The sequence below is a fragment of the Somniosus microcephalus genome, chromosome 12, assembly GCF_052327205.1.
Source record: "Somniosus microcephalus isolate GS21.2 chromosome 12, FLI_Smic_1.0, whole genome shotgun sequence".
NCBI classification, from domain to species: domain Eukaryota; kingdom Metazoa; phylum Chordata; class Chondrichthyes; order Squaliformes; family Somniosidae; genus Somniosus; species Somniosus microcephalus.
The window spans coordinates 7,465,619-7,609,797 of record NC_140998.1 but is presented as its reverse complement, the minus strand read 5'-3'; the positions used below and the strand labels follow the sequence as shown (position 1 = coordinate 7,609,797).

Genomic DNA, 144,179 nt, shown 5'->3' with positions numbered 1-144,179 from the left:
CTTCTCTCCTCCCCCAGTAGGAATGGGAGTTTTTGGTTGTCAGTCAGATTTCTGAATTCAGGGCATATTTGAGAGAATTTTTGGTAGAAATTCTCTCTGATGCCCTGATATTTTCCACAGGCTGTGAGGAAGTGCATCTCTGTCTCAACTACTCCCTGACTGCAGTGAGAGCATATCCTGTCTTCTCTTGGCAGCCTGGTCTGCCTGTTTCCATCGTTAGGCTATGTTCGCTAAGTCTGTACCTTGTCAAGGTTCTTCTCAGTTTGTTATCCTTTACCATGGTCAGGTAATCAGCTATGTTGTATTGTCTGTTTAGGGCCAAGTAGCAATTGAGTTTGCTTTGGGTTTTTGTTGTTTCTGCCCAATATGACAGATATTTTTCCTTTTGCTTAGCGACGATTGTGTTGGGTCGAATTCTTTGTGTTACCCTGTCACTGTCCTGGGGCTGGTTATTGTTAGTATTGTTATTAGTTACTTTATTGAGTCCCAGGACTAGTTGACTGAGGGTATTCTTCTTTTTGGTCAGCTCTTGGCATTTCAGGGCGTCGTAGTGATAGCATTGGGGGTTGCTCATTTGTAGGTGATTCCAAAATTTGGTGGCTCTTTTTTGGATAGTGATTATTAATGGGTATTGGCCTAGTCTCTCCTCCCGCCTCTGTCTCCCCCGCCGCCACCGCTCTCTCCTCCCCCCCGCTGGCGTCTCCTCTCTCTTCTCGCCCCCCTCACCTTGCCGAATCTCCTGATCCTCCAGCACGTTGTAGGAGCCGTACTCCTCCACCCCGTGCATCCGCAGGATCTGCACCACGGCGTTGCTGAAGCCGCACAAAGGCTGGGCCGGGGTGCCCTTGATAAACACCACCACCTTGTCCTTCCTCACCAGGCCCTCGAGCCGCTGCCGGGTGGCGGTCGCGCCGCCATTGCCCTCCTCGCCGCCGCCCGCCGTGCCCTCACTCAGGTACCGCCTTGGAGCCTGCACCACCGCCCGCCGCGCCGCTGTCCGACACGAGATCCTCAGCAGCGAGTACATGTCTGCCGGGGGCCGCCAGTCACCCGGCTCACCGCCCCGCCGCTTCTACACGGCGCCCATTAGTCAGCTGTGAGCAGCGCCCGCCCTTCACCCGATTCCATTAGTCAATTCGAACATCACTCACAGCTCCTTACATTTCGGTTGGACAAAGATCGCGTCACTCAAATCACTGCAGCCTATCACAGCGCGCAGAGCGAGCTCTCCCCCGCCCCTCCGCCCCTGAGTTTGGCCGTTAACGGTAAATCTTTTCTTTTTAACTCGCGTAAAATAAATCACATTAAACTCCCAACAAATTAAATCGGCGACAAAATACCGAGCGTCTTCGGTCTAATTTGCTTTTTCTTTTGCAGTGAAAGTGGGTAAGCTCCGCCCTCCGCCTCTCCGATTGGCTGCCAGGGAAGCAAAGGGAGTGACGCGATTGGACGAGAGATACGTCAATCACGGGCGGGGCTGTCCTTTATGTTGCCGGGGGTCAAGGTCGCGCAGATTCGGGCTCGAGTTCAGGGCCTGGCGGTTTAGTTGGACTGAACGCTGTAGGTATGGAGAGCTTGTCGCGGGTGTTGCTGTACTCGGCTCGGCTCCTCTGGCAGCGAGGGCCCGGGTTAACGGTCCCACCCCCCCTCAGCAACGGTTGCGAGGGTCCGGGGTTCCCATGGCAACTGCTCCCTCGCCCAGGACTTTCCTCGATGCTGCCTATTTAAAGCCTCCCTTCCTTTGTGTCAGACTCCCAGCACACATTTTATATTTTGCAAAGTTTATTACTGGGATCCCAGCCAGCCTCCCGCCCACCAATGGTCGCCCAGAGTTCCAGGTTGTGACCAAAGGTCATCGACCTGAAACGTTTATCACCTGGGAATCCCTGGCCCAAGACCTCACAAAGTGGAGGAGAAGCCTCCAGGAAGGCGCCGAACACCTTGAGTCTCTTTGCCGGGAGCAAGTGGAAGCCAAGCGCAAGGAGCGCACGTCAACCCAAGCACCCCACCCACCATCTGCCCCACCTGTGACAGAGACTGTAGGTCCCGCATTGGACTCATCAGTCACCTGAGAACTCCTTTTTAGTGTGGAAGCAAGTCATCCTTGGTTCTGAGGGACTGCCTAAGAAGAAGAGGAGAATAACTCTGTCTCTCTCTTCACAGATGCTGCCTGACCTGCTGAGTTTCTCCAGCATTTTCTGTTTTTATTTCCTCCAGGTTCCTCCCTGGTCATCAGCTCCAGCATGGTGCTCACTGCCTCACAGACCATTCAGCCCCTCGAGCCTGTTCTGCCATTCAATCAGATCCTGGCTGATCTGCCTCTTGACTCCATCCACCAGCCCTGGCTCCATTATCCTTTTGCACACTTGGACAGCAAAAATAATTTTAAATCTTGTATATTTAAAATTATTAATTGAGCTCGTGTAGCGTAGAAATTTACGGCATGGAAGGAGGCCGAAAAAGAGCTACCCAGCCTAATCCCACTTTCCAGCTGTTGGTCTGTAGCCCAGTAGGTTACGGCTCTTCAAGGACATATCCAAGTACTTTTTTAAATGTGATGAGGATCTCTGCCTCTACCACCCTTTCAGGCAATGAGTTCCAGACCCCCACCACCTTCTGTGAAAAAAGTTCTCGACTCCGCTCTAATCCTTCTACTAATTACTTTAAATCTATGCCCCAATTATTGATGTCTCTGCTAAGGGAAATAGGTCCTTCCTATCCACTCTATCTAGGCCCCTCATAACTTTATATACCTCAATTAAATCTCCCCTCAGCCTCCTCTGCTCCAAAGAAAACAACCCCAGCTTATCTAATCTTTCCTCATAGCTAAAATTCTCCAGTCCTGGCAACATCCTCGTAAACCTCCTCTGTACCCTCGCTAGTGCAATCACATCTTTCCTGTAATGTGGTGATCAGAATTGCATGCAGTATTCTAGCTGTGGCTTAACTATTGTTCTATACAGTTCAAGCATAACCTCCCTGCTCTTATATTCTATGCCTCGGCTAATAAAGGCAAGTATCCTGTATGTGTTCTTAACAACCTTATTTAGCCTGTCCTGCCATCTTCAGGGATCTGTGAACATGCACTCCAAGGCCCCTCTGATCCTCTTCTCCATATCCTACCATTTATTGTGTATTCCCTTGTCTTGTTAGCCCTTCCCAAATGTTTCACCTTGCACTTCTCTGGATTGAATTCCATTTGCCACTTTTCTGGCCAGCTGACCAGTCCATCTACTGCATTCAGTCCCCTTGTCCTGGATTCCCCCACCAGCAGAAAAACTTTTCTCTACCCAATCAATTCCTTTCAAAATCCTTAAACGGCTCAGGTTTATGGTCCCTGGTACAATGCATGCTAACTCCTTAAGGTTGCAAGCTTTGGTTTAGTGGTAGCACTCTCGCTTCACCTCATGGGTCATGCCCCACTCGAGACTTGAGCATATAATCTGCTGCTGGTCTGAGCTTGTGTTCAAATTAAAAAGCAGAACCACAAGGGTAATAATCTCTGGATTACTACCTGAGCCACAAGCAAATTTGGCTAGGGTAAATAAAATCAGAGAGTTAAATGCGTGGCTCAAAGACTGGTGTGGGAGAAATAGGTTTTGCTTCTTGGGACACTGGCACCAGTACTGGGACAGGAGAGAGCTGTTCCATTGGGACGGACTTCACTTGGCCAGTGCTGGGACTAGAGTCCTGGCGAATCGAATAACTAGGGCTGTAGAGAGGGCTTTAAACTAATTAGTGGGGGAGAGGTTTCAAGAGAGCGAAAAATAAAAATGTCAGCAGAGAAGGCAATAGAGCAAGGTAGCAGTGGGGGAATTAAAAACCAGAGCGTGTCAGGAAGGGACAGAATATATAAAGGTAAAGTAATAAAGGGGGTAAAAGCAGGAATAAATTGTCACAAAACATATTTAAAAGTTCTTTATCTGAATGCACGCAGCATTCGTAACAAAATAGACGAGTTGACGGTACAAATAATTACACATGGGTATGATCTGGTGGCCATTACAGAAACATGGCTGCAAGGTGACCATGACTGGGAACTAAACATCCGGGGGTATTTGACAATTAGGAAGGAAAGGGAGGTGGGGTGGCTATGTTAATAAAGGATGGAATCACTGCAATAGTGAGAAATTATATTGGGTCAAAGGACCAGGATAGTGAAACAGTTTGGGTGGAGATAAGGAATAATAAGGGGGAAAAAGTCACTAGTGGGCATAGTCTATAGGCCTCCTAACAGTTGCAACTCTATTGGTCGGAGTATAAATCAGGAAATAGTTGGGGCTTGTAATAAGGGAACAGCTATAATCATGGGGGATTTTAACTTTCATATTGACTGGACAAATCAAATTGGGCAGGGCAGCCTTGAGGAAGAGTTCATAGAGTGCATTAGGGACGTGTTCCTTGAGCAGTATGTAACTGAACCAACCAGGGGGCAGGCAATCTTAGATCTGGTCCTGTGTACTGAGACAGGATTAATAAAAAAATGTCCTAGTAAAGGATCCCCTTGGAATGAGTGACCATAACATGGTTGAATTCCAAATTCAGTTGGAGGGTGAGAGAGTTGGATCTCAAACCAGCGTACTAAGCTTAAATAAAGGAGATTATGAAGGTATGCGAGCAGAGTTGACTAAAGTGGACTGGGAAAATAGATTAAGGTGTAAGACAGTACATGAGCAGTGGTGTACATTCAAGGAGATATTTCACAACTTTCAAGAAAAATATATTCCACTGAGGAAAAAGGGGCGTAAAAGAAAAGACAGCCATCCGTGGCTAAGTAAAGTAATAAAGGATAGTATCCAACTGAAAACAAGGGCATATAAAGTAGCCAAATCTAGTAGGAGGATAGAAGATTGGGAAGCATTTAAAAGTCAGCAAAGAATAACTAAAAGATTAATTAAGAAAGGGAAGATAGATTATGAAAGTAAACTAGCAAAAAATATAAAAACAGATAGCAAGAGTTTCTACAGTTATATAAAAAGAAAAAGGGTGGCTAAAGTGAATGTTAGTCCCTTAGAGGACGAGACCGGGAAATTAGTGGTGGGGAACATGGAGATGGCAAAAACACTGAACAAATATTTTGTATCAGTCTTTACAGTAGAGGACACTAAAAATATCCCAACACTGGACAAACAGGGGGCTATGGGGGGGGAGGAGCTAAACACGATTAAAATCACTAAGGAGGTGGTACTCAGTAAGATATTCAATTCAATTCAATTCAATTTTATTTGTCATATATGCAGCAGACGTGTGTACTGCACAATGAAATGTTGATTTTTACGATGGGACTTAAGGCGGATAAATCCCCTGGACCTGATGGCTTACATCCTAGGGTCTTGAGAGAAGTAGCGGTAGGGATTGCGGATGCATTGGTGGTAATTTTCCAAAACTCCCTGGATTCAGGAAAGGTCCCAGCAGATTGGAAAACTGCTAATGTAACGCCTTTATTTAAAAAGGCTGGAAACTATAGACCAGTTAGCCTAACATCTGTGGTTGGTAAAATGTTGGAGTCCATTATTAAGGAAGCAGTAACAGGACATTTGGATAAGCATAATTTAATCGGACAGAGTCAGCATGGTTTTATGAAGGGGAAGTCATGTTTGACAAATTTGCTCGAATTCTTTGAGGACGTAACAAACAGGGTGGATAAAGGGGAACCAGTGGATGTGGTGTATTTGGACTTCCAAAAGGCATTTGACAAGGTGCCACACAAGATTATTGCACAAGATTAAAAAATCACGGGATTGGGGGTAATATACTGGCATGGGTGGAGGATTGGCTATCTAACAGAAAACAGAGAGTTGGGATAAATGGTTCATTCTCGGGTTGGCAATCAGTAACTAGTGGTGTTCCGCAGGGGTCAGTGCTGGGACCCCAACTCTTTACAATCTATATTAACGATTTGGAGGAAGGGACCAAGTGCAACATATCCAAGTTTGCCGACGATACAAAGATGGGAGGGAAAGCAGTGAGTGAGGAGGACATAAAAAACCTGCTAAAGGACATAGACAGGCTAAGTGAGTGGGCAGAGATTTGGCAGATGGAATATAATGTTGGAAAGTGTGAGGTTATGCACTTTGGCAGAAAAAATCAAAGAGCAAGTTATTATCTAAATGGAGAGAAACTGCAAAGTGCTACAGTACAAAGGGATCTGGGGGTCCTGGTGCATGAAACACAAAGTTAGTATGCAGGTACAGCAGGTGATCAGGAAGGCCAATGGAATCTTGGCTTTTATTGCAAGGGGGATGGAGTATAAAAGCAGGGAAGTCTTGCTTCAGTTATACAGGGTACTGGTGAGGCCACACCTGGAATACTGCGTACAGTTTTGGTTTCCATATTTAAGAAAAGATATACTCGCTCTCGAGGCAATTCAGAGAAGGTTCACTCGGTTGATTCCGGAGATGAGGGGGTTGACTTATGAGGAAAGGTTGAGTAGGTTGGGCCTCTACTCATTGGAATTCAGAAGAATGAGAGGCGATCTTATCGAAACATATAAGATTGTGAGGGGGCTTGATCGGGTGGATGCGGGGAGGATGTTTCCACTGATGGGTGAGACTAGAACTAGGGGGCATAATCTTAGAACAAGGGGCTGCCCTTTCAAAACTGAGATGAGGAGAAACTTCTTCACTCAGAGGGTAGTAAATCTATGGAATTTGCTACCTCAGAGAGCTGTGGAAGCTGCAACATTAAATAAATTTAAAATGGAGATAGACAGTTTCCTAGCTGATAAGGGAATTAGGGGTTACGGGGAGAGGGCAGGGAAGTGGACGTGAGTCTAGGTTCAGATCAGCCATGATCCTATTGAATAGCGGAGCAGGCCCGAGGGGCCGTATGGCCTACTCCTGCTCCTACTTCTTATGTTCTTATGTACACCAAGGAGAAAGGTCCCAGGCACAATCCTCAGTCTGTGCTGAGTTAGCTGTGGCTCAGTGGGCAGCACTCTCGCCTCTGAGTCCGAAGGTTCTGGGTTCAAACTCCACCCCAGAGTCTTGAACACATAATCCAGCTCTGCACTCCCATTGCAGTACTGAGGGAGCGCTGCGTTGTTAGAGGTGACGCCTTACCGGTGAGATGTTAAACCGAGGCTCCATCTGTCCCCTCGGGTGGATGTAGAAAATCGCACAGTATTATTAAAAGAGCAGGGGAGTTCTCCCTGGTGTTCTGTCCGCCATTGATCTCTCAACCAATGTCTAAAAATAGATGATCTGGTCATTAACATATTGCTGTTTGTGGGATCTTGCTGTGTGCAAATTGGCTGCCGTGTTTCCTACATTACAACAGAGACTACATTTCAAAAGTACTTTATTGGCTGTAAAGTGCTGTAGGACATCCTAAGGTCCGAAAGACGCTATAGAAATGCCAACTCTCTTTGCTCTCCTGTCCAATCCCATTAAAGTGCACTTCCATTGTTCACTTTCAATGCAATAAAAGGTATTTTTTTAATGAACTTCATCCACATTAGTTTCTTAGCTGGCCTCGCCAAGTCTAAACTATTACTAAACTATCCTGAACTTGCTCATATTTCTGGGTTCCCCACAACCACACTGGGTAAATGTACTGCATGATCTGGTCCTGGAGTTTAATATTTGGTCGGTGCTGAGTCCCTGAAATATCCCCAGCCAGGCCCGCCTATTTGGCATTCTCGCAAGTCTCCAAGAATTACCCGCTCATAACCACCATCACTGGGTGACTCCTGACAGGTTGTGAAGGTGTCTCGGCTCATGAATAAAAAAATGCCCCATTCAGGGAATCTTAACCTCAGGAATACATCGTATTTACAGCACACAAACAAGCCATTGGGCCCAACAGGTCTGTGCTGGTGTTCATGCTCCACACGAGCCTCCTCCACCATGCTTCATCTCACTCTATCAATATATCCTTCTAAGTCACCAACCTTAGGAGAAGATGGAGAAAAATGAAGAGAAGGAAATACAGGTAGTGTAGATTGGGAACTGGTTTGACGATATGGGATATTTAAACAGCACTTAACAGCATTTCCAGCCACACACACACTGGTGTGCTAGGTAGATAATGGTACAAGCTTATCTATGCAGTTATGAGAGTCACTCACTCAGTGTACAAGAACTGCAGAGAGTAGGCAATGAGAACATAAGAAATAGGAGCAGGAGTAGGCCATTCGGCCTTTCAAGCCTGCCCAGTCATTCAATAAGATCATGGCCGATTTACCTCAACTCCACTTTCCTGCACCATCCCCATATCCCTTGGTTCCCTTAATATTCAAAAATCTATCGATCTCTGTCTTGAGTATACTCAACGATTGAGCCTCCACAGCCCTCACATCCCTTTGAGTGAAGCAATTTCTCCTCACCACCACAACTACATGCTGTGTGCAGTTACCCGTGACCCCCTGCTCCCCCGCACTCCTGTTGTCACGGAGATGCTGGCTTCACCAATGCCTTCATCGACCTCCAAACAGGAAGAGCAAAGTGTCCCAGTCCCAGATATTGTTGGTAAAACGAGAGTACTGTTCTATCAGACACTAAAGGCTGGTACAGGTCTTTCCTGTCCTGTGTAACTATCCTTTGTTCCTTATAGGTACAGGAGTAGGCCATTTGGCCCCTCGAGCCTGTTCCGCCATTCCATTAGATCATGCCTGGTCTGTATTGTACTCCATTTACCCGCCTTTGATCCATACCCCTTGATGCCCTTACCCAACATAAATACTTTGTTTTGTATATTTGTTATTTGCTGAGTGTTCCATTTCCTTTTAGGTGGCCATATTTTCACAGGGTCAAACGATATAGCTGGATGAGGAAGGCCATTTGGCCCCTCCATCCAGAGACTCTAGTCCTCCTGTTACTTTTTGGGATTTCTAATTATTTCTCCACAGAAGGATTTTGGTTTGATTGATATGAAAATGCGGCTATTAAGTTAAATTTAGCACTTGAGCGGTTAAATTCACTGACCAGGAGTATATTAGATCCAGACAAACCAGTGTGTTAAATGGGGCCTCGCATACCATTTCGCCATTTAGATAATGGAAGTCGTTTAGACCTTGAGCTGTGTGTGTAGGATGGGACATAGGAAGCACAGTAGTTTTCAGCAGTGCTATCTCGCCAAGACAGAAGCAGCGATCGAGTATGACTGAGCATTTATACAAGGACAGGCGGGACTGACTGCGATCGTGCTGGGACCCCGCCCATGCGACTTGTAGAAATTCTCAGTATCCCATAAATTGATGTGTGGCTTAAGACACTCGTAATGAGTGTGTTAGCAATCGTGTGGGACTCCTCCATCCCTTGAATGGAGGCACTAAATTAATTGGGTAAAACAAGCAACTGAGGAAATTCATTCGATTCCATTAACACGTTTGTTATTAATGTTGCATGATGTGATCCTGTTGATGCGGTAGTCTAGTGGTTAAGGTACAGTTCTAGCAAACCCAAGAGGCTGAGAGTTCAAGTCCCACCCTGGCAAATTGGAAAATTGAATTCAACAAACCTGGTCATTTATAAGCTGTCGGGCTGTCTTTTTAAAAAAAAACCAACTAGTTAACCCTTTCCTCCCCTCACTGAATCATGCTGCTCACCGACTGATGCTTCCAAAACATGGCTGCAGGCGGAAGGGGAAAAACACCATTTCTCAATGTTGTTCTGAAATGGTTTTTATGGAGTAGCTAAAACGAGTGGGAGAGAACTTTACAATCGGCATAGATTAGCCATGATCTCATTGAAGGGGTGAATGGCCTCCTCCTACATAAGAATGTAAGAAATAGGAGCAGGAGTCGGCCATTCGGCCCCTCGAGCCTGCTCCGCCATTCAATAAGATCATGGCTGATCATCTACCTCATCTCCACTTTCCTGCACTATCCCCATATCCCTTGATTCCCTTAATATCCAAAAATCTAGCGATCTCTGTCTTGAATATACTCAACGACTGAGCCTCCACAGCCCTCTGGGGTAGAGAATTCCAAAGATTCACCACCCTCTGAGTGAAGAAATTTCTCCTCATCTCAGTCCTAAATGGCCGACCCCTTATTCTGAGACTGTGACCCCTGGTTCTAGACTCCCCAGCCAGGGGAAACATCCTCCCTGCATCTACCCTGTCGAGCCCTGTAAGAATTTTGTATGTTTCAATGAGATCACCTCTCATTCTTCTAAACTCGAGAGAATATAGGCCTAGTCTACTCAATCTCTCCTCATAGGACAATCCCCCCATCCCAGGAACCAGTCTGGTGAACCTTCGTTGCACTCCCTCTATGGCAATTCTATTCTTCCTTTGGTAAGGAGACCAAACTGTACACAATACTCCAGGTGTGGTCTCACCAGGGCCCTATATAATTGCAGTAAGATGTCTTTACTCTTATACTCAAATCCTCTTGTAATAAAGGCCAACATACCATTTGCTTTCCTAATTGCTTGCTGTACCTGCATGTTAACTTTCAGTGATTCGTGTACAAGGACACCCAGGTCCCTCTGAACACCAACATTTCCCAATCTCTCTCCATTTAAAAAATACTCTGCTTTTCTATTTTTCCTACCAAAGTGGATAGCTTCACATTTCTCCACATTCTATTCCATTTGCTATGTTCTTGCCCACTCACTGAGTCTGTCTATATCCCCTTGAAGCCTCTTTGCATCCTCCTCACAACTTACATTCCCACCCAGCTTTGTATCATCAGCAAACTTGGATATATTACATTTGGTCCCCTCATCCAAATCATTAATGTAGATTGTGAATAGCTGAGGCCCAAGCACTGACCCTTGCGGTACCCCACTAGTTACAGCCTGCCAACCCGAAAATGGCCCGTTTATCCCCACTCTCTGTTTTCTGTTTGTTAACCAACCCTCAATCCATGCTAGTATATTACCCCCAATCCCATGTGCCCTAATTTTGTTTAATAGCCTTTTGTGTGGCACCTTATCGAATGCCTTCAGAAAAGCTGATTTATGAGGGGCTGCAAATAGAACTTGGGAAACAAAAATGGGCAACAATATTGGCAAACCGATGTAGAACAGCAATGGGAAACATTTAAAACGGCATTCGACAGATTGCAGGAAAAATATATTCCGCTAAAAGAAAAGAACTAAACACTAATGAGACTCCATGGATGAATAAAGCCATAAGGGAACAATTGAGGGTAATGAAAGAGGCATACATTAAGTACACAGACAGCAGGGGAGTGCATGATAAGAGAGAATACAAAGAGAGTAGGAGAGAAGTCAAACAAACAATTGGGAAGGCAAAGAGGAACTATGAAATTAAATTATCAAGGTACATAAAACAAAATAGTAAAATATTTTACAGGCACATCAATAAAAAAGAAAAGGAAGGTTGGGATGGGAATAGGGCCATTAAGGGATGGTCAGGACAATACCACAGGTAACAGTAGAGAAATGGCAGAAATGTTAAATAATTATCTTGCTTTGGTATTTACCAGGGAGAAAGAACAGGTGGACATGACATTGGATGATGAGATAAGTGCATTTAAAATGAAAAAGGGGGATATATTAAATAAACTCAGAGGATAAAAGCCCTGGTCCGGATGGATTGCATCCACGCATTTTAAAAGAAGAGATAGGAGAGGCATTACTACACATATTTAATAATTCGTTAGAAAAAGATAAAGTGCCAGAGGACTGGCGGATAGCTAACGTAATACCGATATTTAAGAAGGGGGATAGAACATGTCCAGGGAATTATAGACCAGTCAGCTTAATTTCGGTGGTAGGAAAAATAATGGAATCCCTACTAAAGGAGAAAATAGAAGAACATCTAGAAACCAAAAATATAATAGGGAATAGTCAACATGGATTTCAAAAGGGAAAGTCTTGCTTGACCAACCTCATTGAACTTTTTGAGGAGGTAACAGAGAGTAGACAAGGGTAATGCAGTAGATTTAATTTATCTAGATTTTCAAAAGCCCTTCGATAAGGTACCACATAATAGACTGATGAACAAGGTCAGAGAATGCGGAGTCAGGAGACAAGTAGCAGAATGGATTGCTGGCTGGCTTCAGGACAGAAAGCAGAGAGTGGGAGTAAAGGGTAGCTATTCACAGTGGCAGAAGGTGGGCAGTGGTGTTCCACAAGGATCAGCGCTGGGACCACTGCTGTTCACAATTTACATTAACGATTTAGACTTGGGAATCAAAAACACAATTTCTAAATTTGTGGATGACACCAAATTGGGGGGATAGTCAATACTGAGGAGGACTGCAACAAATTACAGGAGGACATTAATAAACTTGCAGAATGGACATATAATTGGCAAATGAAGTTCAACACAGATAAATGTGAGGTATTACATTTTGGTAGGAAGAATAGGGAGATCACTTATCACTTGGAGGGTGCGAGTCTAGGTGGGGTAGAGGAACAAAGGGATCTAGGAGTGCAAATACACAAATCACTAAAAGTTGTGACGCAGGTTAGCAAGGCCATAAAAAGACTCAAAGCACTGGAGCGGTACCACCAACGCTGCCTCCGCAAGATCCTGCAAATCCATTGGCAGGATAGGCGCACCAACATCAGTGTTCTGACTCAGGCCAACATCCCCAACATCGAAGCTTTGACCACGCTTGATCAGCTCCGATGGACGGGTCACATTGTCCGCATGCCCGATACGAGACTCCCAAAACAAGCGCTCTACTCGGAGCTCCGGCACGGCAAGAGAGCCCCAGGTGGGCAGAGGAAATGCTTCAAGGACACCCTCAAAGCCTCCTTGAAAAAGTGTAACATCCCCACTGACACCTGGGAATCCCTGGCCCAAGACCGCACAAAGTGGAGGAGAAGCATCCGGGAAGGCGCCGAACACCTCGAGTCTCTTCGCCGGGAGCAAGCGGAAGCCAAGCGCAGGCAGCGCAAGGAGCGCACGTCAACCCAAGCACCCCACCCACCCGCCCCTTCAACCACCGTCTGCCCCACCTGTGACAGAGACTGTAGGTCCCGCATTGGACTCATCAGTCACCTGAGAACTCATTTTTAATGTGGAAGCAAGTCATCCTCGGTTCCGAGGGACTGCCTAAGAAGAAGAAGAAGGAGAAGAGAAAAAAAGCAAACCAAGCACTAGGGTTTATTTCTGGAGGGATAGAATTGAAAAATAGGGAAGTTATACTAAACCTGTATCGAACCTTGGTTAGACCACACTTGGAGTACTGCGTACAGTTCTGGTCGCCATATTATAAAAAGGATATAGGGGTACTGGAGAGGGTGCAGAGAAGATTTACAAGGATGATACCAGAAATGCAAGGGTATACCTATTAGAAAAGGATGAACAGGCTGGGTCTCTTTTCTCTTGAAAAAAGAAGGCTGAGGGGTGACCTAATAGAGGTCTTAAAAATTATGAAAGGTTTTGATAGAGTGGATACAGAGAGAGTGTTTCCACTTGTGGGGAAGAGCATAGGCCATCAATATAAGATAGTCATCAAGAAATCAAATAGGGAATTCAGGAGAAACTTCTTTACCCAGAGAGTGGTGAGAATGTGGAACTCGCTACCACAGGGAGTGGTTGAAGTGAATAGTATCGATGCATTTAAGGGGAGGCTGGACAAACATGAGGGAGAAGGGAATCGAGGGTTATGCTGATAGATTTAGATGAGGAAAGACGGGGGGGAGGCTCGAGTGGAGCATAAACACCGGCATGGAGTGGTTGGGCTGAATGGCCTGTTTCTGTGCTGTATATCCTATGTAATTTAAAAGTGGACACCCTGGGTGGGTGGAATGCTTGAATTTAACCAGCTAAAACACGCAGCTTACTGGTAAGTAGGTGGGTCTGTTGCTGTCTGGAGGGGTGGAGGGAGATGGGATGACATTTCGTACCTTGAGCACAAAGATCCCAGGCTCCATTGCCAGTCTGTGCTGAGTTAGTCGTGGCTCAGTGGGTAGCACTCTCAGCTCGGAGTCAGAAGGTTGTGGGTTCAAGTCCCACTCCAGAGACTTGAGCACAAAAATCCAGGCTGACGCTCCCAGTGCAGTACTGAGGGAGTGCTGCACTGTTAGAAGTGCCGCCTTTCAGCTGAGACGTTAAACCGAGGCCCCCTCTCCTCTCATGGCACTATTTTGAAGAAGAGCAGGGGAGTTCTCCCCGGTGTCCTGGGGTCAATATTTATCCCTTAATCAACATCACTAAATCAGATGCTCCGTTGATTTATCACATTGCTGTTTGTGGGAGCTTGCTGTGCACAAATTGTCGCAATACCTACATTACAACAGTGACTACACTTCAAAAATACTTAATTGGCTGTGAAGCACTTTGGGATGTCCCATGTCCGTCCATCCATCCCACCCGCTTTTTGGGGCACTACAATCACCCCTATTGCCTATGGGAAAGAGCCAGGGTTCCTGCTGCTAATTCGTCCACAGGTGTGTATGCACAGCAGGTGAGGACAGAATTGAGCTCCCTGTGGCTGAATACGCCACTGATACTAGGCTCCCACAATGGGACTAATTAGATAGCTCTTTCATAGAGCCGGCACAGGCCTAATGGGCTGAATGACTTCCTTCTGTGCTGTATGATTCTATCAAATATATCCAATTGGATAAGATACAAGGCAGCTCCCAGTGTCTGTAGAACTGTACCTCTGTATCAGGAGGGGGCGAAAGTTGGAAGGGTGGGATTTTCTTTTACAACTAAAATATATGTACTCAAGACCTGGGATAACAAACCGTTGATTGGTTTATCTTGAAGGGACGTGTGGCAGTGGGTTAAAGAAATCCAGCTCCTTCATCATCATCTCCTGCGGAACAAGGTGCGAGAGGGACAGTCAGATGTGAAGAGCCGCAGGTGGATGAAGACACTGGAGAGTGGAATGGAAAAAGATGCAGGTGTGTACCCAGCATAGGCTAGCCAGAGAGTTTGTCCTCATCCTGGGTATACCTGGAAGCTTAAACAGCCATTAGACCCAAGGAAGTGCCTTTATGTTGGATTTCGGCCTTACCTACTCTCCTCCCAATATCCTTCAATCCACAGCAAAGGCTACAGGTCCTGACAACATCCTGTGCCCCAGAACTAGCAGTGCCTCTAGCCAAGCTGTTCCAGTACAGCTACAATACAGGCATCTACCCGACAATGTGGAAAACTGCCCAGGTATGCCCTGTCCACAAAAAGCAGGACAAATCCAATCCGACCAATTACAGCCCCATCAATACACCAGAGCGATGGGCTTTAATGGGAGAGTTAATGTACTAGAGGGATTGGCTTTAATGGGAGAGTTAATGTACTAGAGGGATTGGCTTTAATGGGAGAGTTAATGTACTAGAGGGATGGCTTCGATGGGAGAGTTGAATGTTAGTGGGAGGGATGGGCTTCTTTGGAAGTTAGGGTTGTAGTGTATGTACCCGTCTACCTTTAAGGAAATTATTGTATGTAACCGTTCACCTTTAAGGGAACTACTTTAAGTGTGGCACTACTTGTTTGGCTTCTGTATACGGTAATACCGACAGTGACCACACCAGTATATAAGGGTTGTGACAGGATTACTAGGGCAGATTCGCCCTGACCTTCGAATAGTAAAGACCTGTCTGTTTGTTACTTCTGAAGTCTGTGTCGTTATTAACTGTACAACTCACAGACTTTACAGTGGCGACGAGTCCGATCGTACCCTGCGGCAAGACTACCAAAGCAACGAAGAGCGTCGAAGAGAGGCAACCGCCCTCGTCGTGCTGCTGGAAGAAAACATGAGGCTGCAGCAACAGAAAGGAAGCAGACTAGCAACAAAAGTTTTCATCAACAACAGGCACTGACTACCCTTTTACCACGGTGCGGAGTGAGCCGATCAGCAGGAAACAAGGCGACCGCGGAGACTGTGAGTAGGGGAAGGGGTAGAGAATATCCGGAGGATAAGGGCTGTGCACTCGACCACAGTCGAGGGGGAACGGAGCCGGTCAGAAAGTCGGGTCCAACGGCGTCGTGAGACAGTCGGACCGCGATCGGCAGGGAAAGCCGGGCAGCGACCGCAGCCACGAAGCGCTGAGACTGGGAGTAGGCGCGGGAAGAGAAACCCGACCGCAGCCAGGGGAGGGAAACACCGGTCTGCGAGAGGGCGGGGAGGCGAACAAGAGCCGAGCAAGGGGAGAGAGACTGCGCGAGAGCCAGTCCAGCGGCTGAGCTGTTCTCCACCAACGGGGTACCCAGAGCCGGTAGAACCGAACGTGCGGGAGAGGGAGAGACAGAGCCGAGCGAGGGGAGAGAGACTGCGCGAGAGCCAGTCCAACGGCTGAACTGTCCTCCGTTAACGGGGTGTACCCAGCGCCGGGAGAGCCGTGCGGGCGGGAGGAAAAGACAGAGCCGAGTAAGGGGAGCTGGGCGAGAGCCAGCCCAGCGGCTGAACCTGTCCGCTGTGGGGAAAGCGTACCCCTTCCACCAGGAAGAAACGCGGGAAGCCGCCATTAGGCGGAGAAGACGACAGAAGCGGGAAACCGCCATTGAAGTGGGCGGGGAGAGAAGGAAAGAGCGGGAAACCGCCATTTTCGCGGGAAAAGCCGCCATTTTAGAAAAAAATAAATAATACATAAGAACTTAAAGAAATACTTGTGTTGTACCCAAGGAAAGGAAGATGCCTAAGAGTGGGGACATCAACGATTTTAACTCCGAGATAGAAGACTGGCCCACGTACGTGGAACGTATTGAGATACATTGTAAGGCTAACAAAATAGCTAAGGAGGAAAAAGCTGTAACCTTACTTAACATGATGGGTGCGAAAACATTCGGGTTGTTAAAACATCTTCTCTCTCCAGCTAAACCGGCGGATCAGACTTTCGATGATATTGTAGCAGTACTGAAGGATCACTTGAACCCCACACCGTTGAAGCTGGCTGAACGATTCAGATTCTATGCAAGAACGCAGAAGAAAGACGAAAGCAACGCGGAATACTTGGTCGAACTGCGGAGGCTAGCGAAACACTGCCAGTTCGGAGGGAACCTGACAGAGGCACTGCGAGACAAGTTCGTATGTGGATTGTCCAAAGAAGGGACGCAAAAACGACTACTGGAAGAGAACGACCTCACACTTGACAGGGCTGTCCTTATAGTCGCATCACACGAAGCCGCAGCGAAAGGAACGGCGGTAATGCAGCGGAAGGCGGTGGCACTAGGGGTGGACCACATCACCTCGAGGACAACAATATGCTATCGTTGTGGGAAGACAACACACGACCAGAAGCAATGCTGGGGAAAAAACCAAGAATGCAGGAAATGTGGCAAGATCGGGCACATAGCTAAAGTGTGCCGGTCAGGAACGACGGACAACAATAAGGAGTCCGCACAAAAATGGTACAGGAAGGTACAAGAGGTGACTAGGAAGAGTCTGAAGGAACAGAAGTCGGACTCACACTCCAAATACAAAGGACTGGACAGTCTAAGAATTCACAACGTGAGCAACGAAGCTGACCGACAAACTATTTGGATAACGCTACAGATTGAAAAGGCCCAAGTAAAAATGGAAGTAGACACCGGATCGGCGTTGACGGTCATGAATAAGCATGACTATAAAAAGTTTTTCAAGCATATTCCACTACGGAATACGGAACTAGTACTACAGACATACACGGGGCACAAAGTATTCCCCATCGGAAAGATAGAAGTTAAGGTGAGATACAAGGATAAAGATCACCACCGGTTGGATCTGTATGTGTTGCCTGAAGGAGGTCCACCACTTCTGGGACGGGAGTGGATCCGAAAAATAAAGATGGACTGGCATGCACTAAACACCATGACGGTGGAGTCCGAAAAAGAGGATGTCAAACCTGAACGGTTGTCCAGAATATTAGACGAAGCTCAAGAGGTATTCCAGCAAGGACTGGGAACGCTGAGAGGTATTAAAGCAAAGGTTAAGATTGCAGAACATGCAAGCCCAAAGTTTTTTAAGGCCAGATCGGTACCGTACGCAATACGACCAGCAGTGGAGGCAGAACTAGAAGAACTTGAACGATCAGGGGTTCTGTCGAAAGTAGACTGGAGTGAGTGGGCCACGCCCATTGTTCCCGTCATGAAATCCTCACCAAGTAATAAGCCAGGGGGACTGGGGAAGGTCCGTATCTGCGGAGATTTCAAGATCACAGTGAATCCGGTACTTCACACGGTACAATACCCGCTTCCGAGGATTGAAGATATTTTTGCTTCGTTGGCTGGAGGGAAGCACTTCACGAAGATAGACCTGGCTCAGGCATATTTACAGATGGAAGTTGAGGAAGAGTCACGCCAATACCTCACCATCAACACTCACAGAGGCTTGTACCGCTATAATAGACTGGTCTTTGGGGTAGCTTCGGCGCCAGCAATTTGGCAGAGGGCCATGGAACAGGTGTTACAAGGAATTCCAAGCACGCAGTGCTACTTAGATGATATTCTAATCACGGGAAAAGATGAGGAAGAACACCTCACGAATTTGAAACTGGTACTCACCAGGTTGAAGGAGTATGGCCTTCGGGTTAATCGCAAGAAGTGTGAGTTCTTCCAAAAACGGATCTCATACTGCAGTCATGTCATTGACCAAGAGGGACTACATAAGTCACCTGAAAAGATAGAAGCGGTCGTGAAGGCCCCCGCTCCAGGAAACGTGTCACAGTTAAGATCATTCTTGGGGTTGATTAATTACTATCACAAGTTTCTGCCAAATTTATCCACGGTGCTGCATCCGCTGAATGAGCTGTTGCGAAAAGAAACACCATGGAGGTGGAGTGAAGAATGCAAAAAGGCTTTTCGCAGAAGCAAGGAGTTGATTACCTCTGAAGAAGTGTTGGCTCACTTCAACCCAGCATTACCCCTTCGGCTGGCTTGTGATGCTTCCCCGTACGGAATTGGGGCAGTACTTTCGCACAGGCTACCAAATGGCTCGGAAAGGCCAGTGGCATTTGCGTCCCGATCATTGACACCCACGGAGCGAAATTACGCCCAGATAGACAGGGAGGCCCTCAGTCTTGTGTGGGGCGTGAAGAAATTCAACCATTACCTGCAATGTAAGAGGTTCACATTGCTGACAGACCACCAGCCGTTGGTGTCCATATTCAACCCAAACAAGGCCGTTTCCACCATGACAGCACAAAGGTTACAAAGATGGTCAGTTTTACTTGGGGCACACCAATATGACATTGAGTACAAAAGGTCCAAACAGCATGGAAATGCTGATGGGTTATCACGCTTGCCATTGCCGATGGTAGAAGAAGCGAGTACAGTGGACCCAGTAGAGTTGTTCCACTCATCCATAGTGGAGTGTCTGCCGATAACAAACTCAATGATCGAGAACGAGACAAGGAATGACCCGACTCTTTCACGAGTCTATGATTTAACGGTGGAGGGATGGCCAGCACAGAGCGAACCAACACTGCAAGCATTCTCACAGAGGAAAGAACAACTGTCAGTGTGTCGAGGAACCCTGATGTGTGGGTCTAGAGTGGTGATTCCGCCCAAACTCCAAAAGAAAGTACTCAAGGAGCTGCACAAAGGACATCTGGGTGGAGTAAAGATGAAGAATCTAGCAAGAGCGTTTGTGTGGTGGCCAGGCATCGATGGGGACATAGAGGAGATCACGAAGAATTGCCTAGGATGTCAGAGGGTTCAGAACGCGCCACCACAGGCTCCTCTGCATCCATGGGAGTGGCCCTCATCTCCTTGGCAAAGAGTACACATCGACTTTGCTGGTCCATTTATGGACTCGATGTTCCTAATAGCGGTAGATGCCCACTCCAAGTGGCCGGAAGTAATTAAGATGACCACCACCACGACGGAAAAAACCATCACAGTGTTAAGAACTATGTTTGCTCGGAATGGCCTGCCAGAGCAGATCTGTTCTGATAATGGACTGTAATTTGTGTCCGAGGAATTTAAGAAATTCTTAAAGAGCAATGGGGTTAAGCATTACACGTCAGCCCCATACCATCCCGCCTCCAATGGATTGGCTGAAAGGTTTGTCCAGACCTTCAAGAAGGCCGTAAAGGCCATGAGTAATGAAGACATAAGTCTACAGCATAAGGTGGATAGCTTTTTGTTGGCATACCGAAATGCAACACATGCGGTCACAAATCAAACTCCCGCAATGATGTTTTGTAATAGACGCCTAAGATGCCGGCTGGATTTGCTCAAACCAAACGTCAGAAGGAGAAACGGTGTAAACGGCCAGATAATCTAACCTCAGTTATAGGCACACTCATCCCTGATTCAAGATAGAAGTAGTAAGTGTTTATAAATGTATTGGATGCTGCAGGGCAGCCAGCACAGAATTGTTAATGGCAGGTGATGTTTCACAAATGTAATGTTTGTTTAAAGAAGTGACTGATTGGATTGATGGCAGTCGATGGATTTATAGAAGGCATTGGATAAGATGCCTCACAAGAGGCTTGTTCGATTCACACGCCTAGTGTAAGAGGAAATGTAGCAGCTCAGATAGAAAGCTGATTGACGGACAGGAATCAGAATTAGGGTAAATGAGTGCGGCTTGGGTTGGAAGTGGAGTATCCCGGGGTCAGTTGCTGGTATATATCGATGATTTGGACTTCTGTATAGGAGATACAATCACAATTTGCTGATGGCACTATAGTAGGAGTTTTGTCAAACAGTGAGGAGGATTGTAAAAGACTTCAGGAAGAGAGAGACGGGCTCAGTTTAATGTGGAGCAGTATGAGGTGATACATGTTGGGAGAAGAAACAAGGAAAGGAGTTTGCACTCAACAGAAAGACTCTGGAGGATGTGGATGAACAGAGAGGTGTTCAAATACACAATTCCCTGAAAGTGAGAGTGCAGGTAGACTAATCCATGGAAAAGGGCAACAATGTTCAGGGCTTTATAAATGGGGGCATTGAGTGCAAGAGTAAAGAATCAATCACATTCTAGCTGGGCTACAGTTAGAGTGCTGTGTGCGGTTTTGGGTGCCCTATTATCAGACAATCATACAACACAGAAGGGGGCCATTCGGCCCATCGTGCCTGTGCCGGCTCTTTGAACGAGCTCTCCAATTAATCCCACTCCCCCTGCTCTTTCCCCACAGCCCTGCAAATCTTTCCTTTTTAAATATATGTCCAATTCCCTTTTGAACGTTACTGTTGAATCTGCTTCCACCACCCTTTCAGGCAGCGCATTCCAGATCACAACAACTTGCTGCGTAAAAAAAAAAAACTGTCCTCCTCTTCCCCACCCCCTCTGGCTTTTATGGCAATTAATTTCAATCTGTGTCCTCTGGTTACCAACCCTCCCACCAGTGGAAACAGTTTCTCCCTATCTACTCTGTCAAAACACCTCAGAATTTTGAACGCCTCTATTAAATCTCCCTTCAACCTTCTGTGCTCTAAGGAGAACAACCCCAAGCCCAGCTTCTCCAGTCTCTCTGCTAGAAAGGACAGTGAAGCCATAGAGAGCGAGGCAGTGGGATTAGCTTTGGATTCCTCGAGCAAACAGCTAGCACTGGCACGATGGGCAGAATGGCCTCTCTGTGCTGTAAACGTCTTTGGTTGGATGATAGGAGAAGGATGGGCTTCAACGCGAGAGTCAGAGTACTAGATGGGCAATGGGCCAAATGGCCTTTATACAGTCGGGAGTGAATTATTCTTGCGCACACTTTCCTGTTCGTCACTTTACATAGTGCACTGAGGGGCTCTAATGGCAGACATGTGTTAGTGCAGCACTTGCCTGCAAGTCTGCAGCTGACAAAAGTTAAGTATGGAAATGCACAGCAGGCTAGTCACCACCTGAAAAGAGAACAGCTGGGTCGATGTTACAGGTGGAACCCTTTGCCTCAACGACAGTTTCTGCACAGTGTCTGTGAAGCACTCTGACATGTTTGAAGTGATGCTTCAGCTGTGCAGAGCTCTGGTCAGAACCCATCTGGAGTTGTGTGTTCAGCTCTGGGCACCGCTCCTCAGGAAGGATATACAGTATTGGCCTTGGTGGGGGTGCAGCGCAGATTCACCAGAATGATACCAGGGCTAACGGGGTTAAATTATGAGGACAGGTTACATAGACCTGACTTGTATTCCCATGAGTTTAGAAGATTGAGGGGTGATCTGATCGAGGTGTTTAAAATGTCAAAAGGACTCGATGAGGTAGGTGGAGAGGCACTATTTCCTCTGGTGGGGGAATCGTGAACGGGAGGGCACAATCTTCAAATTAGAGCCAGGCCGTTCAGGGGTAATGTCAGGAAGCACCTGTTCACACAAAGGCTAGTGGAAACCTGGAACTCCCCCAATAGGCTGAATGCTGGGGGTCATTTGGGGCTTTCATAGCTGAGATCAATAGATTTTTGTTGGGTAGGGATATCAAGCGATATGGAGCAAAGGCGAATAAATGGGCTTGAGGTACAGATCAGCTGTGACCTATTTGAATGGCAGAACAGGCTCAAGGGGCAGAATGACCTACTCCTGTTCCTATGTTTCTTTGAAACTGGACAGGGCTCCATGTAACTTCCGCTTTTTAGATGGCGTGTATTTCCAGCATTCTGTGCTTTTAAATCAAATGTCCAGCTTTTGCAGTTTTTTAAATCTCTAGCAGGAAAATTCATTTGCTAGCATCACATAAGTTGATGAGGTTCCCCATCGCAATCTGGTTAAAAGTGATGTGGCATGACAGCTTGGGAACTGGTGAGATGGGCTTCAATGGGAGAGTTGGGGTACAGGAGGGATGGTCTTCAATGGGAGAGTTGGGGTACAGGAGGGAAGGGCTTCAGTGGGAGAGTTGGGGTACAGGAGGGATGGGCTTCAATGGGAGAGTTGGGGTACAGGAGGGATGGGCTTCAATGGGAGAGTTGGGGTACAGGAGGGATGGGCTTCAGTGGGAGAGTTGGGGTACAGGAGGGATGGACTTCAATAGGAGAGTTGGGGTACAGGAGGGATGGGGTTCAGTGGGAGAGTTGGGGTACAGGAGGGATGGGCTTCAATGGGAGAGTTGGGGTACAGGAGGGATGGGCTTCAATGGGAGAGTTGAGGTACAGGAGGGATGGGCTTCAATTGGAGAGTTGGGGTACAGGAGGGATGGGCTTCAATGGGAGAGTTGGGGTACAGGAGGGATGGGCTTCAATGGGAGAGTTGGGGTACAGGAGGGATGGGCTTCAATGGGAGAGTTGGGATACAGGAGGGATAGGCTTCAATGGGAGAGTTGGGGTACAGGAGGGATGGGCTTCAATGGGAGAGTTGGGGTACAGGAGGGATGGGCTTCAATGAGAGGAAATATCAGTAGTCACTACATTTTGAATTAGATAGAAATTACGACACGGAAACAGGCCATTTGGTCCAACCAGTCCATGTTGGTGTTTATCCTTCACACAAGCAGTAGTCCTAATTCCCTGTCCGCAAGGAATAGAGGGACTTGGAGTGCATGTCCGCAGATCCCTGAAGGCAGCAGGACAGGTAGATAAGGTGGTTAAGAAGGCATACGGGATACTTTCCTTTATTAGCCGAGGCGTAGAATATAAGAGCAGGGAGGTTATGCTTGAACTGTATAAAACACTAGTTAGGCCTCAGCTAGAATACTGCGTGCAGTTCTGGTCACCACATTACAGGAAGGATGTGATTGCACTAGAGAGGGTAGAGAGGAGATTTACGAGGATGTTGCCAGGACTGGGGAATTTTAGCTATGAGGAAAGATTGGATAGGCTGGGGTTGTTTTCTTTGGCACAGAGGAGGCTGAGGGGAGATTTAATTGAGGCGTATAAAATTATAAGGGGCTAAGATAGAGTGGATAGGGAGCTCCTATTTCCCTTAGCAGAGGGGTCAACAACATGGAGGCATAGAGTTAAAGTAATTGATAGAAGGATTGGAGGGGAGTTGAGAGAATTTTTTCACCCAGAGGGCGGTGGGGATCTGGAACTCCCTGCCTGAAAGGGTGGTAGAGGCAAAAACTCTCCTCACATTTAAAAAGTGCTTGAAGTGCCGTAACCTGCAGGGCTACAGACCAAGAGCTGGAAAGTGGGATTAGGCTGGAGAGCTCTTTTTCGACCAGCACAGACACGATGGGCCGAATGGCCTTCTGTGCCATAAATCTCTTCAACCACCAGTCTAACCCGATGTTGACATGATCTCTGCTTCAATCATTAACTCCGGCCTTGCATTCCACAGCCTCAAATCCCTGTGTATGTAAAAAAAAAAAGTAGTTTCTCCTGTTCTGTCTTAAATCGCTTAAATCTTCTATCTATGATGAGAGAAAGGTTTCTCGTCATCTGACAAATCTCAGTGTGTAGATTTTAAGGTGGAGTACGTTGTGGTGGTTCATGATTGGTTGGTTTCGACGCTGGACCCCTGCGCACATTTTCATTTTGGTTGCACAACCATATTTGTCTCTTTAAGAGGGAGGAGAGTGTTGATGAGCAGGTACCCGGTCGCAGCAGGGAGATGGCATCAACGGTTAAAGTTAGTGTCTGGAGAGAAGCAGCAACAGAATTCATCAGGACAATGCAACTTCCAGAGTGTGTGTCTGTGTGTGTGTCTGTGTATATCTTGTGTCTGTGTGCGTGTGTCTCTCTGTCTGTGTGTGTGTCTCTGTCCATATGTGTGTGTGTGTGTGTGTCTGTCCGTATGAGTGTCTCTCTGTGTTTGTGCAGGACCCAGTGCAGACTCTCTGTTAATGAGTTTGATTCTAACTGTTATTTCTGTGCTGTTTTTTTCCAGCCTGTGCTGTACACGTACTTCAGGAGTTCCTGCTCATGGAGGGTGCGAATTGGTGAGAATCTGACAACAGGCTGTGTTTGGAAATCCCAGGATTGTGTGTGTGTGTCGGGCTTTTGCAGAAAGTAAACTTGTGTAGATGATTGATCCGATCCTGCATCAATTGCAGCGATCATTAAAATTTGGAAAACTTTATAAAAAAAATTTAAAAAAACTTCTCAGCTCGCTGTATGATCGACCTTGATTTTAATCAACTCGATGAGGGAGGGGAGGGGGTGGAAGTGAAACTTCTCAAACTTGTTTGCATTGAGAGAGTTTCTAAAACTTTTCTTTCCTGTCTCTGTCCACTCAGCTCTTGCTTTCAAAGGAGTCGAGTATGAGCAGGTCGCTGTCAATCTGGTTAAAGATGGAGGGCAGCAGGTACAGTTCCAGCCTTTCACCTCGTCTGTCATGTACCAGTTGTGTTTCTGTGCCATTGCAGTTACTCCCCACTCCCATCCCACCTAGAATTTAGCTCCTTTCTCTGTAACTGGCAGGTTTTATAATGTAAAACATTTTAAAACAAAGCAACGCATGGTTTTTAGAAAATGCTGAATATATACAAGGCCCAGTGATAATACAGCCATGTTATAATTTAATTTTTTTGACATTATAAAGGATGCTACAAGGTCAATTAACTGCACAAACTCCCTTAACCCCCAAAACTGTGTGAAACACAGACTTCTTCTCTTCCCCCCCCCCCCGGTCTAGAAAGACAGACTTACATTTTTATAGCGCCTTTCACAACCTCAGGACGTCCCAAAGTGCTTTACAGCCAATGAAGTTACTGTTGTAATGTAGGAAACGCGGTAGCCAAATTTCACACAGCAAGATCCCACAAACAGCAATGTGATAATGACCGGATAATCTGTTTTAGTGAGGTTGGTTGAGGGATTAATATTGTCCCAGGACACCGGGGAGAACTCCCCTGCTCTTCTTCGAAATAGTGCCGCAGGATATTTTATGTCCACCCGAGAGGGCAGACGGGGCCTCGGTTTAATGTCTCATCCGAAAGACGGCACCTCTGACATTGCAGCACTCCCTTAGTACTGTCCCTCAGACAATGCAGCGCGCTCCCTCAGTACTGCCCCTCCGATGGTGCAGCACTCCCGCAGTACTGCCCCTCCGACAGTGCAGCACTCCCGCAGTACTGCCCCTCCGACAGTGCAGCGCTCCCTCAGTACTGCCCCTCCGACAGTGCAGTGCTCCCTCAGTACTGCCCCTCCGACAGTGCAGCACTCCCGCAGTACTGACCCTCCAACAGTGCAGCACTCCCTCAGTACTGCCCCTCCGACAGTGCAGCACTCCCTCAGTACTGCCCCTCCGACAGTGCAGCGCTCCCTCAGTACTGCCCCTCCGACAGTGCAGCGCTCCCTCAGTACTGCCCCTCCGACAGTGCAGCGCTCCCTCAGTACTGCCCCTCCGACAGTGCAGCGCTCCCTCAGTACTGCCCCTCCGACAGTGCAGCGCTCCCTCAGTACTGCCCCTCCGACAGTGCAGCACTCCCTCAGTACTGCCCCTCCGACAGTGCAGTGCTCCCTCAGTACTGCCCCTCCGACAGTGCAGCACTCCCTCAGTACTGCCCCTCCGACAGTGCAGTGCTCCCTCAGTACTGCACTTGAGTCTACCTTAGAGGGGAGGGTCTGTCTGATTGAGAGAGACTGCCATCTACCTTAGGGGGATGGGGTGGTGGGGTATATCTGAGAGTGGGAGAGACTACCCTCTGTACACAGCTAACATCTGCAGCCAACACCTAACTCTATCGTGTGGGATTAGGAGTGTATCGGCACCATTACACTGTCTTAGATAATCGTGGCTAAATTCCATTTTAATCAGTGTTTTCTCTCTGCAGCATGTTGATGTGTTCAAGGCCCTTAATCCCATGAAGCAGGTCCCAGCGCTCTCTATCGATGGGATCACCCTCTCCCAGTCGGTAAATGTTATTTGGTTTTGTTCTTGGGGGGGGGGGGGGGGGGGGGCGGGCGGCGAGGCTAGAGAAGAGATGACCTTCTGTTACTGATTAAAGCTTTTCAGCTGTTTACTGGGGACAGGATTTCAAGGCCTGTTATCTGTCTGTGTAAATGTTTAACTTGAAATCTGAGCTGCCTTGTACCCACCAAAAATGGTGAATCCAAATTAAAGCAATCACTGGCAGCACACAACTGATCGAAGATTGGACCTCGCACCTCTCTCGAACACCTCAGTGCCTCACGTACAATGAACTGCAGTGAATTTTTATTATGTAGACAAATGTTAACAGCCATTCTGCGCACAGCAAGACCCCACAAACAGCAACGAGATAAATCATGTTAGAATCATAGAATCTTACAGCACAGAAGGAGGCCATTCGGCCCATCATTCCTGTGCTGGCTCTTTGAAAGAGCTGTTCAATTAGACCCACTCCCCTGCCCTTTCCCCATTTCCCTGCAATTTTTTCCCCTTCAAGTATTTATCCAATTCCCTTTTGAAAGTTACTATTGAATCTGCTTCCACCGCCCTTTCAGGCAGCGCATTCCAGATCACAACAACTCGTGTAAAAAAAAAAATGTCTCCTTTCCTCCCCTCTGGTTCTTTTGCCAATTATCTTAAATCTGTGTCCTCGGGTTACTGACCCTCCTGCCAGTGGAAAGTTTCTCCTTATTTACTCTATCAAAACCCTTCATGATTTTGAACACCTCTAACAAATCTCCTCTCAACCTTCTCTGCTCTAAGGAGAACAATCCCAGCTTCTCCAGTCTATCCACGTAACTGAAGTTCCTCATCCCTGGTACCATTCCAGTAAATCTCCTCTGCACCCTCTCCAAGGCCTTGACATCCTTCCTAAAATATGGTGCCCAGAATTGGATACAATCCTTTTTTTATTCACGGGATGTGGGTGTCGCTGGCAAGGCCAGCATTTATTGCCCATCCCTAGTTGCCCTTGAGAAGGTGATGGTGAGCCGCCTTCTTAAACCGCCGCAGTCCGTGTGGTGAATGTTTTCTTAGTGGTTTAATACAACTGAGTGTCTCGCTCGGCCATTTCAGAGGGCAGTTAAGAGTCAACCAATTTGCTGTGGGTCTGGAGTCACATATAGGTCAGACCGGGTAAGGACGGCAGATTTCCTTCCCTAAAGGACATCAGTGAACCAGATGGGTTTTTACGACAATCCAGTAGTTTCTCGGTCACCATTACTGATGCTAGCTTTTTATTCCAGATTTATTTAATTAACTGAATTTAAATTCCCCAGCTGCCGTGGTGGGATTTGGACTCGCATCCCCGGATCATTAGTCCAGGCCTCGGGATTACTAGTCCAGTAAAGTAACCACTATGCTACCGTTCCCAGATGAACTCCAGCTGTTAAAACAGTTTTTTCACTTGAGGGAGGAATGTTGGCCAAGACACTGGGTGAGCTCCCTGTTCTTCTTTGAATAGGGCAATGGAACCATTAACTTCCATTGGTACACACAACAGGCAGACCGGGTCTTGGTTTAATGTCTCATCTGAAGCTCGGTCCTCCGACGGTGCGGCGCTCCCTCAGTACTGCCCCTCCGACGGTGCGGCGCTCCCTCAGTACTGCCCCTCCGACAGTGCGGCGCTCCCTCAGTACTGCCACTCGACGGTGCGGCACTCCCTCAGTACTGCCCCTCCGACAGTGCAGCGCTCCCTCAGTACTGCCCCTCCGACGGTGCGGCGCTCCCTCAGTACTGCCCCTCCGACGGTGCGGCGCTCCCTCAGTACTGCCCCTCCGACGGTGCGGCGCTCCCTCAGTACTGCCACTCCGACGGTGCGGCGCTCCCTCAGTACTGCCCCTCCGACGGTGCGGCGCCCCCTCAGTACTGCCCCTCCGACGGTGCGGCGCTCCCTCAGTACTGCCCCTCCGACGGTGCGGCGCTCCCTCAGTACTGCCCCTCCGACAGTGCGGCACCCCCTCAGTACTACCCCTCCGACAGTGCAGCACTCCCTCAGTACTGACCCTCCGACAGTGCGGCGCTGCCTCAGTACTGCCCCTCCGACAGTGCGGCTCTCCCTCAGTACTGCCCCTCCGACAGTGCGGCGCTCCCTCAGTACTGCCCCTCCGACAGTGCGGCGCTCCCTCAGTACTGCCCCCCCCGACAGTGCAGCGCTCCCTCAGTACTGCCCCTCCGACAGTGCGGCGCTCCCTCAGTACTGCCCCTTCGACAGTGCGGCACTCCCTCAGCACTGCCCCTCCGACAGTGCAGCGCTTCGACAGTGCAGCGCTCCCTCAGCACTGCCCCTCCGACGGTGCGGCGCTTGCTCAGTACTGCCCCTCCGACGGTGCGGCGCTCGCTCAGTACTGCACTGGGAGTGTCAGCCTGGATTTTTGTGCTCAAGTCTCAAGTGGGTGCTTCAGCCACAACCTTCTGACTCAGAGGCGAGAGTGCTACCCACTGAGCCACTGCTGACAGTGTTAGAGATACTGCGACTCGTGCTATCTCCCGGTGTTGTGTTTATTTTCATTGATTTGATGGGTCCCTATTTCTGAAACATAAACATTTACCAATTCATAAAATTAAAATGCATAAAATTGTCCCTAAAGCTCCCCCTGTGAAGTTTAACTCCCGGTGTACACCGAGTGTGTTACTGATTAACTTTCAGTAACACTTAGTCACCAAAAGTTTCTGCGGAAAAATATGATTTCCACAGGTTTACTGGATCACTCAGACATTACTCTTGGCAGCTTGTGACTCTAACCAGCGGGACTGAGAGTCTCCTTTATCAGACTGTGACTCTGACCAGTGGGACTGAGAGTCTCCTTTATCAGACTGTGACTCTAACCAGCGGGACTGAGAGTCTCCTTTATCAGACTGTGACTCTGACCAGTGGGACTGAGAGTCTCCTTTATCAGACTGTGACTCTAACCAGCGGGACTGAGAGTCTCCTTTATCAGACTGTGACTCTGACCAGTGGGACTGAGAGTCTCCTTTATCAGACAGTGACTCTAACCAGTGGGACTGAGAGTCTCCTTTATCAGACTGTGACTCTAACCAGCGGGACTGAGAGTCTCCTTTATCAGACTGTGACTCTGACCAGTGGGACTGAGAGTCTCCTTTATCAGACAGTGACCATAACCAGTGGGACTGAGAGTCTCCTTTACCAGACTGTGACCATAACCAGTGGGACTGAGTCTCCTTTATCAGACTGTGACCATAACCAGCGGGACTGAGAGTCTCCTTTATCAGACTGTGACTCTAACCAGTGGGACTGAGAGTCTCCTTTATCAGACTGTGACTCTAACCAGTGGGACTGAGAGTCTCCTTTATCAGACTGTGACCATAACCAGTGGGACTGAGAGTCTCCTTTATCAGACTGTGACCATAACCAGCGGGACTGAGAGTCTCCTTTATCAGACTGTGACTCTAACCAGTGGGACTGAGAGTCTCCTTTATCAGACTGTGACCATAACCAGTGGGACTGAGTCTCCTTTAACAGACTGTGACCATAACCAGTGGGACTGAGAGTCTCCTTTATCAGACTGTGACTCTAACCAGTGGGACTGAGAGTCTCTTTTATCAGACTGTGACTCTAACCAGTGGGACTGTGAGTCTCCTTTATCAGACTGTGACTCTAACCAGTGGGACTGAGAGTCTCCTTTATCAGACTGTGACTCTAACCAGTGGGACTGAGAGTCTCCTTTATCAGACTGTGACTCTAACCAGTGGGACTGAGAGTCTCCTTTATCAGACTGTGACTCTAACCAGTGGGACCGAGAGTCTCCTTTATCAGACTGTGACTCTAACCAGTGGGACTGAGAGTCTCCTTTATCAGACTGTGACTCTAACCAGTGGGACTGAGAGTCTCCTTTATCAGACTGTGACTCTAACCAGTGGGACTGAGAGTCTCCTTTATCAGACTGTGACTCTAACCAGTGGGACTGTGAGTCTCCTTTATCAGACTGTGACTCTAACCAGTGGGACTGAGAGTCTCCTCAAATCAAATCAAATCAACTTTTATTGTCATTGTTAGTGCACTAGTGCAGTACAACGAAATGTAGGCTTGCGGCTCCCAAGAGTGTACAATTTGGATTAGGACACTTAAACATTTCAACATACATTTGTACATATATATTAGCATAAATATGACCATAATAAAGTGCATCGGCAGATGTGCAGGCTTTAGTGTTTATTTGTGGAGTTCAGTAGGCTGACAGCCCTGGGAAAGAAGCTGTTCCTAAATCTGGTCGTACGGGTGCGAATGCATCTGTAGCGTCTCCCAGATGGCAGGAGGGTGAACAGACTGTGGCTGGGGTGGGTAGGGTCTTTGATGATGGACCGTGCCCTCCGTAGGCAGCGTTTCTGATATATATGTTCTATGGTCGGTAGCCGGGTGCCGGTAATGCGTTGGGCAGTTTTGACTACCCGCTGCAGGGCTTTCCGGTTATGGGAGCTACAGCTACCGTACCATACCGTGATACAGTTTGTCAGGATGCTCTCTATAGTGCAGCGGTAGAAGTTAGAGAGGATCGGGGGTGACAGATTACATCCCTTCAGCCTCCTCAAGAAATATAGGCGCTGCTGGGCCTTCTTCACCAGAGAGGAGGTGTTGAGGGACCAGGAGAGGTCTTCCGTGATGTGGACTCCGAGGAACTTAAAGCTGGCCACCCTTTCCACCTCCGCCCCATTGATGTGGATGGGGGTGTGACTTCCGCCTTTGGACTTCCTGAATCCACGATTATTTCCCTTGTTTTCTTGGTGTTAAGGGCCAGGTTGTTGTCGGCGCACCACTTCACGAGATGCTGGACCTCCTCCCTGTAGGCTGACTCCTCGTTGTTGGTGATCTGGCCTACTACCGTGGTGTCATCTGCAAACTTGATGATGGTGTTGGAACCATTAACAGCCACACAGTCGTGGGTGAAGAGGGAGTAGAGGAGGGGGCTCAGCACACATCCTTGTGGGGCCCCCGTGTTCAGGGTCAGGGGGGGGGAGGTGTGGTTGCCTAATTTGACAGACTGGGGTCTGTTTGTTAGGAAGTCCAGGGTCCAGTTGCAGAGGGAAGTGTTCAGGCCAAGAGTTTGGAGTTTGGTGGCCAGCTTGTTGGGGACGATGGTGTTGAATGCTGAGCTGTAGTCTATAAACAACATTCTGATGTAGGTCTCCTTACCATCTAGGTGATTCAGTGCCGAGTGTAGAGCAGTTGTGATTGCATCCTCCGTTGATCTGTTTGCCCGATAGGCAAACTGGTGTTGGTCAAGGGAGGCAGGAACACTGGCTTTGATGTGGGCTAAGACCAGTCTCTCGAAACACTTCATTATGATGGGTGTGAGTGCGACAGGTCGATAGTCGTTCAGACACGTCACAGCCGCTTGTTTAGGCACAGGAATGATGGTGGCGGTCTTGAAGCAGGTAGGGACTACTGCCTGGGCCAATGACAGGTTGAAGATGGCGGTGAAGACATCAGCCAGCTGATCAGCACATTCCTTGAGTACCCGTCCAGGGATGCTATCCGGTCCAGCAGCCTTTCGTGTGTTCACTCTGCGTAAAGCGCCCTTTATCAGACAGTGACCATAACCAGTGGGACTGAGAGTCTCCTTTATCAGACTGTGACCATAACCAGCGGGACTGAGAGTCTCCTTTATCAGACTGTGACTCTAACCAGTGGGACTGAGTCTCCTTTATCAGACTGTGACTCTAACCAGTGGGACTGAGTCTCCTTTATCAGACTGTGACTCTCCTTTATCAGACTGTGACTCTAACCAGCGGGACTGAGAGTCTCCTTTATCAGACTGTGACTCTAACCAGTGGGACTGAGAGTCTCCTTTATCAGACTGTGACTCTAACCAGTGGGACTGAGAGTCTCCTTTATCAGACTGTGACCATAACCAGCAGGACTGAGAGTCTCCTTTATCAGACTGTGACTCCATCCAGCGGGACTGAGAATCTCTCATCTCCTTTATCAGACTGTGACTCTAACCAGAAGGACCAAGTCTCCCATCTCCTTTATCAGCCTGTGTAGGAGCTGTTTCCATGCTGTTATTTCTCTGTAAAAGACTCCAGTCTGAAGCTCACTCCCAAGTCCCTCTGTATTTATAGAATCGGTTTGTAGTTATCGTCATGCCCAGTTGGTGTTATTTTTGACCAGTAACTTTCTCTCCCGACGGTAGCTGGCTATAATCCAGTACCTGGATGAGACCAGGCCTGGTCCACGGCTGCTCCCCGAGGATGACAAGAAACGTGCCCAAGTCCGGATGATTTCCGACCACATCACCTCCGGAATCCAACCCCTGCAGGTACGGCTTTGGTTTTGGGAACCAGTTGTTTTGAACTCTTGTTGCTTTTGGGTTTTCCCTCGTCTGGCGCCGGTCGCTCGTTCCCGTGTCTGGCGAACCCCTCGTACCCTCGATCGTCTGTGTTTCAGGCAATGGGTTCCTCTGTGAGATCGCCCGTGGGTCGTTCTCCTGCTCACACTCACTGTCTCGGGCTCGGGCACACTTTGCTCAGATTGTGGGTTCCTGGAAAAACCTCAGAGCCTGGGCTGGTCAGGTCAGTCAGTCGGGTCGGGATGAGGTTCGTTTGGTTTCACCGTCGGTACAAACGTGCCTGCAGCTGACTTGCTCTGTCCGATTTTTTTCCAGAACCTCTCCGTGTTGCAGAGGGTAGGAGATGAGAAGGAGCTTGAATGGGCCCAACACTTCATCATCAATGGCTTCCAAGGTGAGGCAAGACTGACGTCCCCACACCAGACGGGTGCTGTGTAATATTCTAACCCATCCAGCACCAATACTGCCTACTTCCAGCTCCATAACATCACCGGTCTCCACCCCTGCCTCAGCTCATCCATGCCTTTATCATCTCTAGACCATCCATCACCAAGACTGCCACCTCCATAATATTGCCCGTCTCCGCCCTTGCCTCAGCTTATCTGCTGCTGAAACCCTCATCCAGGTCTTTGTTACCTCTAGACTCTGGCCGGCCTCCCACCTTGCACCCTCCTTAAACTTGAGCTCATCCAAAACTCTGCTGCCCCGTGTCCCAACTCACACCCAGTCCCGTTCACCCATCACCCCTGTGCTCGCTGACCCGTGTCCCAACTCGCACCGAGTCCCGTTCACCCATCACCCCCTGTGCTCACTGCCCCGTGTCCCAACTCGCACCGAGTCCCGTTCACCCATCACTCCCTGTGCTCACTGCCCCGTGTCCTAACTCACACCCAGTCCCGTTCACCCATCACCCCCTGTGCTCACTGCCCCATGTCCCAACTCACACCCAGTCCCGTTCACCCATCGCCCCCTGTGCTCACTGCCCCGTGTCCCAACTCGCACCAAGTCCCGTTCACCCATCACCCCCTGTGCTCACTGCCCCGTGTCCTAACTCACACCCAGTCCCGTTCACCCATCACCCCCTGTGCTCACTGCCCTGTGTCCTAACTCACACCCAGTCCCGTTCACCCATCACCCCCTGTGCTCACTGCCCCGTGTCCCAACTCGCACCAAGTCCCGTTCACCCATCACCCCCTGTGCTCACTGCCCCGTGTCCTAACTCACACCCAGTCCCGTTCACCCATCACCCCCTGTGCTCACTGCCCCGTGTCCTAACTCACACCCAGTCCCGTTCACCCATCACCCCCTGTGCTCACTGCCCTGAGTCCTAACTCGCACCCAGTCCCGTTCACCCATCACCCCCTGTGCTCACTGCCCCGTGTCCTAACTCACACCCAGTCCCGTTCACCCATCGCCCCCTGTGCTCACTGCCCAGTGTCCCAACTCGCACCAAGTCCCGTTCACCCATCACCCCCTGTGCTCACTGACCTACACTGTCTCCTGGTCTGGTAACGCCTCGATTTTAAAATTCTCATCCTTGTTTTCAAATTCCTCCATGGCCTCGCCCATCCAGCCCTCCGAGATCTCTGCGCTCCTCCGATTCTGGCCTCTTGCACATCCCCGATTTCCATCGCACCACCATTGGCAGCCGTGCCTTTAGTTGCCTAGGTCCTAAGCTCTGGAATTCCCTCCCTAAACCTCTCCGCCTCTCTAATTCTCTCTTCCTTTAAGAAGCACTTTAAAATCTACCTCTTTAACTGTCCTGATATCTCCTTATGTGGCTCAGTGTCAAATTTTGTTTGATAACGCTCCTGTGAAGCGCCTTGGGACATTTTACTACATTAAAGGCGCTCTATAAATGCAAGTTGTTGTTTTACTGACCTTGCGCTGCTCCAGCCTCTTCTAATTTGTGCCTGTTTTCCAGCTCTGGAGAGACTCCTGCAACAGACGGCCGGGCGATACTGCGTCGGCGATGAGGTGCGTACAAGCGAGCTTCCAATGGGATGTCTGTGTCAGACGGTGCAAGAAGGTTTCAGGTCGATGACTCGGCCTAACTCCATTTGCACAGTTCAGGGCGAGCACTGACTGCGTTAATGGGCCCAACCTGCACTTGGCCAAAGACATCAAGCAATATCTTGTATTTAAGGTGGCGTCGCCTGGGCCCTGGAGGCGGTCACTGTCACTCCCACCTCCCCCCCACCCCCACCCAGCATTTAGTTTGGGTTGTTGGGTTGATGAAGCCGCTTGATTTCCCAGTGGTGTTGCAACTGTTCCAGAGAGCATCAGGTTTCCCTGCATACCCTCTTGTGATGGCTCCCCGCCCACTCTCCCCCCCGCTCTCCCCCCCCCCCCCCCCGCTCTCCCCTCCGCGACCCCCGCTCTCCCCTCTCCCCCCCGCTCTCCCCTCCGACCCCCCCCTCTCTCCCCCCCGCCCCCCCCACTCCCCACCCCGCCCCCCGCCGCCCGCACTCCCCCCCCCGTACTCCCCGCCCCCCGCACTCCCGCCCCCCGCCCCCCGCCCCCCGCCCCCCCTCCGCCCCCCGCTCTCTCCCCCCCGCCCCCCGCTCTCCCCGCTCTCCCCCCCCCCGCTCTCCCCTCTGACCCCCGCTCTCCCCTCCGACCCCCGCTCTCCCCTCCGCCCCCCCCCCCGCGCTCCCCTCCGCCCCCCCGCTCTCCCCCCCCCGCCCCCCGCTCTCCCCCCCCGCCCCCCACTCTCTCCCCGCTCTCCCCCCCCCCGCTCTCCCCTCCGCGACCCCCGCTCTCCCCTCTCCCCCCCGCTCTCCCCTCCGACCCCCCCCTCTCCCCCCCCCGCACTCCCCACCCCGCCGCCCGCACTCCCCCCCCCCCCCCCCCGTACTCCCCGCCCCCCGCACTCCCGCCCCCCCCCACTCCCCCTCCGCCCCCCGCTCTCTCCCCCCCGCCCCCCGCTCTCCCCCCCCGCCCCCCGCTCTCCCCCCCGCCCCCCGCTCTCCCCCCCCGCCCCCCGCTCTCCCCCCCCGCCCCCCGCTCTCCCCCCCCGCCCCCCGCTCTCCCCCCCCGCTCTCGCCCCCCGCTCTCGCCCCCCGCCCCCCGCTCTCCCCCCCCCCCGCCCCCCGCTCTCCCCCCCCCCGCCCCCCGCTCTCCCCCCCCGCCCCCCGCTCTCCCCCCCCGCCCCCCGCTCTCCCCCCCGCCCCCCGCTCTCCCCCCCGCCCCCCGCTTCCCCCCCCGCCCCCCGCTCTCCTCCCCCGCCCCCCGCTCTCCCCCCCCCGCCCCCCGCTCTCCCCCCCCGCCCCCCGCTCTCCTCCCCCGCCCCCCGCTCTCCTCCCCCGCCCCCCGCTCTCCTCCCCCGCCCCCCGCTCTCCTCCCCCGCCCCCCGCTCTCCCCCCCCCCCCGCCCCCCGCTCTCCCCCCCCGCCCCCCGCTCTCCCCCCCCGCCCCCCGCTCTCCCCCCCCGCCCCCCGCTCTCCCCCCCCGCCCCCCGCTCTCCCCCCCCGCCCCCCGCTGCACTGTCAGAGGGGCAGTACTGAGGGAGCGCTGCACTGTCGAAGGGGCAGTACTGAGGGAGCGCTGCACTGTCGGAGGGGCAGTCCTGAGGGAGCGCTGCACTGTCGGAGGGGCAGTACTGAGGGAGCGCTGCACTGTCGGAGGGGCAGTACTGAGGGAGCGCTGCACTGTCGGAGGGGCAGTACTGAGGGAGCGCTGCACTGTCAGAGGGGCAGTACTGAGGGAGCGCTGCACCGTCAGAGATGCCATGCTTCAGATGAGACGTTAAACCGAGGCCCCGCCTGCTTGTTGCTGTGGTTCAGATGCACATTAAAGAACCTGCGGCAGTGTTTGAAGAGCAGGGGCTGATGTCCTGGTTAACACTCCTCCCTCAACCAACACCACCAAAAACAGATCAACTGATCATTCCTCCAGTTGCGGGCTAGGCTGTCACAGTTACCTACACGATGTTTGCTTTTACTATGTTAAAGGCGCTATATAAATATAATTTGTTTGGTGCACTTCAAAGTAATTTATTGCATGCAGAGGCCTTGAAAGAAAGAACTTTTGTCTTTCACGACCTCAGGACATCCCAAAGCACTTTACAGCCAATGAAGTACTTTAGAAGTGTAGTCACTGTTGTAATGTAGGAAACGCAGCAGCCAATTTGCGCACAGCAAGATCCCACAGACAGCAATGTGATAATGACCAGATAACCTGTTTTTAGTGATGTTGGTTGAGGGATAAATATTGGCCAGGACACCGGGGAGAACTCCCCTGCTCTTCTTCGAAATAGTGCCGTGGGATCTTTTAAATCCACCTGAGAGAGCAGACGGAGCCTCGGTTTAACGTCTCATCCAAAAGATGACACCACCGACAGTGCAGCACTCCCTCAGTACTGCAGTGGGAGTGTCCGCCTAGAATTTAGTGCTCAAGTGTCTAGAGTGGGACTTGAACCCACAACCTTCTGACTCAGAGGCGGGGGAGCTGCCCACTTAGCCACAGCTGACACTGTAAGATGTGATGGGATGCTGGATGAATGTAAGTTTGTTTCTGGTGGAGCGTTTACCCGAACCTCCTGTCTGGTTTGATCTTGTGACGCGGCCTCTTCTGTTACAGGTGACGATGGCAGACCTGTGCCTGGTCCCACAGGTGTACAACGCTTTGAGGTAAGGGTTTGTTCAGCAGCTCTCAGCTTCCAGTCATTCCTGTGGAAATTAAAACTGTAACCAATACAAAACAGAAGCAGTCGAACTGAACTGAACTAACCGACCCGCCCAGAGCTCTTGGCCAGGGGTATAGAATCATAGAAATTTACAGCACAGAAGGAGGCCATTTGGCCCATCCTGTCCGTGACGGCCGACAAAGAGCGATCCACCCTAATCCCACTTTCCAGCTCCTGGTCCGTAGCCCTGTAGGTTACAACACTTCAAGTGCATATCCAAGTACTTTTTAAATGCGATGAGTGTTTCTGCCTCTACCACCCTTTCAGGCAGTGAGTTCCAGACCCCCACCACCCTCTGGGTGAAGACATTTCTCCTCAAATCCCCTCTAAACCTCCGACCAATTACTTTAAATCTATTCCCCCTGGTTATTGACCCTTCTGCTAAGGGAAATAGGTTCTTCCTATCCACTCTATCGAGGCCCCTCATAATGTTATACACCTCAATTAAATCTCCCCTCAGCCTCCTCTGTTCCAAAGAAAACAACCCCAGCCTCTCCAATCTTTCCTCGTAGCATAGGGCTGTGAATCTTTGGAACTCTCTGCCCCAAAGTGCTGTGGATGCTCAGTCGTTGAGTATATTCATAAGATAGATTTTTGGACTCCAGAGGAATTAAGGGATATGGGGATAGTGCAGGAAAGTGGAGTTGAGGTCGAAGATCAGCCATGATCTTATTGAATGGCGGAGCAGTCTCGAGGAGTCGTATGGCCGACTCCTGCTCCTAATCCTTATGTTCTTACAGTTCCCGCTACTTAAAAGGCCCATGTTTAAACCGGTCCTAGAGGCAACAAAGGGACAAGCCATATTAGATTTAGTAATGAGTAATGAGCCTAATTTAGTTAACAGCCTAACTGTGTGTCAACATTTATCCAATAGCGATCATAACATGATCGAGTTCAACGTAGTGTTTGAAAGGGAGAAACACAAAACATCTACTAAGATTCTAGATTTGGGTAAGGCCGACTTCAACGGGATGAGACAGAGACTGCCCACAGTAAACGGGACAAATCTGTTAATGGGTAAAATGACAGATCAGTGGGAGATGTTCAAAAAATAATTTAATGTGATACAGAACCAGTTTATACCCCTGAGGGGCAAGAGTTCCACTTGCCAAAAGAAACAGCTTTGGATGACTAAAGAGGTAAGGGACAGCATAAAACTAAAAGAAAAAGCATACAAAAATGCAAAAGCACAGATTCTGGCGAATGGGAAAGGTACAAAAAACAGCAAAGGGTCACAAAACAGATAGAGTTACAAAAAGGGAGTATGAAAGGAAACTTGCAAGGGATATCAAAACCAAAACAAAGAATTTTTACAATTATATTAAGAAAAAGAGGGTAGTTAGGAGCAATGTTGACCCCTTAAAAACTGAATTACTTGCGTCAGTATTTACAGTAGAGGAAGAGGGTAGCATGCCGGAAATCCCCAGGAGACTAATACTGAATCAGTGACAGGGACTCAATAAAATTAACGTAAGTAAAAAGCAGTAATTTAGAAAATAATGGCACTAAAGAGTGACAAATCCCCAGGACCAGATGGTTTCCACCCGGCTACCGACCATAGAGCACATATACCAGAAACACTGTCTACGGAGGTCACGGTCCATCATCAAAGACCCTACCCACCCCAGCCACAGTCTGTTTGCCCTCCTGCCATCTGGGAGACGCTACAGATGCATTCGCACACGTACGACCAGATTTAGGAACAGCTTCTTTCCCAGGGCTGTCATCCTACTGAACTCCACAAATAAACTCTAAAGCCTGCACATCTGCCAATGCACTTTATTATGTTTATGTTAATATACTGCAAGCCAAATGTATGTTGAATGTTTAAATGTCTTAATCCAAATGTACACTCTCGGGAGCCGCAAGCCTACATTTTGTTGTACTGCAGTTGTGCACTAACAATGACAAAAGTTGATTTGATTTGATTTTGAAGTGGGTGAGAACATTGAAGATGCTCTAACTAGAATCTTCCAAAGTTCTCTCGATTCAGGAACTGTTCCTTTAGATTGGAAAATTGCGGATGTCACTCTGCTATTTAAGAATGGTGAGAGAAGGAAACCAGGGAATTATAGACCAGGTTAGCCTAACATCTGCTGTCGAGAAATTGCTAGACTCTAATTAAGGATAGGGTGACTGAACACCTCAAATATTTTCAGTTGATCAGAGAGAGCCAGCCTGGATTTGTGAAAGGTAGGTCATGCCTGACAAACCTGATTGAATTTTTTGAGGAGGTGACTATAGTGGACAGGGGAATGTCATAGAGTCATAGAGTTTTACAGCACAGAAAAAGGCCCTTCGGCCCATCGTGTCTGCGCCGCCCATCCATCCCTGTCCAGTCTAATCCCATTTTCCAGCATTTGGTCCATAGCCTTGTATGCAATGGCATTTCAAGTGCTCATCCAAATGCTTCTTGAATGTTGTGAGGGTTCCTGCCTCTACCACCCTTTCAGGCATTGAGTTCCACATTCCAACCACCCTCTGGGTGAAAAAGTTCCTCCTCAAATCCCCTCTAAATCTCCTGCCCCTTACCCTGAATCTATGCCCCCTTGTTATTGACCCCCCCACTAAGGGGAAAAGTTTCTCTTTATCTACCCTATCTATGCCCCTCATCATTTTGTACACCTCAATCAGGTCCCCCCTCAGCCTTCTCTGCTCCAAGGAAAACAACCCCAGCCTGTCCAGCCTCTCTTCATAGCTGAGGCGCTCCATCCCAGGTAACATCCTGGTGAATCTTCTCTGCACCCTCTCCAAAGCAATCACATCCTTCCTATAGTGAGGCGACCAGAACTGCACACAGTACTCCAGCTGTGGCCTCACCAGCGTTTTGTACAGCTCCATCATAACCTCCCTGCTCTTATATTCTATGCCTCGGCTAATGAAGGCAAGTATCCCATATGCCTTTTTAACCACCTTATCTACCTGCTCCGCTGCCTTCAGGGATCTATGTACATGTACACCAAGGTCCCTCTGACCCTCTGTACTTCCTAGGGTCCTACCACTCATTGTGTATTCCCTTGCCTTATTTGTCCGTCCAAAATGCATCACCTCGCACTTTTCAGGGTTAAATTCCATTTGCCACTTTTCCGCCCATCTGACCAACCCGTTTATATCGTCCTGTAGCCGGAGGCTTTCCTCCTCGCAATTTACCACCCCACCAATTTTCGTGTCATCTGCGAACTTACTGATCATACCTTTTACATTCTCATCCAAATCATTTATGTAGATCACGAACAACAAGGGACCCAGCACCGATCCCTGAGGTACCCCACTGGACACAGGCTTCCAGTCACAAAAGCAACCTTCAACCATCACCCTCTGCCTCCTGCCACTCAGCCAGTTTAGGATCCAACGCGCCAAGGCACCCTGGATCCCATGGGCTCTTACCTTCTTAACCAGTCTCCTATGCGGGACTTTGTCAAAAGCTTTACTGAAGTCCATGTAAACCACATCCACAGCATTTCCCTCATCCACCCCACTAGTCACCCCCTCGAAAAATTCGATCAGATTTGTCAGACATGATTTACCCTTGACAAAGCCATGCTGACTATCCCCGATTAATCCTTGCCTCTCCAAGTGGAGATTAATTTTGTCCCTCAGAATTTTTTCCAATAATTTCCCCACCACAGATGTTAGACGCACTGGCCTGTAATTCCCTGGTTTATCCCTGCTACCCTTCTTGAATAATGGTACTACGTTAGCTGTTCTCCAGTCCTCTGGATGTCTATGGATGTTATTTATATGGACTTCCAGAAGGCATTTGATAAAGTCCCACATAAGAGAAATTGTTAACGAAGGTAGAAGTCCATGGAATTGAGGGCAAATTATTGCCCTGGTTAGGAAATTGGCTGAGCGGCAGGAGACAGGCAGTGGGGATAATGGGCAGGTACTCAAATTGGCAGGATGTGACTAGTGGTGTCCTGCAGGGATCTGTGTTGGGGCCTCAACTATTCACAATATTTATTAATGACTTAGGTGATGGCATAGAAAGTCAAATATCCAAATTTGCCGACACAACGATAGGCGGCATTGTAGGCAGTGTGGATGAAAGTATAAAATTACAAAGATATTGACAGAGTAAGTGAATGGGCAAAACTGTGGCAAATGGATTTCAATGTTGGCAAATGTGAGGTCATCCACTTTGGACCTAAACAGGATAGAGCAGGGTACTTTCTAAATGGTGAAAGGCTAAAAACAGTGGAGGCCCAAAGAGACTTGGGGGTCCAGGTACATAGATCATTAAGATGTCATGAACAGGTACAGAAAATAATCACAAAGGCTAATGGAATGCTGGCCTTTATATCTAGAGGACCAGAATACAAGGGGGTAGAAGTTATGCTGCAGCTGTACAAAACCCTGGTTAGACCACACCTGGAGCACTGGGAGCAGTTCTGGGCACCGCACCTTAGGAAGGATATATTGGCCTTGGAGGGAGTGCAGCGTAGGGTTACTGGAATGATACCCGGGCTGCAAGGGTTAAATTACGAGGAGAGATTACACAAATTAGGGTTGTATTCCCCAGAATTTAGAAGGTTAAGAGATGATCTGATCAAAGTTTTCAAGCTATTAAGGGGAACAGATAGAGTAGATAGTGAGAAACTATTTCTGCTGGTTGGGGAGTCTAGGACTAGGGGGCAGAGTCTAAAAATTAGAGCCAGGCCTTTCAGGAGTGAAATTAGGAAACACTTCTACACACAAAGGGTGGTAGAAGTTTGGAACTCTCTTCCGCAAACAGCAACTGAGGCAAGATCAATTGTTAATTTTAAATCTGAGATTGATAGCTTTGTTAACCAAAGGTATTAAGGGATATGGGGCAAAGGTGGGTATATGGAGTTAGGTCGGATCAGCCATGATCTCATTGAATGATGGAGCAGGCTCGAGGGGTTGAATGGCCGACTCCTGTTCCTATGATCAAAATGCACTAACCATTATCCACTTGCATTAAAGTCCATTTTAGAGTTGCGTTCACACGGCGTTGAGCGCTGCGAGTATTTCGGGTAGTAACGGGCATTGCTATTGTCTGAGAGTGTTCAGTCTCTCTCCTTTTCCCCCGGCACTGAATCCTCATCAACTGGTTCACTCACCCCGACTCTCCCACAACAGCTGTGGCCTCCTTCCCTTGGAGGACCCTCCTCATCCCTCCCACGTGGTCCTTAATCTGCCTCCCCAGGCTGATTCTTCCTCCGTGGCGCTAATGCCCGTGCTCCTCTCCACCTGGCAGCAGGCAGGATCTCCGCTGTGGCCGAGCCTGTGCAGTGATCCCGCTGCAGAGTCCAGGGGTGTGGACCTTGGGTGAGAACACTGGGCGATCCCTACACTCAAATAATCACCCTCTGGGCTCGGGCATCGCTCGTTACCTGGTGGCCGTAGCATCTCGATTTAAACCCTCCAACGTGTATAGTGGACAAGTCACGTCGGCACTGACTCGCCCTCTATAAGCCGTCGGGACTGTACCTCTAGGTTGTATTCTCCAACACGGTTGACGACGGGGTAAAGAATTGGAGATATTAACTCTGGTAACTGGAGAGCAGTTTAAAAATCTCGAGTCTGTCACGGTTTATTCTTGTCACTAGTTATCGTGCTTCTGATCTCTAGCCAGTGCACCTGTCACCCTTCACCTGTTGGCAGGGGCTGTAAACTGTTGCTAAGCCCAGGTGTCAGCCATGGTTCAGTTGGTAGCACTCTCACCTCTGAGTCAGAACGTTGTGGGTTGAAGTTCCATTCCAGAGACTTAAGCACATAATCCAGGCCGACACTCCCAATGCAGTACTGAGGGAGTGCGACACTGTCGGAGGCGCCGTCTTTTGGATGAGACGTTAAACCGAGGCCCCGTGTGTTCTCTCAGGTGAAAGAACCCACGGCACTATTCAAAGAAGAGCAGGGGAGTTCTCCCTGGTGTCCTGGCCAATATTTATCCCTCAATCAACATCACTAAAAAAAGAGATTATCTGGTCATTATCACATTGCTGTTTGTGGGATCTTGCTGTGTACAAATTGACTCCTACATTACAACAATCCAAAAAGTACTTCATTGGCTGTAAAGTGCTTTGGGACATCCTGAGGTGCTGAACCGAGCTATAGAAATACAAATTCTTTTTTTTCCTCTGGCCTTCTCCAACCCTTGTATGACTGGGTGCGACTGGATACGCTTCCCCTCAGCCTCTTAACTGGGAGGTGTGTGGGTGGGCCACCTAGCTCTCACTGTGGAGGTATGTGAGTAACTGAGCGGGAGAGGTGACTCTTTCCCCTGCCGATCTGACGGGAGGTGTCTGGCATCTGCTCATCATCCTATCCCACCCCTACCCATCCCCTCCCGAAGCCACAGCAGGGGATTAGGAATTCACTGTGCGGCGAATCTTTCCAGGGGCCCCGCCCCATTTGAAATGAATTTTCCAATCGGCGCCGAGGCTGTGTGGTTCTATCAGGCGGCTCAAGACGATGCCTTGTCCTCTCGCCAACAGGTTCAAGGTGGACCTGACTCCGTTTCCCACCATTGCAAAGATCAACAACTCCCTGCTGGAACTGGAGGCCTTCAAAGTGAGTCACCCGTCCTGCCAGCCTGACACACCCCCCCAGCCCTGACCCCAGCAGCAAGGTGGGGTGGTCGAGGGGCAACGTCGGGTCAAAAGCATCTAATGAGAGGAAGGGGCTTCCCACCAATCGCGGACAACCAACAACCACTAACTGGATTTGATATAATGCCATGCTTGGACTTTCAAAATTATGATTTAATTAAAAATGACTTGTGTGCAGGGATTTACTGTCGAGGTCTCTTTCCAGTTTTAAATTTAGACATATCTACATTAAAGAAATCTTGCCTCTGTCCCCCATCCTTACTAGTTGTTCTCACGGTTGTTTTGGTCACGCTTGTCAATATTTACCACTGTAAATCGCAATGTCAACTGTCACACTGTAGTTGCAAATCATGCCACTAGATGTCTCTGCAGAGCGGGTTTCTCTCACACCTCTGTTGCCATCTTGTATTGTTAAAACGCTTATGATTCATCAACTGACTGGATCAATAAAGGAAAAGGATCGCAATTTTCTTGTAATGTCCGATTCTGTCCAGCAAATGAAACTTTGAAAAGTCACCCACAGGAAATGCTGGAAACTCTGAGTCAGGCAGCATCTGTAAGTAAAGGAAAAATGTTAACATTTCAGGTGTAGTCTTTCATCAGAAGATATTAGAGGAGCAGCTTACAGGAAAGAACAGAGCGAGGGAAAGGGTGGAAAGAAAAATATATCCACAAGAGTAAGAATAAGCTGAGAAATGATTAGGTGGAGAGCATGAGATGGTTAACTGACAGGCGTGATAATAGCATAAGCCAAAAGGAGGCAGGATGAGAGAAAATGGGGTATGGTAGCATAGTGGTTATGCTGCTGGACTAGTAATCCCAGGGGCCTGCACATAAGTTCAATTCCCACCATGGCAGCTGGGGACTGTAAGAATTCGCAATAATTTACAGTTCTGAAGATCAATTTGTTTGATTAAAGAATCCCTGGGCGTAGTGCTTTTAAATTTCCAGGGATAAAAATGGCTGTCACCACATGGCCGAAGACAAAGGACAATGCTTTGTTTACAAAGCAATTGAATGCTATTAGCATTTGTTTGTATATCGAGTGGATACATCTAAACAGCAGAAGAGACTTTTGTATCTTGAATGGGAAACGTTTAACATTTGAATGGGTTTTAAATCACCCAGCACTGGACAATAGGGCTGTTGCATTCTCTTTGTTTCAGCCCAGGGAGCTCCGGAAGACACATTAACCCAGTCTAACCACTTTGAGTTAGCCAATCACAGCTTTCTCTTGTGTATTGGACCCTTTTGGGTGGGGAATTCTGCACACAGCCCTTGCAAGGCAGAACGGCAGGGGCCGCACCAGGTATAAAGATAGCGGCTGAGAAGCTAGCTCTCTTACTTCGCTGGACAAAAGGTGAGCAGGGTGTTCTGACTCCTCAACAAGGCAACTTAGCAGGAGTTAAGGGGTGGTGATTTAAGGGTATTGCTAAGATTGTTTAAATAACATTGTAGCCATTGTATCCCTCGTTTTTGCTGTCTGCAACCCCCTGTTATGTAGTTTTACTGTAATTACTGTGTGTGGTATAGTTTATTCTTTTGATTGTAGTTTATTTAGGTAATAAAACTTGATTTTTTTCTCTCATCCAAACCACTTGTTCCGTTTTAATATCATTAATTATAAGTTCCTCCACTCAGAACTAAAGGAGGGGTAGCGATTCGTAACCGCTGTAATAAAATTGGTTTTATTGGAATTGGTCCTGCAAGACCAGGAAAATTACTTTAAACCAGTTTAAAGAAGCCCCCAAATCCTTACAATGGCGAGCCAGGTAGGAGTGGAGGCAGTTTTTGATTTAATAAGTGGTCTGGATCTGGAGAAAGCATCAGCTCTTGTCTTTCTTGCTTTCAGTCTGTGGGCAGCCCTGCGGAAGGTAGTGGCAGTGTGTAAGCTGACCTATCGGGGTATAGGTGGCTGGGCTAGGAAGGGTGAGATGGGAGAGCAGGAGGAGTTTAAAGAGGCCAAGAATCGGGAGTCCCAGCTTGAAAATCATGGCCCCTGTAGGGCAGAGATAGAAAGCCTTAACGTGGTTTGAAAGGTAGCAAGGGGAATGATTTGCGTGATCAGCCCGAAGGCAGGTCAGCTGGACTTTACTGGCAGCCCAAGTAGAACCATCCCACAGGCAGCACCCAGAACGGTGCTGGATTGGGAATTAGAGACCCCAAGACCGCAGCCCACAGCTCCGAGTCTTGAGGAGCTCTGGCAGCGAGGAGGGGTGGACAATGGGGTGGTAGGAGAACACCAGCAGATCCCGCTAGGCAGGCGGGGACCAGGACCAGTGTACCCCCTCCAACAATGGAGGTACAGTCTGCCCGTGAGGAGTGAGCCTGAGAATAGGAATCCTCAGCCCACAGCATGTTCGAGTTCACAGGCAAGCACTGTGGCTTGTGTGGGGGGAGGAGCCATTCATATTCAGAGTAAGCTGTTTAAGCCAGGGAACAGGAAAGGAGAGTTCTGGGACCCCTGTAGAGCAGGTCCAGTAGCAGAAATCCGGGACAAGGGAGGCACACGGGATAGTTTTGGCCCCAGGAAAAAGGCAGGTCCAAAATTCCCCAGTTAAAGCCACCTGGGTGAGGGAACATGAGTTTGCTGTCCATGCAAGTTCAAGTTCACAGCCTACAAAAACAGGAACTGTGACTTGTTTCCAGGGAAAAGCAGACAAACCCAGAGAGAGATTTGCACCGGCAGGCTGCCAGGTACATTATACAGTGCGGGCTATTTGGACATGGGGGAGAAGGTTCCCAGCCAGCTGGGGCTGTGACCCAAGTTCAGGGTCCGCCAGCCAAGGTTTCCCCCATAGAGACACCCCTCAGAAGGTCTCAGCGGGTGCCCCAGCCTAAGAAAGCATGGTCACCCACTTTACAGTGGAGTAGGGTGGTCTCCCGAGCCGGGGAGAAGCCAGAGAACAGAGGTCCCCACTCAACAGCCATAAGCTGCGGGGGACCAGAGACAGGAGGCAGTCCAGCTTCGCTGCAGCCAGCAGCAATCTGTGACAGTGCCAGAGATTAGACTGGCCGTCCGGAGACGGGCGGCATTTGTATTATAGCTATGTGAGTGTATATAGCTTTAAGGTGTATTTTAAGTTTTGTTGATATAACCAGTTTTAAGTTTAAGTTTAAAGAGTTTAAGTTTACATGTGTGCCGAATGTTTGTGTTTTGGTCCGAGGTCGAGGGACCTGACCATGTCTCCACCTAAGGCAGCAGGTCAGTGAGACCTGGCTGCACGTCCTTAAGTTTTTGCAGGAGATTGGAAAATGAAGCAGCCATGTTCGCCCAGCCCGAGCTGGGCATCGAATGAAGATACGGAATGTTGGGGATCACCTCGCCACTGGACGAATCCAGGAGACCCCGCAGCGAACTTCGGGAAAAAACGGACAGGGTCCGGAGGAACTTGCCTACTCCTCCTACGGGGAGGAGATGGGCCCCAGCTGGGTGGGGCACGGCCCCCAACCCAGCACCATCCTGACCGAAGTTCACTTGTGGGAGACCTCGCTGTTGAGGAGTCATGATGGGGAAGCGCAGGCGCCTTGTGATAGGGACGCGTTCCCCGGGGGTGGGTGGTGATGGCCCGGGAATGATTGTATAGAGGAGGGGGAGACCCAAGAGTCGCGTGGGTGCGGTCGGGGGAGGGAGGAACTCACCCGGGGGCCCACGGACAAAGAGGATAAGTGTGGCTGGGAAGGATGAGTGGGTGGCCGGTTCAGTGTGGGGCCAGGGAGAGCCGCCACACAGGCACTCATCATTTTCTGTAGCCAGTCGAGGAAAGACGGGAGGGGGAGGGACTGGGAGTCATGAGATCCCATACTCCCCGGTCTCGGTCTGTGCCAAGGTAATTATAAACGTGAGGGGTACCCCGCCTCCACAAAGGGACAAGGGAACGGTTCGGGGCTGGCGGAGCAGGCTGGTCGGAAAATCCATTCTGCCTGTTTTAAAGTTTAAGACGATCGAAGGGGGATGGAAGGTACTTTTGCTGCCCGAGTGGGAGGAGCAATGCCCACTCGAATTTCGTGACCCATCATCGGCACGTGATGATCGGGGTTCATTTAAGCATGTTGTTTAATGATTTTTTGTATTTTGTGTTACAGCCCCAAGTTGAGCAGAGGCGTAGGACCCTCTCCGTGCTTGGGATCGTTTTGATTACATTGTGTAACTAAGATTGCAACATTTTGTAATAACTTATGATGTAAAAAAGTGATTGTAAATTTGGTTTACACTGTATAATTTTACAAGCGTGTAGGGGTATGAGACCCCTTGTTGAAAACAAAGTATCTGTAAGATGCCTACCGTACCATGGTTTTTTTTCCTTCAATTTAAGGGGAATAGACGGGACGGGGATCAGTGGCAGATAGCTATTAGGTAAATACAGGGGATGGTTGTTTATGAGGGGTCAGAAATTATTGCTCATTTCTTCAAGAGGATACTACAAGCAAGCTGGAAGTATCCAAGGGCGGACTGTAAGAATTCGCAATAATTTACAGTTCTGAAGATCAATTTGTTTGATTAAAGAATCCCTGGTCGTAGTGCTTTTAAATTTCCAGGGATAAAAATGGCTGTCACCACATGGCCGAAGACAAAGGACAATGCTTTGTTTACAAAGCAATTGAATGCTATTAGCATTTGTTTGTATATCGAGTGGATACATCTAAACAGCAGAAGAGACTTTTGTATCTTGAATGGGAAACGTTTAACATTTGAATGGGTTTTAAATCACCCAGCACTGGACAATAGGGCTGTTGCATTCTCTTTGTTTCAGCCCAGGGAGCTCTGGAAGACACATTAACCCAGTCTAACCACTTTGAGTTAGCCAATCACAGCTTTCTCTTGTGTATTGGACCCTTTTGGGTGGGGAATTTTGCACACAGCCCTTGCAAGGCAGAATGGCAGGGGCCGCACCAGGTATAAAGATAGCGGCTGAGAAGCTAGCTCTCTTACTTCGCTGGACCAAAGGTGAGCAGGGTGTTCTGACTCCTCAACAAGGCAACTTAGCAGGAGTTAAGGGGTGGTGATTTAAGGGTATTGCTAAGATTGTTTAAATAACATTGTAGCCATTGTATCCCTCGTTTTCGCCATCTGCAACCCCCTGTTATATAGTTTTACTGTAATTACTGTGTTTGTGTGGTATAGTTTATTCTTTTGATTGTAGTTTATTTAGTTTGTAGCGGTTAGTGTAGATCGCCACTAAATAAGAGAGTTTGACTTCGACGAACTATTAACAAGTTGTTTATTTACAGGAACAGACTAATTACATCAGGTAAGATGGCTGACTGTAGGAGCACCGTGGTATAGGTCTTATCCGAGCGGGGACTCCACGAGGACTGAGTTCGCAGTCCTGTGGGGAGCGTGATGACGTCATCGCATTTGTGTTGTGACGTCATCACGTTGCTCGCGTTTCCCACGCTTAGGGCGTCACGTGATGCGCGTCGTTGCGTCGCTGGCCGTTGAGGCCGAAGTCGGGAGGCCGGGCTGTGCTGGTGCTTGCCGCGGGAGCAGAAGATTGTGTCGCTCCTGTCGGCTGGCCGTTGAGGCCGAAGACGCTAGGCCGGGCTGTGCCGGCGCACGCACATCACGTCGTACGTGACGTGACGTCAGCGCGCTAGGGCGCGCCTTAAAGGGGCAATGGCCCCAACAGGTAAGTTAAAAGGGCAACGGCCCCAAAAGGTAAGTTAAAGGGAATTATGTGTCTCAATGTAAGGGACAACCAGTAGTACCGCCACATAGGCCCCCCCAGAATTCGCTTTAACGAAAGTCCAGGGATGAGATGGTCTGACGAGCTGGTGGTCTCGGCGGTCGTGCTGTCTCGGCTTGGTAGGCGAGGTATGAAGATGCTGCTCGTGAGCGGATCCTTACGCGCGTCGTGGCGAATAAAACGTATCCGTCAGGCGAAGGACCGTGGAGACTTGCGAAACAGCAGGCCTTGTCAGAGTGACGGGCAGGTTGGGCGGACACGGGCGATGTCTCCGTTGGCTGGTAAGCGAAACCTTCGGGAGGCTGGAACGCACGGAACGGTGCGTGCCATAGTGCTACGACATGAACACAATGGAGGGTGAAGAGTTGCTGCGTTGATCAGTGATCGGTGAGGCTAGCAACTTTCACGTGGCTGATCGTGGCCGCAGGATGCCCGTTGGACCCGTCCTCTGTGTGCAGCTTCAGTCGACGTTTGCGTTTGTTAAAGGAAAAACTGGAGAAAGGGTGGCAACGGTCCAGGTTGTTGTTGCTTTCAGGAGGGGTCAACTCTGCCTGGAGGGCGGCAACACTTGTAACAGTTGTAGATTTAGGAGAAAACAGCCGGGAGGGCGGCACGCTTTTGTTCACGCCGAATCGTGTAGTAGGTAACACAACCAGCAGGCTGAAGGGCTGGTGCGTCGTCGGCAGGGAAAGAGTCGTCGGTGTTCACGAGGGATGGGTTCTCGTGGTTCGCGAGGGATGGATCCTCGTGCGCGAGGAGTGCGTCCTCGTGTTTTGCGGGGGTGAGTCCTCGTGGTATCCCCGCGGGGCGCGCTCCGATCTTGTGGGCCCAAACATGCTGTACCCCGCGCTTGGAGAGATGTATACTTGCTGTTGCTTTGGATGTAGAGGCGGACGATCCGTGTGGCGGTAGAAGAGTCGAATACGGAGACCGTGAGCACGTGCGTGGTCTGTGCCGCATCGATGTTCTCGGTGAACAGGGCTTCTACCTGCATAAAGCACGAGGGAGACCGTGGCCCCCTGGATTGCGGTAGCGACAGCGGAACGGCTGATGCTTCCATAGTGTGCTTCGTTTGTGAAAGACGTTCACAAACCCACCAATTGTAGCGCTGGTGGATGACGGTTGCCGTTGGTCGTGCTCTACCTCTGTGACATCGTTCGTGAAAAACGGGCTCACCTCCAAGCTGCGCTTCCATTGCGAATACGTACGCAAAGACGGGGTCGCTTTTGGTGGAATCGGTGTTAGGCGGTTGCTGTTCCGTGGTTGTTCGTCGGTTGTGCGTTGGTCGTCTTGAGTGAAGACGAGGTTCAGGCGCGCGTTGCTACCGTGAAAATCATTCACGGATACGGGTTCACCAATTGTAGCGTTGGAATTGATGAGCTCCCGTACTCACGTCGTGGGGTCACCAATGTAGCGGTTCGTGTAGATCGCCACTAAATAAGAGAGTTTGACTTCGACGAACTATTAACAAGTTGTTTATTTACAGGAACAGACTAATTACATCAGGTAAGATGGCTGACTGTAGGAGCACCGTGGTATAGGTCTTATCCGAGCGGGGACTCCACGAGGACTGAGTTCGCAGTCCTGTGGGGAGCGTGATGACGTCATCGCGTTTGTGTTGTGACGTCATCACGTTGCTCGCGTTTCCCACGCTTAGGGCGTCACGTGATGCGCGTCGTTGCGTCGCTGGCCGTTGAGGCCGAAGTCGGGAGGCCGGGCTGTGCTGGTGCTTGCCGCGGGAGCAGAAGATTGTGTCGCTCCTGTCGGCTGGCCGTTGAGGCCGAAGACGCTAGGCCGGGCTGTGCTGGCGCACGCACATCACGTCGCACGTGACGTGACGTCAGCGCGCTAGGGCACGCCTTAAAGGGGCAATGGCCCCAACAGGTAAGTTAAAAGGGCAACGGCCCCAAAAGGTAAGAAAGGGAATTATGTGTCTCAATGTAAGGGACAACCAGTGGTACCGCCACAAGGTAATAAAACTTGATTTTTTTCTCTCATCCAAACCACTTGTTCTGTTTTAATATCATTAATTATAAGTTCCTCCACTCAGAACTAAAGGAGGGGTAGCGATTCGTAACCGCTGTAATAAAATTGGTTTTATTGGAATTGGTCCTGCAAGACCAGGAAAATTACTTTAAACCAGTTTAAAGAAGCCCTCAAATCCTTACAGGACTTTAAATTTCCTTAATTAATTAGAGAAATCGGGAATAAAAAGCTAGTAGCTTTGAAACTACCAGATTTTTGTAAAAACCCAACTGGTTCACTAATGTCCTATAGGGAAGGAAATCTTCTGTCCTGACTATAGCCCCACAGCAATGTGGTTGACTCTTAACTGTACTTTGAAATGGCCTAGCAAGCCACTCAGTTGTATCAAACTGCTAAGAAAAACCAGGATAAAACCTGACCACCCGGCATCGACCTCGGAACCGGACACGACAAAGGCACACCTAGCCCAGTCAACCCTGCAAAGTCCTCCTCACTAATCTGCGGGACTTGTTCCAAAATTGGGAGAGCTGTCTCACAGCCTAGTCAAGCAACAGCCTGACCTAGTCATACTCACAGAATCATACCTTTCAACCAACATCCCAGACTCCTCCATCACCATCCACCAGAAGTGGTGGCACAGTGGTACAGTCAGGAGGGAGTGGCCCTGGGCATACTCAACATTGACTCCGGACCCCATGAATTCTCATGGCATCAGCTCAAACATGGGCAAGGAAGCCTCCTGCTGATTACCACCGACCACCCTCCCTCAGTTGATGAGTCAGTACTCCTCCATGTTGAACACCACTTGGAAGAAGCACTGAGGGAAGCTAGGGCACAGAATGTATACTGGGTGGGGGACTTCAATGTCCATCACCAAGAGTGGCTCGGTAGCACCACAACTGACCAATCAGGCAGAGTCCTGAAGAACATAGCTGCCAGACTGGGCCTGCGGCAGGTGGTGAGAGAACCAACACGAGGGGAAAAACCTACTTGACCTCGTCCTCATTAATCTACCCGTTGCAGATGCATCTGTCTGTGACAATATTGGTTGGAGTTACCACCACATATTCCTTGTGGAGACGAAGTCCCGTCTTCATGCTGAGGACACCCTCCATTGTGTTTTGTGGCACTACCACTGTGCTAAATGGGATAGATTCAGAACAGATCTAGCAGCTCAAAAATGGACATCCATAAGGTGCTGTGGGCCATCAGTAGCAGCAGAATTGTATTCCACCACAATCAGTAACCTCATGGCCTGGCATGTTCCTCACTCTATCATTGCCATCAAGCCAACCCTGCTTGAATAAGTGCAGAAGACCATGCCAGGAGCAACACCAGGTGTACCTAAAAATGAGGTGCCAACCTGGTGAAGCGACAACACAGGACTACATGCATGCTATAGACAGAGCTAAGCGATCCCACAATCAACGGATCAGGTCAAAGTTCTGCAGTCCTGCCACATCCAGTCGTGAGTGGTGGTGGATAACTAACGAGAACAGGAAGCTCCATGAACATCCCTTTCTCAATGATGGTGGAGCCCAGCACGTTAGCGCAAAAGACAAGGCTGAAGCGTTTGCAACCATCTTCAGCAAGAAAAGCCGAGTGGATAATTCATCTTGACCTCCTCCGCCATCACAGAATCCAGTCTTCAGCCAATTCGATTCACTCCAGGTGATATCAAAAAAACAGTTGAGCACGCTGGATATAGCAAATGGTATGGGCCTCGACAACATCGCACGTGTAGTGCTGAAGACTTGTGCTCCAGAACTAGCCGCGCTTCTAGCCAAGCTGTTCCAGTACAGCTACAACACTGGCATCTATCCGACAATGTGGAAAATTGCCCAGGTATGTCCTGTCCACAGAAAGCAGGACAAATCCAATCCAGCCAATTACCACCCCATGAGCCTACTCTCAATCATCAGCAAAGCGATGGAAGGTGTCATCGACAGTGCTATCAAGCGGCACGTACTCACCAATAACCTGCTCACCCATGCTCAATTTGGGTTCCGCCAGGACCACTCTGCTCCAGACCTCATTACAGCCTTGGTCCAAACATGGAAAAAGGAGCTGAATTCCAGAGGTGAGGTGAAAGTGACTGCCTTTGACATCAAGGCAGCATTTGGCCAAGTATGGCATCAAGGAGCGGGGGGGGGGCGGGATCTCATAACAACAGAAAATGCTGGAAACACTCAGCAGGCCAGGCAGCATCCGTGGAGAGAGAAACAGAGTTAACGTTTCAGGTCTGTGGCCCTTCCGCATCTGCAATATTTTGCTATTGTATAAGAACCAAAGAATTAGGAGCAGGAGCAGGCTATACGGCCCCTCAAGTCTGCTCCGCCATTCAATAGGATCATGGCAGATGTTCGCCCTTAACTCCACTTTCCTGCCCTATCCCCATATCCCTTGATTCCACTACAGTCCAAAAATCTGTCTATCTCAGCCTTGGATATATTCAACGACTGAGCATCTACAGCCCTTTGGGGCAGAGAATTCCAAAGATTCACCACCCTCTGAGTGAAGAAATTCCTCCTCATCTCGGTCTTAAATGGCCGGCCCCTTATCCTGAGACTATGCCCCCTAGTTCTAGACTCTCCAGCCAGGGGAAACAACCTCTCAGCATCTACCCTGTCAATCCCCTTCAGAATCTTGTATGTTTCAACAAGATCACCTCTCATTCTTCTAAACTCCAGAGAGTATCGGCCCAATCTACACAATCTCTCATCATAGGACGACCCTCTCATCCCAGGAATCAATCTAGTGAACCTTTGTTGCACCGCCTCCAAGGCAAGTATATCCTTCCTTAGATAAGGAGACCAAAACTGTGCACAGTGCTCCAGGTGTGGTCTCACCAAGGCCCTGTACAATTGTAGCAAGACTTCCTTACTCTTATACTCCAACCCCCTTGCAATAAAGACGAACATGCCATTTGCCTTCTGCTTGCTGTACCTGCATGCTAACTATCTGTATTTCTTGTACGAGGACACCTAAATCTCTCTGAACACCAACATTTAACAGTTACTTGCCATTTAAAAGATATTCTGTTTTTGTATTCTTCCTACCAAAGTGAATAACCTCACAGTTCCCCACATTATGCTCCACTTGCCACCTTACTGCCCACTCACTCAGTCTATCTATATCCCTTTGCAGACTTTTGTATCCTCACAGCTTACTGTCCCACCTAGCTTTGTATCGTCAGCAAACTTGGATACATTACACTCGGTCCCTCCATCTAGGTCATTAATATAGATTGTAAATAGCTGAGGCCCCAACACTGATCCTTGCGGCACCCCACTAGTTACAGCCTGCCAACCTGAAAATGACCCGTTTATCCCTACTCTCTGTTTTCTGTCCATTAACCAATCCTCTATCCATGATAATACATTACCCCAACCCCATGTGCACTTGTCTTGTGTAACAACCTGTTATGTGGCATCTTATCGAATGTCTTTTGAAAATCCAAACTACATCCACGGGTTCCTCTTTATCTACCCTGCTAGTTACATCCTCAAAAAACTCTAATAAATTTGTCAAACACAGTTTCCATTTCCTAAAACCATGCTGACTCTGCCTAATCATATTAATGGCCCAGAAATTCGGGTCGGGGGGCTTCCTGCGGGTGCAAGCCTCCGACCTGCACTTACCTTGCGCGCCAGCCACTGAGCTGTGGGCCCGCGTGGGATTCCGATCCTGGGCCTGCTCCAACTGCCGGTGCGCAGTGCTTGCGTATCCCATGGGCGCAGTTAGTCCGATGCGTCCCCTGGGATCACGTGGGCCATGGAGAGCCAATGGTAGCAGGGAATGCTTCATTCATAAGTTTGACAGGAAGGGCTGTCAAACCTATAAATACTATAAGCCCCAAAACATCACTAAATCTTCAGATAATTTTTTTTTAAATCACATTTTTTAAAATAAACTATAAATTACATGAAATAACTATTTTAAACAATAATTAAAATTTTTGAAAAAAATAATTTTATTTTCTAACGGGGCTAAAAATAAACTTACCTTTAAAGTATTTAAAAATAATAAACCTGTGGAAAGAATGTTTTAATTTTAATTAATTTACCACTTACCTTGTAAAAAGCAGGCCTTGTAACTTCTGGAGACTTACCCTCCTGGGAAAACCTGCAAAAAAAACATAAGTTCGATGCGCACGCGCTGCCTCTCCTGCGCACGCGTTCGAACTCTGAACCCCTTCTTTCAGGGGAACAGAAGTGCCGGTTTCCCACGCATGCGCAGTGCATGCAGCAAACCGGCACTTCCATTGGGCTTACGGGTGAGTACCCAGTGCGTACTCACCCGTGGAGACCCGAATTTCTGGGCCGATATGATTTTCTAATGCCCTGTTACCACTTCCTTAATAATGGATTCCAGCATTTTCCCAATGACTGATGTCAGGCTAACTGGCCTGTAGTTATACCTAGCACAAACAAAGATGGTTGTGGTTGTTGGAGGCCAATCATCACAGCCCAGGACATTGCTGCATGAGTTCCTCAGGGTAGTGTCCTAGCTCCAACCATCTTCAGCTGCTTCATCAATGAGATTCCCTCCATCATAAGGTCAGAAGTGGGGATGTTCGCTGATGACTGCACAGTGTTCAGTTCCATTCGCAACTCCTCAGATAACGAAGCAGTCCATGCCCGCATGCAGCAAGACCTGGACGATATTCAGGCTTGGGCTGATAAGTGTCAAATAACATTCATGCCACACAAGTGCCAGGCAATGACCATCTCCAACAAGGAGAGTCTAACCACCTGCCTTGACATTCAATGGCATTATCATTGTCAAATCCCCCACCATCAACATCCTGGGGGTCACCATTGATCAGAAACTTAACTGGACCAGCCACATAAATACTGTGGCTACAAGAGCAGGTCAGAGGCTGTCTTTTTTATTCATTTATGGGATGTGGGCGTCGCTGGCAAGGCCAGCATATCTGCAGCGAATGACTCTCCATCTGACTCACCAAAGCCTTTCCACCATCTACAAGGCACAAGTCAGGATGAGTGCAGCTCTAACAACACTCAAAAGCCTCGATACCTTCCAGGACAAAGCAGCCTGCTTGATTGGCCTTTGGCACCCCATCCACCACCTTAAGCATTCACTCCCTCCACCACTGGCGTACCGTGGCTGCAGTGTGTACCATCTACAAGGTGCACTGCAGCAACTCGCCAAGGCTTCTTCGACAGCACCTCCCAAACCCGCGATTTCTACCACCTAGGACAAGGGCAGCAGGCGCATGGGAACACCACCACCTCCAAGTTCCCCTCCAAGTCACACATCATCCTGACTTGGAAACATATTCCTTCATCATCAATGGGTCAAAATCCTGGAACTCCCTCCCTAACAGCACTGTGGGAGCACCTTCACCACACGGACTGCAGCGGTTCAAGCGTCAGCTCGCCACCACCTTCTCAAGGGCAATTAGGGATGGGCAATAAATGCTGGCCTTGCCAGCGACGCCCACACCCCAGGAATGAACAAAAGAATTAGAGAAATAACAAATATATAGGCAACCCAGAGAATGTGTGAATGGGTAAAGCATGTTTAGTAAGCGGGAGAGGAGAACATTAAAACCTGACGAAGTCTGGAGGAGGAAAAAGGTAAGCCACCTGACCAGGCATTGCCCAACCAGCCTACTCCCTCCCTGAGCCCTGGCAGTGCTGGTACACCCAACCTACACCAGCATCTACTGGCAGAGAAATTGGGAGCTGTGGTTAAGGTCTGAGGCTGTTAAAGCCTATGTTAAGACCAGAGGGCCAAGTGGAAAGATGAGGTGCTGTTCCTTGAGGGTTTGTCAGCCAGTGGTTCAGTGGTAGCGCTCTCACCTCTGAGGCAGAAGGTTGTGGGTTCAAGTCCCACTCCAGAGACTTCAGCACAAAATCTAGGCTGACACTCCCAGTGCCGTATGGAGAAAGCGCTGCAATGTCGGCAGAGCAGAACTGAGGGAGTGCTGCACTGTTGGAGGGGCTGCACTGTCCGTGGGGCAGCATGGAGGGAGCGCTGCACTGTTGGAGGGGCAGCACTGAGGGAGCATTGCACTGTCACAGGGGCAATACTGAAAGAGCGTTGTTTTTTGGATGAGACGTTATGCCCGCTCAGGTGCTGTTGACTGTGGCGTCTCCCTACTTAACCAGTGTCACGAAATTCTTTATCACCACCAGAACAGACCACAGACCTTGCAGCACTCCCTCAGTACTGCACTGCAGTGGCATCCTGGCTCACGTGGTCAATTCCGAGCGGGACTCAAACCTGCAACCTACTAACGAGGAGGCAAGAGTAAGCCAAGCTGCTTATGAAAAGAAAGATGGGAAAATTCCCTTTGGAGCTCCCTGTAACCATCAGGAGGGTGTAACCTTGTGCACTGCCATCCCATCCACCAGCCTAAACATTCACTCCCTCCACCACCAGCACACCGTCTATAAGATGCACTGTAGCACCTCCCAAACCCACAACCTCTACCACCAAAAGGACAAGGGCAACAGGTCCATGGGAACACCAGCACCTCAAAGTTCCCCTCCAGGTCACACACCATCCTGACTTGGAAATATATCACCGTTCCTTCATCGTCGCTGGGTCAAAATCCTGGAACTCCCTCCCTAACAGCACTGTGGGGGTACCTTCACCACACGGACTGCAGCGGTTCAAGAAGATGGTTCACCACCATCTTCTCAAGGGCAGTTAGGGATGGGCAATAAATGCTTTTTGAAAATATTTGTTTTTATGGGATGTGGACATCGCTGGCAAGGTGGTGAGCTGCCTTCATGAACCACTGCAGTCTGTGTGGTGAAGGTACTCCCACAGTGCTGTTAGGGAGGGAGTTCCAGCATTTTGACCCAGCGACGATGAAGGATTGGCGATATAGTAAGTCAGGATGATGTGTGACTTGGAGGGGAACTTGGAGGTGATGGTGTTCCCATACACCTGCTGCCCTTTTCCTGCTAGATGGAAGAGCTCGCAGGTTTGGGAAGTGCTGCCAAAGAAGCCTTGGTGAGTTGCTGCAATACATCTTGTAGATGGTACACACTGCAGCCACGGTACGCCGGTAGTGGAGGGAGTGAATGTTTAAGGTGCTAGAGGGGGTGCCAATCAGGCGAGCTGCCTTGCCCTGGATGGTTTCAAGCTTCTTGACTGTTGGAGCTGCACTCATCCAGGCAAGTGGAGAGTATTCCATCACACTCCTTACTTGTGCCTTGTAGATGGTAGAAAGGCTTTGGGGAGTCAGGAGGTGAGACACTCGCCGCAGAATACCCAGCCTCTGACCTGCTCTTGTTGTCACAGTATTTATGTGGCTGGTCCAGTTAAGTTTCTTGTCAGTGGTGACCCCCAGGATGTTGATGGTGGGGGATTCGGCGATGGTAATGCCACTGAATGTCAAGGGGCGGTGTTTAGATTCTCGCTTGTTGGAGATTGTCATTGCCCTGGCACTTCTGTGGTGCGAATGTTACCTGCCACTTATCAAATCAAATCAACTTTTATTGTCATTGTTAGTGCACAAGTGCAGTACAACGAAATGTAGGCTTGCGGCTCCCGAGAGTGTACAATTTGGATTAGGACACTTAAACATTTCAACATACATTTGTACATATATATTAGCATAAATATGACCATAATAAAGTGCATCGGCAGATGTGCAGGCTTTAGTGTTTATTTGTGGAGTTCAGTAGGATGACAGCCCTGGGAAAGAAGCTGTTCCTAAATCTGGTCGTACGGGTGCGAATGCATCTGTAGCGTCTTCCAGATGGTAGGAGGGCGAACAGACTGTGGCTGGGGTGGGTAGGGTCTTTGATGATGGACCGTGCCCTCCGTAGGCAGCGTTTCTGATATATATGTTCTATGGTCGGTAGCCGGGTGCCGGTAATGCGTTGGGCAGTTTTGACTACCCGCTGCAGGGCTGATCAGCCCAAGCCTGAACATCATCCAGGTCTTGTAGCATGCGGGCATGGACTGCTTCATTATCTGAGGAGTTGTGAATGGCGCTGAACACTGTGCAGTCATCAGCGAACATCCTCATTTCTGACCTTATGTTGGAAGGAAGGTCATTGATGAAGCAGCTGAAGATGGTTGGGCCTAGGACACTGCCCTGAGAAACTCCTGCAGCGATGTCCTGGGGCTATAATGATTGACCTTCAATCACCACAACCATCTCTCTTTGTGCTAGGTATGACTCCAGCCAGTGGAGAGTTCCCCCCCGCCCCGATTCCCATTGACTTGTTTTTCCAGGGCTCCTTCATGCCACACTCGGTCAAATGCTGTCATGATGTCAAGGGCAGTCACTCTCACCTCACCTCTGGAATTCAGCTCCTTTGTCCACGTTTGGACCAAGGCTGTAATGAGGTTGCAACCACATGATCTTGGCGGACCCCAAACTGGGCATCAGTGAGCAGGTTATTGGTGAGTAAATGCCGCTTGATAGCACTGTCGATAACACCTTCCATCACTTTGCTGATGATTGAGAGTAGATTGATGGGGCAGTAATTGGCTGGATTGGATTTGTCCTGCTTTTTGTGGACAGGACACACCTGGGCAGTTTTCCACATTGTCGGATAGATGTCAGTGGTGTAGCTGTACTGGAACAGCTTGGCTAGAGGCGCGGCTAGTTCTGGAGCACAAGTCTTCAGCACGATAGCTGGGATGTTGTCAGGGCCCATAGCCTTTGCTGTATCCAGTGCACACAGCCATTTCTTGATATCACATGGAGTGAATCGGATTGGTTGAAGACTGGCTTGTGCGATGGTGGGGACCTCAAGAGGCCGATATGGATCATTCACTCGGCCCTTCTGGCTGCAAAAGACAAGGCTAAAGCGTTTGCACTCACGTGCTGGGCTCCACCATCATTGAGGATGGAGATATTTGTGGAGCCTCCTTCTCCCGTTAGTTGTTTAATGGTCCACCACCATTCACGACTGGATGTGGCAGGACTGCAGAGCTTTGATCTGATCCATTGGCACCTCATTAGGTACGCCTGGTGCTGCTCCTGGCATGCTCTTCTACACTCCTTATTGAACAGGGTTGGTCCCCTGGCTTGATGGTAATGGTAGAGTGAGGGATATGCCAGGCCATGAGGTTACAGATTGTGGTGGAATACAATTCTGCTGCTGATGGCCCACAGCGCCTCATGGATGCCCATTTTTGAGCTGCTCGATCTGTTCTGAATCTATCCCATTTAGCACGGTGGTAGTGCCACACAACACGATGGAGGGTGTCCTCAGTGTGAAACATAGAAACATAGAGATAGGAACAGGAGTAGGCCATTCGGCCCTTCGAGCCTGCTCCGCCATTCAATGAGATCATGGCTGATCTTCGTCTGAGATCATAGCTGATCTTACCAGTTCAGTACCCCGTCCCCGCCTTTTCTCCGTAACCCTTAATCCCCTTAGCCTTCAGAAATATATCCAATTCTCTCTTGAAAATATTTATTGAATTAGCCTTCACAGCCCTCTGTGGCAGGGAATTCCACAGGCTCACCACTCTTTGAGTGAAGAAATTCTTCCTCATCTCTGTTTTAAATGATTTGCCCGCTATTTTTAGACTGTGGCCCCTGGTTCTGTGCTCCCCGGCCATTGGAAACATTCTCTCTGAATTCAGCCTGTCCAGGCCTGCCATAATTTTATATGTTTCGATGAGATCCCCTCTCAATCTTCTAAACTCCAGTGAGTACAAGCCCAAACTATTTAATCTCTCTTCGTAGGTCATTCCCGCCATTCCAGGTATCAGCCTGGTGAATCGCCGTTGCACTCTTTCCATGGCAAGAACATCCTTCCGCAGATGGGGCAACCAAAACTGTACACAATACTCCAGATGCGGTCTCACCAGCACCTTGTACAGCTGTAGTAAGGTATCCCTATTCCTATACTCGAACCCCCTTGATATGAAGGCCAACATACCATTTGCCTTCTTAATCGCCTGTTGCACCTGCATGCTCTCCTTCAGTGACTGGTGCACAAGAACACCCAGGTCCCTCTGCACTTCCCCATCTCCCAATCTATTGCCATTTAGATAATAATCTACCCTCCTGTTTTTACCCCCAAAGTGGATAACCTCGCATTTATCCACATTATAGTGCATCTGCCACGTATCCGCCCATTCCCCCAACCTGTCCAAATCGCACTGTAGCCTCCTGACATCCTCATCAGAGCCCACCCCTCCTCCTAGTTTAGTGTCGTCAGCAAATTTGGAAATATTGCATCCAATTCCCTGATCCAGATCATTTATATATATTGTGAACAGCTGGGGTCCCAGGACAGATCCTTGCGGCACCCCGCTGGTCACTGCCTGCCACTCCGAAAACGAGCCGTTTATTCCAACTCTCTGTTTTCTATCCGCCAGCCAGTTCTCTATCCACGTTAATACTTTGCCCCCAATTCCATGAGCCTTAATTTTGCATGATAATCTTTTGTGTGGAACCTTATCGAAGGCTTTCTGGAAGTCAAGGTACACCACATCCACTGGCTCTCCCCCATCTATTTTACCAGTTACTTCCTCAAAAAATTCCAGCAGATTAGTCAAACACGATTTACCCTTTGTAAATCCATGTTGACTCTGTCCGATCCTTTCCCCATTTGTCAAGTGCTCCGCTATTTTATCCTTAATAATGGACTCTAGCATTTTGCCCACAACCGATGTAAGGCTTACTGGTCTATAATTCCCTGCTTTCTCTCTACCCCCCTTTTTAAATATTGGGGTAACATTAGCTACCCTCCAATCCACGGGTACTGTTCCCGAGTCAATGGAGTTCCGGAAGATGATCCTTAGAGCATCTGCTATCTCCAGGGCCACCTCCTTAAGTACCCTAGGATGTAGTTTATCAGGCCCCGGGGATTTGTCGGCCTTCAGTCCCCTCAACTTACCCAACACCATATCCCTAGAGATACTAATTTCTGTCAGCTCCTCCCTCTCATTAGTCCCTATGTTTGCCGATATTCCTGGGAGGTTATTTGTGTCCTCCTTTGTGAATACAGAACCAAAGTATGAGTTTAATTGGTCTGCCATTTCCTTATTCTCCATTATATATTCTCCCGAATCGGACTGCAAGGGACCGACTTGGGATTTTACCAGTCTTTTCCTCCTGATATACCGATAAAAGCTTTTGCAGTCTGTCTTTATGTTTGCTGCAAGTTTACTTTCGTATTCTATTTTCCCCTTCCTGATTAATCCCTTTGTCCTCTTTTGCTGTATCCTGTACTGCCCCCAATCTTCCGGTCTGGTGCTTTTTTTTGCCAGTTGATATGCCCTTTTTTTTGATTTTATGCTGTCCCTAATTTCCCTCGTTATCCACGGTTGAGTCACCTTTTTAGGTTTATTTTTATGCCAAACCGGTATAAACATGTTCTGGAATTCTTCCATTCTATCTTTGAATGCTTGCCATTGTCTATCCACTGTCAATCCCCCCAGAAACACCACCCAATCAATCTTACCCAATTCCCGTCTCATACCCTCGTAATTCCCTTTATTTAAGTTCTGGACCTTAGTCTCTGATTCAATTTCCTCACTCTCCATCTCGACTGAGAGCTCGATCATATTATGATCGCTCTGACCCAAGGGGCCTCGTACAAGAAGATTGCTGATAAGTCCCTTCTCATTGCACAATACCCAGTCTAAAATGGCCTGATCTCGAGTCGGCTCCTCGACATATTGGTCCAGATAACCGTCCCGAAAACATTCCAGGAATTCCTCCTCCTCAGAATTTTTACTAATTTGGGTAGTCCAATCAATATGTAAATTAAAGTCACCCATGATGACAGCTGTGCTCTTATCGCACGCTTCTCTAATTTCCCTTTTTATGCCTTCCCTCACCTCCATATTACTATTTGGAGGCCTATATATCACACCCACTAACGTTTTCCTCCCCTTGCTATTTCTCATTTCTACCCATACAGATTCCGTTTCATCCGAGTTAATATCCTTCCTTTCCATTGCATTAATCCCCTCCTTTACCAGCAATGCTACCCCACCTCCCCTACCTTTTTGCCGATCCTTCCTAAATATTGTATATCCCTGGATGTTAAGTTCCCAGCCTTGCCCACCCTGCAGCCACGTTTCTGTAATCCCAATCAAATCATACTTGTTTACCTCTATTTCCACAACTAATTCATCCACCTTGTTCCTAATGCTTCTAGCATTAAGATACTCAGGGCTAGATTTTCAGTTGCTTGCGCCAGCAGTTAGCGCCTTAAGAGAAGTGATTTCCGGGCGCTATGCGTGTAGCGCCCGGGCGCAGCGCAGTTTGCGCCCCGCCCCAAATTAAGTTGCCCGTTAGCGCCGGCGCAAAGTTTAGCGCCCGCCCGGATGCGCGCGCAGAAAATGACGTCACATCCTCGTGCAACGCCCTTTGGCCGCCCCGATTGCAAACTTCAGTCGGACCGCCCCATTGTGCGGCGGGCGGCCGGAGCGTTTGGAAAAAGGAACGCAACACAACCAGCGCGGGCCCCGGGGGGCGCTAATTAAAGGGAACGTCCTCTCCAGTATAAAGGCCATCCTTTTTTCTGAAAACAGTCTTGTGCAACGCATTTCTGAAGACACAACAAGGAGGATAGCTAACTGGTTTCAAGCAGCAAGAGCCAGGTATTTTTGGACTCAGGCAATAGCGCTGCAAGTGGCCATTTGGAAATTAGACTGTTTGCCAGGATTTGATGGGGGTTGCATGGGGTGCCAACGCGGAGCTGCAGCTCCATGTCCGTAGGGCTCGCAGACGCATTGTGAGAGGGGCAGCCCTGGCTAGAGGCAGAGGGGGCTACAGGCGTCGGCCACGTAGGCCTTACCCAGTCAGGCTATACCGCCAGCAGCGCTCCTACCTAAACATGAGTGCCGCGCGATGTGTTAAAAGGCTCCGATTCCGAAAGGGGGTGATTGCAGAGATCTGCCACCTGCTTCGCCGAGATCTGCGGCCAAAGCTCAGGTGCAGGACGTCTCTGTCGGTGGAAGTGAAGGTGACGGTGGCATTGAACTTCTATGCCACCGGCTCCTTCCAATACGCTGCTGGGGACATAGCAAACATCTCCCAGTACGGCGCGCATCGCTGCATCCGCCAGGTGACCGAAGCACTGTTCAGAAGGAGAAGCCAATTCATCTCCTTCCCCATGGCCCTGGAGAGCCAGCATCAGCGCGCATTGGGATTTTCCAGACTCGGGGAATTCCCCTTGGTGCAGGGCGCCATTGACTGTACGCATGTGGCTTTGCGGGCCCCTCTGGAGCATGGCGAGCAGTATCGCAACAGGAAGGGCTACCATTCTCTGAATGTGCAGCTGGTCTGTGACCACAAGCAGCGCATCATGGCAGTCAATGCCAGCTTCCCAGGCAGCAGCCACGATGCCTTTATCCTGCGGCAGAGTACTGTGCATGACATGTTCCAGGCACAGCCTCCCCCAAGAGGATGGCTACTCGGGGACAAAGGCTATCCTTTGTGCACCTGGCTCATGACCCCGCTCCGCGCGCCCAGGACCGCTGCTGAAGAGGCCTACAACGAGAGCCATCAAACCACCCGCAACATCATCGAGCTAACTATTGGGGTCCTCAAGCAGCGGTTCCGCTGCCTTGATCGCTCCGGAGGAGCTCTCCAGTATTCGCCGGACCGGGTCTCCCAATTTGTGGTGGTTTGCTGCATGCTACACAACCTGGCTATCCGCAGGACTCAGGCACTGCCACCTGACGTTGGACCAGCACCTCAGGAGGAGGAGCAGGAGGAGCATGAGGAGGAGGAGGAGGAGCAGGAGTACGTTCCCAGGAGGGAGCGACCAGGGCCAAGGGCCGCACGACGCCACCTTATTACACGGTACTTCTAAGCCCCCTGTCAGGGAATGGCCAGGGGCCATGAGGGAAGATGAATGCAGCCGCTCCGCAAGCCCTCAGCCGGCGAAGCCAACAAACACTAAGAAGAACAACCATGGAGACTGCATGAATAAAGATAATTTTTTATTAAACAAAAATGAAAAGCCCTTCCCACATGAATCCCCAAAAACAATAAACGGGCCCCACAAAAAGCCCAACAAACGACTCACTCCCACAAACTGGGGAGGAGCCACTCCACCTTTATTGAAAACGTGCCTCAACGTCGGCCTAACGCAAAAAAAAAGCCCTCCAAAAGCACAACCATGGGCAAAATAAAGATGGCCACCGCCATATTAAAGGAAAGCTGGCCACACCCTCTACTGAGTGGCCCGCGAGGGCGAGACCTTGGCCAGCATTTTGCCTCCCCTGCCCTGCCTGCTGCTCCTTCGCAAGCTCTGCCCAGTGGCTGCTGCGAGGCTGGGGGAAGGCGCCTGAGGCTCAGATGCCCTTCCGCCAGATGCCGCTGGGGGGCGGCCTACACGGCGTTTGGGCCTCGAGGGGCCGTCTCCTGAGTGGCGCACCTGAGCCTGGCCACCATCAGCTGCAGCCGCTTGCCCTTGATGCCCCAGAGGGGGAATGGCGGCGACGGATGGCGCAATGTGGGCCAGCTGGCGTCTGGGATGCGCTGGCTGGTGCTGTGGCGCGGTGGCACTCGGCCGGGCCCGCACTGCAGGATCCGCAGCAATCAGCCGACGGCCGGCTTGCTGGGATGGTCCAGCGCGGCGCCTGCCCTGGCGATGCCTGCCTGAGACAGCGCGTGTGGCAGCAGTGAGTGGCCCTGTGGTCCTGGTGTGCGCGCGCATCACATCCGCCAGGGTCTTGACGGCATCAGTTAGCATGCGGCCAGTCGCGGCAGTTGCTGCCCCGAACTCGCGCACACTGGTCGCCAGCGACTCGATGGCCTCAGGCATGCGCCCCACCACGCTCATGAGCTCCGTGTGGCGCCGGTCCGAGTCGTCGGCCATCTGATCGAGCTTCCGCACCTCCTCCGAAGTGAAGGTGTCCGGACTGGAGTTGCGACTCTCCCGCTGGGGAGGAGGGGGCCGAACTAGGGGACCCTTGCCGCGTTGGTGACGGCGAGTGTGCCGAGCAGCAGCACTCCCCTCTGATCCTTCCCCCCTTTGGGGGGAAGGCCGCGGGCCACGCGCACGGCTGCTGGGTGGCTGGACGCCACTGGTCCCAGAAGCTGCATTGCCCTGCGACAGTTCCTCCAGGCACTCGTCCAGTGAGGAGGTGTCGAGCATTTCCTCCTCTCCTGCGGGACGTGACTGTTCCCCCGAAGGTCCGGCTTGCTCCTCCTCCTCCTCCTGGTTGGAGGTGCTGTCACTGGCAGCCTCAGGGTCCTGGTCGTCACCAGCTGAAAGCAGGAATGCACAAGAGTAGCTTCAGAGTGAGGAGACGGCGTCAGCGAGGGAGTTAGGACTGGTGGGATTCAGCGCATTGGTGGGACAGTGGCAAAGGAGGTAGCTCGGATGGGCCAGTGCGACGCGAGAGGGCCAAAAGGCGAGGTCCTTACCATTGCCGGGCAGTGGAGGGTCGGATACACCGCACGCTGTGGGGACAATCACACGTGCTCCCATGAGCACACACAGGCGCTCCTCCAGCCGAGTGAGCTTCTGCAGCTTGGCGCGGCCACCCCTGGCACGGGCCTGGCGATTAAACGCTACTTTAGCCTGCAAGAGAAAGGACGGGCTGTAAGTGCGCAGTGAAGCCCTGATGTAGTGTGCACTGCCTCCCATGGTGGAATAGCTTGGACAGAGTGAAGCCCTGATGTAGTGTGCACTGCCTCCCATGGTGGAATAGCTTGGACAGAGTGAAGCCCTGATGTAGTGTGCACTGCCTCCCATGGTGGAATAGCTTGGACAGAGTGAAGCCCTGATGTACTGTCCACTGCCTCCCATGGTGGAATAGCTTGGCCAAAGTGTAGAGTGCCGAATGGCCATTTGATGCTCATGACTGTCCCAATGCTGCTGGCTGAGGGCTGGCCAAAAGGACTTTCAGGTCCCTTTGCCCATCATGTCAGGTGTACATGCAAGAATGAGGAGGAGACTGGAAAGGCTACTCACCCTCACAATCCTGGTCAGATCGTTGTATTTCTTACGGCATTGTGTGTGGGTCCTGGGGGCCTCGCCGGTGAACGTCACCCTCTGGGCGATCTACTTCCAGGCTTTGGTGTAGTCGTGGTGGGTTGGATTCCTCCCACTGTCTGGAAACAAGATCTTGCGCCTCACCTCCAGAGCTGTGACCATTATGTCCAGATCACCCTCTGAGAAGCGCAGGGCACGCTGACGGGCCTTCTCTGGCGTTGCCATGACTCCCTGGGGCTGAGCAGTAGTGTTGAGGCCTCTTTGCAAGGCTGCAGTGTGCAGGGCGTGGCAGCAGACCAATTCGTCCCTTCCCCCTTTAAGAGCTGGTCGGCACCACGGGGTCTGCTGTCAGTGCAAAAATGACCGCACCCGTGCTGCGCCCCGCCTGGGCGCTATCCCTCTGGACCGCCGGCTTAGCGCCTAAAGAGAGTAGTGGAACGCCTCTTTTAGCGCTCCACCAACCTCTTAGGGCGAAGCCACTGAATTCCCGGCAACGGGGCGCTACTTTGGGGCGGGCGCTAACTTCGGGCGGGCGCTAAGGTTAGCGCCCCAAAACTGCCTATACTGAAAATCTAGCCCAAAGCCTTCAGGCTTGCTTTTTTCACACTCTCATTATGAATTAGTTTGGCCCTTTGTGTTTCTCTCCTTTGCTTATTGCTTCTCACCTTTCTACCATCTATTTCTGACTTCATATGACTTCCCTCTTTTCCACTACCTAGGTTCCCATCCCCCTGCCAAATTAGTTTAAATCCTCCCGAACCGCCCTAGAAAATATTACCCCGAGGACATCGGCTCCCTCACAGTTCAGGTGTAGACCGTCCCCTTGGTACAGGTCACTCCTCCCCAAGAACTGGTTCCAATGCCTCAAGAATTTAAATCCCTCTCCCTTGCACCACTGCTCAAGCCACGTATTTAGCTTATCTATCTTACTCTCTCTAAACTTATTAGCTCGTGGCACTGGTAGCAATCCAGAGATTACTACCTTTGAGGTCCTACTTTTCAATTTAGCTCCTAACTCCCTAAATTCAGCTTGTAGGACCTCCTCCCTCTTTTTACCTACATCGTTGGTACCTACATGTACCACGACAACTGGCTGATCCCCCTCCCCCTTCAGAATGCTCTGCACCCGCTCCGAGACATCCTTGACCCTTGCACCAGGGAGGCAACATACCATCTTGGAGTCTCGGTCTCGGCCACAGAAACTCCTATCTATCCCCCTTACAATTGAATCCCCTATCACTATAGCCCTATCCCTCTTTTTCCCGCCCTTCTGTGCAGCAGAGCCAGTCATGGTGCCCTGAACCTGGCTGCTGGTGCCTTCCCCTGATAAGTCATCTCCCCCAACAGTACCCAAAACGGTAAACCTGTTTTGGAGGGAGATGACCGCAGGTGACTCCTGCACTACCTTCCTGCCTTTACCCTGCCTTTTGGTCACCCATTTACTGTCTGAGCTAGCCTTTACCTGCGGTGTGACCAACTCACTGAATGTGCTATCCACAAGATCCTCAGCATCGCGTATGCTCCAGAGTGAGTCCATTCGCAGCTCCAGCGCCGCCATGCGGTCCGCTAGGAGCTGCAGCTGGACACACTTCCTGCACACATAGTTGTCAGGGACAGTGTCCCTGATTTCCCACATGGCACAGGAGGAGCATGACACGGGTCCGAGCTGCCCTTCCATGACTTAACCCTTACAATACCCTTTTATTTACTACGATTTAGCTTAATTATTGAATTCTACTTAGAATAAGTTTGTGAAAGTACTCACCAACCAGTCACCTACCTGTTTTCTGGTGTTGTATTTTCACTGCCGCCTCCTGTCCTGGAACCTTTTCCACCTAGGTTAGGCTCCTGAAATAAAATAAATTGAACCTACCTTTTCAACTTCCCCTAACCCCTAAAAGGTTAGAGGAGGTGGAAGGGTGGGAGACACTACACTGTAGTGTTTCGGGTTTAGCAGCAGCTCCACCTATATAAGAGTTACTGGCCTCCTGCTCTCCCGACTGCACCAGCTGCTCCCTGGTGACGTCACACACTGATTACTATTTACCCCTCTCCTCTGCTGTTGATTTGGTACGCCTCGCAACTGCCGCCGGTTTTTAAGCCGGGCTCCTCCTCGCTGCTCTCTGCTGCTCCGAGTGGTCGGGCCTCGCAACTGCCGCCGGTTTTTAAGCCGGGCTCCTCCTCGCTGCTCTCTGCTGCTCCGAGTGGTCGGGCCTCGCAACTGCCGCCGGTTTTTAAGCCGGGCTCCTCCTCGCTGCTCTCTGCTGCTCCGAGTGGTCGGGCCTCGCAACTGCCGCCGGTTTTTAAGCCGGGCTCCTCCTCGCTGCTCTCTGCTGCTCCGAGTGGTCGGGCCTCGCAACTGCCGCCGGTTTTTAAGCCGGGCTCCTCCTCGCTGCTCTCTGCTGCTCCGAGTGGTCGGGCCTCGCAACTGCCGCCGGTTTTTAAGCCGGGCTCCTCCTCGCTGCTCTCTGCTGCTCCGAGTGGTCGGGCCTCGCAACTGCCGCCGGTTTTTAAGCCGGGCTCCTCCTCGCTGCTCTCTGCTGCTCCGAGTGGTCGGGCCTCGCAACTGCCGCCGGTTTTTAAGCCGGGCTCCTCCTCGCTGCTCTCTGCTGCTCCACAATGACTGTGCGGTGGTTACTGCTACCAATACTGTCATGGACAGATAGATTGGTGAGAACGAGGTCAAGTAGGTTTTTCCTTTGTGTTGGTTCTCTCACCACCTGTCGCAGACCCAGACTGGCAGCTATGTCCTTCAGGACTCGATCAGCTCGGTTAGTAGTGGTGCTACCAAACCACTCTTGGTGATGGACATTGAAGTCCCCCACCCAGAGTACATTCTGTGCCTGTCCTAAGACCCCAGCTATTCACAATATATATTTATGTAGACAAGGGAACTAGATGTAATGGCCCAGAACTTGGTGTCGGGTGCTTGCCGCGCGTGCAAGCCCCCAATGTGCACTTACCCGGCGCGCCGACATCTGAAACCTGGCCCGCAGTGGATTTCCTGTCAGTGGCCCGGTTCTGATGTCGGCGCACTGTGCTAACCTGACCCAGCGGCGTAGTTAGTGCGATGTGCCGGCTGGGATCAGGTGAGCACTGTTCAGCCAATCAGGGGAGGGGAAACTTCATTCATAAGTTTGAGAGTAAGAACTGTCAAACTCATGAGAAGTACTGCACCCCAAAACACCACTAAAACTTTAAATAAAATTTTAAAAAACATCCCAATCATTAAATTAAGTATAAATAAGTTTTAAAAAATTTAAACAATAATTTTTTTTTTGAAAAAAATAAATTTTTAATAAAAAGGGTCTAAAACTAAACTTACCTTATTGTAGATTCTTTAAAATAATAAACCTGTGGAAATTTTTTTTCTAAATTAACTAAAACATCACTTACCTGTAAAAATAAATACTTAGGTGTGCTTTTTACAAGCGTAAAGACCGGAGGCCTTTACACATGCGCAAATTCCCCAAAACAGAGGAAATCCAAGACGCACGCGCTGCCCCCTACAGCGCACGCGCTAGCCTCTTCACCTCTTGGGTTAGAGGAGAGGAAATGCCGGTTTTCAGCGCATGCGCTGTGCATGCTGAAAACCGGCATTTCCTCCGGCCAGACGCGTGAGTACCCCTTCCGTACTCACACGTTTGGGGAAGAATTACTGTCCCAATATCTCCAAGTTTGCAGATGACACAAAGCTGGGTGGGCGTGTGTGTTGTAAGGAGAATGCTGAGAAACTCCAGTATGATTTGGACTGGTTGGGTGATTATACTGCATCTGCCATGCATCTGCCCAATGTGGATAAATGCAAGGTTATCCACATTGGTGGCAAAAACAGGAAGGCAGATTATCTGAACGGCAATAGATTGGGAGAAGGGGAAGTGCAACGAGACCTGGGTGTCCTTGTGCACCAGTCGCTGAAGGTAAGCATGCAGGTGCAGCAGGCGGTTAAGGCGGCAAATGGTATGTTGGCCTTCGTAGCGAGAGGGTTTGAGTACAGGAACAAGGATGTCTTGCTGCAGTTGTACAGGGCCTTGGTGAGACCACACCTTGAGTATTGTGCGCAGTTTTGGTCACCTTATCTGAGGAAGGATGTTCTTGCCATGGAGGGAGTGCAGCGAAGATTCACCAGACTGATACCTGGGATGGCAGGAATGACATATGAGGAGATATTGGGCTTATACTCGCTGGAGTTTAGAAGAATGAGATGGGATCTCATTGAAACTTATAAAATTCTAACAGGACTAGACAGACTAGACGCAGGAAGGATATTCCCAATGGCGGGGGAGTCCAGAACCAGGGGTCACAGTCTAAGGATAAGTGGTAAGCCATTTAGGACTGAGATGAGGAGGAATTTCTTCACCCAGAGAGTGGTGAACCTGTGGAATTCTCTACCACAGAAGGCAGTTGAGGCCAATTCATTAAATATATTCAAGAAGGAGTTGGATATATTTCTTAAGGCTAAAGGGATCAAGGGATATGGGGAGAAGGCAGGGACAGGGTACTGAATTTGGATGATCAGCCATGATCTCATTGAATGGCGGAGCAGACTCAAGGGGCCGAATGGCCTACTCCTGCTCCTATCTTCTATATTTCTATACTCTCAGTGCTTCTTCCAAGTGGTGTTCAACATGGCGGAGTACTGATTCATCAGCTGAGGGAGGGCGGTAGATGGTAATCAGCAGGAAGTTTCCTTGCCCCTGTTTGACCTGAAGCCATGAGACTTCATGGGATCCAGAGTCAATGTTGAGGACTCCCAGGGCCACTCCTTCCCAACTGTATACCACTGTGCCGCCACCCCTGGTGGGTCTGTCCTGCCAGTGATGCCCACGTGGCAATTTCAGTAAAAGCTCTGGGAGAACTCCCCCATCCTCTCCAAAGTTACTTGATTCCATGTTATCACAAAATCACCTGCCTTAAAACCTGCCCACCTGAAACCAAACTCAGAACCCCAAACTCATTTCACATAAAACCCTTACAAAGACCTTCATCCCCTCTGTCTGGGTTGGATGGTGACCACACGTCGCAGAGGGTGAAAATGTCTGACCCACTGCCCCACCCAGTCCTGATTCAGGTTTGTTACTTTGATCATTAACACAAGGAGACGAGGCCCTGGCTATAAGTTTTATTATTAAGTGCAAGATTGTTCAACCATTTGATGGTCATGAAGGTACAGACAACCACTACGCCCTCTGCTCACAGACACTGAATGCGCTCACTCTGAGTGAGGCAGCTCTCTCTCGTGGAGGATCCCTTCAGCGGCTGTCGGTTCAATGCTCAGTCCTCGCACAGCTCCACATCGACTCGAACGGTGTCGCTGTAGAATTTCCCAGCGTTGTCCGAGCCTCCAAAGACCAACAGTGTGTGACGGGTCCCTGTGCTGCTCCGGTTCGAGCTCAGATAAACCAGGCTGTGACCCGCTCGTGGCACTGAGCAGAGAGTGTGGTGGCACAGACTGCTCCAACTATAGGTGTCTGGGTGGGGAACAAGTAAAAGATAGAGTTAGGGTCAGCAGCTTGGGTTAGGGCCAGTGTGTCAGGCTTAGGGGTTAGCATTAGGGTCACGGTTAGTGCTAGGGTTGACACTAGACGCGCCCCTTTTGTTTTCGCAGATCTCTCGATCGGGCAGCCCGCACTCCTCCGCCCCCACTCGGAGTTGATCGGGCAGCCCGCACTCCTCCGCCCCCACTTGGGCTGATTGGGCTGCAATCTGGGAGGTTTCATCACGTGACCTCTCGACTCCACCCCTCCAGCCAATGGGGACTGGTTGCCCAATAAGTCAGTCAATAATGGTGGCCACACTACCCACAATCCTCTGCACCCCAGAAACCACGCGTTAGCGGAGCACGTGTGCACCAAGGCCCCATTGCAGGCTGGGCATTGGCCGCCCAATGCTTTGTTGCAAGTCTGACCGGAACGAAATGTCCGGGGTTTGTTCTCCGGAATGTCCGGGAGATTAATCCACCTCAACGAAGCAATTCATCTCCTTTCCGACAGCGCTGAGGCACCATTGGTGCAATAACAGCATGAGTATCTAAAGGGCTGACTCACTGAAGGCTCTCAATACATATCAGCCATGATCTCATTGAATGGCGGCAGAACAGGCTTGAGGGGCTGAATGGCCTCCTCCTGTTCCGATGAGGGCAGAGCAAATCACAAACACCCACTGTTACAGGAGCTGCACCATCAGCGACGCTCTGGGTTTGCGGTTCCCCACATAGTGCGGTCCTGATGTGTCACTGTGAACCGTTTGAGGGGGGAACAGGGAGGAATGGGTTAAAGAGAGAACCAACAGAACCGTTGGCTCCATATTTCAATAGGGCCCTTTCACTTGCTCTGTGCATTCGGGAACAGCCCCACCTCCAGCGAGGAGGAGGAACGGGGGAAATAAAAAAGCCGAATCTCGGCTGCAGATGTCCAATGGTGGTGAACGGAAGCCTGGAACCCTGGGGGAACAGCAGATTCCCCCCGGGGGAGGATGGGCAGTGATGAACCCGGGGGAACAGCAGATTCCCCCGGGGGAGGATGGGCAGTGGTGAACCCGGGGGAACAGCAGATTCCCCCCGGGGGAGGATGGGCAGTGATGAACCCGGGGGAACAGCAGATTCCCCCCGGGGGAGGATGGGCAGTGATGAACCCGGGGGAACAGCAGATTCCCCCCGGGGGAGGATGGGCAGTGATGAACCCGGGGGAACAGCAGATTCCCCCGGGGGAGGATGGGCAGTGATGAACCCGGGGGAACAGCAGATACCCCCCGGGGGAGGATGGGCAGTGATGAACCTTGGGGAACAGCAGATTCCCCCGGGGGAGGATGGGCAGTGATGAACCCGGGGGAACAGCAGATTCCCCCCGGGGGAGGATGGGCAGTGATGAACCCGGGGGAACAGCAGATTCCCCCCGGGGGAGGATGGGCAGTGATGAACCCGGGGGAACAGCAGATTCCCCCCGGGGGAGGATGGGCGGTGATGAACCCGGGGGAACAGCAGATTCCCCCCGGGGGAGGATGGGCAGTGATGAACCCGGGGGAACAGCAGATTCCCCCCGGGGGAGGATGGGCAGTGATGAACCTTGGGGAACAGCAGATTCCCCCGGGGGAGGATGGGCAGTGATGAACCCGGGGGAACAGCAGATTCCCCCCGGGGGAGGATGGGCAGTGATGAACCTTGGGGAACAGCAGATTCCCCCGGGGGAGGATGGGCAGTGATGAACCCTGGGGAACAGCAGATTCCCCCCGGGGGAGGATGGGCAGTGATGAACTCTGGGGAACAGCAGATTCCCCCCGGGGGAGGATGGGCAGTGATGAACCCGGGGGAACAGCAGATTCCCCCGGGGGAGGATGGGCAGTGATGAACTCTGGGGAACAGCAGATTCCCCCCGGGGGAGGATGGGCAGTGATGAACCCTGGGGAACAGCAGATTCCCCCCGGGGGAGGATGGGCAGTGATGAACTCTGGGGAACAGCAGATTCCCCCCGGGGGAGGATGGGCAGTGATGAACTCTGGGGAACAGCAGATTCCCCCGGGGGAGGATGGGCAGTGATGAACCCGGGGGAACAGCAGATTCCCCCCGGGTGAGGATGGGCAGTGATGAACCCGGGGGAACAGCAGATTCCCCCGGGGGAGGATGGGCAGTGATGAACTCTGGGGAACAGCAGATTCCCCCGGGGGAGGATGGGCAGTGATGAACCCAGGGGAACAGCAGATTCCCCCGGGGGAGGATGGGCAGTGATGAACCCAGGGGAACAGCAGATTCCCCCGGGGGAGGATGGGCAGTGATGAACCCGGGGGAACAGCAGATTCCCCCGGGGGAGGATGGGCAGTGATGAACCCGGGGGAACAGCAGATTCCCCCCGGGGGAGGATGGGCAGTGATGAACCCAGGGGAACAGCAGATTCCCCCCGGGGGAGGATGGGCAGTGATGAACCCGGGGGAACAGCAGATTCCCCCCGGGGGAGGATGGGCAGTGATGAACCCGGGGGGAACAGCAGATTCCCCCCGGGGGAGGATGGGCAGTGATGAACCCGGGGGAACAGCAGATTCCCCCGGGGGAGGATGGGCAGTGATGAACCCGGGGGAACAGCAGATTCCCCCCGGGGGAGGATGGGCAGTGATGAAGCCGGGGGGACAGCAGATTCCCCCCGGGGGAGGATGGGCAGTGATGAACCCTGGGGAACAGCAGATTCCCCCGGGGGAGGATGGGCAGTGATGAACCCAGGGGAACAGCAGATTCCCCCGGGGGAGGATGGGCAGTGATGAACCCGGGGGAACAGCAGATTCCCCCGGGGGAGGATGGGCAGTGATGAACCCTGGGGAACAGCAGATTCCCCCGGGGGTGGATGGGCAGTGATGAACTCTGGGGAACAGCAGATTCCCCCGGGGGGAGGATGGGCAGTGATGAACTCTGGGGAACAGCAGATTCCCCCCGGGGGAGGATGGGCAGTGATGAACCCGGGGGAACAGCAGATTCCCCCGGGGGAGGATGGGCAGTGATGAACTCTGGGGAACAGCAGATTCCCCCTGGGGGAGGATGGGCAGTGATGAACTCTGGGGAACAGCAGATTCCCCCCGGGGGAGGATGGGCAGTGATGAACCCGGGGGAACAGCAGATTCCCCCGGGGGGAGGATGGGCAGTGATGAACTCTGGGGAACAGCAGATTCCCCCCGGGGGAGGATGGGCAGTGATGAACTCTGGGGAACAGCAGATTCCCCCGGGGGAGGATGGGCAGTGATGAACTCTGGGGAACAGCAGATTCCCCCGGGGGAGGATGGGCAGTGATGAACCCGGGGGAACAGCAGATTCCCCTTCCCCCGGGAGGAGGGGAGGATGGGCACAGTGACGGAGAGAGAGGGGCCGTGAATCAGTCCCACTCCTCCGCACCCAGTGTGGGCTTCGGGAACAACCAATCCATAGCCTCCCGTCCAGAAGTTCCAACACTCTCAGTGCCTTACCTATGTTGAAGATGAACAAATCCTGCAGGGCACCAGTCAGATTATACCCACCGCTGATCAGAAGCTTGTTACCACACAGAGGCACAGCAGCATGGCGACTATAAAAAGAAAGAAACTGCATTTCTAGTGCCTTTCACAACCTCAGGAAGTCCCAAAGTGCTTCACAGCCAACGAAGTACTTTTGAAGTGTAGTCACTGTTGTAATGTAGGAAACGCGGCAGCCAATTTGCAAAGTCGTTCACACCCTACTTACAGAGAGCTACACTCCCCCCATCAGTGTCTACACTGTCGCATCAAACACTCCCAGGGCAGGTACAGCACAGGTTAGATAGAGTAAAGCTCTAAAGCACTGTCCCATCAAACACTCCCAGGGCAGATATTGCACAGGTTAGATACAGAGTAAAGCTCCCTCTGCACTGTCCCATCAAACACTCCCAGGGCAGGTACAGCACAGGTTAGATACAGAGTAAAGCTCCCTCTACACGGTCCCATCAAACACTCCCAGGGCAGGTACAGCACGGGTTAGATACAGAGTAAAGCTCCCTCTACACTGTCCCATCAAACACTCCCAGGGCAGATATTGCACAGGTTAGATACAGAGTAAAGCTCCCTCTACACTGTCCCATCAAACACTCCCAGGGCAGATATTGCACAGGTTAGATACAGAGTAAAGCTCCCTCTACACTGTCCCATCAAACACTCCCAGGGCAGGTACAGTATGGGTTAGATACAGAGTAAAGCTCCCTCTACACTGTCCCATCAGACACTCCCAGGGCAGGTACAGCATGGGTTAGATACAGAGTAAAGCTCCCTCTACACTGTCCCATCAAACACTCCCAGGGCAGGTACAGTATGGGTTAGATACAGAGTAAAGCTCCCTCTACACTGTCCCATCAGACACTCCCAGGGCAGGTACAGCATGGGTTAGATGCAGAGTAAAGCTCCCTCTACACTGTCCCATCAAACACTCCCAGGGCAGGTACAGCACGGGTTAGATACATAGTAAAACCACATTATTGTACCACAATATTATGCCTCAGTCCCAAGCTCAGAAGAGCGCACCCTAATGTAAAGCCGTCATCGTCTCCCCCATTTACCCACACTGGCCATCCTGAGAATTCAGTCAATGAAATTGTCAAATTTAAAGACCAAATGAAGGGGTCATGCTCCTGAGAAACCAACCAGTCTCAGTTCACACAGATCAGTCATGTTGAAGTTCTGGAGTGGTACCTACCATCGTGGAGCAGGAGAACCCCTAATCTGTACGTTAACATACTCCATGAAACCTGGGAGAAATGGATAGGGTTTTAGTTCAGCAACAATCCGTCAGGAGAGGATTCTTCATCCCAAAATACCAACCCCCCTTATCCCTCCCTCTCTCCACACTCCACCAGCACCCCACCCCTCCCACGCCAGGGACTGAATACAACCATGTCATAGAGTCATAGAATGGTTACAGCCATTTTCCCGTAGCCCTGCAATTCTTTTTCCTTCAGATACTTATCCAATTCCCTTTTGAAAGCCACGATTGAATCTGTCTGCACCACCCTTTCAGGCAGTGCATTCCAGATCCTAACCACTCGCTGCGTAATAAAGTTTTTCCTCATGTCGCCTTTGGTTCTTTTGCCAATCACCTTGAATCTGTGTCCTCTGGTTCTCGACCCTTTCGCCAATGGGAACAGTTTCTCTCTATCTACTCTGTCTAGACCCCTCACGATTTTGAACACCTCTATCAAATCTCCTCTCAACCTTCTCTGCTTCAAGGAGAACAACCCCAGCTTCTCCAGTCTATCCACGTAACTGAAGTCCCTCATCCCTGGAACCATTCTCGTAAATCTTTTCTGCACCCTCTCTAAGGCCTTCACATCCTTCCTAAAGTGCGGTACCCAGAATTGGACACAATACTCCAGTTGAGGCCGAACCAGTGTTTTATAAAGGTTCATCATAACTTCCTTGCTTTTGTACTCTATACCTCCATTTATGAAGCCCAGGATCTCGTATGTTTTTTTAACTACTTTCTCAACCTGCCCTGCCACCTTCAACGATTTGTGCACATATACCCCCAGGGCTCTCTGTTCATGCACCCCCTTTAGAATTGTACCCTTTAGTTTATATTGCCTCTCCTCGTTCTTCCTACCAAAATGTTTCACTTCGCACTTTTCTGCGTTAAATTTCATCTGCCACGTGTCCGCCCATTCCACCAGCCTGTCTATGTCCTCCTGAAGTCTATCACTCTCCTCCTCACTGTTCACTATACTACCAAGTTTTGTGTCATCTGCAAATTTTGAAATTGTGCCCTGTACACCCAAGTCCAAGTCCATGTGCACAGAAGTAGCCAACACCAGCGGCACAAGTGACTGGATTGTGTCCTTCTAATTCAGGGCAGCGTGCGCTCAGTGTTCCAGGTATGCTCACTGAGGTTTGGCACGAGCACGTTCTAGAACAGGAATAGGCCAGAAGCCCCACCTTTTAGACCAGTGTGGTCCAATACGTTAGTCACTAACCACGCGTGTGCAACGCAGCTTCACCAGAATGATACCGGGGTTTAGAGGGTTAAATTATGAGAAAAGACAGACTTGCATTTCTATAGCGCCTTTCACAACCTCAGGACGCCTCAAAGCGCTTTACAGCCAATGAAGTACTTTTGAAGTGTAGTCACTGTTGTAATGTAGGAAACGCGGCAGACACTTTGCGCACAGCAAGCTCCCACAAACAGCACCGTGATAATGACAAAATAATCTATTTTAGTGATGTTGGTTCAGGGATAAATATTGGCCCCAGGACACCGGGGAGAACTCCCCCCGCTCTTCTTCGAAATAGTGCTGTGGGATCTTTTACAGCCATCTGAGAGAGCAGACGGGGGCCTCAGCTTAACGTCTCATGAGGACAGGTTGCATAGTATGGGCTTGTGTTCCCTTGAGTATAGAAGATTAAGGGGTGATCTAATTGAGGTGTTTAAAATGATTAAAAAGATTTGATAGAGTAGAGAGAGAGAAACTATTTCCTCTGGTGGGGGGAGTCCAGAACAAGAGGACATAACCTTAAAATTAGAGCCAGGCCGTTCAGGGGTGATGTCAGGAAGCACTTCTTCACACAAAGGGTGGTGGAAATCTGGCACTCTTCCCCCCCCCCCCAAAAGGCTGTGGATGCTGGGGTCCATTGAAACTTTCAAAACTGAGATTGATAGATTTTTGTTGTGCAAGGGTAATAAGGGTTACAGAACCAATGGGGGTAGATGGAGTTACTATACAGGTCAGCCACGATCTAATTCAATGACAGAACAGGCTCGAGGGGCTGAATGGCCTCCTCCTGTTCCTGTGTAGCAGGCTCGAGGGGCTGAATGGCCTCCTCCTGTTCCTGTGTAACAGGCTCGAGGGGCTGAATGGCCTCCTCCTGTTCCTGTGTAACAGGCTCGAGGGGCTGAATGGCCTCCTCCTGTTCCTGTGCAACAGGCTCGAGGCGCTGAATGGCCTCCTCCTGTTCCTGTGTAACAGGCTCGAGGGGCTGAATGGCCTCCTCCTGTTCCTGTGCAACAGGCTCGAGGGGGCTGAATGGCCTCCTCCTGTTCCTGTGTAACAGGCTCGAGGCGCTGAATGGCCTCCTCCTGTTCCTGTGTAACAGGCTCGAGGGGCTGAATGGCCTCCTCCTGTTCCTGTGCAACAGGCTCGAGGCGCTGAATGGCCTCCTCCTGTTCCTGTGTAACAGGCTTCAAGGGCTGAATGGCCTCCTCCTGTTCCTGTGCAACAGGCTCGAGGCGCTGAATGGCCTCCTCCTGTTCCTGTGTAACAGGCTCGAGGCGCTGAATGACCTCCTCCTGTTCCTGTGTAACAGGCTCAAGGGGGCTGAATGGCCTCCTCCTGTTCCTACATCGCTAATTGGGAATCCAGATGTGGATAATTGCATTTCTGATCAGTAAATAAAAGATGAGTAATAGACGCCATCAATGGTTTGATTTCAATCAGCCAATTGGGTTTTTACAACAATCCAAATGCTCTATGGTCACTTTACTGACCCCAGCTTTTCATTTCCAGGTTTTTAAAAACTGAATTAAAATTCTCAAACTGCCCACGGCGGGATGTTCTCTGGATTATTAGTCCTGTAACCGAACCACGACACTACCATACCCCTAGGTAGTAGATAAACAGAAAATGCTGGAAATACTCAGTGGGTCAGGCAGCATCTGTGGAGAGAGAAACAGAGTTAATGTTTCAGGTCGATGAAAGCTTTTTCCAGTTCTGACGAAGGGTCATCGACCTGAAACGTTAACTCCGTTTCTCTCTCCACAGATGCTGCCTGACCTGCTGAGTATTTCCAGCATTTTCTGTTTTTATTTCAGATTTCCAGCATCCGCAGTATTTTGCTTTTGTCCAAGGTAGTAGATGTTTGTTATGTTAATATACAGGTGTGAATTTCGTTTTCCTGCATTGTATGAGAGGCACTTTCGACTAAAATTAGTGCAAGTGTCTAAAACGCCGTCGCCAAAGCAACTCGTGGGTCGTCTATTGGCGCACGCTGATTTAGGTAGATCGGTCTCACTGAATCACATCCAATTGTCCCTCGACCCCATCAACGCTGCCCATTTCAACATCATTCCCTGGTAAACTATCCCACAACTCAATGTCCTTCTGGGTGAGCAGAGTTCTCCAATTCTCCTCCTTACTCCCAACTTCGCCATTCTTACCTCGTGTTTCCCAGCGCCCCCCCCCCCCCCCCAACTTGGGATTTGAACCGGTCACCACATGGACCGATTTACCGGGAATCAGCTTCCGTTAAACCCCCCTCCTTCCCAATCCCGAAACCAGGCGTCACCTCACCGAGATCCAACACGTGAAGGTCGTTCAAAAAGACTCGGTTTCGACTTCCACCGAACAGGATCAGCTTATCTCCCAGGAGAGTGGCAGAGTGACTGGGGAAAAGTAAAAGGGAACACAAAGCATCCGTTAAACAGGTCTGATCTCCACTAGTCGGGGTCGGTGGCCCCTGGGCGAGGGAGGGGAAAATCCCAGGCAGCAGGATTTCCTTCGCCTTATCCCGTCACCCCTGTTGGACACTGAGCGTGTGTCGAGAGCAGGATCAGGCTCCACTCTGACTAACCCTCCCACCAGGTACAGGTGTCACGGCTCAGTGGGCAGCACTCTCGCCTCGGAGTCCGAAGGTTGTGGGTTCCAGACCCACGCCAGACATTTGAGCACCTAATCCAGACCGACACTCCCAGTGAGGGAGTGCCATCTTTCGGATGAGACATTAAACAGAGGCTCTGTCTGCGCTCTCAGGTGAATGTAAAAGATCTCATGACAACTATTCACAGGGGAGCACTCCCAGTATTTATCCCTCAACCAACACCACTAAAACAGATTATCTGGTCATTATCTCATGGCTGTTTGTGGGAGCTTGCTGTGCATAAATTGACTCTAGAGTCGACAGTGCCACCAACTGAGCCAAGCTGATGACAGCAAGAGGAGCAATACCCTGAAAATAAAAAGCTGGCGTCAGTAAGTGACCACGAAGCTGTCGAATTGTCGTAAAAACCTAACTGGTCTTTTCGGGAAGGAAACCTGCCGTCTTTACCCAGTCTGGGCCTAACTGTGACTCCAGTCCCACAGCAATGTGGGTGACTCTTAACTGCCCTCTGAAGTGGTCCCTCAGTTTGTATCAAACCCGCTGCCAGTGCTTCAAGCAGAAGGCCCACCACCACCGTCTCAGGACATCCGAGGAAGGGCAATAAACGCCGGCCTTGCCAGCGACGCCCACACCCCGAGAATGAGTGAAAATCAAAGCCCGACTGACCTCCGCTCAACGATCCCGCCACCTGCCCGTGCTGGATCCCACGGGCGACTCACCCGTGCCGAGGGAGCGGCCTCTCGCCCACCACGATGGGCTGGTACCAGATCTCATGCTCAGGGTTGAAGATGTAGAGCGTGTTGCTGCACGTTTCCGCGGGCAATGCTGGCCAGAGAAGCAGCCCGCCGAATATAAACAGCTCCCGCTGGAAGACCGCTGCGCTGTGATAGGCCAGCGTCGGCACCTTGCCCTTCCCCTGGGAGCGAGAAGGCAATGGTCTCCGTTAAACACGCTGCGCCGCGGGCAGGAAAAAACAACTTGCATTTACACAGCGCCAGTGTACAATTTTGGTCTCCTTACCTAAGGAAGGATATACTTGCCATAGAGGGAGTGCAATGAAGGTTCACGAGATTGATTCCTGGGATGGCGGGACTGTCGTGTGAGAAGAGATTGAGTAAACTAGGCCTGTATTCTCTTGAATTCAGAAGAGTGAGAGGGAATCTCATTGAAGCATACAAAATTATTACAGGGCTTGATAGGGTGGATGCTGAGAGAATGTTTCCCTTGGCTGGGGAGTCTAGAACCAGGGGCCACAGCCTCAGGATAAAGGGTAGGCCATTCAGGACTGAGATGAGAAGAAATTTCTTCACACAGAGGGTGGTGAATCTTTGGAATTCTCTACCCCAGAGGGCTGTGGAGGCTCAGTCATTGGGTATATTCAAAACAGAAGTCGATAGATTTCTGACTAGTAAGGGCATCAAGGGACATGGCGATAGGGCCGGTGAATGGAATTGAGGCAGAAGATCAGCCATGATCTCATTGAATGGCAGAGCAGGCTCGAGGGGACGAATGGCCGACTCCTGCTCCTATTTCTTATGTTCTTATAATACAGTGAAAGGTCTTCAGACAAAATTTAACACGGAGCCACGAGGAGATATTAGGGCAGGTGATCAAAAGCTTGGTCGAAGAGGTAGGTTTTAAGGAGCATATTAAAGGAGGAGACAGAGGTAGACAGATGGAGAGGTGATGGGAGAGAATTCCAGAGTTCGGGGCCCAGGCGGCTGAAGACACGGCCACCAATGGTGGAGTGATACGGGGGATGCTCAAGATGCCAGAATTGGAGGAGCGCAGAGATCTCGAAGGGTTGTGGGGCTGGAGGAGATTACAGAGATAGGGAGGGATTTGAACACAAGGATGAGAAATTTTAAATTGAGGCGTTGCCGGACCGGGAGCCAGTGCCGGTCAGCTTTCAAATTCAGTGCATTCCAAGGCATCGATTCACCAAACTGTGGGATCTTTTACGTCTACCTGAGAGGTCGTAGGAACTTCAATGTCAGAGCAGATCCCCTGGGGAATTAGGTAGATTGCCCCTGTTGGCTCGACGGGTAAGTGTCAGCCGTGGCCAAGTGGGCAGCACTCTCGCCTCCGAGTCAGAAGGTTGTAGGTTCCAAGTCCCGCACCAGAGACTCGAGCACAAAAATCTAGGCTGACACTCCCAGTGCAGGACTGAGGGAGTGCTGCACTGTTGGAGGTGCCGTCTTTCGGATGAGACGTTAAACCGAGGCCCGGTCTGCCCTCTCAGGTGAACGTAAAAGCGCCCACAATTTGGCAAATCGATGTCTTAGAACACACAGGTGGCATGTGAATCTGTAATCAAATCCTTTGTCTCGTTTGGGGAAGCAGCTCAGAAATTAAACCAACAAACTGCACCACTCCCAGGCCAGAACTGTACTAGGCCGTTCAGGGGTGAAATCAGGAAGCACATCTTCACACAAAGGGCAGTGGAAATCTGGAACTCTCACCCCAAAAAAGCTGTTGAGGCCAGGGATCAATTGAAAATTTCAAAACTGGGATTGATAGATTTCTGTTGGGTAAGGGTATTAAGGGTTACAGAACCAAGGCGGGTAGATGGAGTTAAGATACAGATCAGCTGTGATCTAATTGGATGGTGGAACAGGCTCGAGGGGCTGAATGGCCTCCTCCTGTTCCTGTGTAACAAGCTCGAGGGGCTGAATGGCCTTTTCCTGTTCCTGTGTAACAGACCCGAGGGGCTGAATGGCCTGTTCCTGTGCAACAGGCTCGATGGGCTGAATGGCCTCCTCCTGTTCCTGTGTAACAGGCTCGAGGGGCTGAATGTCCTTTTCCTGTTCCTGTGTAACAGACTCGAGGGGCTGAATGGCCTTTTCCTGTTGCTATGACCGCGGGCGGATCGCAGCAGTGACCCAAAATGGCAGACGGGTGTTTCTACTTACGATCACAAAGGACCACTTCCAGGTCAAGGTGTCCAGGATGTAGACCTTGTTGAAACATTCTCCATCTTTCTTCCCCCCAAAAATGTAAATGCGTTTGGCTTCAGGGTCGTAGGTGGCCGAGTGACCGCAGACACTCCGAGGGATCGGGATGGTCATCGTCGAGGTCGTATCCAAGGGAAACCAGAAATTGTCACCATTGTCTGCACAAAAAGGGCAAATGTCAGAGGTCGATGAAATCAAATGGAAAACACATCGTGACAGGAAAAAAATTTAAAGAAATGTGGCAATGAAAGGATTTACGTCGCTCCTAACGACAGACTTAACAGTGAGGGGGAGGAGGAGGAGGACTGACCAACATTGACTCCCAACATCTCAAATTTAAAATTCTCGTCCTCGTGTTTAAATCTCCATGGTCTCACCCCTCCCCATCTCTAACCTCCTCCAGCCCTACAACCCTTCGAGATCTCTCCATTACTCTGGCCGTGGCCTCTTGTCCATCCCCAACTCCCATCACCGCACCATTGGTGGCCGTGCCTTCAGCTGCCAAGACCCTAAACTCTGGAATTCCCTCCCTAAATCTCTCCGCCTCTCTACCTCGCGCTCCTCCTTTAAGACGCTCCTTAAAACCCACTTCATTGACCGAGCCTTTGATCACTTGTCCTAATCTCTCTTTCTTTGGGTCAGTGTCTCTTTTCTTTACATCTGTGTGAAGTGATGTTAGGCTATGTTAAAGGCGCAGTATAAATGCAGTTGTAGAAAGGAGGGGGGCTGAGAATGGACCCCCAGGACTGACTGGTTCCGATTCTCTGTCTCTTTGTTTCTTCCTGCTCTCCCCATGGATCTGTTCGCAAGATAACGCCACTGAAGAGAAAGTGTTGCTGAGCCACATAGTGCGGTGGGGGGGGGCGGGGGGGTTAAGTGGGGGGAGGGAAAGAGAGCTGAACGACACCAACTGGTTCAGAAGTATGCTGGTCCGAGATTGATTCCAGCATTGTCGAGTTCAGTAACTCATTCTGGAGATGTGGGCAAGGCTGGCATTTATTGCCCATCCCTAGTTGCCCTGAGGTGGAGTTGGTGGGCCTTATTGAACCGCTGGTAGTGGGTTTGATGCAAACAGTGTCTCGCTGGGCAACTTCAGAGGGCAGTTAAGAGTTAACCATGTTGGTGTGGGACTGGAGTCACGTATAGGCCCAGACCGGGTAAGGACGGCAGGTTTCCTTCCCTAAAGGACATCAGTGAACCGGTTGGGTTTTTACGAGAATCCGACAGCTTCATGGTCACTTTTACTGATGCCAGATTTTTATTTACACTTTTTTTTTTTACAAACTGAATTCAAATTCTCAAACTGCCCTGGTGAGATTTGAATGCATCCAGGCTTATCGTCACTCTGCTTGTTCCCCCTCTCTCCAAAGTACTGTCTCGTGTTGGGGTTTAGAACGTGCAGCCAGCAGCAGCTCTCCAGCATCTTTCCCCAAGTGATCTCCCCCCCCCCCCATTGACAACAACTTGCATTTATATAGCGCCTTTAGCATAGTAAAACATCCCAAGGAGCTTCAGAGGAGCGATTAACAGACACAATCTGATTTGTCAAATAAGGAGATATTAGGACAGGTGACCAAAAGCTTGGTCAAAGAACCATATACAGTGGAAGTGTGCCCCTTGGAGCAGAGCCTTGGTCCAAACATGGACAAAGGAGCTGAATTCCAGAGGTGAGGTGAGAGTGACTGCCCTCGACATCAAGGCAGCATTTGACCGAGTCTGGCATCAAGGAGACCGAGTAAAACTGAAGTCAATGGGAATCAGGGGGAACACTCTCCACTGGCTGGAGTCATACCTAGCACAAAGGAAGATGATTGTAGCGGTTGGAGGTCAACCATCACAGCCCCAGGACATCGCTGCAGGAGTTCCTCAGGGCAGTGTCCTAGGCCCAACCATCTTCAGCTGCTTCATCAATTACCTTCCCTCCAACGCAAGGTCAGAAATGGGGATGTTCGCTGATGATTGCACAGTGTTCAGCGCCATTCACAACTCCTCAGATAATGAAGCAGTCCATGCCCGCATGCAACAAGACCTGGATGACGTTCAGGCTTGGGCTGATAAGTGGCAGGTAACATTTGTGCCAGGCAATGACTATCTCCAACAAGCGAGAGTCTAACCACCTCCCCTTGACATTCAATGGCATTACCATCACCGAATCCCCCACCATCAATATCCTGGGGGTCACCATTAATCAGAAACTTAACTGGATCAGCCACGTAAATACTGTGGCAACAAGAGCAGGTCAGAGGCTGGGTATTCTGCGGCGAGTGTCTCACCTCCTGACTCCCCAAAGCCTTTCCACCATCTACAAGGCACAAGTAAGGAGTGTGATGGAATACTCTCCACTTGCCTGGAGGAGTGCAGCTCCAACAACACTCAACAAGCTCGACACCATCCAGGACAAAGCAGCCCGCTTGATTGGCACCCCATCCACCACCTTAAACATTCACTCCCTCCACCACCGGCGTACCGTGGCTGCAGTGTGTACCATCTACAAGATGCACTGCAGCAACTTGCCAAGGCTTGTTCGGCAGCACCTCCCAAACGTGCGACCTCTTCCACCTAGAAGGACAAGGGCAGCAGGTGCATGGGAACACCACCACCTCCAAGTTCCTCTCCAAGTCACACACCGTCCTGACTTGGAAATATATCGCTGATCCTTCATCATCGCTGGGTCAAAATCCTGGAACTCCCTCTCTAACAGCACTGTGGGAGCACCTTCACCACACGGACTGCAGCGGTTCAAGAAGGCGGCTCACCATCAGCTGCTCGAGGGCAATTAGGGGTGGACAATAAATGCCGGCCATGCCAGCGACGCCCACATCCCATAAAAAAACGAATAAAAAAAGAGCGATGCCTCTTCACGCCCGTGAGATCTCTGCACAAGTAGTGGGGCTGGGAACAAAGGATTTCAATCGTTGCCACAGGTGACAGGCCGAGGGGGATTTGGTGTTTCCCTAGTGAGGGTAGGTTTGGGGGAGTCTGAGTGGCACCTGTTTTCCAGGCCCCTTGCAGCTAATCTGCATCTTAAATTCATTTGCCCGCCTTTGCTCCATATCCAAAAAACTATCGAGCTCCGTCTTGAAATTTTCAATCGACCCCCAGCATCCCCAGCTTTTTATGGGAGAGTTCCCGATTTCCACCACCCTTTGTGTGAAGAAGTGCTTCCTGACGTCACTCCTGAACAGCCTGGCTCTAATTTTAAGGTTCTGCCCCTTTGTTCTGGACTCCCCCCACCAGAGGAAATAGTTTCTCTCTCTCTACCCCATCAACTCCTTTAATCATCTCAAACACCTCGATCAGATCACCCCTTGATCTTCTATACTCGAGGGAACACAAGCCCAGTCTGTGCAACCTGTCCTCGCAATTTAACCCTTTTAGCCCCGGTATCACTCTGGTGAATCTGCGCTGCTCCCCCTCAGAGGCCAAGATATCCAGAACGGAACGCAGTGCTCCAGATGTCAATCTACAGACTGATCTCACTCACCAATCTCAAGCTTCCATAGACCATCCTCACAGTAGCTCTTCTGTCTGCCCTGTCCTCCAATCAGAATGGCCGTGTCCGGGTCACTGAGGCACATCACATGATCCCAGCGCGGACTCGGGCAAGCTGCAAAGCACCAAGATCGAAATATCACCCGTTGGCTATCGAGAGGGAGAACGGGTCAGAGACTTACCCCAGGGATCAGTGGCTCCTGCCCCATTAATGGGGGCTCTCTGAGAGACAATCCCTACTTTAAACCTGCGCATAAAACACAGCAGCACATCCTAGGGTCAACCCTACAGCTATACTTCCTGTTTATACGTGTTCTTGGTGTGGTGAGACTGTATTTATTCCCTATCCCTAGTTAAGGAGGACTGTTAACTGAGTGGCTGACTCGACTAAACAAGCAACAACTTGTATTTATACAGCACCTTTAACATAGTAAAACATCCCAATGCACTTCACAGGAGCGCTTTCAGACAAAATATGACACTGTGGTGGAGACCACCTAGGGGCAATAACACAATGTATAGCCAATGCTGTTATATGTACCTAAACACAATTCACTATTTATAGCAATGTTGTGATATGTACATGCTGGGTTGGGTTATCGGTGCAGGGTCCCTTTAAGAGCGTCGGTAGCATGAGGACGTCATAGCCCCTGCACGGGGCTGAGCCCTTCAGACCTCGTGGAGAGAGATTAAAGAAAGACACGTTTTGCCTTTGCTTAAACAAAAGCCTCTGCCTGTTGTTTTCTGTCGATCCCAACAAGACTGAGCCACATTAGGACAGGTGACCAAAAGCTTGGTCAAAGAGATTTGAACAATTTTAAGGTGTTAAGGAGCATTTAAAAGGAGGAGAGGTAGAGAGGCGGAGAGGTTTAGGGAGGGAATTCCAGAGCTTAGGGCCCAGGCGGCTGAAGGCACGGCCGCCAATGGTGGAGCGAAGGAAATCGGGGATGGGCAAGAGGCCGGAATTGGAGGAGCGCAGAGATCTCGGAGGGTTGTGGGGCTGGAAGAGGTTAGAGAGATAGGGAGGGGTGAGGCCATGGAGAGATTTGAAAAGAAGGACCGGGAGCCAATGTAGTTCATCGAGCACAGGGATAATGGGTGAACGGAACTTGGTGCGAGTTAGGATATGAACAGCAGAGTTTTTAATGACAATTTCAAGAGAAAGGTCAACAATCTAGCCTTAGGTGCAGGGAACTGTATGGGGCACAAGGGAAAAAAAGAGGATGAAACAGAGTTGGAGAGACACAGTCCATTCACATTTCCACTGGGGTTGCAATACAGACCAGACTCATGGGGTGAAAGCTTTACTCTGTATCTAACCCGTGCTGTACCTGCCCTGGGAGTGTTTGATGGGACAGTGTAGAGGGAGCTTTACTCTGTATCTAACCCGTGCTGTACCTGCCCTGGGAGTGTTTGATGGGGACAGTATTGAGGGAGCTTTACTCTGTATCTAACCCGTGCTGTACCTGCCCTGGGAGTGTTTGATGGGACAGTGTAGAGGGAGCTTTACTCTGTATCTAACCCGTGCTGTACCTGCCCTGAGAGTGTTTGATGGGACAGTGTAGAGGGAGCTTTACTCTGTATCTAACTTGGGAGTGTTTGTTCGCACCATGGATGCCTGAAATTGAAATATTTAATTCCCTGACACTAGCATCCTTCACCTCGATCAACACAACAAAATGAGCAATTATTAGAGAGAAATATTTGTCCGGTCTTTCCTCTTAGTTTTCTTTGTCCTTTCCCGAGGAGACCAAAGCTCTGCTGGGCTAAAAATCGCCGCTCACTGCCATTGTTCCCTCGAATTGTTTTTTGGGCGCGCGTGGTCCCTTTAAATTTGCTGCGCGGTCACACATGCGCGGTACCTATTCCAGCGGCAGTAGCCTGCGCGGTACCTCCCGATTGGTGCACCTTAGGGCCAACATTGTTCGCTGCCCATTTATGATGTGTGAGCCCAGATGCGTGTGGGAAGGCTATTGAATTATGAAAAGTCATCACATTCCAGCTCTCAACACACGAACTCGCAATTACACTGTGCAATACACAGCCCAAGGTGCCTTCCATGCACATTTTGCAGCAGCGAGTCATTGGATAGCCATTAGAGGCAGGAACCCGGAACCCCGGCCGTTTCTTCCTCGCCCCCCAGCCCAGGGTTAAAGGAGAGGTGCACCGGTTTAGTCGCGAGCCTGCAGCCGGAGCTAACTCACCCCTCAGCCTCTTCACATCCGACTCACAGCCTGGTATAGACAGAGAAAAATCAGTCAACAGTCAAATCAGTCATCCCCACATCCCATAATATACTGGCATTGCCACTCAACATAGCAACGTGCCATCAACTCCCCAAACCTTCAGCCATCCCTGTGGTAGGAGTCTCAGTCTGGGATATTTGAGGGGTTAAACCCCCTCCCCTCCTCGACAGAGGACCATCTCCCACAACGCCGAATATTCAAAAGGTGATTCTTCCCTCCGATGTCGGGGAGCTTCCCACCTCCACCCCTCCCCCTCTCGATCCCCTCCCTACTCCGCTCCCCCTCTCGATCCCCTCCCTACTCCCCTCCCCCCCCCCCCCTCGAACCCCTCCCTACTCCCCTCCCCCTCTCGATCCCCTCCCTACTCCCCTCCCCCCCGATCCCCTCCCTACTCCCCCCCCCTCGATCCCCTCCCTACTCCCCTCCCCCTCTCGATCCCCTCCCTACTCCCCTCCCCCTCTCGATCCCCTCCCTACTCCCCTCCCCCTCTCGATCCCCTCCCTACTCCCCTCCCCCTCTCGATCCCCTCCCCCTCTCGATCCCCTCCCTACTCCCCTCCCCCTCTCGATCCCCCTCCCTACTCCCCTCCCCCTCTCGATCCCCCTCCCTACTCCCCTCCCCCTCTCGATCCCCCTCCCTACTCCCCTCCCCCTCTCGATCCCCTCCCTACTCCCCTCCCCCTCTCGATCCCCCTCCCTACACCCCTCCCCCTCTCGATCCCCCTCCCTACTCCCCTCCCCCTCTCGATCCCCTCCCTACTCCCCCTCTCGAGCCCCTCCCTACTCCCCTCCCCCTCTCGATCCCCTCCCTACTCCCCCTCTCGATCCCCTCCCTACTCCCCCTCTCGATCCCCTCCCTACTCCCCTCCCCCTCTCGATCCCCTCCCTACTCCCCTCCCCCTCTCGATCCCCTCCCTACTCCCCTCCCCCTCTCGATCCCCTCCCTACTCCCCTCCCCCTCTCGATCCCCTCCCTACTCCCCTCCCCCTCTCGATCCCCTCCCTACTCCCCTCCCCCTCTCGATCCCCTCCCTACTCCCCCCCCCCCCCCCGATCCCCTCCCTACTCCCCTCCCGATCCCCTCCCCCTCTCGATCCCCTAGTTTGTGAAATATTCATTTGACCCCCAGCCTCAGCAGTTTTTTTTGGGGGGTGGGGAAGAGTTCCAGATTTCCACCACCCTTTGTGTGAAGAAGTGCTTCCTGACATCACCCCTGAACGGCCTGGCTCGAATTTTAAGGTTCTGCCCCCTTGTTCTGGACCCCCCCGACCAGAGGAAATAGTTTCTCTCTATCTAACCCATCAAATCCTTTAATCATCTTAAACACCTCAATTAGATCACCCATTAATTTTCTATACTCAAGATATATTCTTTAACTCCTCGCTGGACCAAGAGCGACCTTTGACTGACCATATCTCAGCAACATCCACCCAAACCTGGGATGGCAGGAATGACGTATGAGGAGAGATTGGGTCAATTGGGCTTATACTCGCTGGAGTTTAGAAGAATGAGAGGGGATCTCATTGAAACTTATAAAATTCTAACAGGACTAGACAGACTAGATGCAGGAAGGATGTTCCCGATGGCGGGGAGTCCAGAACCAGGGGTCACAGTCTAAGGATAAGGGGTAAGCCATTTAGGACTGAGATGAGGAGGAATTTCTTCACCCAGAGAGTGGTGAACCTGTGGAATTCTCTACCAAAGGCGGCAGTTGAGGCCAATTCATTAAATATATTGAAGAAGGAGTTAGATATATTTCTTAAGGCTAAAGGGATCAAGGGATATGGGGAGAAAGCAGGGACAGGGTAGAGTTTGGATGATCAGCCATGATGTCATTGAATGGCGGAGCAGGCTCGAGGGGCTGAATGACCTACTCCTGCTCCTATCTTCTATGTTTCTATAATCCGAGCGTCGCAAGCTTCACCTGTCGCGTCGTCTTCATCCAGGTGGTCAACGCGGGTATCGGAAGAGCCAGTGCCCTTTAACGGAGTGAAGAAAGGCACCGGGGTACGGGAAGCCTCCATGTTAATCTTCGGGATGTCTAAACTCTGGCTCCTCTCCTGCTCCAACTGGGCGCTGCTCAGGTGAGGCTGCGGAAGGGACAGCATCGTTAGCACAGAACCGAGGGCCGCACTCTCCCTCCCGCCCACCCAACCCAGATTTCATGGCCCCCCCGCGCCGATTCGTTAGTTTTACACAAAGTAACCCAGCAACGAGAAGACGACTTCAATGAGAGACACGTCGCGGTGTGACTGAAGGGAGACTCCGATTGGAGGAGATGGTGCAGCTGACAACTCTCAGTCCTGTAGCGCATATTATATAGACTCACGCCTCAATGCACTTTACAGGGCAAGAGTGCATCAGGTATCGGAGAGAGGGTCCACAACATTGATAGAGAACAGCATGGCCGGATGAGAAGGCGTTACCATCTGGGCCCCGCTCCTCAGGAAGGATGTATCGGCCTTGGAGGGGGAGCAGCGCAGATTCACCAGAGAGATACCGGGACTAAAAGAGTTAAATCAGGAGGACAGGTTTCATAAACGTGGCTTGTATACCCTCGAGTTTAGGAGGTTAAGGAGTGATCTAATAAGATGATTAAAGGATTTGATAGGGTAAAGAGAGAGAAGCTGTTTCCTCTGGTGGGGGAGTCCCGAACAAGGGGGCAGAACCTTAAAATTACAGCACAGAAACAGGCCATTCGGCCCAACCACTCCATGCCGGTGTTTATGCTCCACTTGAGCCTCCTCCTGTCTTTCCTCATCTAAATCTATCAGCGTAACCCTCTGTTCCCTTCTCCCTCATATGCTTGTCCAGCCTCCCCTTAAATTCATCTATACTATTCGCCTCAACCACTCCCTGTGGTAGCGAGTTCCACATTCTCATAGAATCACAGAAAGTTACAGCAGGGAAGGAGGCCATTTTGGCCCATTGTGTCAACAAAGAGCTCTCCAGCCTAATCCCACTTCCCAGCTCTTGGTCCGTAGCCCTGCAGGTTACAGCATCCCAAGTGCACATCCAAGTACTTTTTAAATGTGGTTAGGGTTTCTGCCTCTACCACCCTTTCAGGCAGTGAGTTCCAGACCCCCACAACCCACTGGGTGAAGAAATTTCCCCTCAAATCCCCTCTAAACCTTCTACCAATTACTTTAAGTCTGTGCCCCCTGGTTTTTGACCCCTCTGCTAAGGGAAATAGGTCCTTTCTATCCACTCTATCTAGGCCCCTCATAATTTTATACACCTCAATAAGGTCTCCCCTCAGCCTCCTCTGTTCCAAGGAAAACAGACCCAGCCTATCCAGTCTTTCCTCATAGCTAAGATTCTCTACTCCCAGCAACATCCTTGTAAATCTCCTCTGTACCCTCTCTAGTGCAATCACATCTTTCCTGTAATGTGGTGACCAGAACTGCACGCAGTACTCTAGCTGAGGACTAACTAGTGTTTTATACAGTTGAAGCATAACCCCCCTGCTCTTGTATTCTATGCCACGGCTAATAAAGGCAAGCATTCCATATGCCTTCTTAACCACCTTATCTACCTGGCCTGCTACCTTCAGGGATCTGTGGACATGCACTCCAAGGTCCCCTTGTTCCTCTACACTACTCAGTGTCCTACCATTTAATGTGTATTCCCTTTCCTTGTTAGCTCTCCCCAAATGCATTACCTCACATTTCTCCGGAAGGTAAGCATGCAGGTGCAGCAGGCGGTTAAGAAGGCAAATGGTATGTTAGCCTTCGTAGCGAGAGGGTTTGAGTACAGGAACAAGGATGTCTTGCTGCAGTTGTACAGGACCTTGGTGAGACCACACCTTGAGTATTGTGTGCAGTTTTGGTCGCCTTATCTGAGGGACCGGGTACTGAATTTGGATGATCAGCCATGATCGCATTGAATGGTGGAGCAGGCTGGAGGGGCCGAATGGCCTACTCCTGCTCCTATCTTCTATGTTTCAATGTTTCTATGATTGAATGCCATTTGCCACTCACCACTCTCTGGGTAAAGAAGTTTCTCCTGAATTCCTGATTGGATTTCTTGGTGACTATCTTATATTGAAGGCCTCTAGTTATGCTCTTCCCCACAAGTGGAAACACTCTCTCTGTATCCACTATCAAAACCTTTCATAAATTTTAAAGACCTCTATTAGGTCACCCCTCAGCCTTTTTCACACAAAGGGTGGTGGAAATCTGGAACTCTCTCCCCCAAAAGGCTGTGGATGCTGGGGATCAATTGAAGGTTTCAAGTCTGAGGTTGCCAGATATTTGTTGGGTAACAAGGGATAGAAACATAGAAGATAGGAGCAGGAGTAGGCCATTCGGCCCCTCGAGCCTGCTCCCCATTCAATGCGATCATGGCTGATCATCCAAATTCATTACCCGGTCCTTGCTTTCTCCCCATATCCCTTGATTCCTTTAGCCTTAAGAAATATATCTAACTCCTTCTTGAATATATTTAATGAATTGGCCTCTACTGCCTTCTGTGATAGAGAATTCCATAGGTTCACCACTCTCTGGGTGAAGAAATTCCTCCTCATCTCTGTCCTAAATGGCTTACCCCTTATCATTAGACTGTGACCCCTGGTTCTGGACTCCCCCGCCATCGGGAACATCCTTCCTGCATCTAGTCTGTCTAGTCCTGTCAGAATTTTATAAGTTTCAATGAGATCCCCTCTCATTCTTCTAAACTCCAGTGAGTACAAGCCCAATCGACCCAATCTCTCCTCATAAGTCATTCCTGCCATCCCAGGTATCAGTCTGGTGAATCTTCGCTGCACTCCCTCCATGGCAAGAACATCCTTCCTCAGATAAGGCGACCAAAACTGCACACAATATTCACCAAGGCCCTGTACAACTGCAGCAAGACATCCTTGTTCCTGTACTCGAACCCTCTCGCTGTGAAGGCCAACATACCATTTGCCTTCTTAACCGCCTGCTGCACCTGCATGCTTACCTTCAGCGACTGGTGCACAAGGACACCCAGGTCTCGTTGCACTTCCCCTTCTCCCAATCTATTGCTGTTCAGATAATAATCTGCCTTCCTGTTTTCGCCACCAAAGTGGATAACCTCGCATTTATCCACATTATACTGCATCTGCCATGCATCTGCCCAATCACCCAACCTGTCCAAATCATACTGGAGTTTCTCGGCATCCTCCTCACAGCACACACGCCCACCCAGCTTTGTGTCGTCTGCAAACTTGGAGATATTACATCTAGTTCCCTCATCTAGATCATTAATATATATTGTATGGAGCAAAGGTGGGTAAATGGAGTTAAGATACAGATCAGCCATGATCTAATTGAATGGCGGAAGAGGCTCAAGGAGCTGAATGGCCTCCTCCTGTTCCCATCTGATCCTGCTGCCCTGAAAGTAATATTTTGGGTTTACCTTATCCATACCATTTAATATTTTCTGCACTTCAGTCAGGCCTCTTAACCTTCTCAGTAGAACCTTTCGAAATGAGGGGGGAAATTATCCAAAGGTTGGGGGGGAAAAGGGGAAATCAGCAAAGGAATCAGTAGTATACAAGGAAGTGTGGGACACACAAGCTGAATGAGGGAGAATCGATTCTGACTGCACATTGCCGTTGGGAAATCCCATTACAGAGCCCAATCCCTCCATGGGAAATCTTTACTTACAGCTGGAGTAAAACTGGGGGAAAGTGGGGAGATGTCGTCCATCAGATCTGCCAGGGCAGCGTCCAGGCCGAGGCGAGTCTTGGCAGGGGCCACGGGAGTGCTGCTGGAGAAGCCCATTCTCTTCATCTAGCAGGATCAAGACACCAATTCACCATTCCAATCATTTCACCGCCTCCTCGCTCCCTTCCCTTTGTTAAGGGGTAGAGAGCGAGTAAGGAATCACCTTTTGTATTGAGCCCCAAAGACTACCAGCCCAGGAAGCTTTGCTGGCGCGAGTCACAAAACAGGCTGGTCTCGAGGTTAAACAACACCTTGATTGCACTCGATGGGTGGAAGCCAACTGGACAATGGGGCTGACGGAACAGCGTTAATCGGAACCCAGCACACTCTGGCCCAGTGGTTCATCGCTCGGAGAGGGCCACAGTGAAGAGAGCAAGAACTTGAAGGGAAAACAGTTGCAGGTCTATGGGGAAAGAGCAGGGGGGAGTGGGACCAATTGGAGAGCTCTTTCAACGAGCCGGCACAGGCACAATGGACCGAATGGCCTCCCTGTGCGCTGTATCATTTTATGATTCTATATACTGGCATTTATATAGTGCCTTTCACATCCTCAGGATGTCCTAAGGTGCTTTACAGCCAGTGGTGGAATTTTGAAGTGGGGGCACTGTTGTAATGTGGGAAACACGGTATCCAATATGCGCACAGCAAGATCCCACAAACGGCAATGTGACAATGACCAGATAATCTGTTTTTAATGATGTTGGTTGAGGGATAAAGATTGGCCCCAGGACACCGGGGAGAATTCCCCTGCTCTTCTTCGAAATAGCGCCATGGAATCTTTTACATCCACCCGAGAGGGAAGGTGGGGGTGAGGATTCGGTGCTACCACAGAGGTATGGCTCGTGGGATAGAATCGGACTGCACGGTGATGCCCCTTGCAGTGGAATATGCTGCTAATATTCACCATCTTTAGTTCACATGACAAACCACAGAACTGCACCAAGCATTAGCGCCAAGAGAAGCAGAAAGGAAATCCGAACAGGTTTCACCGACTTGTAAACTCCACACAGCAAACATGCTCTTGGTTTTATTTACCAGGATACACGTTTAAGCATCAGCTTGGCTCAGTAGGTAGCACTCTCACCTCCGAGTCAGAAGGCTGAGAGTTGGAGCCCCGCTCCAGAGACTCGAGCTCATAATCCAGGCTGACACTGAGGGGGAGCCGCACTGTCGGAGGGGCAATACTGAGGGAGCGCTGCACTGTCGGAGGGGCAGTACCGAGGGGGAGCCGCACTGTCGGAGGGGCAGTACTGAGGGAGCTCTGCACTGTCGGAGGGGCAGTACTGAGGGGGAGCCACACTGTCGGAGGGGCGGTACTGAGGGAGTGCCGCAGTGTCGGAGGGGCAGTACTGAGGGAGCGCTGCAGTGTCGGAGGGGCAGTACTGAGGGAGCGCTGCACTGTCGGAGGGGCAGTACTGAGTAGGGTTGCAAAGGGGTGGAAAGTTTCCGGGAAATTTTCCACGGGAAGTTTAGCTTGGGAATTTTGCCCAAAAAAGCACATGCTAGCATAATATTGTTTTTTTTGTATTTCTTTTTTTTCCCCCACAGGTCCTCTCTTAAAATTACTAACAGAGATGGAATCTTAATTATTAAGGAATTTCTTAATCAATATATGTTTATCTTCTTACTTGGCCTGTTTTAATAATTACAAGTTTTGTGTGTGACTGTGAACAAGTGTGTCCTGATTGGTTGGATGAGTGGATGAGCGATTAGCTCCCTCTATTTGTAATATTTGCATATCGAATTGTGATTGGCCTGCAGGCATCTGTAAGACTGCTATAGTTTTTTTAAGATCCAGGTTAGGGGTCCTGAGGGAAGCCATTTTGTTTTCTGCTGATGTTGTGATGATGCAGTAAGTAAATCAGACTTTATACCAAATAAACCAGTTACTTGTTGAACTCTGTTGTCCTTCAATTTAAAATATACAAAATAATACACTATTGGTGATGTAGCGTCGTGTGTGTACAGGTCATGCTTCCAAGGAAAGCTCAAAGAAACGATAGCGATAACGATAACGAAGAGCACAGACGCGAAGGACAACAGACACACAGGCACATACATTGCTGATGAGCTGAAAGCGGTCATCAACGATCTTGGCTCACAAAAGATCTTTGCAGTAGTTACTGACAATGCTGCGAATATGAAGGCTGCTTGGGCTCAAGTGGAGGAGGCCTACCCTCATATTACGTCTATTGGGTGCGCAGCTCATGGGCTTAACCTGCTCCTCAAGGACATCATGGGTTTGAGAACCATGGAAGCACTGTACAAGAGAGCCAAGCAAGTTGTTAAGTATGTCCGGGGAAAACAAGTAGTTGCAGCAACCTACAGCTCCAAGCAAATGACAAAGAACAAGAACACCACACTGAAGCTGCCCAACAACACTAGATGGGGTGGTGTTGTCATAATGTACAACAGCCTTCTGGAGGGTAAGGAGTCGCTGCAAGAAATGGCAATATCCCAGTCTGGGGATATGGAAACCACCATCAAGAAAATACTGCTGGATGATGTGTTTTGGGAGAGAGTGGTTAGCAGCCTTAAACTACTCTCACCAGTAGCATCTGCAATTGCTCAGATTGAAGGAGATGACGCTGTCTTGTCAGATGTTCTCAGGCTTTTTACTGATTTAAAAGAACAAATCAGCATTGCCCTACCCACATCCCTGCTGCTCAAAGCAGAGGAGAAGGCAATTGTTCAATTCATACAGACGCGTCAAGAATTTTGTGTCAAGCCGATTCATGCTGCAGCATACATGCTGGACCCAAAGCATGTTGGGAGACCAATACTTTCTGGAGAACAGATCAACAGCGCTTACAGTGTGATTTCTACCCTCTCACACCATCTCAATCTGGATGTGGGCAAAGTTCTCTACCAAGCAAGGTCTTTGGAATGGGGATGGGAAATCATGCAAGCACATACCTGGTGGAAGGGACTTTGTGCATCTGAGGCCCTGTCACCCATTGCATCGGTGATACTCCAAATCCCACCTTCATCAGCGGCCTCTGAACGAAACTGGTCACTTTTTGGGAATACGCATACAAAGGTGCGCAACAGGCTGACTAACAAGAGAGAGTGGAGAAACTGGTGGCTATCCGGGCGAACCTACAACTTATTGAGCCAGATACAGAAGTGTCCACCACACAGCTAGACACTGACACAGAGGAGGAAATGGACACGTCAGAGCCAGAGTCAGAGAATCAGGAGGAGCAATAGACTCATGAGTAGAAGACTCAAAGGGACAAAATAAGGACAAATTACAGGCTAAATAAGCTGACGCTCTTTTTATTTTATTTTAGATGGGTCTTTTTTGTGGGGGTTCAATAAAGTTCAAAATTATAACCTAAATAAAGTTTTGAAAGCCTGTTTTTATTTGTATGGAACAGTATGTCTATTTTGACGACAAAGATAATATAAGGGTCAGAGACAAAAACCATCAGTGTGCAAAAAAACTCAAAATTCCCGAAAATTCCCATGGAAAGTTTCCTCTTTTAAAAATTCCCAGAATTTTGCAACCCTAGTACTGAGGGAGCGCTGCACTGTCGGAGGGGCAGTACTGAGGGAGCGCTGCATTGTCGGAGGGGCAGTACTGAAGGAGCGCTGCATTGTCGGAGGGGCAGTACTGAGGGAGCGCTGCACTGTCGGAGGGGCAGTACTGAGGGAGCGCTGCATTGTCGGAGGGGCAGTACTGAGGGATGCCTGCACTGTCGGAGGGGCAGTACTGAGGGAGCGCTGCACTGTCGCAGTTGCCATCTTTCGGATGAGACGTTAAACTGAGTCTCCAGTCTGGATGCTAAAGATCTCATGGTGCTATTCAAAGAGCTGGGGATTTATCCTGTTGTTCTGTCCACGACCAATACCACCAAAACAAACAGCTTAAGTGTTCTTTCATTTCCCGGTCATTTTTGGGGCCTTGCTGTGCACAAAATGGCTGCTAGGTAGGTCTATATAACAATAGTGACCGCGCTTGAAAGTAACTTAGTCCAGGCGAAGTGCTTCTGAAACGTTTGAGGTTGTTTTGTGGGATCCTGCTGTGCATAAGTTAGCCTAAAGGGAATGACGGAAGTTTCCAGCACAGAAGGAATACTCTGAAGGGAACTGGATATAAACTTGAACAGGAAAAAATTTGCAGGGCTATGGGGAAAAGAGCTGGGGAAGTTGGGACTAACCAGAGAGCTCTGTCAAAGAGCCGGCACAGGCACGATGGGCCGAATGGCCTCCTTCTGTGTGCAACATTCTATGGTTATTAAAATGCTATGTCAACAAAGTTTCCTTTGTCCGCTTTTTTAAAAATTGCGATAGTATGTCCGACTGTCAAGTCCAGCGTGTTGGTCCAAGTCCAGCGTGTTGGTCCAAGTCCAGCGTGTTGGTCCAAGTCCAGCGTGTCGGTCCAAGTCCAGCGTGTCGGTCCAAGTCCAGCGTGTCGGTCCAAGTCCAGCGTGTCGGTCCAAGTCCAGCGTGTCGGTCCAAGTCCAGCGTGTCGGTCCAAGTCCAGCGTGTTGGTCCAAGTCCAGCGTGTTGGTCCAAGTCCTTTGTATCCACCATTGCCGCGTGAATCTCGCCGGCTCCTACCTGACCATTGCGGATGAGGCACAGCGTCCCTCGGCCCCCTCTCTCCGCCTGCTTGTTGGCAGCTGCCGTCAGGTCACTCCTCCAGTCTCCCTGCCACACCAGGCACCTGGGGAGCAGGAACCAAGACCGCAATGAATCGGGGGGCAAGGCAGCAGTCGAGAGCCCCAGGCAGTGACACCAGCCGTTACCCTGCACCTGCCCTCGTTAACGCTAGACTCAACTATTCCATTACACTTCTGGCCAGCTTCCCATCCAAAGCTCTGCTGCCCCGTGTCCTAACTCGCACCAAGTCCCGTTCGCCAATCACCCCTGAGCTCACTGACCTACATTGGCTCCCGGTTAAGCAACACCTCAATTTTAAAATTCTCATCCTTGTTTTCAAATCCCCCCATGGCCTCGCCCTTCCCTATCTCTGTAATCTCCTCCAGCCCCACAACCACCCCCCTCTCGAGATCTCTGCGCTCCTCCAATTCTGGCCTCTTGTGCATCCCCGATTTTAATCGCTCCACCATTGTCAGCCATGCCTTCAGCTGCCTGGGCCCCAAGCTCTGGAATTCCCACCCTAAACCTCTCTGCCTCTCTCTCCTCCTTTAAAACCCTCCTTAAAACCGACCTTTTGACCAAGCTTTTGGTCACCTGTCCTAATTTCTCCTTATGTGGCTCGATGTCAATTTTTGTCAGATAAGTGCTTTGAGACATTTCACTACGTTAAAGGTGCTATATAAACAGAACTTGTTGTTGCCTAACCTTCACCTGAAGCCAGCCCATCTTAGCTCATCCATCCAGAGCAAAGACAGTCCCAGCCCATCTTAGCTCATCCATTCAGAGCAAAGACAGTCCCAGCCCATCTTAGCTCATCCATTCAGAGCAAAGACAGTTCCGGCCCATCTTAGCTCATCCATCCAGAGGAAAGACAGTCCCAGCCCATCTTAGCCCATCCATTCAGAGCAAAGACAGTCCCAGCCCATCTTAGCTCATCCATTCAGAGCAAAGACAGTCCCAGCCCATCTTAGCTCATCCATCCAGAGGAAAGACAGTCCCAGCCCATCTTAGCTCATCCATCCAGAGCAAAGACAGTCCCAGCCCATCTTAGCTCATCCATCCAGAGGAAAGACAGTCCCAGCCCATCTTAGCCCATCCATTCAGAGCAAAGACAGTCCCAGCCCATCTTAGCTCATCCATTCAGAGCAAAGACAGTCCCAGCCCATCTTAGCTCATCCATCCAGAGCAAAGACAGTCCCAGCCCATCTTAGCTCATCCATCCAGAGCAAAGACAGTCCCAGCCCATCTTAGCTCATCCATCCAGAGCAAAGACAGTCCCAGCCCATCTTAGCTCATCCATTCAGAGCAAAGACAGTTCCGGCCCCTCTTAGCTCATCCATCCAGAGCAAAGACAGTCCCAGCCCATCTTAGCTCATCCATTCAGAGCAAAGACAGTCCCAGCCCATCTTAGCTCATCCATTCAAAGCAAAGACAGTCCTGCTGTCCATTCACATCACCGAGCAGCCTGAATGAGCATAAGAAAAGAAATAGGAGCAGGAAAAGGCCATTCAGCCCCTCGAGCCTGCTCCGCCATTCAATAAGATCATGGCTGATCTTCTACCTCAACTCCACGTTCCTGCACTATCCCCATATCCCTGGGTTCCCTTAATATCCAAAAATCTATCGATCTCTGTCCTGAAGATACTCAACGATTGTGCCTCCACAGCCATCGTGTCAGAGTTATACAGCACAGAAAGAGGCCCTTCGGCCCATCGTGTCCGCACCGGCCATCAAGCCCTGTCTATTCTAATCCCATTTTCCAGCATTTGGTCCGTAGCCTTGTATGCTATGGCGTTTCAAGTGCTCATCTAAATGCTTCTTGAATGTTGTGAGGGTTCCTGCCTCCACCACCCTTTCAGGCAGTGAGTTCCAGATTCCAACCACCCTCTGGGTGAAAAAGTTTTTCCTCAAATCCCGTCTAAACCTCCTGCCCCTTACCTTGAAACTATGCCCCCTGGTTATTGACCCCTCTACTAAGGGGAAAAGTTCCTTTCTATCTACCCTATCTATGCCCCTCATCATTTTGTACACCTCAATCAGGTACCCCCTCAGCCTTCTCTGCTCTAAGGAAAACAACCCCAGCCTGTCCAGTCTCTCTTCATAGCCGAGGTGCTCCAGCCCAGGTAACATCCTGGTAAATCTCCTCTGCACCCTCTCCAATGCAATCACATTCTTCCTATAGTGTGCTGACCAGAACTGCACACAGTATTCCAGCTGTGGCCTAACCAGCATTTTGTACAGCTCCATCATAACCTCCCTGCTCTTACATTCTATGCCTCGGCTAATGAAGGCAAGTATCCCATATGCCTTTTTAACCACGTTATCCACCTGTTCTGCTGCCTTCAGGGATCTATGTACATGCACACCAAGGTCCCTCTGATCCTGTCTTTCCTAGGGTCTTACCATTCATTGTGTATTCCCTTGCCTTGTTAGTCCTCCCAAAATGCATCACCTCACACTTTTCAGGGTTAAATTCCATTTGCCACTGTTCTGCCCATCTGACCAACCCATCTATATCGTCCTGTAGCCTGAGGCTTCCCTCCTCGCTATTTACCACTCTACCAATTTTCGTGTCATCTGCGAACTTACTGATCATACCTTTTACATTCACATCCAAATCATTAATGTACACTACAAACAGCAAGGGACCCAGCACCGATCCCTGCGGTACCCCACTGGACACAGGCTTCCAGTCACAAAAACAACCTTCAACCATCATCCTCTGCCTACTGCCACTAAGCCAGTTTTGGATCCAATGTGCCAAATTGCCCTGGATCCCATGGGCTCTTACCTTCTTGACCAGTCTCCTATGCGGGACTTTATCAAAAGCCTTACTGAAGTCCACGTAAACCACATCCACTGCACTACCCTCATCCACACACCTAGTCACCCCCTCGAAAAATTCAATCAAATTAGTCAGACATGATCTTCCCTTGACAAAGCCATGCTGACTATCCTTGATTAATCCTTGCCTCTCCAAGTGGAGACTAATTCTGTCCCTCAGAATTTTTTCCAATAATTTCCCTACCACTGATGTTAGGCTCACTGGCCTGTAATTCCCTGGTTTATCCCTACTACCCTTCTTGAACAATAGTACTACATTACTACACAATGAATGGAAAGACCCTAGGCAAGACAGAGGGTCAGAGGGATCTGGGTGTGCAAGTACACAGATCCCTGAAGGCGGCGGAACAGGTGGATAAGGTGGTAAAAAAGGCATATGGGATACTTGCCTTCATTAGCCGAGGCATTGAATATAAGAGCAAGGAGGTTATGATGGAGCTGTATAAAACACTGGTTAGGCCACAGCTGGAATACTGTGTGCAGTTCTGGTCGCCACACTACAGGAAGGATGTGATCGCGTTAGAGAGGGTGCAGAGGAGGTTCACCAGGATGTTACCAGGGCTGGTGCGCTTCAGCTATGAAGAGAGACTGGGCAGATTGGGTTTGTTTTCCTTGGAGCAGAGGAGGCTGAGGGGGGACATGATTGAGGTGTACAAAATTATGAGGGGCATAGATAGGATGGATGCTGAGGAGCTTTTTCCCTTAGTAGAGGGGTCAATAACTAGGGGGCATAGATTCAAGGTAAAGGGCGGGAGGTTTAGGGGGGATTTGAGAAAGAACTTTTTCACCCAGAGGGTGGTTGGAGTCTGGAACTCACTGCCTGAAACTCACTGCCTGAAAGGGTTGTGGAGGCAGAAACCCTCACAACATTTAAGAAGCATTTGGATGTGCACTTGAAATGCCATAGCATACTAGGCTACGGGCCAAATGCTGGAATATGGGATTAGATTAGACAGGCCTTGATGGCCGGCGCGGACACGATGGGCCAAAGGGCCTCTATCCGTGCTGTATTACTCTATGACTCTATTAGCTGTCCTCCAGTCCTCTGGCACCTCCCCTGTGGCCATAGAGGTTCCGAAAATTTGTGTCAGAGCCCCTGCAATCTCCTCCCTTGCCTCACACAGCAGCCTGGGATACATCTCGTTTGGGCCTGGGGATTTATCCACTTTTAAGCCCGCTAAAACCGCTAGTACAGGTAGACTACCCTTTATCCGAACTTCCGAAAACCGAAACCCTCTAAAAACCGAAGGTTTTTTCGTTCAGCGCAAGTCCAGCGTAAGTCGCGCGCACGACCCCCCGCGGACCGGCCCCGACCCCCGACCCCCACCAACTTACGCTGAGCGTCAGCGTAAGTCGTGCGCACGACCCCCCGCCGACCCCGGCCCCGACCGTAAGTCGGTGGGGGTCGGGGTCCGCGGGGGGGGGGGGGGTCGGCGCCGGCGGGGGTCAGGGCCAGCGGGGGGGTCGGGGCCGGCGGGGGGTCGTGCGCACGACCCCCCGCGACCCACCTTCCGAAATCCAAAATTCTCCGAAAACCGAAACACGGCTGGTCCCGAGGTTTTCGGATAAAGGATAGTCTACCTGTACCTCCTCCCTCTCAATACTAATTTGTTCTAGCATATCACAACCCCCCTGCCTGATTTCTATGCCTACTTCGTCCTTCTCCATAGTGAATACAGATGCAAAATATTCATTTAAAACCTCACCTACATCTTCTGGCTCGACACAACAGATTGCCACTTTGTTCCCTAATGGACCCTACTCTTCCCCTGGTTATCCTCTTGCCCTTAATATACTTATAAAACACCTTGGGATTTTCCTTTATTTTGCCCGCCAGTGTTTTTTCATGCCCCCTCTTCGCTCTTCCAATTTCTTTTTTAAGTAACCCCCTGCACTTTTTATACTCCTCTAGGGCTTCCACTGTTTTTAGTCCTTTGTATCTGCCAAAAGCCTTCCTTTTTTTCCTAATCCATTCTTGTATATCCCTTGACATCCAGGGTTCCCTGGGCTTGTTGGTCCCACCCTTGACCTTTACGGGAACATGTTGGCGTTGTACTCTCTATTTCCTTTCTGAAAGACTCCCACTGCTCTGGTGTGGATTTTCCTACAAGTAGCTGATCCCAGTCCACTTTGGCCAGATCCTGCCTTATCATATTAAAATCAGCCTTCCCCCAATTTAGAACCTTTATTTCCGGTCCATCTTTGTCCTTTTCCATGACCACCTTAAATCTCACCGAATTATGGTCACTCACCAAAATGGTCTCCTACTGACACATCTACCACTTGCCCAGCTAAATTCCATAGAATTAGGTCCAGTACCGCCCCCTCTCCTCTAGAACTTTCTACATGCTGGCTCAAAAAGCTCTTCTGGATGCACTTTAAGAATTCCGCACCCTCTAAGCCTTTCACACTCTGACTATCCCAGTTAATATTGGGGAAGTTGAAATCCCCTATTATTACCCTATTATTTCTACATTTCTCTGAGATTTGCCTACATATCTGTTCCTCTAGCTCCCCCTGGCTGTTTGGGGGCCTATAGTACACTCCCTGCAAAGTGCTTGCCCCCTTTTTGTTTTTAAGTTCTACCCATATGGCCTCATTAGAGGAACCTGCTAAGATATCATCCCTCCTTACACCAGTAATTGACTCCTTGATTAATATTGCGACACCCCCTCCTCTTTTACACCCCCCTCTGTCTCGCCTGAAGATTCTATACCCTGGAATATTGAGCTGCCAGTCCTGCCCCTCCCTCAACCATGTCTCTGTGACAGCAATAATATCATACTCCCATGAGTTCATCAACACCTTCAATTCATCTGCCTTCTTGGGTAGAGAATTCCAATGATTTACCACCCTCTGAGTGAAGAAATTTCTCCTCATCTCAGTCCTAAATGGCCGACCCCTTATTCTGAGACTGTGACCCCCTGGTTCTAGACTCCCCAGCCAGGGGAAACATCCTCCCTGCATCTACCCTGTCAATCCCTGTAAGAATTGTGTGTGTTTCAATGAGATCACCTCTCATTCTTCTAAACTCTAGAGAATATAGGCCTAGTCTACTCAATCTCTCCTCATAGGACAATCCCCCCATCCCAGGAACCAGTCTGGTGAACCTTCGTTGCACTCCCTCTATGGCAAGTATATCCTTCTTTAGGTAAGACGACCAAAACTGTACACAATACTCCAGGTGTGGACTCACCAGGGCCCTATATAATTGCAGTAAGACATCTTTACTCTTATACTCAAATCCTCTTGCAATAAAGGCCAACATACCATTTGCTTTCCTAATTGCTTGCTGTACCTGCATGTTAACTTTCAGTGATTTGTGTACAAGGACACCCAGGTCCCTCTGAACACCAACATTTCCCAATCTCTCACCATTTAAAAAATACTCTGCTTTTCTATTTTTCCTACCAAAGTGGATAACTTCACATTTCTCCACATTATATTCCATTTGCCACGTTCTAACCTGTCTATATGATTGCCTGAAGCCTCCTTGCATCCTCCTCACAACTTACATTCCCACCCAGCTTTTTGTCATCAGCAAACTTGGATATATTACATTTGGTCCCCTCATCCAAATCATTGATAGATTGTGAATAGTTGAGGCCCAAGCACTGATCCTTGCGGTACCCCACTAGTTACAGCCTGCCAACCCGAAAATGACCTGTTTATTCCTACTCTGTTTTCTGTCCAATCCTCAATCCATGCTAGTATATTACTCCCCATCCCACGAGCCCTAATTTTGTTTAATAACCTCTTGTGTGGCTCCTTATCGAATGCCTTCTAAAAATCCAAATACACCACATCCACTGGTTGCCCCTTATCTATTCTGCTCATTACAACCTCAAAGAACTCTAATAGATTAGTCAACCATGATTTCCCTTTCATAATTCCATGTTGACCCTGCCCAATCCTATTATTATTTTCCTAAGTGCCCTGTTACCATGTCCTTAATAACAGATTCTAGCATTTTCCCTACTACTGATGTCAGGCTAACTGGTCTGCAGTTCCACGTTTTCTCTCTCCCTCCTTTCTTAAATAGTGGGGTTACATTTGCTACCTTCCAATCCACAGGAACCGTTCTGGAATCTAGGGAATTTTGGAAAATGACAACCAATGCATCCACTCTCTATAGCCAACTCTTTCAAAACCCTAGGATGTAGGCCATCAAGTCCAGGGGATTTATCGGCTTTCAGTCCCATTAATTTCCCCAGTGCTATTTTTTTTTTTAAACTAATACTAATTTCTTTCAGTTCCTCATTCTCACTAGACTCTCGGTTCTCCACTATTTCCAGTAGGTTTTTTGCGTCTTCTTCCGTGAAGACAGACACAAAGTATTTGTTTAATTTTCTGCCATTTCCTTATTCCCCATTATAATTTCTCCTGTCTCAGCCTGTAAGGGACCCACATTTACTTTCACTAATCTTTTCCTTTTTACATACCTATAGAAGCTTTTACAGTCTGTTTTTCTGTCTCTCGCTAGTTTACTCTCATATTCTATTTTCCCTTCCTTTATCAATTTCTTGGTCCTCCTTTGCTGAATCCCACCAATGTTTTCAGCCCCTTGCTGTTTCTTAGCTCCACCCAAACTGATTCTACCTCCTGATTTTCTGAGCTAAGATCCTTTCTCTCTACTGTCTTTAACCCATCCTTTATCAGGGCTACCCCAACTCCTGTTCCATTTTGCCTATCTCTTCCAAAAATTTGGTATTCTGGAATATTTAGTTCCCAACCTTGGTCACTTTGCAACCACGTCTCCGTAATGGCTATTCGATCAAACCTATTAATTTTTATCTGTGCTATTAATTCATCTATTTTGTTGCGAATGTTTCACACATTCAGATATAGTGCCTTTAGCTTTGACTTATTTCTACTTTTCCTTGATGTCCCCTTAGTCACTGATGCCCTATTACCTTTGTTACTCTCTCTGTCCCTTCCTGACCCACTCTGCTTATTTTTACCCAAACTCTGCTCTGTTCTAGAGCCTTGACATTTCTCTCGCTGCTTTTAAATTTACACTTTCCTGAATCCTCCCACCACTCCCACTTCATTAATTTAAAGCCCTGTCTACTGCCCTAGTTTTTCGATTTGCCAGGACACTGGTTCCAGCCCGGTTTAAGTGGAGCCCATCCCAACAGAACAGTTTCCCCAGTACTGGCGCCAGTGCCCCATGAACTGAAACCCCTGCCTCCCACACCACTCTTTGAGCCACGCATTTAACCTTCTAATCTGCTTATCCGTACGAGTTTTAATTTGGACCCCAATTCCTCAAACTCTCAGCAGAACCACATTCCTAGTTCGACCTGTGTCGTTGGTTCCTACGTGGACCACGACAACTGGATCCTCCCCCTTTCCACTCCAAGGAGATGTCTTTAACCCTGGCACCAGGCAGGCAACACCACCTTTGGAACTCCCGGTCACGGTTCTAGAGAACAGTATCTATCCTCCTGACTATACTGTCCCCTACCGCAACTACATTCCCTTGCACTCCCCCACTTGAATGGCCTCCTGCACCATGGTGCCATGGCCAGCTTACTCATCCATCCTGCAGCCTTTTCCCTCATCCACACAGGCAGCAAGAACCTCATACCTGTTGGACAAAGGCAAAGGCTGAGGTTCCTCCAGCACTGCACCTGGGGTCCCCTTACCTGCCTGAGTTGCAGTCACACCCTCCTGTCCCTGACCATTAACCAGACCTGTACCACTACCTAGCCTAAGGGGTGTGACTGCCGCCTGGATCAAAGTGTCCATGTAGCTCTCCCCCTCCCTGATGCCCTGCAATGTCTGCACCTCAGACTCCAGCTCAAACACTCTGAGCTGAAGCTCCTCACGATGTAGGCACTTACTGCAAACGTGGTTGTCCGGGATCACAATGCTCTCCACAAACTCCCACATGCTGCAGTTGTGGCACGCCGCCTGCACTGCCATCCCTGTATGACCTTGTTTTATTTAATTAAATGAAATTAAATTTGTATTTAAGTAACTTTGTTTACAGTTTAGTTTCTTGACTACTTACTTGATCTAGATTAAGTTATAGGTACTGAAATTAAATATCTACCTGTAACACAAAGCACTACAAGTAGTGTCGGCAAAAAGCAGAAACGCCTTCCCACTCTTCTCCAAATTCCCACTCTTCTCCCAATTCCCACATGAAACACTTTGTTTAAGTCCACTCCATTTAATTCCGCTCTGTGCAGCCCAAAGTTTTACCTCACTAACCCTACCCAGGTCATCCCAACTGTTGATTGGTCCTTGCGTGACGTTCTTCCTGGTGTCTCTCCTAATCTAACCATGTTTCAGTGTATTGAAGTCTTGCTCCAGATTTACCTGACCTATACCGCTCAATACCCTCTACAAGAGCCCCTCTCGGTCACCTCCTTTTCAAACCCCAGTTTCTCCAGTATTGTCTCTTTGGTCTTTCCCTTCACACGGGGCACTTCTTCACCATGGGTCAGAATTGGACACAGTGTTCAAGGTGGGTCTGACCAGAACTGGACACAGTGCCCGAGGTGGGTCTGACCAGAACTGGACACAGTGCCCGAGGTGGGTCTGACCAGAACTGGACACAGTGCCCGAGGTGGGTCTGACCAGAACTGGACACAGTGCCCGAGGTGAGACTGACCAGAACTGGACACAGTGCTCAAGGTGGGTCTGACCAGAACTGGACACAGTGCCCGAGGTGGGTCTGACCAGAACTGGACACAGTGCCCGAGGTGGGTCTGACCAGAACTGGACACAGTGCCCGAGGTGAGACTGACCAGAACTGGACACAGTGCTCAAGGTGGGTCTGACCAGAACTGGACACAGTGCCCGAGGTGGGTCTGACCAGAACTGGACACAATGCTCGAGGTGGGTCTGACCAGAACTGGACACAGTGCTCGAGGTGAGACTGACCAGAACTGGACACAGTGCCCGAGGTGGGTCTGACCAGAACTGGACACAGTGCTCGAGGTGGGTCTGACCAGAACTGGACACAGTGCTCGAGGTGAGACTGACCAGAACTGGACACAGTGCTCACGGTGGGTCTGACCAGGACTGGACACAGTGCCCGAGGTGGGGCTGACCAGGACTGGACACAGTGCCCGAGGTGGGGCTGACCATAGAAACATAGAAGATAGGAGCAGGAGTAGGCCATTCGGCCCCTCGAGCCTGCTCCACCATTCAATGCGATCATGGCTGATCATCCAAATTCGGTACCCTGTCCCCGCTTTCTCCCCATACCCCTTGATCCCCTTAGCCTTAAGAAATATATCTAACTCCTTCTTGAATATATTTAATGAATTGGCCTCAACTGTCTTCTGTGGCAGAGAATTCCACAGGTTCACCACTCTGGGTGAAGAAATTCCTCCTCATCTCTGTCCTAAATGGCTTACCCCTTATCCTTAGACTGTGACCCCTGGTTCTGGACTCCCCGCCATCGGGAACATCCTTCCTGCAGCTAGTCTGTCTAGTCCTGTTAGAATTTTATACGTTTCAATGAAATCCCCTCATTCTTCTAAACTCCAGCGCGTATAAGCCCAATCAACCTATCTCTCCTCATACGTCATTCCTGCCATCCCAGGTATCAGTCTGGTGAATCTTCGCTGCACTCCCTCCATGGCAAGAACATCCTTCCTCAGATAAGGCGACCAAAACTGCACACAAGGTGTGGTCTCACCAAGGCCCGGTACAACTGCAGCAAGACATTCTTGCTCCTGTACTCGAATCCTCTCGCTATGAAGGCCAGCATACCATTTGCCTTCTTAACCGCCTGCTGCACCTGCATGCTTACCTTCAGCGACTGGTGCACAAGGACACCCAGGTCTCGTTGCACTTCCCCTTTTCCCAATCTATTGCCGTTCAGATAATAATCTGCCTTCCTGTTTTTGCCACCAAAGTGGATAACCTCGCATTTATCCACATTATACTGCATCTGCCATATTGCCCAACCTGTCCAAATCGTACTGGAGTTTCTCTGCATTCTCCTCACAGCACACACACCCACCCAGCTTTGTGCTGTCTGCAAACTTGGAGATATTACATCTAGTTCCTCTGTCTAGATCATTAATATATATTGTGAATAACTGGGGTCCTAGCACCGATCCCTGCGGTACCCCACTAGTCACTGCCTTCCACTCGGAAAAAGACCCGTTTATTCCAACTCTTTGCTTACTGTCTGCCAACCAGTTTTCTATCCAAGTCAGTACCTTACCCCCAATCCCATGTGCTTTAACTTTGCACGCTAGTCTCTTATGCGGGACCTTATCGAAAGCCTTCTGAAGGTCCAAATACACCACATCCACTGGTTCTCCCTGATCTATTCTACCAGTTACATCCTCAAAAAATTCCAGTAGATTAGTCAAGCATGATTTACCTTTTGTAAATCCATGTTGACTTTGTCTGATCCTGTCACTGTTTTCCAAGTGCTCTGCTATTACATCTTTTATATTGGACTCTAGCATTTTCCCCACTACTGATGTCAGGCTTACCGGTCTATAATTCCCCATTTTTTTCTCTACCACCTTTTTTAAATAGTGGGGTTACATTAGCTACCCTCCAATCCATGGGAACTGTTCCAGAGTCTATCGAATTTTGGAAGATGACCAGCAATGCATCTACTATTCCTAGGGCCACTTCCTTAAGTACCCTAGGATGTAGATTATCAGGCCCTGGGGATTTATCGGCCTTCAATCCCATCAATTTCCCTATCACCATTTCCCTACAAATACTGATTTCATTCAGTTCCTCCCTCTCATTAGACCCTATGCTCCCTGACATCTCTGGGAGTTTATTTGTGTCCTCCTTTGTGAAGACAGAACCAAAGTATGTATTTACATAAGAACGTAAGAAATAGGAGCAGGAGTAGGCCAATCGGCCCCTCGAGCCTGCTCCGCCATTCAATAAGATCATGGCTGATCTGATCCTAACCGCCAATCCACTATCACAGAACCATCTCCTGAATCTAACAGAATTAGACACACGAAATAGGAGCAGGATCAGGCTACACGGCCCCTGGGCCCGCTCCGCTACCCACAGGGCCATGTCCGATCCGAACCTAGACTCATGTCCAAATTCCTGCCCGCTCCCCGTAACCCTTAATTCCCTTTACTTCTAGGAAACTGTCTATTTCTGTTTTAAATTTATGTAATGATGTAGCTTCTACAGCTTTTTGGGGCAGTATATTCCATGGACCTACCACCCTCTGAGTGAAGTAGTTCCTCCTCATCTCAGTTTTGAAAGAGCAGCCCCTTATTCTAAGACTATGCCCCCTAGTTCTAGTTTCACCCATCATCGGGAACATCCTGCCCGCATCCACCCGATCCAACCCCTTCACAATCTTATATGTTTCAATAAGATCGCCTCTCATTCTTCTGAACTCCAATGAGTAGAGTCCCAATCTACTCAACCTCTCCTCATATGTCCATCCCCTCATCCCCGGGATTAACCGAGTGAACCTTCTTTGTACTGACTCAAGAGCAAGTATGTCTTTTCTTAAGTATGGACACCAAAACTGTACGCAGTATTCCAGGTGCGGTCTCACCAATACCTTGTACAACTGAAGCAATACCTCCCTATTTTTATATTCTATCCCCCTAGCAATGAAAGCCAACATTCCATTGGCCTTCTTAATCACTTGCTGCACCTGCATACTAACCTTTTGAGTTTCGTGCACCAGGACCCCCAGATCCCTTTGTACTTCAGTACTTTCCAGTTTCTTGCCATTAAGATAATAACTTGCTCTACGATTTTTCCTGCCAAAGTGCATAACCTCACACTTTCCAGTATTGTATTCCATCTGCCAAATCTCTACCCACTTACTTAGCCTGTCTATGTCCCCTTGCAGGTTTTTTATGTCCTCCTCACTCACTACTTTCCGTCCCATCTATGTATCATCTGCAAACTTTGATATGTTACACTTGGTCCCCTCCTCCAAATCGTTAATATAGATTGTAAAGAGTTGGGGACCCAGCACTGACCCCTGCGGAACACCACTAGTTACTGATTGCCAGTCTGAGAATGAACCATTTATCCCAACTCTCTGCCTTCTGTTAAATAGCCAATCCTCTATCCATGCCAGAATATTACCCCCAATCCCGTGATTTTTTATCTTAAGCAATAATCTTTTGTGTGGCACCTTGTCAAATGCCTTTTGGAAGTCTAAATACACTATGTCCATTGCTCTGCCATGTCTTTGTTCCCCATTATAAATTCCCCTGATTATGACTGCAAGGGACCTACGCTTGACTTTACCAATCTTTTTCTCTTCACATATCTATAGAAGCTTTTACAGTCAGTTTTTATGTTCCCTAAACGCTAACTCTCATATTCTATTTCCCCCCTCTTAATTAATCCCTTTGTCCTCCTTTGCTGAATCCTAAACTGCTCCCAATCCTCAGGTTTGCTGGACACAGTGCTCGAGGTGGGTCTGACCAGAATTCTGTGCAGTTTTATCATGACAATGCAGCACACTGTATTGGTCGACAGATATAGCTCAGCATCTGGTTGGCTCTGGATTGGTGCTCTACAGTGAGTTGATGCATTAATTGCAGAATCTATCAACCCCCCCCCCACCCCTGCAGATTCCTCTCAACTTTGCCTTTAGCCATTTCTACACCATTCCCTCCCATCACAGTACGACACCCAGTTTCAACACAATCAACAAACTTGAAAATCAGGCTTTGGGCCTGGCAGAACACTGCGTCCAAACTCGAGAGACACACACACACACACACACACACACACACACACACACACACACACACACACACACACACACACACACACACACACACACACACACACACACACACACAGACACACACACACAGAGGGGGAGAGAGAGAGAGACACACACACACGGGGAGAGAGAGACACACACACACACAGAGGGGGAGAGAGAGAGAGACACACACAGAGGGGGAGAGAGACACACACACACACACACAGGGGGAGAGAGACACACACACACACAGAGGGGGAGAGAGAGAGAGAGAGACACACACACACACACAGAGGGGGAGAGAGACACACACACACACACACACACACACACACAGGGGGAGAGAGAGACACACACACACACACACAGGGGGAGAGAGACACACACACACACAGGGGGAGAGAGAGAGAGAGAGAGAGAGAGACACACACACACACACACACACAGGGGGAGAGAGAGACACACACATACAGAGGGGGAGAGAGAGAGAGACACACACACACAGAGGGGGAGAGAGAGACACACACGCACACAGAGGGGAGAGAGAGACACACACACAGGGGGGAGAGAGAGACACACACACACAGAGGGGGAGAGAGAGAGAGACACAGAGGGGGGGAGAGAGAGAGACACACACAGGAGGGGGGGGGGGAGAGCGAGTAAGCTGTACAACATCAAAAAATCCTACAGATGGGCCAAAAACAGCACAGAAAAATACCAGAAAGCAATTAGCAATCAATCAACTCAAGCTCTCTTGGACACCTTTCTGGAAAACATATACACTCACAATAAAGGCGGCGTAAACCGGGCAGTGAATAACCTAAATAATATTTCTGATAATTTGGCAATGTCAAACTTGAAAGTTCGCAAGAATAAACCCAAAAGAAAAAACTATGAAAAATGGTTTGACCCAGATTGCCATAACACGAGGAAAAAACTCAGAAAAATATCAAACCAAAAACAGACAGCCAGAAAACAAGGAATTACGCCTTACTTATTGTCAGGCACTAACACAATACAGAAACACACTCAGAACCAAAAAAGAGCAATATATTAAGAATACACTCAGCTCCATTGAGGAATCCATTGATTCCAATTGTTTCTGGGACAACTGGAATACATTACACAAAAAACAACACGACATATTGGCCATTCAAAATGGAGACACATGGGAAAACCATTTTGAAAAATTATACCAGAAAAACACACTAAGCCCAGAGCAATACCAAATATGCAAAAAACTGGAAAAGCTCGAATTGGCCATAAAAGATAACCAAAACCCGCTAGACCCCATAATAACTGAAGAAGAGCTATTTGAAAAACTCAAGGACCTGCGACCAGGAAAAGCTTGCGGTGCATTTGGCATACTAAGCGAGCTGATTAAACACACGGACGATAAAATGAAACTGGCTATCCTAAAACTCTTCAACTTGGTTCTGAGTGTTGGTTACTTCCCTGATATCTGGAACAAAGGACTCATAACACCCATATACAAAAGTGGAGACAAAGTTGACCCAAATAACTATCGAGGCATCTGTGTAAACAGTAACCTGGGGAAGGTTTTCTGTAGTATCATAAACAAAAGACTTATAAACTTCCTTGAGGAGCACAACGTCTTGAGTAAAAGCCAAATTGGATTCCTACCAAACTATAGAACATCAGATCATATCTTCACCCTACAGACCCTAATTGACAAACATGTTCATCAAAACAAAAGCAAAATTTTTGCCTGCTTTATAGATTTCCAGAAGGCTTTCGATTCCATCTGGCACGACGGTCTATTCTTGAAACTTATTGAAAGTGGTGTAGGGGGAAAAACATATGATGTAATTAAATCAATGTATACAAACAATAAATGTGCAGTTAAAATTGGCGACAAAGAAACAAAATACTTCCCACAGGGGCGTGGTGTGACGCAGGGCTCGCCCATCTCACTGACACTCTTTAATATTTACATAAATGAATTGGCAAAACTACTTGAACAATCTACAGCACCCGGCCTCACCCTATATGAATCCAAGGTTAAATTCCTCCTCTATGCAGATAAACTGGTTCTGCTGTCACCAACTAAGGAGGGTCTACAGCAGAACCTGGATCTGCTAGAGTCGTTCTGTCAAACCTGGGCCCCGACAATAAACCCCCAAAAAACCGAAGTCCTTGTGTTCCAGCAAAGATCCAAACATCAGGGACCCAGAATAAATTTCACACTAGTAACAACTAAAATTGAACAAACCACTAACTACACATTGATGCGCTATCAATTACTCATAAAAGACTGAGAGTTAAGAGAGTAACTAAAGGCTTTTATTAGCAAAGAACAGAGCATGCCTCTCGTGGTTGACTGGGTTCCAAGAAGGCAGGGGGCTGCAGGTCAATCACCTTTATACCTGGGCCTGTGTGGGTGGAGCCAGCCGAGACATGTTGAGGCATGCATAGGTACAACAGTGTGTAACAACAACAACAACAACCAGTGGTTTACCACATTCACCCCTTGTTTAAAATTGAGTCCGGCGGGGTGAAGTGTACTAAAGGTTCGTGTAAGTAAGTCTATCAGGTGGCCTTGTATGCCGTCCTGATCGTCGTGGTGGCGGTGGTGATGGTGCAGCATCCAACGTTGAGTCTGGCGTCTCATTCAGTGGTTGGGTGGTCAATGACAGGTCCTGGGGCTGCGGCATGCCATCTAGCGGGGTTGGGTTGTGGGTAGTGGTGGATGGCAATGGTAGTGTTTCAGGGGCACCCAAAGGTGCGAGATCTCATGTGGGGGCTGTGTCCTCCCGCCCGTCCGGGTACGCTACGTAAGCGTACTGGGGGTAGGCATGGGTAGTGGTGGATGGCGAGGGGGGTGTTTCGGGAGCACCCGAAGGTGCGAGGTCTCGTATGGAGACTGTGTCCTCCCGCCCGTCCGGGTACACCACGTAAGCATACTGAGGGTTGGCATGGAGGAGGCTCACCCTCTCGACCAGGGGGTCCGTCTTATGGGACCTCATGTGCTTCCGCAGTAGGACGGGTCCTGGAGAAGTCAGCCATGTCGGTAACGAGATCCCCGATGTGGACTTCCTGGGGAAGGAGAACATTCTCTCGTGGAGGGGTAGCATTGGTGGCTGTACAGAGCAGTGACCGAATGGAATGGAGCACCGCAGGGAGGACTTCCTGCCAGCGAGAGGTCGGAAGGCCCTTAGATTTCAAGTTTAAAAGGACTGCCTTCCAGACCGTCGCATTCTCCCTTTCCACCTGGCCATTCCCCCGGGGGTTGTAGCTGGTGGTCCTGCTTGTAGCGATACCTCTCGAGAGCAGGTACTGCCGGAGTTCGTCGCTCATAAAGGATGAGCCCCTGTCGCTATGAATATAGCTAGGGAAACCGAACAAGGCGAAGAGGTCATTCAGACATTTAATGACCGTGGTACTGGTCATGTCTGAGCAAGGGATGGCAAACGGGAAACGGGAGTACTCATCAATTATGTTGAGGAAGTACACATTGCGGTCGGAGGAGGGGAGGGGCCCTTTAAAATCGACGCTCAGCCGTTCAAAGGGGCGCGTGGCTTTGATCAGGCTTGCTCTGTCTGGCCTATAAAAATGCGGTTTGCACTCGGCACAGATTTGGCAGTTCCTGGTCATGGTCCTGACCTCCTCGATGGAGTAGGGCAGGTTACGGGATTTGATGAAGTGAAAAAACCTGGTGACCCCCGGGTGGCAGAGGTTATTGTGGAGGGTCTTCAGTCTATCGGCCTGCGCGTTGGCGCATGTACCACGTGATAGGGCATCTGGGGGCTCATTGAGTTTCCCGGGCCGGTACAAGATATCGTAATTGTAGGTGGAGAGTTCGATTCTTCACCTCAAGATCTTGTCGTTCTTGATTTTGCCCCTCTGCTTATTATTAAACATAAAAGCTACTGAACGCTGGTCAGTGAGCAGGGTAAATCGTTTTCCGGCCAGGTAATGCCTCCAATGTCGCACAGCTTCCACAATGGCCTGGGCCTCCTTTTCGACAGAGGAGTGTCGAATCTCGGGGCCCTGGAGGGTCCTTGAGAAAAAGGCCACGGGTCTCCCCACCTGGTTAAGGGTTGCAGCTAGGGCAAAGTCGGATGCGTCGCTCTCCACTTGGAAAGGGATGGACTCATCCACTGCGTGCATTGTGGCCTTCGCAATATCTCCTTTTATGAGAGTGAAGGCTGCACAGGCCTCTGCTGTCAGGGGGAAGGCGGTGGACTTGATGAGGGGTCTGGCTTTGTCCGCATAGTTGGGCACCCACTGAGCATAGTACAAGAAAAACCCTAGGCATCTCTTCAGTGCTTTTTGGCAGTGGGGGAGGGGGAGCTCCATAAGGGGGCGCATCCTGTCGGGGTCGGGGCCGATGACTCCGTTCTCCACTACACAGCCAAGGATGGCAAGGCGCTTGGTACGAAACATACATTTGTCCTTGTTGTATGTTAGGTTCAGCCGCTGGGCCGTATGGAGGAATTTCTCGAGATTAACATAATGGTCCTGCTGGTCGCGGCTGCAGATGGTGACGTTGTCTAGATAGGGGAAAGTGGCCTGGAGCGCGTTCTGGTCGACCATCCGGTCCATCTCCCGTTGGAAGACTGAAACCCCGTTGGTGACGCCGAAGGGAACTCTGAGGAAGTGGTAGAGACGACCGTCAGCTTCAAAAGCTGTGTACTGGCGGTCCTCAGCCCTGATGGGGAGCTGGTGGTATGCCGACTTCAGATCAATCGTCGAGAACACCCGGTATTGTGCTATCTGATTGACTATGTCAGATATGCGGGGGAGTGGGTATGCATCTAGCTGGGTGTAGCGATTGATCGTCTGGCTGTAGTCAATAACTAGGCGCTGTTTTTCGCCAGTCTTCACTACCACCACTTGTGCTCGCCATGGGCTGGTGCTACTTTCAATAATCCCTTCCTTCAGGAGTCTTGCTACCTCGGATTTAATGAAGCTCCTATCCCCGGCACTGTAACGCCTGCTTTTGGTAGCGATGGGCTTACAGTCGCGGGTGAGGTTAGCGAACAAGGAGTGGGGGGGGGGGGGGGGGACTTTAAGGGTGGAGAGGCTGCAAATGGTGCGCGGCGGGCGATTTAAAAGCTGCTGGCTGCAGACTGTGAGTGGGGGGAGGGGTCCGTCGTACGCTAATGTGACACTCTTAAGGTTGCACTGAAAATCCAACCCCAGTAGAACGGCAGCGCAAAGATGGGGCAGGACCAGGAGTTTAAAATTTTTGTATTCTGTGCCCCTTACTGAAAGGGTCACTACACAGTAGCCACCGACGTCCGCTGACTGGGCTTTGGAAGCCAAAGAGATCCGATGTCGCGTCGGCAGGACCGGGAGAGAGTAACTGCGCACCGTGTCGGGGTGGATAAAGCTTTCCGTGCTCCCGCTGTCAAAAAGGCAGGTAGTGGCGCGGCCGTTTACCTTAATGTCCATCATGGACCTGGACAGTTGATGAGGGAGAGATTGGTCCAGCGTCACGGAGGCCAGCGTATGGTCGAGCGAGTTGATGTGGTCGTCAGATGAGGCGGTGGTTGAGTCCGGGTCCCCAGTCGTTGAAGTTGGAGACGTCCGAGATGGTGGACAAAATGGCGGCGCCCATGGTCCCGATCCCCACGCGGCTGGGGGAGCCCAAGATGGCGGACAAGATGGCTGCCCCCACGGTTCACACGCGGCGCTGCTGGCGTTAGCGGTTTTACCTTTGCAGGCGCTGACATAGTGTCCTTTCTTCCCGCAGCCGGAGCAGGTAGCGTTTCTCGCCGGGCAGCGTGCTCTGGGGTGTTTTGCCTGGCCACAAAAATAACATTTCTGTGCCTTGGACATCGCAGCAGCAGTTGAAGGTGGCGGTCCCATGACCCAAGGTTGTGGCGTCCACGTTGCGGAGCGGTTAGGGGAGAAGGCGTCCATATTCCTGTGGGCCGCGTCGAGCGAGAGCGCGAGGGACACTGCCTTTCTCAGGTCCATTTCTCCCTTTTCCAACAGTCTCTGCCGGGAGTAGTCGGACCTTAGACCCGCAACGAAAGCATCTCGGATCAGTCCCTCCGTGTGCGCGGCGGCTGATGCTTCTTTGCAATCGCAGTCTCGGCCGAGTATCCGTAGTGCCCGTAGGAAGGCCTCCACCGATTCCCCGGGCTGCTGTCTGCGGGATCTTAAGAGGTGCCGGGCATAGACCGTATTTACCGGGCGTGCGTATTGCCCTTTTAGTAGACCGATAGCCGCCGCGTAGGTCGTCGCGTCCTGGATTATTGTATAAACTTGGTGGCTCACCTTTGAGGCCAGGATTTCCAACTTGTTTTCGTCCAGGGTCACAGTTGAGGCTTGCAGGTAGGCCTCGAAGCAACGCAGCCAATGCGCGAATTTGGTAGCCGAACCCGCTTCTTGCGGGTCTAGGTCCAGGCATGTTGGTCTGAGGGCTCGCAGCAGCTCCTGTTGCTCAGCGTTTGGTGCAGCAGCCTGCTGTTCAGCAAATGTCGACATTTTGTTTTTGCTAATAAAATTGATGCGCTATCAATTACTCATAAAAGACTGAGAGTTAAGAGAGTAACTAAAGGCTTTTATTAGCAAAGAACAGAGCATGCCTCTCGTGGTTGACTGGGTTCCAAGAAGGCAGGGGGCTGCAGGTCAATCACCTTTATACCTGGGCCTGTGTGGGTGGAGCCAGCCGAGACATGTTGAGGCATGCATAGGTACAACAGTGTGTAACAACAACAACAACAACAGTGGTTTACCACACACATACTTGGGCTTAAAAATCAGTTCTACGGGAAATTTTCATCTGGCTGTGAATGAACTGAAAGAGAAAGCAAGAAGGGCTTTCTATGCCATTAAAAAATCAATCCAAATAGAAATCCCAATTAGCATTTGGCTCAAAATTTTTAAATCAGTAATTGAACCAATTGCACTCTATGGCAGTGAGGTGTGGGGACCGCTAACACAACAAGAATTTGCAAAATGGGACAAACACCCAATTGAGATCCTACATGCAGAATTCTGTAAAAGTATCCTCCGGACTCAAAGGAAAACCGTAAACAATGCATGCAGGGCAGAACTAGGCCAATATCCATTAATAATTACTATCCAAAAAAGAGCCACCAAATTTTGGAAACACATAAAAATGAGCAACCCCCACTGCTATCATTACAAAGCCCTGAAATGCCAAGAGAGGATCATAAAGAAGAATACCCTCAGTCAACTAGTCCTGGGACTCAGTGAAGTAACTACTAACACTACTAACAATAACCAGCCCCAGGACAGTGACATCGTAGCACAGAGAATTCGACCCAACACAATTGTCACTAAGCAAAAGGAAAAATATCTGTCATATTGGGCAGAAACAACAAAAACCCAAAACAAACTCAATTGCTACTTGGCCCTAAACAGACAATACAACATGGCTGAATACCTGACCACGGTAAAAGATAGCAAATTGAGAAAAACCATGACTATGTACAGACTTAGTGAGCACAGCCTGGCTATCGAAAAAGGCAGACACAGACAGACCTGGCTGACAAGAGAGGACAGGATATGCTCTCACTGCAGTCAGGGAGTGGTGGAGACAGAGATGCACTTCCTCACAGCTTGTGGAAAATATCAGGGCATAAGGGAGAATTTCTACCCAAAATTCACAAAAATATGCCCTGAATTCAGAAATTTGAATGACGACCAAAAACTCCCATACCTACTAGGGGAACAGAGAAATTGTGTAACCTTAGCGGCACACTATGTTACAGCTTGCCATTAACAGAGGGACAACCATTAAATCCAAGAAAAGAGTATATACAAATTATATGAATGTATATTTATACACTCAGGGATATATCTGTTTATACACTGTATGGATAGATCTGCGTTTATGTGTTCAACCATAAATGTTTTTCGATGCTTTGGCAACATAAGATGTACCTTGTCATGCCAATAAAGCGATTTGAATTGAATTGAATTGAGAGACACAGAGGGGGAGAGAGAGACACACAGAGGGGGAGAGAGAGACACACAGAGGGGGAGAGAGACGGGGGGGGGGGGGAGAGGCAGAGAGACCCCGAGCTGCGTTAACACAAGGGCTTGAACCGATCACCTTCCACACTGGCAGAAGTAACTGGTGGTTCTATGTTACAGGTTTGAGCCCGAGGCTGCTATTGGCAATCTCGAAATCAGACAAAGCAAGATATTGATTGGGGCTCATCAGGAAGTATTGATGGAGGCTCAGCCTGTACTGGACCCTCAGATTGAGGCCAGCAGCTGATTTATAGACACCTCGGGCCAAATGGCCTCATTCTGTGCTGTCTTTCGACTTGTGGGAGAGTTCAGAACTAGGGGCCATAAATACAAGAGAGTCCTAATAAATCCTGTAAGAAATTCAGGAGAAACTTTTTTACTCAGAGAATGTGGAACATTGAGTAGTTGAAGCAAATAGCATTGATGCATTCAAAGGGAAGCTAGAAAAGCACAAGGGAGAAAGGAATAGAAGGAGAGGGTGAGATGAGGCAGGGTGGGAGGAGGCTCGTGTGGAGCATGAACACCAGCCTGGACCAGTTGGGCCGAATGGCCTGTTTCTGTGCTGTAAATACTGTGTAATACTATGGAAGTTCCAGTGACGGTGAGTACAATGTATTAAACACAGGGACAGTCGAACCGAATCCATCAGCCTTGACGCATCACACAAGTACGAAAGCTCAAAGTCTATGATATCTATCGCAACACCTGCCAAACACACTGTGCCTCACCTCACAGCGGAGGAAAGCATTCCGATTCTCTGGGTTTTTTTTTCAGCTTTCACCGACACCTCGACCAAGAAAAAGGTCTCCTCCGTGTACATGTTCCAGTTCCCAAAACCGAAAATAACCAGGTGCTTTGGTAGAGGTAACACCAACTGGCCATGGAAGAGGGAGCCATTGTGCTCGCTGCAAGGCAAGAGGGGCAAAAAGGGAAACAGGTCAATGCTCTGAGCTGGTCTAAAACTGGCCGTCTAGCCTTCACTCGTCATCTTGCTTTATGGGGAAACCTGCATGAGGAGCAAACACGTCGGGTAAACCTGATGAATCCCACCGTTTGAGAATTTTAATTCAGTTTAAAAATAATCTGGAATAAAAAGCTGGCGCCAGTACAAGTGACCATGGAGCTGTTGGATTGTCATTAAAAACCCAACTGGTTCACTAATGTCCTTTAGGGAAGGAAACCTGCCGTCCTGGCCTATTGCGACTCCAGTCCAACACCGTGATCGACTCTTAACTGCCCTCTGAAGTGGCCTAGCAAACCGCTGAGTTGTATCAAAGAAAAACGAGGATAGAACTGGACGAACACCACACAGACTGCAGCGGTTCAACACATGGACATAAGAAATAGGAGCAGGAGTAGGCCAATCGGCCCCTCGAGCCTGCCCCGCCATTCAATAAGATCATGGCTGATCTGATCCTAACCGCCAATCCACTATCACAGAACCATCTCCTGAATCTAACAGAATTAGACACACGAAATAGGAGCAGGATCAGGCTACACGGCCCCTGGGCCCGCTCCGCTACCCACAGGGCCATGACCGATCCGAACCTAGACTCATGTCCAAATTCCTGCCCGCTCCCCATAACCCTTAATTCCCTTTACTTCTAGGAAACTGTCTATTTCTGTTTTAAATTTATGTAATGATGTAGCTTCTACAGCTTTTTGGGGCAGCATATTCCATGGACCTACCACCCTCTGAGTGAAGTAGTTCCTCCTCATCTCAGTTTTGAAAGAGCAGCCCCTTATTCTAAGACTATGCCCCCTAGTTCTAGTTTCACCCATCATTGGGCACATCCACCCGATCCAACCCCTTCACAATCTATGTTTCAATAAGATCGCCTCTCATTCTTCTGAACTCCAATGAGTAGAGTCCCAATCTACTCAACCTCTCCTCATATGTCCACCACCACCTTCTCCGGGAAACTAGAAAATGGTCAATAAGTGCCGGCAACACCCACATTCCAAGAATTATTGCCCCCAAAGACATCAGGAAATCGCTGTCAGGTGGCAGCCAGTCTGGGTTTTCAACAGTGAGTATTGTAATGGGACAGAAAGTGTCGGTAGGGAGAAGGGGGCGGGAAGGGTTATGGAAGGCTAGGCAACCATTAGAAAACACAGGAATGTCCTGGACTCAGTGGCTATAGGAGCATTTTGTTGAGATTATAAAGGGTAATATGGAGAATGTAAACTGGACCTTCCATTCCCCCTCCCCAGTAAAAGACCGGGGTGTTAAGTGTTTTCACTGCCCTTGTTACCACAACAACCACACGCTCCAGCTCCATCCAATATGACTCCACTCCCCCTGACTGCAGTGAACTTTCATTTATAATTTAGTTCAATATGCAACTAATACAGAGCTGCATTTTCCACAAGGAATGTGTAGGACTATCTGGATTAAAGCAAATATGGTGAAGTACCCATCCACGTGCATCATTTAAAACTGATCCAACTCCAGGCTGAGTTAAAGTTTTGGTGGGGAGGGGGAGGTGTGTTGCCCCCATTAACCTCCCTCCATCCACCCTTTTTATTTTATTCCGCCCTCCCAGCCGCTGCATTTTACCTGAATAACCTGTCGGGCGGCTCAGCCAGCGAACGGAGCGAGTAAAACTCCATCTTTCACCCACCAGGCGTCCCGGCCCCTTCCCGCCCCATTCAAACCTCCCGCCACCGCGCTGCACCACGGGAGCCGCTCTGGCCCACCTCCACCTGGCGCACGGCGAGCGAGCGTGCGTGATGGCGTCATCGTCAAACCCCGTCCCCCTCCACCTGGCTCAAACAGGCAACAAGTCCCTCATAACAACAGAAAATGCTGGAAAAACTCAGCAGGCCAGGCAACATCCAAGTCCCTCATCTCCTCTCAGTGATTCCCACTCATTATTCCAGTGATTCCCACTCAATATTCCAGTGATTCCCACTCATTATTCCAGTGATTCCCACTCATTATTCCAGTGATTCCCACTCTATATTCCAGTGATTCCCACTCAATATTTCAGTGATTCCCACTCATTATTCCAGTGATTCCCACTCATTATTCCAGTGATTCCCACTCGATATTCCAGTGATTCCCACTCAATATTCCAGTGATTCTCACTCATTATTCCAGTGATTCCCACTCAATATTCCAGTGATTCCCACTCTATATTCCAGTGATTCCCACTCATTATTCCAGTGATTCCCACTCATTATTCCAGTGATTCCCACTCATTATTCCAGTGATTCCTTTATTATTCCAGTAATTCCCACTCAATATTCCAGTGATTCCCACTTGATATTCCAGTGATTCCCACTCGATATTCCAGTGATTCCCTCATTATTCCAGTGATTCCCACTCTATATTCCAGTGATTCCCACTTAATATTCCAGTGATTCCCACTCTATATTCCAGTGATTCCCACTCTATATTCCAGTGATTCCCTCTCATTATTCCAGTGATTCCCACTCAATATTCCAGTGATTCCCACTCATTATTCCAGTGATTCCCACTCATTATTCCAGTGACTCCCACTCAATATTCCAGTGATTCCCACTCAATATTCCAGAGTTTCCCTCTCATTATTCCAGTGATTCCCACTCATTATTCCAGTGATTCCTTTATTATTCCAGTGATTCCCACTCATTATTCCAGTGATCCCCTCTCATTATTCCAGTGATTCCCACTCAATATTCCAGTGATTCCCACTCATTATTCCAGCGATTCCCACTCATTATTCCAGTGATTCCCACTCATTATTCCAGTGATTCCCACTCAACATTCCAGTGATTCCCTCTCATTATTCCAGTGATTCCCACTCAACATTCCAGTGATTCCCACTCATTATTCCAGTGATTCCCACTCAATATTCCAGTGTTTCCCACTCAATATTCCAGTGTTTCCCACTCATTATTCCAGTGGTTCCCTCTCATTATTCCAGTGATTCCCACTCAACATTCCAGTGATTCCCACTCATTATTCCAGTGATTCCCACTCAATATTCCACTGTTTCCCACTCATTATTCCAGTGGTTCCCTCTCATTATTCCAGTGATTCCCACTCAATATTCCAGTGATTCCCACTCAATATTCCAGTGATTCCCACTCAATATTCCAGTGGTTCCCTCTCAATATTCCAGTGATTCCCACTCAATATTCCAGTGATTCCCACTCAACATTCCAGTGATTCCCACTCATTATTCCAGTGATTCCCACTCAATATTCCAGTGTTTCCCACTCATTATTCCAGTGGTTCCCTCTCATTATTCCAGTGATTCCCACTCAACATTCCAGTGATTCCCACTCATTATTCCAGTGATTCCCACTCAATATTCCAGTGTTTCCCACTCATTATTCGTGGTTCCCTCTCATTATTCCAGTGATTCCCACTCAATATTCCAGTGATTCCCACTCAATATTCCAGTGATTCCCACTCTATATTCTAGTGATTCCCACGCAATATTCCAGTGGTTCCCTCTCAATATTCCAGTGATTCCCACTCAATATTCCAGTGGTTCCCACTCAATATTCCAGTGATTCCCACTCAATATTCCAGTGGTTCCCTCTCATTATTCCAGTGATTCCCACTCAATATTCCAGTGATTCCCACTCAATATTCCAGTGATTCCCACTCAATATTCCAGTGATTCCCACTCTATATTCCAGTGATTCCCACTCAATATTCCAGTGGTTCCCACTCAATATTCCAGTGATTCACACTCAATATTCCAGTGATTCCCACTCAATATTCCAGTGATTCCCACTCATTATTCCAGTGATTCCCACTCATTATTCCAGTGATTCCCACTCATTATTCCAGTGATTCCCACTCATTATTCCAGTGATTCCCACTCAATATTCCAGTGTTTCCCACTCAATATTCCAATGGTTCCCATTCAATATTCCAGTGATTCCCACTCAATATTCCAGTGCTTCCCTCTCATTATTCCAGTGATTCCCACTCAATATTCCAGTGTTTCCCACTCAATATTCCAGTGTTTCCCACTCAATATTCCAGTGATTCCCACTCAATATTCCAGTGATTCCCACTCAATATTCCAGTGATTCCCACTCAATATTCCAGTGATTCCCACTCATTATTCCAGTGTTTCCCACTCAATATTCCAGTGATTCCCACTCAATATTCCAGTGATTCCCACTCATTATTCCAGTGATTCCCACTCATTATTCCAGTGATTCCCACTCATTATTCCAGTGATTCCCACTCATTATTCCAGTGATTCCCACTCAATATTCCAGTGATTCCCACTCGATATTCCAGTGATTCCCACTCGATATTCCAGTGATTCCCTCATTATTCCAATGATTCCCACTCAATATCCCAGTGATTCCCACTCTATATTCCAGTGATTCCCACTTAATATTCCATTGATTCCCACTCTATATTCCAGTGATTCCCTCTCATTATTCCAGTGATTCCCACTCAATATTCCAGTGATTCCCACTCATTATTCCAGTGATTCCCACTCATTATTCCAGTGATTCCCACTCAATATTCCAGTGATTCCCACTCAATATTCCAGTGATTCCCTCTCATTATTCCAGTGATTCCCCCTCATTATTCCAGTGATTCCCACTCATTATTCCAGTGATTCATTTATTATTCCAGTGATTCCCACTCATTATTCCAGTGATTCCCACTCATTATTCCAGTGATTCCCACTCAACATTCCAGTGATTCCCTCATTATTCCAGTGATTCCCACTCAATATTCCAGTGATTCCCTCTCATTATTCCAGTGTTTCCCACTCGATATTCCAGTGATTCCCGCTCAATATTCCAGTGTTTCCCACTCAATATTCCAGTGATTCCCACTCAATATTCCAGTGATTCCCTCTCATTATTCCAGTGATTCCCACTCAATATTCCAGTGTTTCCCACTCAATATTCCAGTGATTCCCACTCAATATTCCAGTGATTCCCACTCAATATTCCAGTGATTCCCACTCAATATTCCAGTGATTCCCACTCTATATTCCAGTGATTCCCACTCTATATTCCAGTGATTCCCACTCATTATTCCAGTGATTCCCACTCATTATTCCAGTGATTCCCACTCAATATTCCAGTGATTCCCACTCGATATTCCAGTGATTCCCACTCGATATTCCAGTGATTCCCTCATTATTCCAGTGATTCCCACTCAATATCCCAGTGATTCCCACTCTATATTCCAGTGATTCCCACTTAATATTCCAGTGATTCCCACTCTATATTCCAGTGATTCCCTCTCATTATTCGTGATTCCCACTCAATATTCCAGTGATTCCCACTCATTATTCCAGTGATTCCCACTCAATATTCCAGTGATTCCCACTCAATATTCCAGTGATTCCCTCTCATTATTCCAGTGATTCCCACTCATTATTCCAGTGATTCCCACTCATTATTCCAGTGATTCCCACTCATTATTCCAGTGATTCCCTCTCATTATTCCAGTGATTCCCACTCAATATTCCAGTGATTCCCACTCATTATTCCAGTGATTCCCACTCATTATTCCAGTGATTCCCACTCAATATTCCAGTGATTCCCACTCAATATTCCAGTGATTCCCACTCAACATTCCAGTGATTCCCTCTCATTATTCCAGTGATTCCCACTCAATATTCCAGTGATTCCCACTCAACATTCCAGTGATTCCCTCTCATTATTCCAGTGATTCCCACGCAATATTCCAGTGATTCCCACTCAATATTCCAGTGATTCCCACTCTATATTCCAGTGATTCCCACTCATTATTCCAGTGATTCCCACTCATTATTCCAGTGATTCCCACTCATTATTCCAGTGATTCCCACTCATTATTCCAGTGATTCCCACTCAACATTCCAGTGATTCCCACTCATTATTCCAGTGATTCCCACTCTATATTCTAGTGATTCCCACGCAATATTCCAGTGGTTCCCTCTCAATATTCCAGTGATTCCCACTCAATATTCCAGTGGTTCCCACTCTATATTCCAGTGATTCACACTCAATATTCCAGTGATACCCACTCATTATTCCAGTGATTCCCACTCAATATTCCAGTGATTCCCACTCATTATTCCAGTGATTCCCACTCATTATTCCAGTGATTCCCACTAATTATTCCAGTGATTCCCACTCATTATTCCAGTGATTCCCACTCATTATTCCAGTGATTCCCACTCAATATTCCAGTGATTCCCACTCGATATTCCAGTGATTCCCACTCGATATTCCAGTGATTCCTTTATTATTCCAGTGATTCCCACTCAATATCCCAGTGATTCCCACTCTATATTCCAGTGATTCCCACTTAATATTCCAGTGATTCCCACTCTATATTCCAGTGATTCCCTCTCATTATTCCAGTGATTCCCACTCAATATTCCAGTGATTCCCACTCATTATTCCAGTGATTCCCACTCAATATTCCAGTGTTTCCCACTCATTATTCGTGGTTCCCTCTCATTATTCCAGTGATTCCCACTCAATATTCCAGTGATTCCCACTCAATATTCCAGTGATTCCCACTCTATATTCTAGTGATTCCCACGCAATATTCCAGTGGTTCCCTCTCAATATTCCAGTGATTCCCACTCAATATTCCAGTGGTTCCCACTCAATATTCCAGTGATTCCCACTCAATATTCCAGTGGTTCCCTCTCATTATTCCAGTGATTCACACTCAATATTCCAGTGATTCCCACTCAATATTCCAGTGATTCCCACTCAATATTCCAGTGATTCCCACTCTATATTCCAGTGATTCCCACTCTATATTCCAGTGATTCCCACTCAATATTCCAGTGATTTCCACTCAATATTCCAGTGATTCCCACTCAATATTCCAGTGATTCCCACTCATTATTCCAGTGATTCCCACTCTATATTCCAGTGATTCCCACTCAATATTCCAGTGATTCCCACTCATTATTCCAGTGATTCCCACTCATTATTCCAGTGATTCCCACTCATTATTCCAGTGATTCCCACTCATTATTCCAGTGATTCCCACTCAACATTCCAGTGATTCCCACTCATTATTCCAGTGATTCCCACTCTATATTCTAGTGATTCCCACGCAATATTCCAGTGGTTCCCTCTCAATATTCCAGTGATTCCCACTCAATATTCCAGTGGTTCCCACTCTATATTCCAGTGATTCACACTCAATATTCCAGTGATACCCACTCATTATTCCAGTGATTCCCACTCAATATTCCAGTGATTCCCACTCATTATTCCAGTGATTCCCACTCATTATTCCAGTGATTCCCACTCATTATTCCAGTGATTCCCACTCATTATTCCAGTGATTCCCACTCATTATTCCAGTGATTCCCACTCAATATTCCAGTGTTTCCCACTCAATATTCCAATGGTTCCCATTCAATATTCCAGTGATTTCCACTCAATATTCCAGTGATTCCCACTCAATATTCCAGTGGTTCCCTCTCATTATTCCAGTGATTCCCACTCAATATTCCAGTGTTTCCCACTCAATATTCCAGTGATTCCCACTCAATGTTCCAGTGATTCCCACTCAATATTCCAGTGATTCCCACTCAATATTCCAGTGATTCCCACTCTATATTCCAGTGATTCCCACTCTATATTCCAGTGATTCCCACTCAATATTCCAGTGATTCCCACTCATTATTCCAGTGTTTCCCACTCATTATTCCAGTGTTTCCCACTCAATATTCCAGTGATTCCCACTCAATATTCCAGTGATTCCCACTCTGTATTCCAGTGGTTCCCACTCAATATTCCAGTGATTCCCTCTCATTATTCCAGTGATTCCCACTCATTATTCCAGTGATTCCCACTCTATATTCCAGTGATTCCCACTCTATATTCCAGTGATTCCCACTCAATATTCCAGTGATTCCCACTCAATATTCCAGTGATTCCCACTCAATATTCCAGTGATACCCACTCATTATTCCAGTGATTCCCACTCTGTATTCCATTGGTTCCCTCTCTATATTCCAGTGATTCCCACTCTATTTTCCAGTGATTCCCACTCTATATTCCAGTGATTCCCACTCTATATTCCAGTGATTCCTACTCTATATTCCAGTGATTCCTACTCTATATTCCAGTGATACCCACTCAATATTCCAGTGATTCCCACTCTCTATTCCAGTGATACCCACTCTATATTCCAGTGATACCCACTCATTATTCCAGTGATTCCCACTCTCTATTCCAGTGATACCCACTCATTATTCAGACTCCTTCCACTGATTGATTTGCAATTTTATTTTAAATAATTAGATCAGGAATGTGAGGACTGAAGTGCAGCCAGAAATTGAGAAGCAGACCCTTTAATAAGAAAAGAACTTGCATTTCTATAGTGCCTTTCAGTACCTCCCGAAGCGCTTTACATCAAATGAAGTACTTTTTGAAGTGTAGTCACTGTTGTAATGTCGGAACCATGGCAGCCAATTAGTGCACAGCAAGCTCCCAAAAACAGCCATGTGATAAGAACCAGATCATCTGTTTTAGTAATGTTGGTTGAGGAATAAATATTGGCCAGGAACTCAAAATAGTGCCGTGGGATCTTTTACCTCCACCTGAGGGGGCAGACGGGGTCTTGGTTTAATGTCTCATCCGAAAGACGGCACCTCCAACAGTGCAGCGCTCCCTCAGTACTGTACTGCACTAAGTAGTGGAAGAGGGGCTGCAACCTCTCACGCGACCCACCACCTTCTCAAGGCCAATTCTGGATGGATGAGGCCTTCCTCATCCAATCATCTTGTGAGGGAATTTACATAGCATTACAATTATGCTTGAGGCTTTCTGTGACTGGTGGGCACTGGAGGGACTGCAGTACATAATCAATACAGAAAATAACATCATGCATTAATTTGATAATTTTCCTTTTGGTTTTTTATCTATAATTTGGAGTTTACAGTTTGTGGCCCTTTACAAAGGGGCACTTTTGTTAATTTGATTTGTATTGGTTACACGTCACCCACTAACCAATCAGAGCAGAGGAGGTGGTGGTGGGGCTTCTCCTTGAACCTTGCAGTAAGTCTCAGGCCCCCATGTCTGATAATACAGACCATCCCTTCTCCTTGGTTGTAAGACAACTTTCTTCCACCCTTGAGGTGGTGGTGGTGGGCCTTCTCCTTGAGCTGCTGCAGTCCGTGTGGTGTTGGTGCCCCCACAAGGAGAAAGACCCAGTGCCCCCACATTGTACAATTCAATTGTTTCTGAAATAATTCCAGGGCTTTTGCCTCCAAGTCCATTCCACACATTGATCTCTCTTTGTGTAAAGCAGGACTTCTTATGTTTACCTTTCCCTAGTTTGAACCCATGCCCTCTTTGACCTACTCCCACAATTTAGTTTAAAGAGATATTCCAGATTGGCCTTTACCCTTCCCTTAACTATCTTACATATCAGTGTAGATCTTCTCTCAAACACATCCTTTCTAGGCTGAAAAGTGCACTCCAAATCTTCCTGAGGTTCAATGGCCGCCCTCCAGTACCTCAACCAGGTGACCAGTCTTCAGGTGTGTTTAGGCAGTGAATGTCAGCAGCATTTCAACCGTAGGGACATTACACCAGAGCCTTATTCTGTCCTCCCCCGACGTCCCTACATTACAACAGTGACTACACTTCAAAAGTACTTCATTGGCTGTAAAGCGCTTTGTGACATCCTGAGGTTGTGAAAGGTGCTACAGAAATGTAAGTTCCTTCTTTCTTGATAGATTTTTATCAACGGTACAATATGATACGGAAATAATTTTTGTTTTATTTCCCTCTCCTTACCTCTTCGGGTTTGGCGAGTCCTTCTCCTGTTCCTGTCTAAACTACACTCCACACGCCCCGTGGAATAAGGGATGTCACTGGGAAAATTAGAGGGATACAATTCTGCCTCTTTGCTCTGGATTGCCCTGTTCGTAAGAATCACCACTCCCTTTCTACCCTGTCAAATCCTCTTCATTATTTTGCAGACCTCAATCAGTTCAGCCTCCAACCCCTCCTCTCCAGGGGATCTAACTACAGTTCACCCAAACTCTCCTCAAAAGCTCAGTTCCTTCACCCTGATGAAGCGTTGGACTTTTGCTGAGGCTGTTTGAGGTATTCTGACTCCATCTCTACCTTAAAAGGATATCCAGCATCAAGGAGCCTGGTTAATCATTAAAAAATAACTGGCAAAGTGAAAGATAAAACAGGGTTTTAGACCCACCCCTGCACAATGAGGTTTAATAGTAAATGGGGTGAGGTCGTTCAGCATGACCAGTTTTGATAGAATACAATTTATAGGAACACTACATATTATAGAAACACTTTATATACTATAGATTATAGGGCACTTTATATATTAAAAGTCCTGCATCAAACATTCACTTCCTGTCCACAAACCTCTTTCTGGTTCTTATTTGGTCACAGTCTCTGTCAACATTTACCATTGTGGAGAGACTGCAGAAGCTGGGATTGTTCTCCTTAAAGCAGAGAAGGTTAAGAGGAGATTTAATAGAGGTGTTCAAAATCATGAAGGGTTTTGATAAGAGTAAATAAGGAGAAACTGTTTTCAGTGGCCGGAGGGTCAGTAACCAGAGGACATAGACAGGCTAAGTAAGTGGGCAGAGATTTGGCAGATGGAATACAATACTGGAAAGTGTGAGGTTATGCACTCTGGCAGGAAAAATCGTAGAGCAAGTTATTATCTTAATGGCAAGAAACTGGAAAGTGCTACAGTACAAAGGGATCTGGGGGTCCTGGTGCACGAAACTCAAAAAGTTAGTATGCAGGTGCAGCAGGTGATCAAGAAGGCCAATGGAATGTTGGCTTTTATTGCTAGGGGGATAGAATATAAAATCAGGGAGGTATTGCTGCAGTTATACAAGGTATTGGTGAGACCGCACCTGGAATACTGCATACAGTTTTGGTGTCCATACTTAAGAAAAGACATACTTGCTCTCGAGGCAGTACAAAGAAGGTTCACTCGGTTAATCCCGGGGATGAGGGGGTTGACATATGAGGAGAGGTTGAGTAGATTGGGACTCTACTCATTGGAGTTCAGAAGAATGAGAGGCGATCTTATTGAAACATAAAAGATTGTGAAGGGGCTTGATCGGGTGGATGCGGTGAGGATGTTCCCAATGATGGGTGAAACTAGAACTAGGGGGCATAATCTTAGAATAAGGGGCTGCTCTTTCAAAACTGAGATGAGGAGAAACTTCTTCACTCAGAGGGTAGTAGGTCTGTGGAATTTGCTGCCACAGAAAGCTATGGAAGCTACATCATTAAATAAATTTAAAACAGAAATAGACAGATTCCTAGAAGTAAAGGGAATTAGGGGTTACAGGGAGCGGGCAGGAAATTGGACATGAGTCTAGGTTCGGATCGGTCATGGCCCTGTGGATGGCAGAGCGGGCCCAGGGGCCGTGTAGCCTGGTCCTGCTCCTATTTCTTGTGTTCTAATTCTGTGTTAGATTTCAGGAGATGGTTCTATTCACAGGGATTAGTGGAACAGGCTGCCAGCTAGGAGTCCTTCAAGAGTAAATTGGGCCTGTTCCTGGCTGGGGTGGAGATCACCTTTTACAGAAGGTAAGTACTGCAGGAAATACAGGGACAGAGTGATCTCCTGGACGAGTTTCGATCGCCTTGATGGGTTGGAGAGGAATTTCCCAGATTTTTTCTTCCAAATTGGCCATTGGGTTTTTTATCTGGTTTTTCGCCTCTCCCGGGAGATCACATGGGTTCGGGTGGGATGGAGAGTGAAAGTAGATTTGAGGTTAGGATCAGATCAGCCATAATCTTATTGAATGGCGGAGCAGGCTCGAGGGGCCGGTTGACCTACTCCTGCTCCTATTTCTTATATATGACACAGATTGAAGGTAATTGGCAAAAGAACCAGAGGCAAGATAAGGGGAATTTTTTACACAGCAATTGTTGTGATCTGGAATGCGCTGCCTGAAAGGGCGGTGGAAGCAGATTCAATAGTAACTTTCAAAAGGGAATTGGATAAATACTTGAAAAGGAAACATTTGCAGGACTGTGGGGAAAACAGCATGGGAGTTGAGCCTAATCGGATAGCCTTTCAAAAAGCTGGCACAGGCACGATGAGCCAAATGGCCTCCTTTTGTGGTGCAATATTCAATGGTTGTAAAACGCAATGTCTACAAAGTTTCCTTTGACCACGTTTTAAAATTGCGATTGCATTTCCACAGAATGTCAAGTCAAGCGTGTTCTAACCATTCAATAGCTGAGTGAACGAGGCAGCCCTTACCAACCGGTGGAATCTGCCAGTAAGTGGCCTAATTCTTGTAACTGGAGACAGCAAAGGGGGAAGTCATTTGCAGCACATCTGATCATTCAACCTCTGAAGCAATCGAGCTTTACCCACAGGTGGCATGGAAGGTCAAAACCAGGGGCTGGACTGTTACTAAATAAGCACCGACTATGCTAGAAGCTTGTTCTAGCCACCTAGTTTAAAACACTAATTAGGCCGCAGCTAGAGTACTGCGTGCAGTTCTGGTCACATTACAGGAAAGATGTGATTGCACTAGAGAGGGTAGAGAGGAGATTTACATGGATGTTGCCTGGACTGGAGAGTTTTAGCTATGAGGAAAGATTGGACAGGCTGGGGTTGTTTTCTTCAGAACAGAGGCTGAGCGGAGACTTGATTGAGGTGTATAAAATTATGAGGGGCCGAGATAGAGTGGATAGGAAGGACCTATTTCCCTTAGCAGAGAGGTCAATAAACAGGGGAAATAGATTAAAAGTAACTGGTGGAAGGATTAGAGGGGAGTTGAGGAGAACTTTTTTCACCCAGAGGGTGGTGGGGGTCTGGAACTCACTGCCTGAAAGGGTTGTAGAGGCAGAAACCCTCATTACATTTAAAAAGTGCTTGGATATGCCCTTGAAGTGCCGTAACCTGCAGGGCTACGGACCAAGAGCTGGAAAATGGGATTAGGCTGGAGAGCTCTTTCAACCGGCACAGACACGATGGGCCGAATGGCCTCCTTCTGTGCCATAAATTTCTATGATTCAATGACAGTACACCAACTGGAGATGATATCTAGGTTCCTATACCAGTGTTATCCAATACGTTAGCCACTAGACAGCGCCTCAGACAGTGCAGCACTCCCTCAGTACTGCACTGGAGCGTCAGCCTGTATTATAGGCTCAAGTCTCTGGAGTGGGGCTTGAACCCACGACCTTCTGACTCGAGGTACGTTGATGCTACCAGAGACGAGGTTGACATGTAAAGCACATATATAAGGATATAAATGACCTGAGCAAGTCTTAAAAATATTTTATTCAACAAAGTTTACTCCCCTTACAAAGTTGTAGATGTAAAATGTCAGGCAAGAGCTCCCCAGTGGCTTAATAGACAACTACACCACCCAGTGTGATCCTGAACCATGTGTAGCTCAGTCCAGGATTCAATGACCAGTCTGTGCAAAGTTGGTTGCTCTCAGGCAGTAGGTGTGGTGCTGCAATTAACCTCAGAGCTCCCGTATTGGGGAGTGAAAAAATCAGCCAGGGCTTTGCTGGGCTTGTTACTCTGTCATGAAGGATCGATTTCCCCCCACCACCCCCCCCCAACGTTGACCCATCTTTTCACACCTTCTGACTTGTGCAGTTCCTGTTCTCATCCAGCACCTCTCGCAGGAAAGTGCAGGTTCGTGGGTGTCGGGTGAAGATGCCCATCCCAGTCGAATAGCTTAACACTCCATGGCTGGGCTCACATACTCTTGCCTCTGAGTCAGAAGGCTGTGGGCTCAAGTCCCACCCCAGAGAGTACTGAGGGAGTGCCGAGGCCCCGTCTGCTCTCTCAGGTGGACGTAATGAAATTCCCACATTACAACATGGCTGATTGCCGTTCTGCCAGATGTTTCTCCGCAGTTGATGGCAACTTGAACCCATCACCTTGAGTCAGAGGAGAGTGATACCGCTGACCCATGGCTGACAACCTCCCTCAGCCTGGCACAAATTTCCAGTCACGTTTGGTCATGTTTTTCTTCTGGCTCAGTTGGTAGCACTTTTGCCTCTGAGTCACAAGGTTGTGGGTTCAAGTCCCACTCCAGAGACTTGAGCACAAAATCTAGGCTGGCACTCCCAGTGCAGGGCTGAGGCTCGGAGCGCTGCACTGTTGGAGGTGCCATTTTTCGGATGAGGTGTTAAACCGAGGCTCTGTCTTCCCTATCATGTGAACGTAAAAGATCCCACGACACTATTGGAAGAGGAGCAAGGGAGTTCTCCCCAGTGTCCTGGCCAATACAGATTATCTGGTCATTTATCACATTGCTGTTTGTGGGAGCTTGCTGTGTGCAAATTGGCTGCTGCGTTTCCTACATTACAACAGTGACTACACTTCAAAATATACTTCATTGGCCGTAAACGCTTTAGGACGTCCTGACACCGCGAAAGAAATGCAAGTCTTTCTTTCTTTCATACGAACAATGGTTACTTGGTTGAGGTACTGAAGAGCAATCTGTGCCGGTGGAAATGAACCCAGCAACATAAAAACTTCCTACAACTTAGTACAAAATGCATGAAATAATTCAAATGTACAATACAGCTTCTAGCATGCAATGCAACTCCTCTGAAGGAGGAGGTGGAACCATTTCCTCTCCAAAGCTCAGGAAATGGTCACACGCCACCTTTTTAAAAAGAGTCACCTCAGTTTAGTGGTGACTTGACTCGGAGGCGAGTCAAGAGAGTTGCGGGTTCAAGGCCCGCTCCAGGACTTCAGCACGTAAGCTCGGGAGTACTGAGGCAGTGCTGCATTGCTGGAGGTGCTGCCTTTTGAGTGCGCTATTATCCCAAAGCCCTGCCCGCTCTTCAAACAGATGTGAAAGAGCCCATGGCACTATTTGAAGAGCGGGAGGCTGACATGCATTTCACAACCAACACCACCAAAAACAGACTGAACAATTTATGGGACATAAAGAAAATACTGCAGATGCTGGAAATCTGAAATAAAAACAGAAAATGGTGGCGACACTCAGCAGGTCAGTCAGCATCTGTGGAGAGAGAGAAACAGAGTGAACGTTTCAGGTCGATTGTGGTGTATGTGCCTTTAAGAGCAATTGTGGTGTATGTGCCTTTAAGAGCCCCAGGTGTGCGTAATGCCGGTAATTGCCACTTGGGCTATATAAGCCTGTGTATTGTGTATATCCTTTAGAACCCCCCCCCCAGACTTGCTTAGTAAATACCTATGAACCAACTCCTGTCTTCAGTGTCTTTATCTACACACGGACACTACAGTGGCGACGAAGTGGAAACGGACTTACCTGCAATTTGGCAGCATCTCAAGGACATCGATTCCTCCAGCGTCCAGAAGACTCAAGGAAGTAGGAGAAACTGTGGTTTCACCAGCTGGCCAAGCTGGTGACAGGTACTGCGCTAATCCTTCCTGGGCGTCAGGCTGGAGCTCCAGCGGCGGGCTCTACAGCTGAGACAGGCAGCGAAATCGGAAGCAAGCAATAACGGACTGGGAGGGTGCACTCGAGAAACGGCCGGCGCGGCAAGCAGGTCAGCGTTTAGACCTCCGTCGGGAACGAGTCTCCAACAGTGAATAAACGGAAACCACAGTAAAACAGCGTTGTTATCGGTAGCAGCAGCGGGAAAGCGCGGGAAGCGCCATATCGTTGCTACAGACAGAAAAAAAAAGCGCGGGAAGCGCCATATCTTTTCTGAAATGCCTAAATCTGGTAATATTGATGCTTTTGATGGCGAAATAGAAGATTGGACCACATACGTGGAAAGAGTAGAGGTTTATTGCACTGCAAATGGAATAACAGATGAAAAAAAAGCTTCAGTACTTCTGAACTTAATGGGCGCGAAGACATACGGGCTGTTACGAAATTTAATCACTCCAGCCAAACCAAAGGACAAGACTTTTAAAGAAATTGTTGATACCCTGCAGGAGCATTTAAACCCAACACCGCTGCTGATAGCGGAACGATTCAAGTTCTTCAAGAGAAATCAACACAAGAATGAAAGTAACGCTGATTACCTAACCGAATTAAGAAAGCTATCAAAGTACTGCCAATTCGGAGCAGGACTATCGGATTATCTTCGAGACAAATTTGTTTGCGGTCTCTTAAGTGAAGGAACACAAAAAAGACTGCTTTCTGAAAAAGATTTAACATTGGACAAAGCTTTCAGTATGGCTGTATCATACGAAGCAGCAGCAAAAGGAGCTGCAGAGATACAAGAGACACAGGACTTTGGCACCCATAAAATGACACAGGAATTCGGAAGATGTTATCGCTGCGGCAGATCCACCCATAACCAGAGGGACTGCTGGTTCAAGGGCAAAGCATGCAGGCAATGTGGTAAGATTGGACACATTGCACGGGTATGCCAATCTGGACAAAATAAATCCACTGACAGAAAACAAAAAGTCAATAAAGAAAAGTACAGGAAGGTACAAATGATGACGGACAATAGCTCCGAAGACCAGAATAGCGATAGCGACTCCGGAAACAAGAGACTAAGCTGTCTCAAATTACATAATGTACTTGCCAAAGAGGATTACCAAACCATTTGGGTTACCCTCACAATAGCAGGGTCCCCAGTTAAAATGGAGCTAGATACAGGATCAGCTCTAACCGTAATAAATCGACGAGATTACGAGAGGCTATTTTCGCATATACCTCTAAAAGACACATCCATTATCTTAAAAACATATACGGGGCAGAAAGTCTACCCCAAAGGAAAAATAAGGGTGCCTGTGGTATACAACGGCAAAGAAATACAAAAGTTGTATTTATACATTCTACAAGATGGTGGTCCACCATTGTTGGGACGTGAATGGATAAGGAAGATACGTTTAGACTGGCACTCCATTCAGGCACTGACGGTGACCAGTAAGGAAAAAAACAATGATGACATCATACCTGAACGATTAAAAGACATCTTGGCCAACACCAAAGAAGTGTTTCAAGAGAAACTAGGAACCTTGAAAGGCATCACCGCCTCAATAAAAGTGGAAGATACAGCAATTCCAAATTTTTTTACGGCAAGACCGGTGCCATACGCAATACGTCCAGCAGTCAAAGCAGAGCTGAAGAATTTGGAAAAGGCAGGCGTATTATCCAAAATAGATTGGAGCGAATGGGCAACACCCATCGTTCCAGTCATGAAAAAAACATTGAAAAATAACTCTGAGGAACAGAAAAAAATTCGCATCTGTGGGGACTTTAAGGTGACTGTAAACCCGGTCCTTCACACGGTACAGTATCCTCTTCCGAGCCCCAGCTATCTGGCAAAGAGCTATGGAGCAAGTCCTGCAAGGGATTCCGGGGACTCAATGCTACCTAGACGACATCCTTATAACAGGAGAAAACGACAACGAGCACCTTGCCAATTTGGAGCAGGTGCTCACTAGGCTGAAAGAACGGGGCCTACGAGCAAATCGCCCCAAGTGCGAATTTTTCCAAAATCAGATATATTGTGGCCACATAATTAATAAGGAAGGGTTGCATAAGTCACCTGAAAAAATTGAAGCAGTTATAAAAGCCCCAGCACCTGAAAATGTTTCACAATTAAGGTCATTCCTGGGATTAATAAATTACTATCATAAATTTTTACCGAACTTATCAACTATTCTACACCCTCTTAATGATCTTCTACAGACAGGAGTGATTTGGAAATGGAACGAAGACTGTAAACGTGCCTTCCATAAATGTAAAGACTTAATCACATCCGAGAAAATTTTGGCTCATTACAACCCATCACTACCAATCAGACTGGCGTGCGATGCATCCCCTTACGGCATAGGAGCGGTATTGTCCCATAGATTCCCTGATGGCTCGGAACGGCCGATAGCTTTTGCGTCACGCTCATTGAACTCAGCTGAGCGTAACTATGCCCAGATAGACAGGGAAGCACTCAGCCTGGTATGGGGAGTGAAGAAATTCAACCATTACCTACACGGACAAAAATTTACCTTGCTGACTGACCATCAACCCCTCATCTCCATATTCAACCCTAAAAAAGGTGTCCCCATTATGACGGCACAAAGGCTACAGAGGTGGTCCCTTTTTCTAGGGGCACACCAATACAACATTGAATACAAAGGGTCAAAACAGCATGGGAATGCTGACGGTTTATCACGCCTACCGTTGCCAACGATAGAAGAGGCACCTACAGTAGACCCAGTAGAGATATTCCACTCTACCATAGTGGAATGTCTACCGGTGACAAATTCTGCCATTGAAAGGGAGACAAGAAATGACCCTACTCTCTCTCGGGTCTACGATTTAACAGTGAAGGGATGGCCAGCACATGGCGAACCACTGTTGCCAGCATTCTCGCAAAGAAGAGAACAGCTGTCAGTGTGCCGAGGAACCTTGATGTGTGGATCCAGAGTGGTGATTCCACCCAAACTCCAGGATAAAGTGCTAAAGGAGCTTCACGAGGGGCATCTGGGTGGAGTGAAAATGAAGAACCTAGCTAGGGCGTTTGTATGGTGGCCAGGTATCGATGGAGACATCGAAGACATGACCAAGGGCTGCCTAGGATGCCAGAAGGTCCAAAATGCTCCGCCACAGGCCCCTCTACATCCATGGGAGTGGCCCTCATCTCCCTGGCAAAGGGTGCACATCGACTTTGCTGGTCCATTTATGGACTCAATGTTCTTAATCGCAGTTGATGCACACTCCAAGTGGCCGGAGGTAATAAAGATGTCCTCCACCACCACGGAAAAAACCATCACAGTATTAAGGACCATATTTGCCAGGAATGGGCTGCCGGAGCAGATATGTTCTGATAATGGACCGCAATTTGTGTCCGAAGAATTCAGAAAGTTCTTAAAGAACAATGGGGTAAAGCACTACACGTCCGCCCCATACCATCCCGCCACCAATGGATTGGCTGAAAGGTTTGTCCAGACCTTCAAGAAGGCCATCAAGGCCATGGGTAATGAAGACATAAAACTTCAGCACAAGGTGGATAACTTCTTATTTGCATATAGGAATGCAACGCATATGGTTACTAACCAAACTCCCGCCATGATGTTCTACAATAGAAACCTAAGATGCCGGCTGGATTTGGTCAAGCCCAACATCTGAAGGGACGTGGAGAACCGGCAGTTTCAGGGCATGAATGAAAGGCCAACTAGGGCCTTCCAGATAGGCCAACCGGTTTTGGCCCGGGACTACCGTACCGAGAAATGGCAGCCTGGAACTATCTGCACACGATTAGGACCACTGATGTATACCGTGGACATCGGAGACAGCATAATAAGGCGCCATGCTGACCAAATCATCAAGTCATCCGAAAAGGGACAACCTACACCACCACTCTATACATCTAACGATGAAGTAGAGATACCCATATCTACCTCCGATCCGGTGATACTGGAGCCCGATGAACCCGACACTGGCCTTCAAGCCAAATCAGCCTTGCCAGAAGAACCTACTACACCACCAGAAACTACTACACCCCCGAGGCGTTATCCGGACCGAGTCAGGAAGCCTCCTGAGAGACTAACTTATAATTAATTAATACAGCAATGTATATTATTTTGCATATAACATGTAATTAATAATTACTTAAAATATGATGTACTAGTTAGCTAGAAGGGGAGGAATTGTGGTGTATGTGCCTTTAAGAGCCCCAGGTGTGCGTAATGCCGGTAATTGCCACTTGGGCTATATAAGCCTGTGTATTGTGTATATCCTTTAGAAACCCCCCCCCCCCCCCCAGACTTGCTTAGTAAATACCTATGAACCAACTCCTGTCTTCAGTGTCTTTATCAACACACGGACACTACATCGATGACCTTTCGTCAGAACTGGAAAAAAGCAGGAAATGGAACAGATTTTTAAGCAAGTGTAGGGGCTGGGAAAGGGGGGAGGGGATGAAAGAACAAAAGGGAAGGTCTGTGATAGGATAGAAGGCAGGAGAGGTTAAGAGACATTAAGATATTCAAGGCGAGCGGAGATGGTAATGGGACAGGTTCAGAAACTAAGGATGGCTCTAGATGAAGTGTAAATTGCGCCGGCAGAATGAAAGACAGCTGCCCTGTGGGAGAGAAGAAAAGACACAAAGCGTGGATAAAAAATATATATATGATCGGGACCGAGGTTATGATCTGAAATTGTTGAACTCTAGGTTGAGTCCAGAAGGCTGTAAAGTGCCTAATCGGAAGATGAGGTGCTGTTCCTCGAGCTTACGCTGAGCTTCAGTGGAACAATGCAAGAGGCCGAGGACGGTGAGGTCTGAGTGGGAATGGGGCGGTGAATTAAAGTGACAGGCGACCGGAAGCTCGGGGTCCCCCTTACGGACTGAACGGAGGTGTTCTGTAAAGCAGTCACCCAATCTGCGTTTGGTCTCCCCAATGTAGAGGAGACCGCATCGTGAGCAGCGAATACAGTATACTAGATTGCAAGAGGTACAAGTAAATCGCTGTTTCACCTGGAAGGGGTGTTTGGGGCCCTGGACAGTGGGAAGGGGGGAGGTGTAAGGGCATGTGTTGCATCTCCTGCGCTTGCACGGGAAGGTGCCGGGCAAAGGGGAAGGGGTGTTGTGGGTGATAGAGGAGTGGACCAGGGTGTCGCGGAGGGAGCGGTCCCTTCGGAATGCTGAAAGGGGAGGGGAGGGGAAGATGTGTTTGGTGGTGGGACAATTTGGCCGCTTTTCCCTACATTACAACAGTGACTATGCTTCAAAAGTACTTCATTGGCTGTCAAGCGCTTTGGCACATCCTGAGGAAACAAAGAACTTGCATTTATACAGCTCCTTTTACACTTGCCTCACTCAGAAGGTCACGGGTTCAAGTCCCACTCCAGAGACTTGAACACAATCTAGGCTGACACTCCAGCGCAGCACTGAGGGAGCGCTGCACTGTCGGAGATGACGTCTTTTGGATGAGACGTTAAACCGAGGCCCCGTCTGCCCTCTCAGGCGGACATAAAAGATCCCACGGCACGAATCTGAAGAAAAGCAGGGGAGTTCTCCTCGGTGTCCGGGCCAACATTTACCCCTC

At 49.2% G+C, this 144,179-nt stretch overlaps 3 protein-coding genes and 1 non-coding gene across 8 annotated transcripts in view; 2 read left to right on the top strand and 2 right to left on the bottom strand.

Annotated features, from left to right (window-relative positions):
• glrx5 (glutaredoxin 5 homolog (S. cerevisiae)) overlaps nucleotides 1–1,106 on the bottom strand; it is a 25,373-nt gene extending 24,267 nt beyond the window's left edge. Inside the window, exon 1 of the mRNA XM_086002568.1 lies at nucleotides 727–1,106. Within this exon, the coding sequence (XP_085858694.1) occupies nucleotides 727–1,027 (301 nt within the window). The 5' untranslated portion in view covers nucleotides 1,028–1,106. The remainder of the gene's footprint in view (nucleotides 1–726) is intronic.
• Nucleotides 1,107–1,386: 280 nt separating this feature from the next.
• Nucleotides 1,387–44,561, top strand: gstz1 (glutathione S-transferase zeta 1). 2 transcript variants are annotated; one of them, XM_086002566.1, is made up of 10 exons: nucleotides 1,387–1,564; nucleotides 14,644–14,780; nucleotides 24,544–24,595; nucleotides 24,893–24,960; nucleotides 26,432–26,512; nucleotides 32,679–32,804; nucleotides 33,150–33,228; nucleotides 34,759–34,811; nucleotides 37,415–37,464; nucleotides 43,982–44,561. In XM_086002566.1, exons 2-10 carry the CDS (start codon nucleotides 14,775–14,777, stop codon nucleotides 44,100–44,102), a joined length of 636 nt encoding a protein of 211 aa, XP_085858692.1. In that variant the 5' UTR covers nucleotides 1,387–1,564; nucleotides 14,644–14,774; the 3' UTR covers nucleotides 44,103–44,561. The 2 variants fall into 2 exon arrangements, with proteins under 2 accessions (XP_085858692.1, XP_085858693.1); XM_086002567.1 differs by lacking the exons at nucleotides 1,387–1,564; nucleotides 14,644–14,780 and adding an exon at nucleotides 24,184–24,285.
• On the top strand, nucleotides 8,265–8,515 carry LOC147109009 (small Cajal body-specific RNA 13). The gene has a single exon (XR_015080470.1).
• Nucleotides 44,562–72,790: 28,229 nt separating the features above from the next.
• Nucleotides 72,791–124,938, bottom strand: LOC147109007 (kelch domain-containing protein 1). Of its 4 annotated transcripts, XM_086002561.1 has the most exons (13): nucleotides 124,815–124,936; nucleotides 122,983–123,159; nucleotides 100,693–100,798; nucleotides 96,067–96,192; nucleotides 92,361–92,526; nucleotides 90,397–90,426; nucleotides 88,185–88,307; nucleotides 84,659–84,858; nucleotides 82,466–82,662; nucleotides 81,440–81,531; nucleotides 77,860–77,911; nucleotides 76,626–76,723; nucleotides 72,791–73,153 (listed from the first exon to the last, which is right to left on the bottom strand). In XM_086002561.1, the coding sequence occupies exons 1-13, from the start codon at nucleotides 124,865–124,867 to the stop codon at nucleotides 72,957–72,959; spliced, it is 1,617 nt and encodes a 538-aa protein (XP_085858687.1). In that variant the 5' UTR covers nucleotides 124,868–124,936; the 3' UTR covers nucleotides 72,791–72,956. The 4 variants fall into 4 exon arrangements, with proteins under 4 accessions (XP_085858687.1, XP_085858688.1, XP_085858689.1 ...); XM_086002562.1 differs by lacking the exon at nucleotides 90,397–90,426; XM_086002563.1 differs by lacking the exon at nucleotides 122,983–123,159.
• Between the last annotated feature and the right edge of the window lie 19,241 nt (nucleotides 124,939–144,179).

Excerpts from the sequence above, each read along its gene's own strand:
- LOC147109007 (XM_086002561.1), bottom strand. The coding sequence starts at position 124,867 with ATGGAGTTTTACTCGCTCCGTTCGCTGGCTGAGCCGCCCGACAGGTTA. Across the intron at positions 100,799-122,982 it reads ATGCTTTCCTCCGCTGTGAG|GTGCCTGGTGTGGCAGGGAG; the intron begins GTGAGGCACAGT and ends CCTGCTCCCCAG. Across the intron at positions 73,154-76,625 it reads TTTGTTCATCTTCAACATAG|ACACCTATAGTTGGAGCAGT; the intron begins GTAAGGCACTGA and ends TTCCCCACCCAG.
- gstz1 (XM_086002567.1), top strand. Across the intron at positions 24,961-26,431 it reads TTAAAGATGGAGGGCAGCAG|CATGTTGATGTGTTCAAGGC; the intron begins GTACAGTTCCAG and ends TTCTCTCTGCAG. Across the intron at positions 33,229-34,758 it reads CATCATCAATGGCTTCCAAG|CTCTGGAGAGACTCCTGCAA; the intron begins GTGAGGCAAGAC and ends CCTGTTTTCCAG.